At 44.1% G+C, this 133,407-nt stretch overlaps 1 protein-coding gene across 1 annotated transcript; it reads right to left on the minus strand.

The window, feature by feature from the left end:
* Positions 1-57,250: 57,250 nt before the first annotated feature.
* On the minus strand, positions 57,251-113,741 carry LOC310791853 (monocarboxylate transporter 2). Its single transcript, XM_083653524.1, has 8 exons — positions 113,641-113,741; positions 74,229-74,474; positions 67,427-67,570; positions 65,590-65,909; positions 64,932-65,195; positions 63,681-63,779; positions 63,393-63,513; positions 57,251-61,006 (listed from the first exon to the last, which is right to left on the minus strand). The coding sequence occupies exons 2-8, from the start codon at positions 74,443-74,445 to the stop codon at positions 60,726-60,728; spliced, it is 1,446 nt and encodes a 481-aa protein (XP_083509650.1). The 5' UTR covers positions 74,446-74,474; positions 113,641-113,741; the 3' UTR covers positions 57,251-60,725.
* Positions 113,742-133,407: the final 19,666 nt, after the last annotated feature.

Below are 133,407 nucleotides of genomic sequence, written 5' to 3' on the forward strand. Positions count from 1 at the left end.
CTACATAACTACTAACTCTACAAACTAACTCTTTTAGACAGAGAAAGCACACATTCTATTAGTTATTTTGAGATATTTTGTGTTCACAAAATCTTAGCAGAAAATAATCTTCGGCTGTTGAAAGATGAGCCAGAATCCTCAAAAAAAATACTTGGCAGAAGCTACCTACAGTAAAAAAAAACGGCTGGCAGTGAATGTGTTAATGGCCTGTATTTCGTTGTAAAAAAAATGTTTTGAATGATCTCTCCTGTGTCAATAAAGTCTGTTTTTTCCTGTGCACCTCCCTGCCTCAAGTCATTGGAAATGTTTAGAACATTGGAAAAATCATAGTCTACCAGCCAACATGGAATTTTAATGTCTGTGATTAAGTATTTAAATGTGGTCATGAATGGGCTGTTAATGGTCATTTACGGTATTTATTTCTATATGCATAGATAGTTCATTGGCAAAAACAGCCCAATAGACAACACATGCTGATACGCCATAGCCTATCAAAGTGAAAATGATTAGGTGAAAGTTGGAGACCTTAATTATGATCTACAATAAGAACAAATATTACAAATTAAATACGATACGAATATATAAATGAAATAAAATCATATAGGCCCAATAAAAGGCAAGATAAACATACCCATCATGTTTTCATTGTACCTTGCTTTATCTTCAAAACTGCATAATATGGAATGAAAAGAAAAAATAGGCTACAATAGGCTATCATAACATGTTGGTGCTATGGACACGATTGCGATGGGATGTGAGTGCCAAAATGCAACATTTACACTTCAAGTCAAGTTGTACTCTTTGATTGAATGGTGATAAGAACATAATTGACACATATAATTAGCAAGCAGATGACAGAGATTACAGAGAATGTTTAATGGCAGAAATCGGTTAGAATTAGAGAATACATGGTGAGGCTGCCTGTGTGTGTGCATTTGGCACAGCGGCAAGATGAGGGGACGAAAGGCACACAGCGTGCAGCGGTGTGCCTCGGCGCTGCTGACTGAAGTGAATAATACATGTTTCAGGTGCAATGTTATAATACACATAACATGCTCTGGCCAAATCCCACTTTTTTCCCCTCCCTTTCTGAATCGGACAGGTTTTATTTCCTTTTTTTCCTCTGTTGCGCTAGTCATGCATTTACTGTAGCCAGTAACATGTTGTATAGGCTACTTATCTCCAGTATACTTACCACTCTTTTTCTTTTGAATTGATAATCAGGCTCATTTATATGCGCTGTAACTTCATGTTGTGATTTGCATTGACCATTGGTTGGATTTGAGTATGCAGAGGACGGGATATGGGGCAGATCCCGTGCGTAATCACTGTGGCAGCTGCTGGTAACGGGGAATTGCGTTCAGGTGTGCGCGCCATCACCGATAGGTTAGTCATTCTTTTCAACACAGTCCTGGAATCCTTAGTAGGGATTCTACGCAAGGTTTGATAGAAAGGGCTGGAGCTGGGAAACAGAACACCAGAGTACCTGCGAGATGCCGGGACCAGAGGCAAACACAGCAGAGGAACAGGAAGTTCCCGCACCACAGAAACAGGAAGTCGGCGGGGTGCCGGAACCAGTGGCTCCCGCACCACAGAAACAGGAAGTCCGTGAGGTGCCGGTACCGGTGGCTCCCACACCACAGAAACAGGAAGCCTGCGGAGCGCAGGGACCGGTGGCTCCCGCACCACAGGAACTGGAAACCTGCGGGTGCCGCAACCGGTGGCTCCCGCAGCACAGGAACTGGAAACTTGCGGGGTGCCGGAACTGGTGGCTCCCGCAGCACAGGAACAGGCACTAGGGGCTCAGAAAGCACAGAGGCAGACAGTATGTGGGGAGTAGGTACTGGGGACTTGAGCAACCCAGGAACAGTCAGGCAGGGGAAAGGGGCTGAAACCCCCCAAAGCTTACTTCCCTTACCTAACGTCTGGGTCATAGCCGGGGTCGGGTGCTGTGTTGCTGCTGGGACCTGAGCTTTGCGTCCGTGCCACCTGTGCCGTGGTGACCTGGGCTTAGATGTCTGCTGCTGGGCCCTGAGCTCGGGTAGCATGAGGCTAAGGGGACCACCCCGAGCCAGGCGGGTACCCCTGTAAGGGTCCAGGGCAGGCTGCTGGTGAGACTGGGACCTGACAGGCGGTTTGGTGTCTTCACACAAAGCCGCCTGCCAGGCCAAGTACTGAAATAAAGTCATAGTCTCACCAGGAGCCGGAGGAGGGGATCGTTTGCTGGGTCCAAGTGTTCGAGTCATTCTGTCACGTATGTGAAAGTGTGTGGACCCAAATGCAGAGAAACAGGCAGCAGGCAAGGTTTTGAGGAGCAAAAGGTTTTACTGAAACTTAAATAACAAAAATAACAAAACCACTAGTAGGAGGCTAGGCTAAACTCAGAAACCATAGGCAATTCACAGAGGACAATTATACATACCAACAACAGGGTAGACAAGGACTACACACAGACTGAGACAATATATAGTTATATTGTTATAGTTATGTTATATAGCAAAACGGGAGAACTGATTGGTGGGGAGAACTCAGGTAATGGGGCAGACTAACGAGACACATAGGCAACAGGTGGGAGGAAGGGCAGACTAACAAGGGAACATGGGCAACAGGTGGGAGGAAAACAGAGAACACAAGGAACAAGGAATAAACATAACACAGGCCTTTCTTTATAATATAACTAATAGTCCACTGACAACATAGCAGGCCACACCATGGCCTGGGCGTTACAAGAACGCCTCCAATTTGCGCCTGCGCAGGTGCCGTGCCCAGTTCTGCACACCCGCCGAGAATTGCATCCCCACCATATTTCGGGGCTGTTTTAACTTTAAAAACAGAGAGGTCACATCTACCCAGACAATTATCTCATTTTTAAACAGTTACGTTTCTGTATAAATCATTACAATATGCTCCCGTGAGGTGGGGATGCGTTTGGCGGCGGCCGGGCGGGGGTGCAAAACTTGGCATAACACCTGGACACTTGCACGAGGACTGCTATCGTCCCTGCAGGGGCAATAGCATAAAACAGGCATTAAGGCACACAAACAGGTGTGCAAGCGCAAAAAGCGGATAGCACCTGACGTGGCAGAGATGAAAGGTTAATACTATTACTACTAGTAGGCTATTTAAACCTTTTATCTATCACGTCTCTGTTTGACTCTGAGGAAGACACTGTGTCGAAACCACACACTAAGTGGTCGGGACCATGGTCAGTGTACAGAGCACTGCAGTAAGACCAGACAACACATTCTCACTCCGACCACGTAGCATATTGACGCTTTGTCCCGTCCCTTATGCGCCACTTGTTACTAACATGGTACCCTTGAGCGACCCATGAAACGACTTGGGCTTTCCGACTAAACTCAATGCAAACCCATAGAAGTCAACTTTGACGCTTATGGCAACTGCTCCCCCATCAGCCTAACTGCTCGCCCATTAGTCAACTGCTCACCATTAGCGTCTGGGGGGAGGTTAGGTTTAGGCGTGGGAGGTGGGAGAGGTTAGGTTTAGGGTCTGGGGGAGGTTAGGTTTAGGCATGGGGTGGGAGAGGTTAGGGTTAGGGTTAGGGTCTGGGAGAGGTTAGGTTTAGGCATGGGGGGTGGGAGAGGTTAGGTTTAGGGTTAGGGTCTGGGAGAGGTTAGCTCCTCCAGACCCTAATGGGCGAGCAGTTGACTAATGGTGGAGCAGTTAGGCTAATAGGGGAGCAGTTGCCATAAGCGTCAAAGATGACTTCCATGGGTTTGCATTGAGTTTAGTCGGAAAGCCCAAGTCGTTTCATGTGTCGCTCAAGGGTACCATGTTAGTAACAAGCGACGCACAAGGGACAGGACAAAGCGTCAATATGCGACGCGCTCAGAGTGAGAACGGGTTGGACCAGAGGGAACACTGACCAACCACACTAACTAGTCCGGGACAACATGACAGTCTACACACTAACTACAGACCACTGCATTTGGACCACAGTGACCAGGTGCCAGACCACACCCTAAGTGGTCCCGACCATGGTCAGTGACCATGCATTAATGATCACTGACCATGGTCGGGTATTATAGTTGACCATAATCTCCCACATTCGGGCATGTGGGAGAGGTCACGCAGGTTGTTCTTCTGAACACTCGGCCGGGATTTGCTAACTGTTGGCAAAGCCTGCAGCTTGGCCTTGTACAGGGCGATCACCTTATCCATGTACTGGAGGGTGATCCTGGAGGCAACCGTGTTGTTTGCGAAGCTGTAGCATATCCTCTTTTTATTGACAGGGGCAATGCTTAGCGTGAGGTGGTACCCACCATCCATTGTAGCCACCCTATACCCATGGATGTGGGCCATTGTCTCCACTACAGCTGATGAATAGTCCGAGAGGACCAGCTGCTTCTTTAGGTACTACCACTGGTTGGTGACATGCCGAGGCTTGTCAGGAAGCACCAATTCGTGACTCATTTGGCCCACTTTGTTTTGTTTTTTTGTTGATCGAATGAGAGAAAATGTGCTAAAGGAGCACATTTCTGATGGTTGATCTTCAGTATGACCACAGGGCACTTGATCCAGTTGGTCACCACAGGCAACTTCATCAGCCTCCGCTTCTGGAATAAAGATGGTGGAAAAGTGAACACAATAACATTATTATTTGAGCATTATTATAATTGATTCGTCAAATACTTGAGTCAGGGTTCAGATATTTTTTTGATAATATACATTAGTCTTCGTTAGTGTTGTTTCCCCACGTGTCATATTTTTGCAGAAATAAAATTAAATATCTATCTGACATTGTGCATGATTTCTCTTTCAAACAGTGTATATCTTTTTTTTTTATAATATTTTTTTCCAGATTTTTTTATCCCATTTTTATCCCCCATTAGTGCTAATTTAATTTATTTATCCTGGCTGCTGCTCCACCCTCTGCCGATCTGGGGAGAGCCGAAACTGGCTCCACCACCAACCCGTCAATGTCCGGGGACACCAGTAGCTCCCCTCCGTCAACCCTGGTCCCATGGACACAGACCCGCAAGTCCTGGTCAGCCAGGAAGGCATCGGGGGATTGGGCAAGGCTAAATGGCTCTAGGAGGGCCAGGGAGTTCTCCTCTCCCACCTCGACAACTGCCATTGCAATAGCAAATGGAAGAACGTACAAAACATAACACTGAACACAAAACAAAGAACAAACAATGACAGACAACAAAACAATGCAAAACAAGCTACAAAACAAGTAAATACAATCAAAAGGAATTAAATAAACAAAAGAAACAGGCACAAGGTATGTGGGAATAGGGTAAATGGATCTAGGGGTGGAGCAATTCAAAAAGGGTCTTGATAGCAAGAAGGGCAGGAGCAGAATGAGAGAAAAAGCAAGTTCCCTATTTATACTATTTCAAATATAAATTAGATAAATTACAAATATAAATTAACTAATTATAAAATAGGTTAAAACTAATTATTTATGATGTACCTGTGCCTTACAAGCCTTACAGGTGCCGCTTGTAGGCCCCGCGGAACTGCCTTACATTGGGGTTGTTGTTGAAACCTCCACGTGATCTGACTGCAGAAAAGAACAGCTCCAAGTGGTCTTGACTGAGCTTGTAGGTGAGAAGGTATCTGCATGGGGCAGCTGGCTGCTCTACTAGGTCTTCGTAGATGCCCATCACACTTCTGCCACAAGCAATGAAACCATAGACAGGCGTCTTCCTCTGTGTGGAATGCAGATGTACCAGTTTGTTGTCCTTTCCTGTCACTTTCAGCCCACGGAGAAGTGACTCTGCTTCTTCCAAAATACCCTTGGCACGGTCCTTGGTAGATGGCTTGAGGGGTGCTTTGTATCCTTTGCCAAGTGGGTTGCGACTGTTGCCAAGTTTTGGGAGGGTGCATCACACGTCAAGGAGACAACCTTAACTCCGATTTCATGAAGCCTAACAAGGCTGTCTCGGACAATGTTTGCTCTCTCGGCTCCTGTCATGCTGTTGATAAGAAAGTATGCAATGGGGATCTTCCAAGACTCATTGATCGCAACAATCATCAGGACCAAGGCTTGTGTTGCCACAACATTCTCCATCTCACCAGCACCGATGTCAACATAGCCATGTATTTGGTCGCCTGCAAACTCAGTTTGCTTATGAATGTACATTTCATCCATCATCAATGAGCAAACTGTCTTTTCCTTCTTTTTTCTTTTCAGCAACATGACTTTTTAAAGCTGTGAATGAAGCAACAGTACATCCAGGATCCGCAGAGACACTACTGTACCACTTTCGAATTGTCTGAGGATGAGGAAGAGCCAGGTCAAAATTCTGACAGTCATAGGCCTTTGGAGAGTAGAAGTGCAGTGTAGTTGCAAATTGTTTCAAGCTCTCTAAAAACACTGGGTTTTTCTTCGTCTTCATTCTCTGAAGTATCTCTCGGGGAACATCAGCCACACCGTCAAGAAGAGAGGCACATTCAGTTTCTTCTGAAGCTGTTTGACTACACTTTTCAAGGAAGCTACTCTTGCCTTCAGTCTCCTGTTCTGCTGGCCTTTCAACTTAAGCTCTTTGCGAGCTGCCACAAGCTTTCCCTCTAAGTGTACATGGAGACTCCGAAACCATGTAGGTGTGATCGCTCAAGCAGCTAGGCACTGGAGGCAGCTTTTTGACGTACGAGTGATGGCATGCGGAGTCTGTCTGTTTTTCACAGCTATTTAGATGTTGAACGCTGCCTGCTACCCAAACCAACATCGCCACACACATTTGCTGTCAGAGTAACGTCTTCGAGCAAGACATCTGGAGCAACAAAGGCCTGGTCAGATGCGTCTTCCATGATGACATCGCTCTGATCGGCAGCAAGACTGTTGGCGCCATTTTGTACATCTACCTCATCATTGTTATTTGCTGAAGTACGGTACTTACCAGTACTTACCCTGCTTGTCCTTTTAGGGGGGTCCTTGTTGTCCTTGGTGAAAGAGAAAATGCTAGGTACAGCGGTGTCCTTCAGGCATTTCCTTCCCTATAATAAAAGTTACAAGAAACATAACAAATATGATAGTATTGCAGAATAAAGAGGGTTGTGTGTTTCAAGTTCTGTAGATACTCAACTTTGTATTACATTACATTACATTACATTACATTACATTACGTCATTTGGCAGACGCTTTTATCCAAAGCGACTTACAATAACACACTTTTTGTCAGCAATAGAGCAATCAACTAGTACCAGTGTCTTGAATTTGATGCGAGCTGAGATGGGAAGCCAGTGGAGGTCCCGGAAGAGGGGAGTGACATGAGAGAATTTGGGTTGGTTGAATACCAGGCGGGCTGCAGCGTTCTGAATGAGCTGAAGCAGTCGGATGTCGGTGGCAGGTAGGCCAGCCAGGTGCACGTTGCAGTAGTCCAGGCGAGAGATAAGTGACTGGACCAGGAGTTGAGTCGCTTCTCTTGTGAGGAAGGGACGGATTTTGCGGATGTTGTAGAGGGAGAACCTACAGGAGCGTGCTGTCGCAGCTATGTTGGCTGAGCAAGACAGCTGGTTGTCGAGGATCACCCCAAGGTTCTTAGCTGTTTGGGAGGGAAGTACAGTGGTGTTGTCGATGGAGATGGAGAGATCTGCGAGAGGACAGTCTTTCCCTGGGAGGAAGAGTAGCTCTGTCTTACCAAGGTTGAGCTTGAGGTGGTGGGCAGACATCCAGTCGCCAATGTCCTTGAGACATGCAGAGATGCGAGCCTCGATTTGAGTGTCGGAGGGGGGGAAGGAAAGGAAAAGTTGGGTGTCATCAGCATAGCAGTGATAAGAGAAGCCATGAGAAGAGATCACATAGGCAAGATATCTGATATAGGCCCAATCCCAATTCTTTTCTTAACCCTCAATCTTAACCCTCAAGCTCAACCCTCAATCTTAGTAGCCCTTAAAAACAAGTGTTAAGGGCTGTCTTGAGACTTTAAAATGGGACACCCCTTAAAGGCAGATCCGTCCTCAGTCTGTAGGGGGCAGCAATACGCCAAAGCTCCGTCCAGTCTGTCAATTCAAAAGAAGAAGAAGAAGGAGTCATCTGTAGTAGTCGAAGAAGAAGATTACAGACGAAACAGACACGAATCATGCCGTCTGCAGCTGTGGTTATGTCTTTTGCTTGGGCTTTAGGCATCTTTCTGAGATTGTCTACAGCCAAACGGAGAGAAGTACGAAAAAGAAGACTTTTCCGACAAGTGGGAATACTGGTGAATCAGATTGAGGTATGTAGGTTAGATTGCAAAAACGTAACGTTGTTGTTGTCAATTAGTTGCGTAGCAGATATGACATCACATGCAAACAAGTTATTATTAACGTTAGTATAATGGAAATGTGTATCAATCCATTAGCGGCAAGGCCTTGTGTGATGGTCTGTGTTCATGTCTAATAGAAAACTGTAGACGTGTATTGTATCTAACGTTAGTCTGTTTGTAGCCTACCTTTGTTTGTTGGTTTGGGGGATGGGAATTAGGAATGCCTATGTAGTTGTTTTGGGGGATGGGGGGAATGCTTTCACGTTTTCAGCAGTTCACCCAGTAAAATCTTTCATGTTAACTTTTCAGACTGGACATCCTATGCCGTACTGCAGGCTGAATCACGACGTGCCAATACTGCGTTTGTGGTTTAATGTAGAGGCCGAGCTGCAGCAGGACTTCCGCCTTACCAGAAGAGCCATGCAAGGTTTGCAGAGACTTCTTGAAAGGGAACAGGACCATGGCTGGGGCCATCAAATGGAGGTCCTGATATATGTGTACTGGCTGGCTCATGGACTTTCCTATCGTGTTGTTGCAAGGGTCTTCAGCGTGCCAAAATCCACAGTTCACCGGGTAATCCACAGAGTGGCACGACTGATCTGGGAGAATCTGAAGCTAGCCATCCGTTTCCCACAGCCAGGAGAGCTACATTCATTAGGACAAGGTTTTGGCAGGCTTTCAGGAACCCCTGTATTAAACTGTGTTGTGGGTGCAATAGATGGCTGCCATTTTAGAATCAAACCTCCCTCACTGCACAGAATTGACTACTTAAATTACAAAGTTTTTTTTCCATCAACATGCAAGCCATCTGTGATCATAAAGGAAAGTTTTTAGACATTTTTGTGGGCTACCCAGGGTCAGTTCATGACACACGGATCATGAAGAACAGCACATTCTACAAGAAACAACAGTACCCACCCACAGGTTCCATCATACTTGGAGATGGAGGCTATCCCTGTCTGGACAAACCTATTACCCTAATTACACCTTACAAAGAGCCGGTCAGGGGACCCACACAGTCCCGCTTCAATTATTACCATTCCCGGGGCCGCAGCATCATCGAAAGGGCTTTCGGTGTGATGAAGACAAGATGGAGGTCGACCCTTTTCAAGGCCTTGGAGGTCAAGCCCAATTTCTCACCTGTGGTCATCGCTACCTGTGCCTTTCTGCATAATGTTTGTTTGGACAATGGGGACATTCTTGACCCAGACAATGATGTTGCACAGGACATCTTTGACCCGCAACCACCCCGTGGGGCCCTAGTAGCAAATGAAACCTCGGGAAATGCGACTAGGGACAGACTGGCTGCTGCAATCACAGGCCAAGTGCAGGCCCCATAGTAACGGCTGTCTGTGATCCAGATAGGATGTATATTGTTTTTACTGTTTGATACATGTTAAGTTTTAAGTGCCTTTTTTTTTAAACATATTTTGTGTGATTTTTAACTTTTGTCTAATAAAACCTTTTCATAAAATGTATTACTGTTTTTTTTCCCTATATCATGCTTATGTTTCAACTACCTACATGGGAATATTGTTAAAGAAGATACTCGCACATCCAAGTGTCTCTGGTGCATGTGCGTTGGAGAGTATCACATGAAATTGAGAAAAAGAAAATCCCGCACACTGCTCTTGAAAAGCATCACCATTGTGGTGTCACCATAATGGTGATGCTTTGCAAGAGCAGTGTGCGGGATTTTCTTTTTCTCAATTTCAACTACCTACTTGGGGAAATATGATTACATTATAAATTACATGGATACTCACAATCTGAACTCTTTACTTTTTTATTAAATAATTTATCAAAAGTTATTGCAATAGCTCACAAATTAAATGTCAACAACAAAACAATGTAGAGGTAGTGCAGATCTGTCAAAAACAACGGAGAACAATAACAAAAATTAGAGGTAGTGCAAAACAACCTAGAACAAAAAATTTAGAGGTAGCGGCGGTCAGAACAGTGCAAAAGAACGTAGAACAATAAAAAATAAAATTGAGGTACAGCAGAGAACAGTGCTCTACAGTTTGTCCACCATCTTTTCGAAAAGGCAGAGGAAGCGCTCCGTCTTTGCCTCGCTCTCCTCGTGGCGCCTCTGCTCCCTCTCACCCTCCTTCTTCAGAAATTCCACTACAGGATTTTTCTTTATTTTTTTCTTGGGTGAAGGGGTGGGGGGGGGTGGTGGAGGTAGTGGTTGAGGTGGAGGGACCATCATTGCTGGTGGAGGGACGTTCATCGCCAGTGGGGTGACCTTCATCGCTGGTGGGGTGACCTTCATCGCCGGTGGACGGACCACCTGCAGCGGAAGTTGGTGAGGTGGAGGGACCACCAACACACATCCCCTGAAAAAAATAACCAGGTGACATGGTTCAAGATTCAAGATTTTTATTGTCACTCCATGGTACAAGTATCACGTGTGAAATTCTAGTGCTGTGGACTCCGTTTACAACATAGTACAAATATAACAGGGCATCTGAGTGCAAAAACAACAAGAGACACAACAAGCAATAAGGCAGTATAGTGATAAGACAAGTCAGAGACAGTGGCATATTCACTACACATGGATGCACATGTCATGTGCATACTTTAGACGTGCTTAAACATTTTAAATTTGGCGTATTTGACATACAGGTGCAAATAGCATATTCCTTATTAAACATTAGACATACGTATATATGGTCAGGAGTCACATCCAGTAGACATTACAAAAACACCTGAAATGTCTGGTATGTGATTGTTGCTAGTCTCAAAACTTACCTCTAGAATCGTCGTAGGGTCCCCTTCTGGGGTGAAGGACGCCACCAGCAGAGGAGGGTCAATTGATGGCCTCCCACCCAGAACCTCATGCATTTCTTCATAGTACTTCCAGCTGGATGCAGTGTCCTCACCTCCATCCGTACCCGACCCAATTTTGGGATTCTTCAGCTCCTGACACACACACACACACACACACACACACACACACACACACACACACACACACACACACACACACACACACACACACACACACAGTATTACTAATACTGTCAGGAACAAAAAATACATGATAACAATGGGTGTTTCACATTACCTTGTATCTTGTTTTGAGGTTCTCCCACTTTTTGGCTGCTTGTTGGGGTGTCACTACTCCCTCCAAGCCAGCCTCTTTGATGAATTGGCTGTGTAATAAAAATAAAAATGAAGGTTATGAATGAATGGTGAAAAATATGTATTAGGTCGTACATTGCCATCTAATAGACCCGTTTATGAAATGTTAATATTCAAAACAGAATGCTTGGTCACTAGGGCAACAGTTGCCGTTGTGATCGAGAATTATGTTATGAATAGATACGGTCCAAATTGACCAAATTACTCACTCCCATAGCTTCTTTGGAGCCTGTTTGCTCTTCAGGAATTTCGCTTCATTGCTGGCCCTGAAATGGATCAGGGCCCGTGTTTTATCTGGTGGCCCTGAAATGGAACAGGGATAAATAACAGTAATTAGTGTAATTTATTTTTGTGGGTTACCTGTCAGATATTGGTTTTATTTTCATGCAATGTATTATCACAATGAATACTGTCATCACAACATCCAGCAGAGCCAGTGTGACCGTGTTATCTGTTGACTTTCAACTACGTTAACGTTTCATTGTTTTGGGTTAGAAGTTGATATTTTACCAAATAACCTGGAACACAACTACCAAGTAACTTATTCAGCTGAACGTTAAACCGAAACACCAGCTTTAAACCTGCAGCTGCGGACACCGTCCGGTCATGTTACAAAAATGTTGGTGCAAACATTTCACCTAAAAGAATATAACGTAACAACAGTACTGAAACGTGGTTCGTAACGTTAACTGAACGCCAGCCAGCTTGTCTGCACCGCGAGCATAAAGTTACTGACTATCGATCGTTAGCGAAAAAATGTGTTCGTGTTTACGCTACAAAGGGGTCTGAAAATCCATACGCTTCATCACGGTGCTTATCATAATTTGTAAAGACATATTTACAAGGAAAATACTCACAGCTATAACTCTTCTTTTTTCCTCCTTCCGCCATCTTGCTTTGAATGAATCGTACGGACTCGGCAGCGCTCGGCTGGGCTCGGCCGGTGGCGCGCAAAGGATTGTGGGATAGCACTCACCGCCAAGTGTGGTCGTGGAAAATCTCAAAAGTGAGGGGCGTAGAACCCTCAAACTCGACCCTTAACTTAACAAAGTGAGAATCGGGACAGCACTAGCACTTCGCGGGAGTGCGCATTTTTGAGTCTGAGGGTTAAGATTGAGGGTTAAGATAGTAATTGGGATTGGCCCATAGAGAAGGAAAAGTAAGGGGCCCAGGACTGAGCCCTGGGGGACACCAGTGGTAAGAGGGCAGGATCTGGAGACGGACCCTCTCCATAAGACCTGGTATGAGTGGTTTGAGAGATAGGAAGCAAACCAGGAGAGTGCAGAACCTGAAATGCTGAGGTCAGACAGAGTGGAAAGAAAGATTTGGTGATTGACTGTATCGAAGGCAGCAGACAGGTCAAGGAGGACAAGGACAGAGGAGAGGGATGAGGCCTTAGCAGTGTGAAGGGCCTCCGTGACAGCAAGAAGAGCTGTCTCAGTGGAGTGAGAAGCCTTGAAACCGGACTGCAGAGGGTCCAAGAGGTCATTCTGGGAGAGATAGAGAGAAAGTTGTTCGGACGCTGCTCGTTCGAGGGTTTTGGAAAGGAATGAGAGAAGAGAGACAGGTCTGTAGTTCTGAATAGCAGTAGGGTCAAGGGAGGGTTTCTTAAGCAGAGGCTTGACTCTTGCAGTCTTTAGAGCAGGCGGAACAAGACCAGAGGACAGAGAGGAGTTTATGAAGGTAGTGAGGAAGGGAGATATGTCAGGTGAGATGGTTTGGAGGAGACAGGAAGGGATGGGATCGAGGGGGCAGTAAGTGGCTCGGTTCGAGCTGATTAGAATGTGGTTTTAAATTTAACAGAGTGTACTACAAAGGAGTACCCTGATATTATTGTATTAAAATATTTAACTGTTCTCAAAGCTTAAGGTCTTTGCACACACAGTCCATTTTTTCATATGCGTTTTTTAAACGGTCATCTGAAAACACTGACCGGTCAAACAGCTCACAAAAGGCTATTGATGCATGCAAAAAAAGAAGAAAGAAAATCAGAAAATCAAACCTTTTCAGGCCCTGATTTTAAAACGTGTTACACTTTTGGATGAAAAATACAGACTTGGTGTGCAAAAACCTTTACTGTCAGTGTGGAAACATGTTATGTACGGCTGTCTCTCTTGGAGAATATTTGTTCCGTAGGCGTTTCACAAACTTTACAATAGGAGGGGGAAATTTTACAATTCTCACTCTGTGATAAAGGGTCTTTGCATTAAATGCACTGAATTGTGAAAGTTCTCAAACAAGTGTTTCATGTTGCTTGTTAAAATCACTAACTCAAATTAATAACTCATTAACTCAAATCTACTCTCAATAACTGTCAAACTAGATGAATGGTGAATAGTTTGAGTTATTGAGAGTTGATTTGAGTTAATGAGTTATTTTGAGTTAGTGTGGACCAACACTCAATAACTGTCAAATTAAATGACAGACTTCAAAACAGTGTACCGTTTTCTGATATACTACTGATGTTCTAATGATACAAAGCTGGTTGAAAATGGGCGGAGTGTTCCTTTAAGGGAACACACAACTCAATTGAGTGTCAGTAATATCACAATACTTCCTCAATGTAAACCAATAAGTTGCTTTATTCTTTGCAAGGTATAGAAAAAGGCTCTCTCTGTACCCTTGAGTCAGTGCTGAAGAGATGACTCTCCAAGTGTTCACTGCACAGACGTGACTCCTTGTTAGGAGTCCAGAGCTGTCTTCGCATTTTGAGCACCCACTGGTCCAGCCTGTCTGGATCACCTAGAGGAAAACTTTACACAGACATAGATATGCAAGTCATTAAGTTAGCTCATTCACAGAGCAACCCCCACCTTTTTTTTACATTCAAACAAGGTCATATTTTAGCTAAACACACACTCTGTCTCTCACACACACAAACACACGCATCCTCAGTGTCCTCATATTCTATCAGTTGCATTGTTAATTACTTCTTGTTTAGTTATATTTTTTACTGTGCATTGTTCCCTTATAGCGTAACTTCACATTCTAACTCCATGGTGTACTTGTTTGTATGTATGTATGTATGTCATGGCACACATTCTGTGGCCTTCAAATTCATATTTTAGCACCACCTTGTGGCAGTTTGTTGTAAAACAGTGATAACTGTATAGTGTATTCTTAGTGGTCACTTCAGACCATGTGACTCATAGGTTAGAGGTCAACCAGGAAAAGACTGTAGTCTGCCAGAGTTTCTCCATGCCATGCGGTCAGACAGAAAGCTCCTCTCCACTTCCCCTTTACGTTTGTGCCTTGGAGAGCCTTTGCTTGTAAGTGTTGTTGCTGTGTTCTGTGAAAATGTCCATATAAATAATTTGGAATTGATGTTTGGATTAAAAATGAACTATTATGTGATAATTTAATTAGCTAATGTTAAAAATGCTAAGCTAGGCTAAATGTAGCTTCTTGTCATATCATGCTAACCTGAAGGTAGCTTATTGTCATAGCATGTTAGTTGGTATGTTAGCTTCTTGTTGTAGCATGCTAGGCTAACGTAGCTTATTGCTATACTGCAGCATGTGCATGAAGGCTGTTTTGTAAGCAATTAGGGTTGCCAAGTCCTTGAATTGGAAATAAGGGGCGGTGGTGGTCCGGGGGGGGGATATATCCTTAACAAGTAGAACAGAGGCCTGTACTACAAAGCAAGATTTAAGTTGATCCTGATAAGTTTGGGTTTAAACCTGGTTTAGCCGTACTACAAAGCAAGTTAACTTCTTACCGACATATATTTCCATAGCAACTTATGCTTCACACTTAACCTGGTCCGCAGCAGGTTAAGTTGCAAGGATAAGATTAGACCTTAAATACACTGCCCACGAACCAATCGAATCAGCAGTTTGGAAAAATGGCTAACCCCTTTCTGGACGAGTTTCCCATCTAGGAAGGAGCACGAATTGTAATGTTGAATTAATCAAGGACTAAAGCCTTGCACTTGTTGGCTATTTTAATTAACACATTGACTGCCAGCCGTTTTTTTCTTGCTGTAGGTAGCTTCTGCCAAGGCGTTTTTTGAGGATTATGGCTCATTTTACAACAGCCGAGGATTCTTTTCTGCTTGGACTTGGTGAACATACAATATCTCAAAAGTACTAATAGAATGTGTACTTTCTCTGTCTAAAAGAGTTAGTTTGTAGAGTTAGTAGTTATGTAGATATTAGCCGTTGAGTACAGCATGGTTTCAGGGTCTGAGGCAGGAAGCTGAGATAATCGCAGTTTTGTGAAATTCAATCAAACAGGCAGAAAAGTCACTTTAACCATTTATTTTTGCCATCAGTGAGACATCAGACATCTGAACAATAGTTGTTTTCAATAATGGAGGAATAATACCATAATAAAATAAATAAATGTCAAAATAAATACAAAACAACAGCAGACCACAGGTCACTCAGCTTTTTTTTTTTTTTTTACATGTTTTTTTTTTTTATTGGTTTTTTCGGTTCGTGATCAAACCGGTTTGGGCTCGTACACCGAATCCAGAACTGCTCCAAAATGTAATGGGTACTTCCTTGGCCCATGTTACACCCATCCACAAAGTTACATGAAAATCGGCAGGTGCTTTTTATGTATTCCTGCTAGCTAGCAAACAATCAAACAAAGAGCATCAAAAACAGGCAGTTTTTTTTTTTTTTTTAGGACCCATGCCTACTTGTGCCACCGAGCACGGTTCCTCTCTGAGTGGTACACCTCATGACTCGCTTCTAACACCTCTCTCTAGACAAACTCAACACCTCCTCGTTGGGCCAGCTTTTTTGCGTGTGGCTGGATACATGGCCATGTGATGGCCCGCTAGATCGACATCCAGCCTGCTTGGAGGGTCCAGGTATGGTGCCCGGCCCGGCCTGGTTGCAGGTTGGTCACTGCCCTCCCCCCCACCCCCCACCTCCTCCCCGCCACCCCACACCCCAGCCCCCACCTCCACCCCAGCCCCCACCTCCACCCCAGCCCCCACCTCCTCCTCCACCCCAGCCCCCACCTCCTCCTCCTCCACCCCAGCCCCCACCTCCTCCTCCACCACAGGTCTGGTCCATGCAGTGACAACACTCAGGATGAAAGCCATCAATGTTTTACACTTTCTCTGGCGTTTAGCTGGGTGTTTAGCTTTGTACAGCACAAAGGCGTTATAAAAAGACATTTGAAACATGTACATGACAAACTTGAATGGCCACCTGGATGTCTTCCTGGCAAAGGGATAGTAGGCAATGTTCTGGTCCAATCTGTCTACCCCATTCATGTACTTGTTGTAGTCGACAACGCACTTGGGTTTTGCATGTGGGACCCTCTCTCTGCTGCCTTTCTGCCTGACCTGCACCGTCTCCATCGTGTCATCGTGCAGCGTGGAAACCATTTTGACGATGCGCTTGTCTCGCCAGGCCAGAACCATGGTGCCACCATTGTGGCGCATGACAGTTTCCCCCAGCTTCACGGTGTGGTTGGTAACCTTTGTAGCAGGTGGCTCGCCCCTGTTCCTCCTCAGAGTGCCACAGACATGTGTCTGACACTCCAGCAGCTGTGCACACATTCCAACAGAGTTGTAATAGTTGTCCATGTATAAGTGGTACCCCTGCCCTGCCAAGTCCCCGAGGAGGAACTCCACTGTCTCGCCTAGGGTGGACCGCTCACCACAGTAGGGCTTCATGCTATAGCAGTAACCTGTCTGGGAGTCACAGAGGATATATGATTTTATCCCATACTTTATGGGTTTTTGGGGGTTGTACACCTTGAAGGCCAACCGCCCACGCCACAGGAGCATCCCCTCATCAATACTAATGTTTTGACTTGGTGTCAACATGGCTCTGAACTTTTCTAACAGGTCGTTCAATACTGGCCGGACCTTGTACAACCTGTCTGCACCATCAACATCAAAATTGTTAGAGAAATGGAGGAATCGTGTCAGGAGCTGAAAGCGGTTGCGAGACATGGTTCTGGGGAAGTGGGGGGTAGCAGTCACTTCATCTGTGCTCCAGTACATGGACAGTTCAGGCTTCTGCACGATCCCAGTGAGGAAGTACAGTCCCAAGAAGCTCTTGAGTTCTGCCACATCAGTGTCCTTCCACCTCCCAAGCCTCGAATGTGGCAGAGCCTCGCTCACCTGACTGATGCACTGATGAGCATACAAGTTAGTTTGTGCTACGATGGCCTGGAGCAGCTCATTGTCCAGGAAGAGCTGGAAGAACTCCACTGGTGAGGCAGCACCACCACTATGAGGCCCCGGTTCTGCTCTGAATGGGATGTGGGTTGGCTCCCAGTCAGCACCACTCCACTCAGCAGGACCTGCAGGCCGAGGACGTGTCCCACTTCCAGCTCCATCTGCAAATTATAGAAATACATAATTACCATAAAATAGTGTTTTTTATATGTGTGGTACTGAATTCTGGAGTTCTAGAATTTCTGGAATTCTGGCTGGAACCTGTGATGTGAAAATAAACCTGATTCTGGAGTGTGCTCTTACCCATTTTCCTGGCACGAGAGGCTGTGGCACCAGGTGCTGTAGCGCTACAGCTGGCTCCAGGCTCATCTTCAGAGTCTGAAATTCAGTAAAATGAATTGACTGACTGCTGGCTTTTGTACAGTCATAGTAATTACATTTACACAAGTTACACAAGTCATCTCAAACATCGTCTTACCACTGCTCTGTGGACCTTCGCTCCTGGATGGGGCCCACTCATCTTCAGAGTCCTCCACGTCTGGGGAAGACGTGATGTCACTAGACTCGGACTCAGTCAGTCCAGCAGCCGCAACCGCGACATCCAGAGGCTCACCCCGTTCATCATCCGAGACCTCGGAATCGGTCTCCGGCACAAGCTCGTTTCGGACGGAAAAGAAATCAAGCAGTGATCTCTGATCGGCCGATCGCTTGCGTGCAGCCGCCGAAGACCGCTTGCGTTTGGCCGGCATGGCACAAACACGCCACCCGCTCCCAACTAAACTGAAATAAAACTACTACTACGACTAGCTCAAACTGAACTGAAATAAAACTACTGCTACGACTAGCTCAAACTGAACTGAAATAAGGCTAATCTACCGGCTACCAACTCGATCAAACTGAACTAGAATAAACTGAACTAGAATAAAGGCTAAATACTAAAATGAACTGACGCTAACGCTAAATGTGCTAAGCTAACTACAATGAACACTAACTGTAACTACCGCTAACTATCTATCTAAACAAAGTCTTTATAAAGACTATACTAAACACTACTACTGTACTAACAACTAAATCAACTACGCTAACCAACTCGCTCTAAATCTGACTCTAAATTGCTAAATTGCTGAAATTCTCTATATATAAATCGCTATGTAATTCTGTCTCTGTCTTACTCGCTCAATCTTACCTACACAACCCGCTGATCAAAGAGCCCGCCTTCCCTATATAGAAATCTTTGTTAGAGTACTTCCGGGGCAGCGGGAGAGGTCGGATCCACATTCACCTATTGCCCAAGGGCCTCACCTAGTGGAAACCACTGGAAAAACAGTTTGACGAGTACAGTCGTCGCTGGCAGTTAACAGCTGGATTGTGTTTGACGAGTACACTCGTCGCTGGCAGTTAAGGTGTTAAGCCCTACTTACCATTTTGGAATATGTTTTTATATATTCATTTTTGTGCTCTCAAGTAGCCTAGATATATTGTTTGACCCCGCTGATCGATTGCAGCTGAATAGTGAGTGGAGAAATATCACTAAACCGGCATAAAAAGGTTACATAAACGTCTCCAAAGCGCACGGTGCCGTGTGCGCAAGGGAGCTGAGACTGACGTTGGGTTGGAATTGAAATGGTCATAGCCTACATGCTGGAATAGCCTACTACATCTAAGCAATTTAATATGGGATCACCTGCACACAGGCGATCCCATATTAAGATCATTCATATCTAGGCTACTGTGTTGCTTTTGGCCTGTATGATGTGATTGAACTTCATATTTCCAGCATCATTATATGAAATATATGCGACTCTGCTGACAATATATGTGACCACAAAATAGGCTATTTTTTATAAATGAAATCTATGCCCGCACGTACCGTGTTGATTCAGTTCAGAAGGCTTTTTTAATTTTATTATCATTCTTTTTTTTATTGATAGCCTATAGGAATTATTCAATCAGTGCGACTAAACACATCATGACATCATTATTATTAGTTGAGCCTAAATGGTCTATACATACGGATTTTGGACTGAGACATTACACATTACTTCCACTCTCAGTTTATTGAGAGGGTGAATTCAGCTGCTGTAGGATACGTGGAGGCAGAAACCGCTCTTCAAATAAATGACTGATGTGAATAAAAGTGGTAACTTTAGACAGTCATTCGGGAACAGACTAATAATATCCAATGTGGATTTTGATTCTGACATAGTAGTAGATGGCTTTGATGAATGAGGAAATAGGCGTGTCTGGCGCTGTAAAAGCTACGGTTCTGAGCTGGAGCGGTCCATATTGCATTGTGATTGGCTAGTTGTTAAAAACCACGCCTCTTTTGCGGGCACGAGCTCATGTGCACGCGCTCTCAACTTGATTAGAAAAACCTGGTTCGAGTTAACGACTGGCAAACGAGGTTCGTAGTACAAGTTAACTACAATCGAGCTGATCTGGTTTAGACAAACCAGATCAAGGGACAGATCCTGGATCTTCTTATAGAACATTCGTAGTACAGGCCCAGAGTCCTGCACCGGGTCGGGGTTCCGCGGGGCCCCGCCGGGTACCCGCCAAAAAACGCGGGGGGCGGGTAAAAAATACACTTCTGTAAATTGGTGGGTCGGGCGGCGGGTAAAAATTAATAAATGCGGACGGGCGGCGGGTGGAACAACGACAACGTATGAGCCTTGTATGTTTTTCTGTTGCACTCAGATGGAGGCAGGGGGTGTGTCTGGCAGGGGGGGGTGTGTCTGGCAGGGGGGGGTGTGTCTGGCAGGGGGGGTGTCTGGCAGCTGGTCTGACTCGAACAGGAGAAAAGTTTCTGACGCACGTTTTCGCAGTTTGTTTACATAACCGGCATCGTTTCAAGTATGCGCATACTGTGCAATGTGTGACGCTATATGGACTGCACAAAACATTCAAAACTCAGCTGCGGTCAAGGTGATTGATTGGAGACAATACGAGTCGGACAGATAATATAGTAGGCTAACGTTAGCTTCCACTACAGTCAAACATGTTTTCATAGCAACAGGCAACAACATGTCATGGATGGATAGCGTGAAAGTGGAGAGGTCTCATCCCAACGTGGATTTACGTTCCTCCAACAGCAATCATAAAGGCAGTATGGATTATACCGGACATATTGGAAATAGCTGGTAAGTCACTTTGCTTGCTGTAACTGTCTGTGTGTCTGATAGCAGAGCTATCCAGCTGGTTAGTGAGCTAGCAGCTGCTAAAAGCTAATTAACGTACATCAGCTGACGAGTCTCGGCCAGAAAGACTGCTGTTCGCCTCTCGTGTGAAACGGTGGCAGTTTCGTTTGGTTCACTACAAAATGTTTGCACTGCAGATTAACGGTTATTATATATATGCGGTTCCGGGTCGGGGGGCGGGTCTCATGTCTGCGGGGCGGGGTGGGTTGCGGTACTGATTGATCATATGTGCGGATTCGCGGAGCGGGGTCGGTACTGCACGTCGCGGGGCCGGGCGGAACCGGGTCTTGAAAATCAGACCCGCGCAGGACTCTGTACAGGCCCCAGGTCTTACACCTGCTCAGTAGTGGACTTAAAGATATAACAACCACATAACTGCAATGGCTTCAGCTTCAACCATTTTCCCCATTATTATTATTATTATTAACACAAGCAAGCTCACAATCCTTTGGTCAGTTTTTGAATATTTGTGCAATAGGAATAATAAGCGTGTAACACATTATCATTCAAGAATTTTATTTTGGCATTACAAAACAAAGTTTCTCATTCTTTAGAATAAAACAGTGGTATCTTAAGAAAAAACAAACAGTAGTGCAAATGGCAAGCCAGGGTTATAGTAAATACATTTGGTTAAGTTATGCAAGTGGAAGTAGAGAAAATCCCGCATGACACTGACCTTACTGGTAAACTCTTTATTAGAAGATAAATAGGGAAAACAACGTTTCGGTGCTAGACCATCATCAGGTTTTAAAAGACTGACTCATGTCAGTGAGGTATATATACAGGCTGAAAATTGCTCAGGTGAGCTTGATTAGGGAACAGTGGGTGTGGCTAGATGAAAACATTATAGCCTACATACAGCCAACAACAACAACAATAATTAACAGTAAATAAGATACAATTTTCAGAGTATACATGTAGAAAAAATTCCATCAATACATATCACATGGATAAAATTCCAAATTGGATATAACATTATAGCCTATAGCCAACAACAACAATAAAAGTAGATCTACTCAGCATTAGCCAGAAGAATACAAAGAAGTTTACCTGTATGACCACCTTTTCACCCAACTCCCATGCTATCAAATCCTCTTTCAGAAAACACTGGCACATTTTACAGTCAGACACAGAGTTATCAGAGTTAGTTGTGAATGGGTGAATGTACCTACTGACTGTAAAGCGCTTTGGATAAAAGCGTTATATAAATGCTGGCCACTTATCCACGATTTTCCGAGATCCACCTCTGATTGCCTTTAAACGTGACCGTAATTTGAGAGACCATCTAGTACACGCACAGCTGTGGCCACTGTGCCCAGTGCAACAGCACAGCTAAGAGCTCCCACTTCAGTCACCCTCACACAGGAAAATTCCCATTAAAAGTGTCATCACCTGTGCATCTACTTATGTTGTTTACATGTGGTCTCGCTTATGTAAGCAAGACGACGAGACAATTAAAGCTGAGAATTAGTGAACACAAGAGCACGATACGCCGTAATGACAGAAATTATCCTGTTTCGGTCCATTTTAATGATATGAGACATGACATATCTACACTTCGTTTCTATGGTCTAGAAAAACTAAGGGTGCCACCTAGAGGTGGTGACATGGATCTGCTTTTGAAAAGAAGAGAAGTTTATTGGATTTTCACTTTGCAGACTTTAGCTCCTAAGGGTCTTAAGCTTCTAACACCATCGTGAAGTTTGCAGACGACACAGCAGTCGTGGGGCTGATCTCGGGGAGCGACGAGACGGCCTACAGAGAGGAGGTGGGGGCCCTGGAACAATGGTGCCAGGACAACCACCTCTCTCTGAACGTCTCCAAGACCAAGGAGATCATTGTGGACTACAGGAGGGGGGGGGCGCACACCCCCAATCACCATCAACAACACAGTGGTGGAAACGGTGGACAGCTTCAAGTACCTGGGAGTCAACATCCACCAGGACCTGACCTGGGCCGGTCACACCGCCACTGTTGTCAAAAAGGCCCAACAGCGAATACACGGACTCAAGCGCCTGAAGAAATTTGGGCTAAGGAAAGAAATCCTCAGGGACTTCTACAGAGGCACCATTGAAAGCCTGCTGACTGGCTGCTTCACCACCTGGTACGGGAACTGTACCACCATGGACCGCAGGGCGCTACGGAGGGTGAGGCGCGCGGCCCAGCACGTAACAGGATGTGAGTTGCCAGAACTGCATGAACTGTATAACCAGCGGTGCCTCAGGAGGTCCCTGAAGATCATCAAAGACACAAACCATCCCCACAACAGCCTGTTCTCCCTGCTACCCTCAGGGAGGAGATACAGGGTTCCAAAAGCACGCACAAATCGCTTGAGGAACAGCTTCTTCCCGCAGGCCACGAGACTCCTTAACATGCACAAATAGCGTAGTAGCCATGCCGTACCGCACTGCAGCTGCTGCCATTACGGATGTCTAATGTTTAATTGTATGTCTAATAAGGTGCATACTATTTGCACCTGTATGATAAGGTACATGCTATTTGCACCTGTGTGACAAATACGTCGAATTTGAAATGTTTGGGCGCGTCTAATGTATTGCACATGACATGTACACCTAGGTGCAGTGAATAGGCCACTGTCTCGGACTTGTCTTATCACTATACTGCCCTATTGCTATTGTTACTTATTGCTATTGCTTATTGCCTATTGCCCTATTGCTTGTTGTTTTTGCACTCATATGCCTTGCTATATTTGTACTATGTCGTAAACGGAGTCCACAGCACAAGAATTTCACACGTGATACTTGTACCATGGAGTGACAATAAAAATCTTGAATCTTGAATGATGAGATGTTACTTAATGTGATGTTGTCATCTGTGGATTGACCTTGCAATTTTCCCTGAGTGATATGTACTCTTATTGTGATTTATTGTTGTTGTTGGCTATAGGCTATAATGTTATATCCAATTTGGAATTTTTCTACATGTATACTCTGAAAATGTTTTTATTTACTGTTAATTATTGTTGTTGTTGTTGGCTGTATGTAGGCTATAATGTTTTCATCTAGCCACACCACTGTTCCCTAATCAAGCTCACCTCAGCAATTTTCAGGGTGTGGCCAGCCTGTATATATAACTCACTGACATGAGTCAGTCTTTTAAAACCTGATGAAGGTCTAGCACCGAAACTTTGTTTTCCCTATCTTCTAATAAAGAGTTTACCAGTAAGGTCAGTGTCTTGCGGGACTTTCTCTACTTCTAGTTCATTTTTCCATCCTATGCACCTGATTTAAAGTTTTTAAGGTGTGCAACAGCTCTTTCACAGACTTTTAAGTTATGCAAGTAAAACAACTTGGTTCAGGTTAGGAAAGTAAAAACATCCTGTTTAAGGTTAGGCAAGTAAAACAACTTGGTAAAGGTTAGGCAAGTAACTCAATGTGCAAAACAGAACACACACATGCAAATAAAACAACTTGACATGACAAACAAATCTGGAAAGTCTATAGATTTCCTGTGAATCTACAGATTTACCCTTTACTCTACATTTACCATAACAGATAGCCTACACAATGTGCAAACTGCAAGACCATTTCAAATATATTAAAAATAAAATATTATAAACAACTGAATTTGGTCAATGCCTATTTTTTTTAGCCACTTGTACTTTTTTTTTAATCTCTTGCAGCAATCAGTTCACTCCTCATTAGTGGAACAGTTCCACACATCTGTCCATTTATTGTTCCTTGATGAGAAAATCCTCTCCACATACCCAGTAGAGGATGGGATGCTGAGGACAAAGGACATCACAGACAGGATGTTTGGAAGGTCAGCTGCCAGGAGAACTTCCTTTCACTTTTCAGCTGTTCCCCTGGACACCTACTCCTGATGCTCTGTGAGGTGCTCTAGATAGCTCATCCATGGAGATGTTAAGCCTGCCTACCAGGTGAAGCTGCTCAATGATCTTCTCCATGTCATCATAGGAGATCCTCCCAGATGTCAGCGAGAGGGGCTGCAGGTGAAAGAGCCAGTTGTCCTCTGAGAAGTTGAACCACTTCTGGACGTAACGGATGGCGGTGTTTAAGAAGGCTGTAAACTCCTGTCTGGCAATATCAGCATCACGTGGAGCGAGACCCTGAAGCTTCTGTTTTGTCAGGAAGCCATAGAACGCATCATCTCTTCTCTGAGTTAATCTTCTCAGAAAAGAGTGCATGATGGCATAGAGGTCAGCTGATGTGGTGTCATTCTTCTCCAGCTTCTTCACCACCTCTTCAAAGAGGGACAGGATGTTATTACAGAAGAGGAGGTACACCTCCACAAGATCAGGCTCCTTATCAACTCCAACAGCATCCACATTGAGCCTCAGCAATGCCTGCAGGTGCTTTGGACATTCATCACCAATGCTGATGGAATATGACTTCAGAGGAGTCCAGTTCTGCAGCAGGTGGGTGATGGCGGGGTTGAGTGACAGCCATCTGGTCACCATGTGGTGCAGGATTTCATGGAACTCAACATCACAAAAGGTACAGAATTCCTTCAGGGACTCTCTCCTTTTGGCTGAACTGGAAAAGAAACTGTAGACCTTAAGGACTATATTTTCCACATCAACAGTGTTATGGACGTGGGTCCCTATCGTTGCATCGGCGCTGTTTCTAGGCCGAGCGCCTGGCGCAGCGCAAATCAGTGGGCGTGGACCAGCGCACTTGATATCTTGGTCTTGGCGCTAGACGCAGCCTCAACCATTACAACCACGCCTTTTAAGCGTAAAATTATGCACCGTCAATTCATTGGATAAGTGCAATAAACGAATCGCATGCTTGCCTTTTAAGCTCCATTCCAGTGGTCCAGCAAAACCACACGAAACCCAAGCCTCTGATCCCCCCCCCCCCCCCCCCCACCTCCCTTCATCCCGTCTGTCTCCATATACCGGCTATTATTCCATATTATGATGCTTCTCAAACCACTATAACTGCAGTTTAAATACTGCAAGCATGTAAAAACGCTACACTATAGCAAGATCAAAGTGAAAATAATGTTCTAAACGCATCAGCTAGAAAAATATAGCCTATTAGATTGGTGAAAGTTTGTCCAGAAAGATATCATTTTCTCTCGCCTGCTGCAGGAAGGATGACATTACATTATGTAAAGTCATTGCATAAATGTGTTTTTATTGTAAAACTAAATGTGGAGTAGGGCCAAGTTATTGGAGCGGACATCACAGTATAGCAGATGACAGTAGAAGCTTCCGAAGCGCGTTCCGCTGTCACTTATCTAAATCACGTTAAATCGACAAGGGATATTTATAGCCCCAGGAGGACATATATGTTTCACATAGGGTGGTGTTTTCATTTCGATGTTTTATTTGGTCCAATATTGAAATGTTCTACAATTGGAGGTTGTCTTACCATTACACATTATTTAGATCCTCCCTTAATATAGGTTTTCGGCTCATTTGGTTGCTATTTAGCAGGCCCGCTCCAACCCATTACGCAGAGTACGCAGACTGCGTAGGGCATCACGTGACTGAGGGCACCAAAAAAAAAAATTTTTTTTTTTTTTTTTTTTTTTTTTGGTGCCCTCAGTCAGGCCACTCACTGAACAGCAGGCCAGGCGCCGCCTACTGGTTTACTAGTGGTTTTATTACTTTATTCAGGGTGCATCTCATGGACTCGGCCCAAATTGGGCTTCAAACGGCCCAAATTGGGCTTCAACCGGCCCAAATCTGGCTTCAACTGGCCCAAATCTGGCTTCAACTGGCCCAAATCGGGCTTCAGACGGTCCAAATCTGGCTTCAAACAGCCCAAATCTGGCTTCAAACGGCCCAAATTGGGCTTCAAACAGCCCAAATTTTTCGCCGCCGCCCTTCGGACGCCGGCACGCACGTCGGCCTGTATCGGCCTGGCCTGCTTGGTATCTAATGCCCGGCCTGAATTATGATCCCAGTCCGCCCCTGCTTGCATGTACAGTTTAACAATCACTTGTTTGCTGACATGTACAGTAATTCTAACAATTGTTTGTTTCCCACATGTAATGAAATGTGAGATACACTAGTATCGTTCATAATTAATGATTTTGCAGTCTTTCGTTTGACAGTTATTGAAAGTTTTACGGGGGGGGGGGGGGGGGGGGGGGGGCACCACAGAACAATTACGCTTAGGGCACCCAAATGGCCAGGAACGGCCCTGCTATTTAGTAGCGAAATGGAGAGGCACAATGCATGTTGGGACATTCACATTGCAGTGAAGTTACAGCTTATTTTTTCTATGGAACTCTGAGCGAGGGAGTCAGAGACAGTCGGTATTGTGCCTGTCAGACTGAGGAGAGAGGGAGAGAGGTGACACAGAGAAGGGTGAAAGAGGAGAGAGCCAGAGGGGAGGGAGAGAGCCAGAGGGGAGCGCTCCGCGCAACTGGCCCACTGAATAGGCCTGCTTTTCAAAGGCGCAAGACGCTAAATTAACGCCAGGTCGAAAGATAGCAGTACGCCGGTATTTAGCGCCGACACGACCACTTTGGCCCATTCTGGGACTGCGCCACGCCCATTCGGCCTAAAGCGCATTTGGCAGCCTAAAGCCATATTGATATCGTCCCAAAACAGGCGCAAGGCACGTTTTTTTGCGTTTAAGGCCCGTTTTAGCGCCGAAGGCTTGTGGGAGAATAGGGCCCAATATGTGCGTGGCAGTTGCCTCGGAGGAGATTACTGTTGGACTGGGTCTTCAACTTTGTGAAAACTGAATTGTGGATGCCATAATTGACATTTGTATTGTCTGTACTGAATGCAGACACATGGTCCAAACTCAGGCCCACCTTTTCAAGAGAGCTCAGGATGGTTTTGACTATTCCTGCCGCCGACTCATCTGGATTTTCAACAAAATCTATGACCTTGTTGATGACCCCGCTCTGTGGTGTGAAAAACTGTACAGCCAAGGGAAACATCTTGCGATTGCCATGGTTAGAGGCATCTGTTTGTATAGCAAATGGAAGATGATTCTCTGCACTTTTTAATTTGTTTATGACCTCCTCTACTGCCTTTGGAGCAAGGACATCTGTCACCAATGCCTCCGCTTTTGTCCTTCCACAGGAGATCTTCTTGGCAATGCTGGAGTCGTTCAGAGTTTGTTGACTGAGTTTGAGAGCACAGTCAGAACTATTATAACTTAAGTTGTGCTTCACAGTATGATACACATGCGCTAACTCAGCAGCAGTCACCTGTAAAGAAAGAAAAATGCAAAAATGCAATTTAATTCTGCAGTTTGTAAATATTATTTAGAATGTAATCAAACTTGTAGTTATAGGCTACATAGCTTGCTGCTATAGTTGTTCAATTACATTAATATTTGCATAGTGTTTCAAGTAAATTATCCTTTCAAAATAGCTAGAGCAGCAACCAGGATAAATAAATTAAAATGCACTAACAGGGGATAAAAATGGGATACAAAATCGGGGGGGGGGGGGGGGGGGGGGTATATATATTAACACATTGACTGCCAGCCGTTTTTTTTTTGCTGTAGGTAGCTTCTGCCAAGCCGTTTTTTGAGGATTCTGGCTCATTTTACAAGAGCCGAGGATTCTTTTCTGCTTGGAGTTTGTGAACATACAATATCTCAAAAGTACTAATAGAATGTGTACTTTCTCTGTCTAAAAGAGTTAGTTTGTAGAGTTAGTAGTTATGTAAGCATTAGCAATTGAATACAGCATGGTTTCAGCGTCAGAAAAAATATTCAGAGTTAAACGGCTTTTTGTGAAATTCGATAGAACAGTCACTTTAACCATTCATTTTTGGCATCAGTAAGACCTAAACAATAGTTTTGAACAGTAATTTCCTCCATAACAGCAGGAAACTCCCCTCTGCTCAACTCCTCCCTCCGTGGGCGTTCTTCTTGGCTGCAGCGCCGTGTCACAAGCACTTTCCTACCTGTGCAAATGCACTTTCTCATACTCTCGACCTCTCAAATAAATTTCTGAATAGAAATTAAATTACTCTAAATTAGAGCGAAAAAGAAACAAAAAAGAATGGGTTGAAAATCCCATTCTAAAAGCCTTTTATGGCTGTTTCCAATTTGGTGCTATTTTGCAAGGCAAAATGGCCTGCTGCACCACAAGCTTGTCACCAGTCTCACTGCCCCGCTGCCGCTGTGCGGCTGTGCCTGGCTGTGCCTGTCTGCGTGGCCGCTCCCCGAGGAAGCCCGGCTGGACTCGCCCGCCTCCCGGAGCCCTGGCCGAGAGCTCCGATGAAGCCCCTGCGACTCTGGTCATATTTACACGGCGTGCCTCAAAGTGTGCTCCATCCGCAATCCACCATGCAAGTTTGCAATCCCGCACCGCCAGCAATCAGCGCGAAAACGAAAGCGCCTCCGCCAATCCATTTTCATGAGAATGGAAATGGATCACACTGCTTTTTGCTTGCCTTCCTACTTCCTTGTCGCCACTTAGTGGGTCGGTGGAATGGGTTGTACACGTTGTACACGTCCAATACTTATATAAGAGATGTAAAAGGGTTAGATGCACAACCCACCGTCAAAAAAAAAAAATCGATGCCAACGACGTGTTAACACGTCGCTGGCAGTCAACAGCTGGATTCTGAAAACGTGTTAACACGTCGTTGGCAGTCAACGTGTTAATACGTCAAAAAAAATCAATTTTTTTTTTTTGACGGTGGGACGTTGATCTAACCCTTTTACATCTCTTATATAAGTATTGGACGTGTACAACGTGTACAACCCATTCCACCGACCCACTAAGTGGCGACAGTGCTTTCCTGACTAGAGGGAAGGCAAGCAAAAAGCAGTGTGACGAAGCCATTCTCATGAAAATGGATTGGCGAAAACGCTTTCGTTTTCGCGCTGATTGCTGGCGGTGCGGGATTGTACATTTGCATAATAGATTACGGGTGGAACACACTTTGAAACACGCAGCATAAATATGACCAGAATCGCAAAAGCTTCATCAAAGCTCTCAACCAAAACTCCAAGAAGCGAGCGAGTCCATCCAGACTTCCTCAAAGAGCGGCCGCGCAGACAGGCACAGGACAGCAGTAGCAAAGCAGTGAGACTGGTGACAAGCTTGTGACACGGCCGCTGCAGCCAAGAAGAACGCCCACGGAGGGAGGAGTTGGAAGCAGAGGGGGGTTTCCTGCTGTTATGGAGGAAATTACTGTTCAAAACTATTGTTTAGATGTCTGACGTCTTACTGATGCCAAAAATGAATGGTTAAAGTGACTGTTCTATCGAATTTCACAAAAAGCCGTTTATCTCAAAATAATTTTTCTGACGCTGAAACCATGCTGTATTCAACTGCTAATGCTTACATAACTACTAACTCTACAAACTAACTCTTTTAGACAGAGAAAGCACACATTCTATTAGTTCTTTTGAGATATTGTGTGTTCACAAAATCTTAGCAGAAAAGAATCCTCGGGTCTTGAAAGATGAGCCAGAATCCTCAAAAAAACCCTCTGGCAGAACCTACCTACAGTAAAAAAAAAAAAGGCTGGCAGTGAATGTGTTAAGGGACGGTTGGCAACCCTATAAGCAATGTACATTATTTTGTGCTGTATTTAAGAACAGTCTGTAAACAAAGCATTGTATCTTTTTATTTATTTCAGTTTTACAAAAAAGACAAGAAACAGAAGAGAAAAAAGAACTCAGTAAAACATCTCAACTTTACACCCGTGTTCGACTTTCTCTGCATCTTGTGTGTTATCTACTGTATCTGTCAGTTTGGGCGTATATGGAACACGCTCAAGGGACGGAATAGTGAAAAAGCAACGTCACAGCGGGCACTACAGTTCAAGCAAAGGTTCACCTCAGGCATTCCTCACTCATCATCACGCTTCATACGCCCAGACGGCAACAGCAATACATGATGGCAGGGAAAGAGCCTAAGGGTGGAGATTTAACGGAGCAAATCGAATAATTGGAGACGAGATCCTAGGATCAAGACACTCCACAGCTAGCGTAGCCGCAGCTAAGGCTCGTGCCAAGCTTGTGGCCCCCCCGAGCCAGAGCTGAATTTGTCAAGAAAGAATCTGAAGTTATGATTGAAAAGGCTCAATTGAAAGTTACAGAGGCCCGTATGGCAGCAAACTTAGCAGCGCTAAGGAATGAAAGTGAGGTAGCTGCAGCCATTGCAGAGACTAAAGTGCTGGAGGAAGCAGCTGTAAGTGAGCGTGGAGTGAAAAGCTCACTAGCCTCTGAACGAATTCGTGACTACATCCAGTGTCAGTCCAAGCTGGGGTCGCTAACTCCTGAGGGGGTCGAGCCATTTCAACCACCACCTATACTGCCCTACAAATCATAACCGCAGTAACTACGCCAACACTGAAACTGAGAAAAATGGCTTTAAAGTTTTTTGACTGTCCAGCCAAATGAGATATAGGTTGAAAAGCGGCAATGCGCTTATTAAAAATGTATAAATTAAAGTATTTTTTGGGGGCAAAACAATTATCAATTACTTGACCTATGACCCCAGAAATGTAGATACGGCACTCTGTCTGTGTATTACCTTAAACAGATGTGTAGGTAGTACAAGGGAAAAGCGCAGTAACTACAATCTAATGTGCTTCTCCCATCTTGTTTTTCATGAGACAAATGTAATCGGTTTTGATTTCAATACCACATCATATCTATATTTAATTGTTTTATTGTTTACATGTTTAAAACATTTAAATGGATGAGTAACAGATAAATTCAGGGAATCCTGAAGTCAGTTGATGTAATCTTCACCACTGGTGTTGCTTTTTGGTCATCATTCTGACACAATTAATGAGCACAGTTGTTTTATTATCTTAATTTAGAACAGGTTTTCTTTAGAAATCAGATCAGCTTTTCAGATTGATAATTCATACAAGAACATATACAGTATATTACATAGCATATTACAATTATTTTGAATAAAATGAATTACAGACTGAGTCTGAATGCTGATAATTTATGCAGCAATTAAAAATATTGTCCTGATGAGCTAGGTAGTGATACCAAACAATTATCACTATCTACAGCCAGATTAACACTTCCCAGTGGAGAACACAATTCCCTTCTTTATTGGATGATCTCTTATGGATTATTAGCTAGGAATACAGCATTTACGATTTTAAAGACACTGAAGACTCATTCATTAACAATTTGGACAGCTGTCAGTGCGCTCTCATATTGGGAATTGACTGGATTAACTAAACAGATTGTGCCATTATGAGTGATTGATATGTTGGTCTTTGTTATGGAAAGAGCGGGAAAATTGCAGTAACTACAAAATCCAACCAAAAACCAGTCTGAACCGCAGTAACTACACCTCAAAGTGTAGTTACTGCGTTTATCTCTGTTTAAGTCCAGCTGAAGCTCTGTGAAAGCAAATCAAACTGCAGTAAGTGTAGTTACTGCAGTTTTGTCTGGTTTTTGGTTGGATTTCGTAGTTACTGCAACTTTTATACTCTGTTTTCTCAAATATAGAGCAAGACTGAACTTAGAAAATTTGTCACATGATAAAACAGATATCTAAAAGTTCAATTTCAATAATAACTCAATTTTGACCAAAATTGTAGTTACTGCGGTTTTGATTTGGAGGGCAGTATAGAGGCCATCATCCACGAAACTCAGACCCGAAACATTGAGGCAGCATCGCTATACAACTCAAAGTGTTAGAGCTCCTTATGAAAAGCCTGATAATGAGGATACAATACAGCAGCCTCAGAGGTCACCGCCAGTGTTTCATCACGACCGCCCAACGCCGCCATTCACAAAGATACCAACATGAGTGATGTCGCTAGGTACTTAGAGCGCTGTGAGCTTGTTAACTCAGGACTCACCATGTTTGATGACCGTCCCGAGAGCTATAGAGGGAATGCACCGACGCCACGCCCCCTCCCGAACACGCCCCCTCAGCCGGACTGAGCAGCACTGAGTGACAAATTTCCAATACAAACGTGGCTTCCGCCAGGGGTAGTAGCGAAACCACGGCTAATATAAACGATTATCTGCTTAAATTAAAGGCAGTTGGACTCGAATGTGACCCTTACAGCTTGCCAAAGAACCAGTGGTCCATGGACGTAGACATGTGGCCAGGAATAGGGTTTCCTGACATTTATATGTACTTAATATCGACGGCGGGGAAATACACAAACCAAAGCATGAAAGCATACAAGAGCCTGGACGCGTGGTCGTAGGCTACTTCAAGGCTGGATTTGTTGGCGACATTAAAGTAACGAGGACAGCAATGGATATTCTGGTTGTATGTGGAGAGGTACATATTTATTTTATTACAACTTTTATTAAGAAAAATATAGCATACGCTGTCACTAACACACGCTAGCTTTGTTCATAGTGAACACTGTCACTCATGTAACGTTATATCTGTGCAGGTAAAACACAGCCAGAGAATGAATGAGCCCTCATTGAAACCCTGGGTAGCTGCAGAGAAGACCGGGACCGTTTCATTAGCTTTCGGCAGCCTGTAAAAAGATACCTCCGACGCCTTGTTGAATCTATTTTTACAGTCAATGGCACAACAGCACTTTCCCATTTTCGTTGTTTTCTCACGGAAGCTGAACGCTAAACACCGTGACCCAGCGGCGCCACCTGGCTTGTTTAGACGTTTTGACACTCACTGCAGCTGAGTGGGCGTACCCGCACTGACTGTCGCGTCCGTGACGTCACGTGCATTCCCTCTATTGGGCGTGGAAGTCGCCTTTCATAAACGCAATAGAGGGATTGGACGTATCAGCTAGTGAGCAGCTGGACCTTCTATCAAAATGGCTGGGAGAACATTCTGCACAACATGTGAGGAGGATTCGGGCCGTGCACGTAGGTAATCCTATAGACCCCTTATACGACTACGTCACACTGACATCACGCAGCGTCAGATGCGCATGGCGGAGGTAGAAAGACAGACTCCGCGCAGCCCTGGCAAGTAGCTGATCTGCGACTGGAAAACTAGACGAGCAAGACATGTCTTCGTGTTGTGCAGTGGGATGCCAGAATCTGAAAGCTATTGTAGCAGAGTATTCGGGTCCGCCTATTCACACTTGGTTAATAAAATAATAAACGATAGAGCCAGGCTGTAACGTTATAAAAACCTTCACCTTTATTCTCCCCACATGTTCTATGGCAACATACACAGCCTCGCATACACACGCAATAGAACACAACACAACACTGAACAGTCTGTTACACTATCAACAAAGGACTAAAGTTTTACCGAATCCCGTCAACTCATACTCCTTTTAACACATTGAGTGCCAGCGACGCCATATGGCGTCATTAGAAATTTACCGTACAGTGCCAGCGACGCCAAATGGCGTCAGTAACTCCAAATTGTTTTTTTGACGGGGGGGTGTCGATCTAAGCTTCTTACGTCGCCTCTAACAATATTGTAGCTATTGGAGGTCGATAACCTATTTTACAAACCCATTAGGTGGCGACAGCACTCTCCTGATCAGAGAAAAAGGAGCCAAACACACAGAAATAGTCACTGGGGAAAAGGAGGAAATCGCATCGCATCCGTCCGTATGCATCGACGTGCATGAAGCACAACGAGCACAACGCCAGCTGTGCCCCGAGCAGCAGCATCCGCTGTCACAACTGAGCACCTCCGTGTACGCTGCAACAGCACATTCGCATAATCAGCCTTATTATTCCGAACTGGAAGCATGCGAGCCCGTGACAAACACACACGGAACCAAAAGGCTGGATGTCGCGCACCATTCACTGTGTGTGCGCAGCAAACTCAGCAGAGACTGAGAGCCAACAGACACATAAGACACACCCAGGAGGCGTGTGCAGTTGAGGGGGGGGGGGGGGGGGAGCACGCAGAGCAGCATACACTTCACCCAGACAGACCCAGACATCAGAAAATTAGCTTCAGAGTCAGTGATGTGCTTGAAATGTTTAATTTCACAAAAGGCTCATTATCTCAGCTCGTAGAAAAAAAGGGGTGTTTTTGCTTCAATCAAGCTATCTTCTCCGGCTCATAACTAAAGAACGGAAAATGGGATCAATAAACTTTTTTTTGCAGGTGATAGAAGAGAGTCTCATCGTTATTTGTGCGTGTTCAGTGTTTACATAGTAATTATTAAAGAAATTATATGACTGTTTTAAAATGCATTGCGGCCTATGTGGCACAGCAAGCAACCTTTTGCCCAAGGGCCGTGGCACTCAAAGTGTTAATGCTAACTGTAGTAGGCGTCTTTGGTTGCAAGCCATTAGAAGAACTGATTGGAACGAGGACATCATTAAAAATGCCAGACTTTGCAGTGCTCATTTCATATCAGGTAAGCTCTAGCTGTAGGCTGCTAACAGCCACATCGATCGGTTAGTTAACAACCAAGTAACGTTAAATAATGTCATTATTGAGTTGTGTGCATTATCAACATAACACTATATCTTTGCAAGTTACAGAATAACTACGCTATGTAGGCTGCTAACAGCCACATCGCTCGGTTAGTTAACTCATTCATGGCCAGTTTAGGACTGCCAATATTTAGCTCAGGCCAAAGATTTTCATAATTGTTGGTCATCTTTCAAGACCCACAGTAAATTATCTATTAGCACCAAAGTGATTTGCAATACCTCAAAATGAAGATGTACGTCTCTGGGTTCACCAGAAAAAAAGTGAGCTTTTAGCATGTTCTGTACTCTACTTATAGCCATTTATATACACCCTGTTTTCACCAAAAAGGTCTCTCTGAGAAGAGAAATTGGAGAAAATGGCATTTTTGTAAAGGACACAATCTCAGGCAGAACTCGCTCTCAATTCTTTTATTTTGAACTGTATTGACATCAGACATGTAAATATTATTCGTTATGACACAAATGACAAAAAAAAAATATATATATATATATATATATATATATAGGCTATATACATGAAGTGCTTTTTTTACATTCAACAATACAGTTTACTCAGTGTGAGTGAGTGTGCATGTGTGTGTGTGTGGGGCCCATGTGTGTCTCTTTACATTACATTACATCATTTAGCAGACACTTTTATCCAAAGCAGCCTTGCAGCAGTAGAGTAACATCAACACACACACACACACACACACACACACACACACACACACACACACACACACACACACACACACACACACACACACAGAGAGAGAGTTCTGTCCACAGCTGCTGCTGGATCGCACCTCCTTCCCAGGGAACACTATTGATCTCCCCGCAAATTAGCATAGGAGGAGAACACCAAACTGGTCTGAGATCAGCGTCTAGCCTCCTCTGCCTCTGCATCGTTGGCAATGCATATATATCAACAACAAAATGTGTGGCGAGGCTGCCAAGCTTTACGAGCTTCCCGAACTACAATTTTGCGTGATCTGTGTTTGAAAGAGCCTATAGTCACTTTCAATGTAATCCCGGCGGGTCTTTGATGCACGGCGCAAATGCGCTGTGAAAAATGGCTCCTGTCTGTTGCTGTGGTTTCCTCGTTCTCCTCCTCCTCCTCTCGTTCCGCCTGGGACACAGGAACGGGGTCTGGCTTGGGTTTGGGACCAGGCGCTGGAACCGGATCGATCATGTTGGTCCGACTACCGCGAACAACTCATCCAGGTTCGCTGCCCTGCAGCAAGGCGACCAGCTCGTGCAGCGCGCCGAGGGGCGTTTCAATGGCGTTTCTCCTCTCTGCAACAGGCAGCGTTTCTCCGTTTTCTGTTTTTCCTCCTCCTCCATTTCAAAACAACAGCTGCGTAGTTGTTTGTTCACGTGTTGTCGGCATGTCTTTGAGGCCAGGGACCTGATACCATGTCACAGGCTGGGGAAGTCTTTGAACTACTGTAAGCACTAATAAACACAAAAACACGTCAAACACGTCTTTGGCTGGGAGGCCAGGAATGAGTTAACAATAGGGATGGGTACCGAGACCCGGTACCAAACGGGCCCCGGGGCTGGATTTCGAGATACCGGAGGATCAATAAGCTTTCACGTTAACGGTTCTCTTATCGGTCCTGGAGAAATTAAGAAAATAGATTTCCTATTTATTTGCTACATAAACGTTGTTTTTTCACACCAACTCCGTAAGACATGCCTGTGATGTGATTTTTGCGATTTCCGAACGAGAAATGAGATCCAGATCCTCTTTTCCACGTTGCTTTCTCTGTCTCTCATCAGACGAGAGACAGGCAGCTGCCAGCGAGGAGCCGACACACTGACTGAGGAGGGGCGGGGCTGGCAGCACACACACATGCACACACTGAAGGGAAGGCAGCTGAGCCGAGGAGAACAGAGACCGCAACACGTTAAGAAAGAACGGAGATGTTAGCAGAGTGGGTTAATGCAGCAGTTCTCGCGTGCACTCCCAGAGTAGCAGCAAGACGGAGGAAATAAATGTAAACGAGCAGTTTCTCTTTCTCTTTCTCTCTCTCTGTGCTTCTTTCTCACACGGAGCTGTCTATTCATTGACATTTGACAATGACACAGGGTCAGAGACACACACACACATACACACATTGCTTTTCCGTGCATGTCATTGGCTGTCATCACCTGTGTTGCATTCAGGTAACATCGTAAAGTACCAGGCTATACAAATGAGAGCATATTTCTCTTTGATATCAACAAGAGAGATCAAAAGGCTGGTTGTACTTCACTCAAGTTGATGCTGACAATTCACGCTGTCATAAGTGCGATAAATCATTCACTAGCAACGGTGGAAACACGAGCAATTTGTCTAAACACTAAAGTGCATCAAATAGGTACAAACAGAGAAATGCACAGTTTTCGACAAGCTAGCTCACACGACTTCATCATCTGTCAATAATGACCCGGTTGTGGTTACCCATGATAAACGGACCCACCTCGTCATCAGGTAGGACTATGTGAACATGGATGATTAAGACGAGAGCAGCTACTGTAGTAAACATTATCCAGCTGTTTGGGTGTGTTAATAATCAAAAACCCAGTCTGAAATAAATCAACAGAGCATCATTTCTCAGTTGTCCTAAAGAAATGTTATTTCCAGAGCAGGGGGGGATATTTATTTGATTTGGGGGCAAGTGCAGCAGACAGATACTGTCGTGCTTTATTGATGCTTTCCCTAGCTGAATGTTGGTATTGGCAGTGGTAGGAGATAATTCTTATATAATGCTGGATATTTAAATTAATAATAAAAACGCACCCATTAAGATTTTGCAAGTATTTTTTCTTTCTCCCCTTAAAAATAACGAAAAGAACCGACAACAACCAGCCCCATTTTTTTCTGTTTTTTTCTCTTAAAAATAACAAAAAGTACCGATAAGAGTACCGTTAAAGTACCGGATCGATAAGCAGTATCGATAAGAGTAGTAGTATCGTTACTTCCTTAACGATACCCATCCCTAGTTAACAACCAAGTAACGTTAAATAATGTCATTATTGCGTTGTGTGCATTATCAACATAACAATATATCTTTGCAAGTTACAGAATAACTATCTACGCTATGTAGGCTGCTAACAGCCACATCGCTCGGTTAGTTAACAACCAAGTAACGTTAAATAATGTCATTATTGAGTTGTGTGCATTATCAACATAACAATATATCTTTGCAAGTTACAGAATAACTATGCTATGTAGGCTGCTAACAGCCACATCGCTTGGTTAGTTAACAACCAAGTAACGTTAAATAATGTCATTATTGAGTTGTGTGCATTATCAACAAAACAATATATCTTTGCAAGTTACAGAATAACTATCTACGCTATGTATTGCTGGCCACTCTAGGCCTGGCCATTTCTTCTCGTCTTTTATCCATTGACACGGCGCCAATGCGTATGGGTCTGTAAGACGTATCCCATTAACCAACGTTAATTTCGATGCATAACATTGCTTATCACTAGGCGATAAGCTGTTGTAGTAAGCAGAGAACTGCATTTTAAAACTAAAATCTAACTGTGTGTCGCAGATGGGCGCAGAGCAGTCCTGACAGCGGAGGCTTTTACACAGCTCTGTGTCTGTCATTGCCGGGCTCGCGGATTTTTGACTCCTTGCTGCATGTGCAGCTCCAATGTTGACTGCCATATAAGGGGTCTATTGCAGGCCTAAGGAAAGCTTGGGAGCGCCTGGAAGACTGCTATGGCTCCTCGGAGGTCATTGTGTGGTCTCTCTTTGATAGGATCGACAACTTACGTAGCGATCAGTAGCAAAGATGCCATAAAACTTTGTGAGCTAGGAGATCTCCTGCAGGAAGTGGAGTCCGCTAAATATGAAGGTTACTTACCTGGACTTGCCTACCTCGACACCGCCCGTGGTGTACCACCCATAGTTGACAAGTTACCATATGGTCTTCAAGAGAAGTGGATGGCTCACGGGTCACAGTACAAAGCTGTACATCAGGTTGCCTTTCCTCCATTCTCAGTCTTCTGTGACTTCATCTGCAGAGAGGCACGGATACATAATGATCCAAGCTTTGCGCTATCATCAGGGAACCCAAGTTCATCTAAACTGGAGCAGCCAGCCAAGAGACAATGGAAAAGCTCAGTCTACACCCACAAGACAGAGGTCTTATCAGACACAGTTAGTCAGAGAGGCAGTTCAAGTACTGACTTGGATGATGTTGACAAGAGATGCCCACTTCATAAGAAGCCCCATCCTCTCAAGTGCTGCAGGGGGTTTAGGAGCAAGCCTCTAGAGGAGCGTAAGGCCTTCTTAAAAGAAAATGGCATATGATTTAGATGCTGTGCTGCAACCACTCATCTAGCTAGGAACTGCAAGGCAGCCATAAAATGTAAAGAATATAACAGTGATGCTCATATTGCAGCCCTTCACCCAGGACCACCCCCTTTAATTTCAACTGAGCATGGCAGGGAGGAAGAAGCTGAAGCACTTCAACCTGCTGTCACTTCAAAATGTACCGAAGTCTGTGGAGATGGTGGAAGTGCCAGGTCCTCCTCCAAGATCTGCTTGGCTAAGGTCTACCAAGAGGGCCGCAGAGAGGAGGCAATCAAGCTCTATGTAATCCTAGATGAACAGAGCAACCGATCGCTTGCTAGAACCGAGTTCTTTGACCTATTGAATGTCAAGGGAGCAAACATGGCATACACCCTACGCACCTGTGCGGGTGTGACAGAAACCACAGGGAGAAGGGCCACTTGTTTCATTGTGGAGTCCTTCGATGAAGTGACAAAGGTGAAACTGCCAACTCTTAACGAATGCAACAATATGCCAGACAACAGGACCAAAATTCCAAATCCTGAGGCAGCACAGTGGCATGCTCACCTAAGGCCCATAGCTCATCACATTCCTCCACTGGATCCGGAAGCCCAGATTCTTCTACTACTGGGTCGTGGCTTCCTACAGGTCCACAAAGTGCGAGAACAATGGAACGGACCCAACAACACCCCTTACGCACAAGAGACTTGACCTAGGTTGGGTCGTGGTAGGAGATGTCTGCCTAGGATCAGTGCACAAGCTTGCAGCTGTAAGTACCGCACCCATCTACTTGAAAATGGACGTCCTTCCCTTCATCCTCCATGTCCCAATCGGTTCTGCATCAAGGAGAAGTTCAGCGCCAAGCCTCCGCCTGAAGTTTCTCTAGCATGTGACACACTCATCCTCGATGACTGTGCCATAGGGAGCACCATCTTTGAAAGGTCAGAGAATGAGGACAAAGTTGGACCATCTATTAAAGACAGGCTCTTCCTGGAAATCATGGATAGAGAGATGTTCAAGAATGACAGCAACAGTGGGGTGGCAGCGCTCCCGTTTAGAACACCATGCCAACAATAGAGACCAGGCATTAACACACCTAAATTCCCTTCTACGTACACTTAAGAAGTAGCATGAGATGCAGACTCACTTCATCACCTTCAGGGAGAACATCTTCAATCGTGACCACACTGAGGTAGCCCCTCCCCTGAAAGAAGGTCAGGAGTGTTGGTACTTGCCTATCTTCGGGGTGTACCATCCACCGAAGCCCGGTCAGATCAGAGCTGTCTTTGGCTCCAGCGCGCAGAAACAAAGCATCTCTCTGAATGACGTTCTTCTTTCTGGTCCAGACTTAAACAACAGTCTACTTGGGGTTCCCATCTGCATGCAGATGGGAACTAGTGGCTGTGGCTGGAGACATCGAACAGATGTTCCACAGTTTCAAGTAAGAGAGGACCATAGAGATTTCCTTTGTTTTCTTTGGTACAAGGATAATGACACCAGCAAAGAGATCATCGAATATCGCATGAGGGTGCACGTGTTCGGAAACAGTCCGTCTCCTGCTGTGGCCATTTATGGTCTTCGACGCGCAGCTGCCTATGGTCAAGAGGAGTACGGCTCAGATGCCAAGCGCTTTGTTGAGAGAGAGTTTTACGTAGATGACGGACTTCTGTCAATGCCCACAGCTGCTGGAGCCATCGACCTGTTATCCCGAACATGAGATGCTCGCCCTCTCAAATCTGAGACTCCACAAGTTTGCCTCTAGCAGCAAGGAAGTAATGGAAGCGTTTCCCACCGAAGATCATGCGAAAGGACTAAAAGACCTCGACCTGGATGTGGATCCTACTCCTATCCAACGCGGCCTCGGGCTGAGCTGGGACCTGAAGAGCGACATATTTACCTTCCGTGTAGCTGACACGAAGAAGCCTTTTACACGTAGAGGGGTACTCGTACTGTCAACAGTCTCTCCGACCCACTCGGGTTCGTCGTACCCATCACCATCCCGGGAAAATGCTCCGGGAGTTATCAAGTGAGGCTCTTGACTGGGATTCCCCCCTTCCTGAAGAGAAGGAAGACGACTGGAGCACATGGAGGAAATCACTGCATGATCTCAAGCAGTTGGAGATTCCCAGACCATATGCTGCCGCCACCCTCTCTACAGCCCTGAGAAAGGAACTTACCTTTGTGTCCTCGACAGCGAAGAAGCATGCCACATTGGATTTGTCCTTGTTAAGGCAAAGCTAGCTCCACGAGTTGTTCATACGATTCCCAGACTGGAACTGGGAGCTGCTGTTCTAGCTGCAGAGATAGCAGAGATGGTCACAAGCAAACTAGACTTCATGCCAGATGCTGTGGAGTTCTACATGGATAGCAGAGTTGTTCTGGGATATATCTGTAACCAGACAAGACGTTTCTATGTGTACGTCAGCAACAGAGTGCAGCGTATCAGAAAGGTCTCAAGCCCAACACAATGGCATTACGTCTCTACAAAGCATAACCCTGCAGACCATGCCACTCGCTCTGTACCAGCAGCTCTGTTGAACACCACCACCTGGCTCACAGGACCCGCCTTCCTGTCACAAACCGGAAAAGAACCATCTCTAGAAGAGGAGAGGTTTGACCTCATTGATCCAGATACATATGCCGAAGTTCGTTCTCTCGCTACCACTCTACTGAGCGCTCCTGTCTGGGATCCTAGCGCTTCGAAAGATTCTCTTCATGGAGGTCACTAGTGAGAGCCACAGCTTCCCTCATACACATCGTCCAGTCTCGTAAGACCACAGATGGTCAGGACGGAACCTGCAGATCGTGGCACCACTGCGCACAGCCTCGCACAGTGGAGGAACTGCTGCAAGCAGAAGCAGTCATAATCAAGACTGTGCAGAGAGAAGCCTACAAAGAAGAGCTCGCATGCATCGCCAAGGGAAAAGACATTCCAAGGAAAGCTCTGAAAAAACAACCCTTATCTGGATGACGAAGACCTTCTAAGGATAGGAGGTCGGCTTAAGCATGCCGTTCTGGACTTCAAAGAGAAGTTCCCTGCGATCGTTCCAGGCTGCAGCCATGCCGCAAAACTACTTGTGGAACATTACCACGATCGAGTCAAGCATCAGGGTCGTGTGTTCACCGAAGCCGCTGTTCGCACCGCAGGATATTGGATTGTTGGTGTTAGGAAGCGTATCAACAGCATTCTTCACAAGTGCGTGATATGCAACAAGCTTTGTGGGAAGGCAACTGAGCAGAAGATGGCGGACCTACCCATCGATTGCCTGAGCACTGAACCACCATTCACGTATGTCGGGCTAGACGTGTTTGGCCCTTGGACAGTCGTTGCACGACGTACACGAGGAGGGCAGGCGCAAAGCAAGAGATGGGCCACTGATCGACTGCATGGATTCATCCACTTTCATAAATGCCTTGAGAAGGTTTTTCGCTCTGCGAGGACCTGTAAAGCAGATTCGCTCGGATTGTGGGACCAACTTCATAGGGGCCTGTAAAGAGCTGGAAATCCTGCTGACCGATCCCCATGAACCCAGAGTGAGGAAGTACCTTAGCAGAGAGGGCTGTTCGTGGGTCTTCAATCCGCCACATGCATCCCACATGGGAGGAGCCTGGGATGGGATGATAGGTGTCTCCAGACGCATCCTTGATTCCATGCTGCACCAGACTAGCCCCTCTCGCTTGACACATGATGTGCTGTCTACCCTGATGGCAGAGGTCACAGGAATCATCAATTCACGTCCTCTTACTCCCATTTCGACAGACCCAGACTCACCTTGACTCCAGCCATGCTCCTCACGCAAAAGGTCTGCACTCTCCTTCCACCTCCAGGTGACTTCAAGGAAGCTGACCTCCATAGACAACAATGGAGGCAGGTGCAGCATCTTGCCAACGCCTTCTGTAGCAGATGGAGGCTCGAATACCTGACAACAGTTCAGTGCCGATGCAAATGGCAAGAAAACCGGCAAAACCTGAAGGAAGGTGATGTGGTCCTTCTTACAGATGCTCAAGCCAAGCGCAACGAATGGCCCATGGCTCTTGTGACCAAGGCAATAGCTTCCAGTGATGGACGAGTCAGAAAGGTCGAGCTCAGGGTCGCAAGGCACGGGACAATCAAGACATTCCTCAGACCGATTTCAGAAACAGTTCTTCTTATGCCAACCGAAGACTGATATTTCTTTATTTCCTGTGGACATTCCTTGTAATCACAGTTTGTTAGTTAGTTAGTGGTATCTAAATAATACCAGGCGGGGAGTGTCATGGCACACATTCTGTGGCCTTCAAATTCATATTTTAGCACCACCTTGTGGCAGTTTGTTGTAAAACAGTGATAACTGTATAGTGTTTTCTTAGTGGTCAGTTCAGACCATGTGACTCATAGGTTAGAGGTCAACCAGGAAAAGACTGTAGTCTGCCAGAGTTTCTCCATGCCATGCGGTCAGACAGAAAGCTCCTCTCCACTTCCCCTTTACGTTTGTGCCTTGGAGAGACTTTGCTTGTAAGTTGTGTTACTTTATCTGTGTTCCGTGCAAATGTGCATATAAATAATTTGGAATTCATGTTTGGATTAAAAACAAACTATTATGTGATAATTTAATTAGCTAATGTTAAAAATGCTAAGCTAAGCTAAATGTAGCGTATTGTCATATCATGCTAAGGGACTGTTCGTTATTTATGAGAGGGGGGGGTATGGTGCAGGGGCGACTTTGTTTTCGTTTTGTTCCTTCACCCTCCCCAGATCTATAAATATTTTCCCATGTCCCTCCCTGAGTGACTGGAGATAAATGCATCACCCTCCCTCCACCATAAATAACCACACTTTATCATATTCACACCAAAGGTAGTAGCCTACTGAAGAACGCTACGTTTGATAGCGCCCGACATCGGGGGGGAGAGGGGGCGGGGGGCATATAACGTTAATAGTACCCAGCCCAATATGGCCTCATCTCCTAGTTATAAAGCCTACAGTAGCCTAGCCAACTGCATATGTGTCAACAATTCCAGCTCTGAAACAATATAGGCTAAAGCGATGATAAACGTTTCCAGTCAATGCACCAAGCAAACTGCAGGACCAAAACAACCTATTCTGCACACACACACACACACACACACACACACACACACACACACAAAACATACCGACACGTGCATATTAATGACCGTTCTCCCAAATGTACTGAATAGGCCTGTACACAGTGCATACTGTAGGAGCAGCGTCCACAATATTGGCACGGCGGCCATATAACACTTACCATTTGATGGTCGCATGACAACGAAATCCCTGGAGTTGGGGGGAAAGTATAGGTTTTCTGTAGCAAATCCTGGTGTACGTTTTTCATCTTGAAGGATAAATCCTCACTTTCAGTTTCTGTGTTGTTTTTTCCCGCTATCTTGTATTTGGTACCACCCACTGTACAACGCTATCTACCACTTTCTCATGTGCATAAAACACGGAATGTGCGCACGGCGGCGCAACCACAGTAATATAAGACTCACAATGTATTTAGCCTATAGCCTATATCATCAGCAGATTCACAACTTAACAAAGGCGAGTTGTTGTTACGAGCTGTTGGCAAATAAAGCTTGTTTACCTTTCAGAAGTGGACACCAGCGGGGGCTGCGTCAGCAAAGGTCTTTAAATAAATCCAATCATCCTCTATTAGGATTCTCTCTGCCAGTTCATTTTATATGGAGATTGTTGCCAGTCCATTAAGTCTGTCTTGTTTCATTGTAGGCTACTACTGCAGAGGTAGTTTCAACTTTGAGAAACTTCAGATATTGTATCTTGCAATTTTGGTCTCTCCAATGAATGGGCAGGCAAAGTGCGCACTGCGCGCTGCACAGGGAAACAGATTGTTTTGGAACCCAGAAACAACGTTAGAAATATCGCGCTTATTTACTGATTACACTAATACTGGTACACACATATGAGCACATGGCCTAGGCTACCTTAACCCAAAGTTAATGATGTAAATTAGTCTACTTGTAGGCTATGTCATTTCATTTACTCCGTGTCCCTTTTCCTCATTCAAGTGGGATGGAGAAGACATGATGACCCGCCCTCCTCTGCCTCTGATTGGCTAGTAGTAGTGCTTGTTTAGGCATGAGGAGTGATGATTGGTTGGGTTAGGGTAAGAATATCAGGGTAGGCCAATCAGAGGCATAGTAGGGCGGGCGGTTCGTGCCGCGGACAGCGGCGAGAGGATGGATCTAGCGGGGAAGAGCATGAGAGGCAGAGCGCTGGAGAATATTTGGAGAGCTGCAAGTGAAGGCGCACAAGTGCCGCCCTAGGCGGTCGCCCTAGGCGGTCGCCTATGTCGCCTATATGTTCGAACCGGCCCTGAGCCTAGCCAACTGCATATGTGTCAACAATTCCAGCTCTGAAACAATATAAAGCGATGATAAACGTTTCCAGTCAATGCACCAAGCAAACAGCAGGACCGAGTGAGGGCCTGTACACAGTGCATAGGAGCAGCGGTTTACGTGAAAGGAAGGAATGGGAGATACCAAGTCCAGTCACCATACAGGTAAACCATAGATATAAATAGGGGAGTAAACACGAATTTTGGAACGAAAAAACGCATTTAAAATATATACAAAATACAAAAAATGAATGTTGTATAGCCCTCCCTAAAGCCAAAATAAAAAACACAAGTCCCTCCCCAGTACTAAAAAAAATATTTGATATCCCTCCCCCTTTCTGCACCATACCCCCCCTCTCATAAATAACGAACAGTCCCTAACCTGAAGGTAGCTTATTGTCATAGCATGTTAGTTGGTATGTTGGCTTCTTGTTGTAGCATGCTATGCTAACGTAGCGTATTGCTATACTGCAGAATGTGCATGAAGGCTGTTTTATAAGCAATGTACATTATTTTGTGTTGTATTTAAGAACAGTCTGTAAACAAAGCATTGTATCTTTTTATTTATTTCAGTTTTACAAAAAAGACAAGAAACAGAAGAGAAAAAATACTTTCTCTGCATCTTGTGTGTTAGCTATCTGTCAGTTTGGGCGTATATGGAACACGCTCAAGCGACGGAATAATGTATGTATGTATGTATGTATGATGTTTTTCTGTTTTGTATACAAGTTGCTCTGAACCAATTTCCCCTTGTGGGATTAATACAATTGTTTGAAGTTGAAGTTATGTGAGTATTTCCTACACTTTTTTTTTTTTATCTTTCATGACCGTCAGATACCTAGTTCTTTTGAATGCATATTCACTTATGTAAAACACGGTTGACATAAATGCATTAAGTTATGTGTTAAGGACAATATTTGCAAATATTAAATTGCTTTCGAGGGATGTAAAGTTAACGTTATATGTGACATCACAATCAGTCGGTTTCTGGAGGGCGCTACGGAGAGTGAGACGCGCGGCCCAGCACGTAACAGGACGTGAGCTGCCAGAACTGCATGAACTGTATAAACAGCGGTGCTTCAGGAGGTCCCTGAAGATCATCAAAGACACAAACCATCCCCACAACAGCCTGTTCTCCCTGTTACCCTCAGGGAGAAGATACAGGGTTCCAAAAGCACGCACAAATCGCTTGAGGAACAGTTTCTTCCCGCAGGCCACGAGACTCCTTAACATACACAAATAGTGTAGTAGCCGTACTGTACCGTACTGTAGCTGCTACCATTACGTATGTCTAATGTTTAATTGTATGTTTAATAAGAATATGCTATTTGCACCTGTAGCCTATGTCAAATACGCCGAATTTAAAACGCAGAGTTTAATTGTATGTTTAATAAGGAATATGCTATTTGCACCTGTATGTCAAATACGCCGAATTTAAAATGTTTAAGCACGTCTAAAGTATGCACATGACATGTGCACCTATGTGCAGTGAATATGCCACTGTCTCTGACTTGTCACTATACTGCCTTATTGCTTGTTGTGTCTCTTGTTGTTTTTGCACTCATATGCCCTGTTATATTTGTACTATGTTGTAAACGGAGTCCACAGCACAAGAATTTCACACGTGATACTTGTACCATGGAGTGACAATAAAAATCTTGAATCTTGAATCTCTTGGAGTGCAATAATGTTCACATGGCCAGAGAGGTCGAGTGTGTCAATTTAATTTGATTATGAACAAAAATCATCATTGTAGACGTTATCGTATAAAACATAAAACACTGGCATACCACAAAATTTGGTTTCGTACTTTCGTTCCATAGCCTCGAGGTTGGTACTTTCCTATTATTTACAGTCAATGGTACCTTCAGTGCACCTAAGAGTAAAACCTGTAGCTAGCCGCAATGTTAACGTGTACGTTAACGTTACTTCTGGAACCATGCTGCAATTTGACAATAACGTTAATATTTCGAATAAGGCTCAACGTTCGAGTTTGAGACTTTTGAGAGTTTGAGACTTATTGCTACGTTAGCAATAAGCTAACATTAAGGTCTATGGTCAAATTGCATTGCCCATAATGTTAACGTTACCGTGGTAGCTAGCATTAGCCTACACCTTTAATTGCCCAACACATGCATTTTGTTCGAACGTATGATGTAATGAAATAAGAAAACTATTTTCCATTTTATCGTCGTGTATGTCGGTTTACCGTAAGCTCTGAAAAGGGAAAGGCTTAGCGTTACCATTGTTAGCACAGCTGGGTAGGCACTAGGCAATGATGTTAATTAAATTGAATTCATATTAAAATCATTAGAATACGCTTCTAGCATACACTTACCGAAAAAAGTTGAGACCAGAATCCTTGCATGGCCTGTTAGTACAATCAATTGCTGAGCAAGAAGGCATATTTGTCCGATATTAGCTTTAGATTATCAAAAAGACCGCAACACTAAACTAACACGACCGGGCTCGACTCGAATTAGGCTAAAGGGTTAGCTTAGCTGAGCGGAGCGGCTAGGTAGCTACCGGTAGCTACACCCAGCCGTCACCTATACAGTCCATGACCGGGACACGCCCTTAATTATGCATAACTTAACCCCTATCAAATGTAAACGGGCGAGTTATAAAATATATTTTTCCCCCACATATGTTATGAAAAGGTGAAATTAGCTATATAGACCAAAACCGTGTTCCGGGCTAGGCTGTAAATATGTTTCATTACAGTTAGAAAGTTCAGCATTTTAACAGCAACAACGGGACTCCTGAGTCCTGCCTCAAGTGGCCATTTGAGGAATTACAGCTTAAACAAACACTTCCACAACTTCAGAGGAAAGTGGGAGGGGTTGGGGCTTGGTCTGTACAAGTGACCATGCATTAAGACCAGAGGGAACAGTGACCGACCACACCAACTGGTCTGGATCATTCGGTTTAGCACCTCCTAGTGGTAGAGACCAGTGGTCCGTGGTAGTGGTACAGTGGTACAGACCACTGAAATGGCTGCAACTGCAGCTGGAGATAAGAGCAGTCTGCTATGATTCTATTAGCCTCCCTGATTATTCTTGTGGAATAAAGTGATGTCAGTGAGGGAAGACCGATGATTTTGGATGCTCTGTGTAGGCCTACTACTTTTTCCAGCTGAGTCTTGTCCTGAGCTGACAGACAAAACAGAGCTGACAAACAGAGCTGACAAACAGACCTGACAGACAGACAGACAGACAGACAGACATGCATACTGACAGACAGACAGACAGACAGACAGACAGACAGGCATACTGACAGACAGACAGACATGCATACTGACAGACAGACAGACAGACAGACAGACATGCATACTGACAGACAGACAGACAGACATGCATACTGACAGACAGACAGACAGGCATACTGACAGACAGACAGACAGACAGACAGACAGACATGCATACTGACAGACAGACAGACAGACAGACAGACAGACAGACAGACAGGCAGAGTGACAGACAGACATGATGTTCATCCATGGCCGTGGGCCTCTCCTGACTTCTAAAGGCTCCTGCTGTCAAACGCTGCTAAAGTCAAACCAAGGTTAAACAGAAGCACTTCAAAGTGGGAGGTGGCTCAAGGTTAATGTGTGTCTTGTTGAGACAGCGGAGAGGCGTGTAGGTTTGGGGCGTGAGGGCGAGCCCGGGTCACAACGCCTCGGGCTGCCCGCGCTTATTGGTTTTGTCGGCACGGTAACGGCGTCTGTTACTTTAATAAGGTTTAAAGTGACGCTTCCACAGCGTTTTTTTCTGAGAAATCCAGGTCAGGTTTTCCTCTGTTTGCCCTAAGCTTTATAAGGGAAGGATAACACACACTAGACTAAGGGCTGTGAGGTGTTCATCATGGGAAGTGGACTTGAGAGGGGGAGCAAAGTGTAATTTATTTTATTCAACGACGTTTCTGCCCTCATAAGTGGCATAGCTGAGCTAAAAATACAATAACAACTGTGCATTTTGCGATAAAAGCATATACTTTGGTACAGTTACAGCCAAAGGCATTCCAAAAAGAATTGGATATGGAGGCATGGTGAATTTAAAAAAAGAGGGGGGGGGGGGCTATTGTAGCTTCAATAAAGTTGTGTAGACTAGTCTAATCATACATTCTTATGATGTGGAATTCAAATTTGGAACTTTAGAATGGCTCACTATTCCAGAGGTTAGGTTTGGGCAATTGTGGCAACCATTTATTTTGAGTCTTGAATTGTGAGATAGAAGGAAGCTTCTGAGCAATTCTAAAGTTCCAAATTTGAAATGCTTATCATAAGAAATGTATGATTTGACACCAAGATCATCCATATCAGATTCGTCTACACAACTTTATTGCAGTTACAATTTCGATATGCTGCCAGTCTGTGGCCGCAAAATAATCCCCCCCCCCCCAGTGTACCAAATTAGATGCTTGATCGCAAAAATGCACCTTAGTTATCACTATCTTTCAACATCAACAATAGTCAGCCCGTCCTCACAAGGAAAACATGGGTTGATTTTCAAGGTGGTTAAAATAACCCATGTTTATGAATGTGAAATCTGCATTGAAACAGACATAGGGGTACTGATGTAAGAGCATTGAGTAGCATTACAGAAGGGGGTGACTGACAGCGCCCGCCCGTCCACCTACGCAATTTTATTATAGGATGGATTGTGTGGATTTAGTGGGCGATACTTCCACATGTTTACATCGACCATCCAACTGCTTTATCATCACAGAGGCAATACAAGGAGAGTCCTGTTTTACAACATATCGCTGTCGGGCGGAAAACTTATATCTCCAAAATCGGCCACTTCCCCCCTCCATAAATGGATTTAGTGGGTACCCAATAAATAACCTGTGAAAGTTTCAGGTACTTTAAATGAGCAGAATATGTTATATTACTGGTTATTACACTATGTTAAAATGGGAATGTTTTTTTTCTTCTTTGCAAAAAATAGCTTTTCTTTGAGATACAAGGTTTCCCCCCGACAGCGAAGAGCGAATAGACCTTGAAGAAAGCTGGTTTATTATTTCTGTTCCAATTTACCCGTGCAGGTGACCTTGTAGGCTACTGACGGTTTATGGACATGGACACATAAAGTTTGACATTATTATTCAAAGTGCTGAATTATTACCTTTGCCAAGGAGCTTCTGTTTACACCGCTTTAAGTTGGCGGACAGATCAGCCAATTCATTTAAGTTCCTCCACTGGACGGTTATCGTTGTGTACCCTTAATATGAAACTAACATGGAGACTTGACTCGAATGCAAAGGATATGTTAGCAGGGTCACCTGCCCTGCACACAGACAGGCTGGCTGGCAGGCAGACAGACAGACAGACAGGCCGGTAGGCAGACAGACAGACAGGCCAGTAGGCAGACAGACAGACAGGCCAGTAGGCAGACAGACAGACAGGCCGGTAGGCAGACAGACAGACAGGCCGGTAGGCAGACAGACAGACAGACAGGCTGGTAGGCAGACAGACAGACAGGCCAGTAGGCAGACAGACAGACAGACAGGCTGGTAGGCAGACAGACAGACAGGCCGGCAGGCAGACAGACAGACAGGCGGGTAGACAGACAGACAGGCTGGCAGGCAGACAGACAGACAGACAGGCCGGCAGGCAGACAGGTAGACAGACAGACAGGCCGGCACGCAGACAGACAGGCCGGCAGGCAGGTAGACAGACAGACAGGCCGGCAGGCAGACAGACAGGCAGGCAGGTAGACAGACAGACAGGCCGGCAGGCCGGCCGGCAGGTAGACAGACAGGCCGGCAGGTAGACAGACAGGCAGCTAGACAGACAGACAGGCAGGTAGACAGGCAGACAGGTAGACAGACAGACAGGCAGGTAGACAGACAGACAGGCCAGCAGGTAGACAGACAGACAGGCCGGCAGGTAGACAGACAGGCAGGTAGACAGACAGACAGACATGCATACAGGTAGACAGACAGGCCGGCAGGTAGACATACAGGCAGGTAGACAGGCAGACAGACAGGCAGACAGACAGACAGGCCGGCAGGTAGACAGACAGACAGACAGGTAGACAGATAGGCCGGCAGGTAGACAGACAGGCCGGCAGGTACAGACAGACAGACACGCTGGCAGGTAGACATGCAGACAGACAGGTAGACAGACAGACAGGCAGGTAGACAGACAGGCCGGCAGGCAGACAGATGGTTCGGCAGGTAGACAGACAGACAGACAGGCCGGCAGGTAGACAGACAGACAGGCCGGCAGGTAGACAGACAGAAAGACAGACATGTAGGCAGACAGGCAGACAGACAGGCCGGCAGGTAGACAGACAGACAGACAGACAGTGTAGATTGGTTTATCACAGCCAAACCAGAGCAATTTTCTGACAGCTGACAATCTGACAGCTTTGTGCAGCTTTACCCCGGTCTCACCGCATGGTGTACGAATAACACCACTTTGGAAAAAGGTGCAAGGTGTCAACTACTGAGAACAGAGACCGCTGTGCATACATGTAGGTGTCTTTTTTAATGTCCAATTTTGTCCCAATCACTTTTTAAAAGCATACTTAAAAAAAAAGGTTCAGCTAAATAGATTGCACCAATACATGTTAACAAATGAGAATGCTTTGAGAAAGTTTTGTTTGAACCAAAAGAAAACATACAATGCAATGTAAATACAGAAGAAACAAATATGCACTGTCAAAGCAAATGTTTGTTTGGATATACTTTATTGAGCTACTGTGATAGGTCATATCATTATGTTAGAATTACAAAAAACAATATTCTGTTTACCCGTCTGATGTTCCTTACTCTGAAAGCTGTTTTTATTTATACGGTTATGTTGCTGGTGAAAACACAGCATGGCCGCTACTGGAAGGACTTAAAGAGCATGGTGCAGGTAAAAAAAAAAATCTGAATTTACATTTTGGGCTCATGATTACAGTGAAAATACTCCAAAAAGACAAAGATGTCCCCCCCACAGGCCCCCAGGGTATACTGTAAATATGGAGGAAAGGTGGCATTATGTAAATGGGAGTGTGACATAACAACAGGAGTGACAACACAAGAGAACGTTCTGCTGGGGCTGACACAGGGATGCAAAGTCATGGAGAGTGAAAAAAGGTGACAGATACCAGGGCAAACATAAAACCACTCAGAAATCCTCATATTTTGGGCTGAAAAATGTGACTAGTTTGCATCCCTGTGAATCACAAGTGTTAGTTCCATGAAATGCACCAGTGCCCCCTGCTGGTTACACAAACTAGTCTAAATGCAGCTATGTGTGATTGGGGGGGGGAAATCCCCCAAATCCCATTGCTATATATACCCCTTCCACATACAGTATTAATGCAATGTGGTCTCCAACCTGCACCATGCTCTTTAACTGACTGAAATCAACACGAGGGGAGACGAGAGACAGAATACATAAACAAAGTCCAAACACAGTACAGACAGCCTCAAACTATTCAGAAACAGACATTTGCATCTTAATTATGCGCACAATGTCCAATTAGAATACGACTTGTATAAGACTTAACCATATATAATGTGTAAAGCAGTGTATATAGTCTCTGTTAGTTTGACATTACAGAAACTAAACAGCTTATTTCTTCATATAGTTATTCTACTGCAGGACGGCAGACTGGACTGAATTTCATATGAATGTCTTGATTATTTAGATGAAACACTGACGGACAAACTGAACCTGAACCCAAATGTTGTTTAGACTGAGCAACATGATGCCATCAATACCATATTGTTCAAAGCTTTTCTAAATGTTCAGTTTCGCACAATAAGGCACAGTTAGTTTAACAGATATATTGATAATCCTTCATGAGGGGCGTGAGTGAGGTTAGCCTTCCAGTCGCAAACCACCTTTTCACACAAGAAAAGATAGGCTACTGCAAGATTTCTATTCTTGTTTAACAAACTTTAACTCTACAAACGTTTCTCAGAGGTCGAAATAATCTAATATCAGTTGGCGGAGCCACAGTTTTCCAGAGGGTAATTTAGCTATAACTGGCAAACCTGAATATCAAAGACGGAATTATAGAAGGAAATAGAAATAGAAAAACATTTTTATTCATGACTATCACCTCCTTGATGTTAGGTCAGCAGCTAGCTCTTCTCGCAGTAGCTAGAAGATATCTACGTCTGGTGGACAACTCTTGAAAAGAGGTTAAGGACCACGTCCCTACGAGCAAAACAATAGAGCCAAAGTGAACGTCACTTCCCGCTTCAGCATGTGTACCAAGGGATTTCATCTGCCATTTTATTTTACATAGACTTTTTGTCAAATGCTTATAATTATTAAGCAACTAAAAAAGCAAATATAGAAAAAATATTTTCTTTAAATCCGCTTTAAATTTTATGTTTTGGTCTGAATGAAATGTTCTGTGGTCTCTCCTGTTTCTAAATATAGCTGAATCGTATGGTTTGAACACGTAAAACTATTTTTATACGCGTTTTCCGAAATGTCTGGGGAAATAAATGGTGGATGAAAATCTCTGGTACGCATGCTGAAGCAGGAAGTGACATTCACTTTGGCTCTCTATATGCGTGACAGACACATGAATTGATGAACCACGGATGACCTTATTTGTGTGAGGCAACTCGTGTGGTGGTACATTTTGAATGATGCACCAAAACACAGACTGACGTAAGACGTTGGGTCTGACCACGTGAGACTACCAGCTAGCTGACAAGCTTAGCTAAGTTAATTTAGTTCAGCTTAGCTAGTTAAGGTCAAGGTCAGCTAGGCTAACTAGCTAACCTAGATAGCTTAGCAAGAGTGCTAGGCTTCATAATATTAGCTTCATTCCCTCTCTAGCTTCAGTCTAAAGCTGTGTTGAGATCAATACCGAAGCGATTTCTTTGCCTGCCACGATTACGTATATAGAGTAAATGCAAAGACGCAAACAGACGCAATTTCGTGCTGGGCAATGACACGACGGGAATGACGTGGAATTCCGCTCAGCCATGTATTTACGTGCCTTTAAATTTTTTAACTTGAGAACTTGAAAATTACACAAGGTGAATAATTTGCTTTGTCTGGTGTGAATGCACAGTAACATTGTAACTGTGGTTCTTTGGCTCCACCCACTGAGGTTTAACTCAACCAATCAGATTATTGTTCCCCCAAGATTTTTTCCATCATCATTTTGTCATTTCTACCAGCTAGCAGCAGACGCTAACAGTGCTAGTTAAAACTTTAAAGCCTATCATTATCCATCCATTCAATACGCAGAAAAACAAATCAAGCCATACAGATCATAACACAATTTTCATGTGCCTCTTTTCCTTTAGACAAAACAGTTATGTGCGTTTAAAGAAACAATACAAGAGAAAATACAGTAGTACAGCATTTAATATCATTGAATTTTGACCTCTCTGGTCAATTTGGTCAGATAAAGCAAACCCGGAAATAGGCTATGGGCTACCTTATATGATAAACTGTGTGTCTAAATATAGCAAACACACATAAGAAAAATAAAATACAAGAGGTGGTAACAAATTTAGGTTAATTTGATAAGGCTAATGGTGTATACATGTCAAATCAATGCTCATATATCTGTATTTGGAATAGTTATCATAGACAATACTCATGGTGGTAATAATTATAATGAATTTCCTTTTGTTCTTTTATTATTATTTCTATAATTATGTTGGATGAAAATACACAGAAATGTCCCTGAAAGTTGACAACTTCATGGTTTTACAATACGATGCACGTGTAGCGTAATCTGACCCTGCCTGGGGGCGGTATTGTTTTCACAACAAGACGTTTGTGAAACAGTTTGTGAAACAAACCCATCCATCTGGCAGCGTCAGGTTACGTGTAGCATAGATTTAATACATGGTACACTTGGAATGAATAGATATTTCGATATTTTATCACATTTTCAACATGTAACAGGAAGTTCAAAAGTGTGTTCATAACTTGGCTTGAACACAAGAGAAAAACACTCAACAGTGAAATGCAATGGTATTCCCATCATATACAGTTGCATTTTCTAACATCTAAGTGAAGAAGAAAACATGATTAGTGAATTTGTTAGTCTTACATTATATCACGACAAAGCTATTAAATTTAGTGATTTCAAATGAATATCACATCACTGTATTTGATCATATTTGGAATGCAGAGACTAAAATGGGGACGCTGCTGAAATGAGGCAATCGTTTATTTGGATCCTTAAATAAGTCAAACTTGTTTGCATCACAATCAACAATTTTCAAGACAGATTCAGTCACACAGACACAGACTCCTTGAAGTTGAAAATAACGCACACATTTGACATGTTCCCTCACACCCCATCTGTGATTATTGTTCCCTCACACCCCATCTGTGATTATTGTTCCCTCACACCCCATCTGTGATTATTGAAACGCAACAGGAAAAAAAAATCATCAAAATACAAACCCTGAAAACGTGGCTGGCAGGAGCGTGGCTTTAACTTTTGTTGTGGTGGAGTGAAGCCAGCAGGGGGCAGTGTTTGTTATTTGGTAGAAAGTGATTGTACAGCATGGCTACATTCTCAGTGAGGCTCATCAGTGAACCCTGGTTTCAGTGAAATGAATCAAATACAACTACTGTAGTCTTTCCACAAATACATGTACAAGCAGGATAACAAGTCACCATTCAAAAACTATCACTCTTACAAATCAACCCAGAATTACAATAAACTACAAACTCATGATAATACAAAAATATGGTCTAATACCTAGTGAAATGCTGGTGGGCCACAGATTGCAGTCAAAACCCGAAGTGGTGGAAACAACGAAAATAAGATCAAGACCAACGGTGACTGAGACAGAGTCCAGGTCCAAATTCAAGATCAGAATAGGTCAAGTGCTTTCCAAAACTAACAAAACAGTTAACAATGACCTTATTTACACTGAACAGAGCAGCGGCTCTCAACAGTGAGTCTACAAGTTTTCATCCAACTAATCTCTCTACCGACAATAGTCATCATGGAGTTCTACCGACAATACAGACAGTCATGGAGTTCTGGACAAAATCATATCTAAGAAAACAAAAATACTGTCCGATTTGGGTCAAAGACCAAATATCTCTGTGGCTCTCATGGGGATTGAATCAGGGTCCTTGATATGAAAAATAATCAGTGAACCGAACACTAGTAGCCGGTTCACCTACAGCACAGGATCCAACAGTCACGCACCAAACGGACAAGTATGGATTGCGGCGTTTGGCGACTTATTTCTTTGATGTGTGAGAGCCGCGGCTCCCGAGTACAGCTGCACACATAACTGTAGGTCTAGTCTGTTTACTCAAAGCAACAATAAAACAATGACACTGTTTGTTGTTCCAGATCACTTTGAACAATTACATTTCACGTATCTGCATCTGACAGGAACTTTGAGTCAAAACACAGGAGCCGGTTTGGTCTGGAATGGACAGAAACCCACCCAGGATCAGCCTGGGTTTGAGACCAAAGCCAATGTACTAACACAGCAAATGAACACATGGAATGGACAAGAAGATAGTGCACAACAAATAATGTTAAAATTCACGACAACGGGCTGTTAAATCGTTAATAGCATATATATATATATATATATATATATATATATATATATATATATATATATATATATATATATATATACCGTATATATGATGTATATGTGTGTATAAAATACAATCGATATTCATATTCAGTAGTATTCCTTCACATCTTTGAACATACTGGCATGGATGTAGTGTTTTAGTGAGTTAATTGGTGGAGAAGTTAGTAGCATGAACATTTCTACAGCGCGGCACACAGTGCAGATTACAAAGCTTTCTGGTGAGCTTGAGTTTTATAGGTAGGTTAAAGGTCAAATGGAAGATCACAGCAGAAGCAGGTCGCCTTTCACACAAAGGCTTACTAGCTTCATGTTAACATGAACAAGTATTCACCTGCATTCACTACATTTAAGGCAATGTATCACTCCGCTATTCTCAGAAAATGACTGTTACACTGACCACGACTATATACGTCCCTGTATACCTGCATTAAAACCATAGAATATATTGCTTGTGAGCTCTATGTTTGGTAAAAACCAGTAGGCTATTATACGCGTTTGCAGATGGGTTTTGGTCATTAATACCTTATTAAGGCCGGCAGAGGAAAATTACATTCAACCATAACTTAAACTCATTGAATTGCATCAGTTTCATAAAGATGTTTGGGGTGATGAAATATGGCCTTTTCTTCTCAAGCGCAGCATACGTGAATTGCATGTGCAATATGCAACAGAGGAAGTGTTTTATAACTTCTAAAGATCTAAAGCGGTAAAGTGACACAACGTTACAGCACAGCACCCGGCAGCAGGTGGGAACACGCCTGTTCTGTCTGTTTAATGGGAGGTGGAGGGTTAGGTCAGCAGGTGGGAACACGCCTGTTCTGTCTGTTTAATGGGAGGTGGAGGGTTAGGTCAGCAGGTGGGAACACGCCTGTTCTGTCTGTTTAATGGGAGGTGGAGGGTTAGGTCAGCAGGTGGGAACACGCCTGTTCTGTCTGTTTAATGGGAGGTGGAGGGTTAGGTCAGCAGGTGGGAACACGCCTGTTCTGTCTGTTTAATGGGAGGTGGAGGGTTAGGTCAGCAGGTGGGAACACGCCTGTTCTGTCTGTTTAATGGGAGGTGGAGGGTTAGGTCAGCAGGTGGGAACACGCCTGTTCTGTCTGTTTAATGGGAGGTGGAGGGTTAGGCACCCGGCAGCAGGTGGGAACACGCCTGTTCTGTCTGTTTAATGGGAGGTGGAGGGTTAGGGTCTGTCTGTTTAATGGGAGGTGGAGGGTTAGGGTCTGTCTGTTTAATGGGAGGTGGAGGGTTAGGGTCTGTCTGTTTAATGGGAGGTGGAGGGTTAGGCCTGTTCTGTCTGTTTAATGGGAGGTGGAGGGTTAGGTGTTTAATGGGAGGTGGAGGGTTAGGTGTTTAATGGGAGGTGGAGGGTTAGGTGTTTAATGGGAGGTGGAGGGTTAGGCACCCGGCAGCAGGTGGGAACACGCCTGTTCTGTCTGTTTAATGGGAGGTGGAGGGTTAGGGTCTGTCTGTTTAATGGGAGGTGGAGGGTTAGGCCTGTTCTGTCTGTTTAATGGGAGGTGGAGGGTTAGGTGTTTAATGGGAGGTGGAGGGTTAGGTGTTTAATGGGAGGTGGAGGGTTAGGTGTTTAATGGGAGGTGGAGGGTTAGGTGTTTAATGGGAGGTGGAGGGTTAGGTGTTTAATGGGAGGTGGAGGGTTAGGTGTTTAATGGGAGGTGGAGGGTTAGGTGTTTAATGGGAGGTGGAGGGTTAGGTGTTTAATGGGAGGTGGAGGGTTAGGGCGCCCAGTCGACGTATTAAACACCCAGACATTAGGAGTTGGATTATCTTCATACATCATCTTGACACACACATGCACTCGCGCACACACACACACACACATACACGCACGCACGCACGCACCCACGCACGCACACACACACACGCACGCACGCACGCACGCACGCACGCACGCACGCACGCACACGCACGCACTAGCAGGTACAGTAGGTGTCTCAACCGTTTATGGCTCACTGGGACAGCGAACGCTGCGTTCACACTGCAAACACCAAGTCACAACAAATCTCTTAGTTTCCTACAGAAGCGAGCGACTCGGCTGCTGTCTAGACGCACAAGATTGTCGGCTGAGAAACTTGTTAAACTACAATTTTTTATTTGTATGTGTATTTTAAGACCTCAACACCACTTTTGTCACATCAGCGATAGGGGTGTAAATCACAAGTTTCATCATGATACGATGCGATACAAGACAACAATGCGATATTTGCTGATATCACAAAGTCTGCCACGATACGATATCGATTCAATTCAGGAGTCTGCGATCGATATGAGACAATAACATATGCACATTTAACACCATCAGCAGAATAGCTGCAACATTTAATACCTCTCAAATGGCAATTAAGACTTTGTAATACTTTTTAAGGGCCTTAATTTTCCCTTAATTGATTTATCAACTTTGAATACTTTTCAAGACCCCGTGGATACCCTGAGCAGGGTAGGGGTCAACATGGGTCAAGTAACCCTGGTCGTTGTTCTCTCAAACTTTTATTTTGAAGAAAATGGAGAACAGTTAACTCATCAAAATGATGCGACATTAGGAAAGGTAATGTCAAATCAACAGAAATCACCATATGTCTTTTCAAAACTTTGTAGCTGCAGACAGCTATGTAGATGCAGTCTGGCCCCGCCCACAATCGGGAATAACAGAGCAACCCATCAACGCCAGCCGAGTCGCTCGCAGTGTCAACGAACGCACGCTCTCTCTAACCGCCGAGCCGTCCCGCCAGCACCCCCTGTCCTACTTTGGGAATTTAAATAGAGTGGGTGTGTTTGAACGCACAGATCTCATTCAGAACAGGTGCGTTCAGGTTGCTGGTGCAGTAGGAACAGTGGCACGGGCCTACGCGTGTTTGGAACTCGAACGCCTGCGTCCAAGATGGAGATTGCAAGGTCAATTGTTGTCAAGTTACCTTAAAATCAGCCTTAAATTACCTGCGGCAGATATTGCTCAATTTTCCTAAGAAGAGGTGTTCGTTTTATTGTGAATTTAGCTGATAATTTGATTTTCATAATCTTGGACTGTCGACATCAATGGCTTCACTGCCAGGTTTTCCGTGTGTGTTGACACAATTTGGCAATTCCTGCTGCCAAAACATTCCCACATGTCCTAGTTTTTCCATAGTCAACAGCATATTTACAGTAAATCCGATATGACGTGAGCGTGGCATGAATAGGAGAGAAAATACAGGTAGTAGTGCTATAGTAGTGCTATACTGTTTTTCCACTGTTTTCTGACATCGAGCCTCTTAACTTGCATATTATGTTACACATTTCCCTCTCGCTGATATTTCTGTAGCTAGCAGTCACTACTTCAAAGACAGAAAACACCTCACAGTATCCTACAACACAGTTGTTACTTTGGCAGTTAGTTTTAGAAGTGCAGGTGACCCCAGATCGAGCCTGGTGGGACACCGAGAGGCACCTCTTGGCTTGGAGCCCCATTTGATCGTCGTCGAGGGCGTTGGGCGGTTGTGGTCGTGGTGACGGAGAGCCGTTGGGCGGGACAGAGGCTCTAGATGTTGGTCTCCCGCTGCATAGGCTCCTCCTCTTTCTCCGTTTTGGTGACCAGCTCGTGCGAGGCCTGGGCTTCCCCGTCGGCCTCCTTCTGGTCCCGGACTTGGTCGGGATCTTCCATCCCGGTCCGTTTGTACGTCTCTGCTTGTTTGCGCTCGCGCTCCAAAAGTGTGTAGTTAATGAAGTTTCCGATGAAGAGCCAAATACTGGCCACAATCACCACACCTCCACAGCAGTAATACATGGCCTTGTAACTTTTAGTGATGTCAACCAGTTTCCCTGCAAGAGAGCAAATGGTTCAAATTATCATCTTTTTTTCTTTTTTATGTTTTTCCGATTCATTTTCTCCCCAATTGTACTTGGTCAATTCCCCCCCCCTGCTGCCCTGGTCGCTGCTCCACACCGATCTGGGGAGAGACATAGACTAGCACCATGCTTCCTCCGTGACATGCGCAGTAGCCAGCCGCTTCTTTTCACCCGACAGCGGGAGCTTCACCGGTAGAATGTACAGTAGCACATGGGAGGATCACGCCATTCCCACCAGCTCCCTTCCACCCTGAACAGGCGCCTCGACCGACCAGAGGAGGCGCTAGTGCAGTGACCAGGACAAATATCATCAATCCGGCATCAATTCCCTCCCGCACACACCAGCCAATCGTGCCTGTATCGACGCCCGACCAAGCCGGAGGTAACACGAGGATGCGAACCTGCGCCCCTCGCGTTAGGCAGGGAATCTACCGCTTCACTACCCGGACGGGTTATCATTCACAATCATGCTACGATCATGAAATGCATTTACCTTCATTCATTTAGTTTGTAAATAGACTCAGTACTTTGACAATGGTATTTGGTCTGTTCATTTATTTCATTTATTGTTCATTCTTTGTACAGATGACATGTAGCGGCAGGTGTGGTTTGGGATGGCGTGAGAGATCTCCTATGTGTATGTCCTTGTAAATGTACTATATTGATTGTTTTGTGTTGTTGGATTGTTTAATTATTATCATAATTATTATATTATTATTATTATTATTAATTACTGTATTTTCACAAAACATAATTTAAATGTTGTTAACTTCTATGTTTTGTGCCTAAGGACCCCCTCGAAAATGAGATGGTACATCTCAAGGGGTTTATCCTGTAATTCAATTTTGAAATAAAATATTTCCAGAAAACATTGCTTAATGTCAACCGTCTGCTTTTAATGCCAAATATGCAGGTAATCATGAATTAATGATTACAGAATAGATCCTCCTGTTCTCTGAGTAATGCAAAAACCATCACAATGTCACAATCCAATTGTTTTCTCACTTCCTCTGTGCAACATTATTAATTCCCCTCCTTTAATAATGTTATGAATTCCTCCCCCTTCATTTTCCTCAATCAAAATGTCAGAAGTGCTTTAAATGAATTATTTGCCAGCAGTAACTACCGTAAGTAGAGATGTGTGGTGATGACTTACGGTACTTGAATGTGTGAAAATTAACAGCTGAGGTGTGAAGATTCATAGCTAAATCAGTAGTTTGTTTTTATGTTTTTTTTTTAACTAAGCTTGAACTTTCATTAAAGGGGCAAGAATAAGAATTGTGGTAATGTTTTGGAGTAATTGGTAATCAATACCAATGAGAAAGGAAGAAAGGCTAGCACTAACAATGTCCTTTTCCAGGTTTTTATGAGGCCATTTTACACCTGGCGTTAACATGCGTTTTCTGCCATCAGATTGCAATCAGATTGTATTTTATCACTTCAGCCTGATTCCATTTACACCTGGCGTTAACATGCATTTTCTGCAATCTGATTGCAATCAGATTGCAGAAATGGTTGTCCTCTCAATCCGCATAAAGTTGCTGTATCCAGATTGAGAGGACACATTGCATTTACACTTGTGTTCAATGTGTACACAATGCATCCCTGAACACCTCTGGAGGTGGTTTGGCCAATCAGATTGCAATCCTTCTTCAATGCGTTTTGGGGGTGTTTACACCTGTACTTTCAAGTGATAAAATACAATCTGATTGCAATCTGATCACAGAAAACACATGTTAACGCCAGGTGTAAATGGCCTCTATGAATCGGAATGACTGAAATTGAAAACCAAATGAAATTTTCATTTGGTTCTGCGAGACGGTCTGGCCCCAAGGCCTGGGAGGGTGTTAAGCAGAAGCTGCAAAGTGGATGAGCCAATCAGCGACTGCGCTCAGTGCCCTGTGATTGACAGCGCAAGTTGGCCAATCAACAGTAATGGCCGCCTCCCTGCCTGTCCGCCTCGAGGAGTAATGTCAATGTTTGTCTAGTTACGTCTAGTTTAAACAGCCATAAAGTGCAGTTATTGCAGAAATAGACTCAATAACAATTAAACAAGTACAGGAGTATCGCCGCAACCGCGGAGTTTCCTGGCGGAAAATATGTTTTTGCCATTCTCCCGAGTGGATTTGGGTTTGACTGGATCCAACGCTGATTGGCTGAAGGAGTTGTCTGTCAAGGCAAGTACACCCGCTCAACCTCCGCCCACTGCAAAACACTGGGAGAAAGCCTCATGTGAACGGCTGGTTTACCAGGCTAGGTGAAAGGGGTACTTGGCTGAAACTGAAAGGAGGCATATTCATAAAAATAGTTTGAGAACCACTGATATAGGTGAATGATCTATGTTCTCTTTGGACAGTACCTGCCAGCGGTGGACCAATCAGGACAGGGCAGCACTCCACTATGGTGGTTAGTCCCACGGCGCTGGAGAACCTCTGAGCCCCGACCAGGTCCATGAGCGTCTCGAACAGCACCGAGCTCACCTAAGGTCGTCAAAAGTATCGATAAGTATCAATACTAAAATTTTGAAAGAGATACAATACTTATTCGCAACAGTATTGATACCAGAAAATGGTATTAAGTATTGATGTTTTCCTGAGTATTGTTATCGAAGTTAGAAATTCTAGTATCGTGACAGCCCTAAGCTCACCATGCCAAAGGCGAAGCCGAAGAAGACGGCGTACACCACCAGGCCCGTGTAGCTCTCCACCAGGGGGCAGAGGATGTGGCACACTCCGTTGTACAGCACCTGTAACAGTCACAAATATGCCTACTACTGTGTTTTTGGAACATTATTTTGGAACAGATTGCAGGTATATTTTCTCTGTTGCCATCGGGGCGTCGTTATGTTTTGCCTACTTGCAAATCTAAACGTCATTCTAACGTGGTTATTCCCTCTGCAAACCGACTTTTAAATGCTTCACAGATTGTATAGATACAGTCGGTCTGTGTGGGAACGCCCACAAAATGTGACTATGGCTGGCGCGCTAGTGGGGTAAAACCCCCCATATATCTCAATGGGCTGCCTCACCAAAGGACGGTGCTGTGGCTCTACACTACAGGATTGGGGATTCTGGAGCAGGTACAACCTACCAACCCTCCCGTTCCCTCAGATCCACCTCTGCCGGCCTTCTCTCCACCCCCAAATCCAACCTCCGCAGTTTCGGCGACAGAGCTTTCTCCAGGGCAGCTCCCAAGCTCTGGAACTCTCTCCCCCCGGACATTAGAGAATCAGACTCCCTCACTGTCTTCCAATCCCATCTCAAAACCCATCTCTTCTCTTCTGCCTTCTCCTAGCTCCCCCTGCCTATCCCTGTGTGCCTGTGTCGTGTTTGTCCATTGTCTGTTGCACTTACGTCGTCCCCGCCCCTTTAGTGTTTCTTTGTGTAAAGCGTCTTTGAGTCCTTGAAAAGCGCTATAGAAAACCCATGTTTATTATTATTATTATTACATAGGAGTCTGTTCTGCTTTTGATGATTCTGTGTTTTTGTACAACTATAAAGCTGCTAGAATCTAATTCCCCCTAGTGGGATTAATAATGTTGTTTGAACTTGAACTTGACCTTGAGATTAATCCACCGGGTGGCGCTTCTTGTTTATATTATGGTTGATTTACGTTAGTGCCACTCCCAGTTTGTCTCCAGACAAGTAGCTTGTCTCTTTAGTAACAACTCGGTACGTGTGTTAAACTATATCCATCTACATTTATGTTGAGAGATTATAATGCTGTAGAGACCAGGCATTGTATGGTTGACACGTAGGTGAATAAAGTGCTACGGGTGCGTGAAATCTGATGTAGTCTGGTCTGAGTCTGTCATGCTATGAAACCGATGCTATCCAGGAGCCCCATGAAGCTAATCTAAGCTAAGCTAAACTGACACACTACCAAGCTTGTTACACACCGCAAAACTGAAGAAGTACTGGATCCTGGGCCGGACCCAGCGCGAGTTGGCCAGCAGGCCCATGGAGGGACGGGCGAACATGTCCACGAAGGCCAGGATGGAGAGCAGGAAGGCAGCAGAGTACTCGTCCACGCCCATGTCCTTAGCGTAAGCTGCCAGGAAGACGATGGGCGCGAAGAAGCCCAGGAACATGATGACATTACCCGACAGGTAGATGAGGAAGCCACGGTGCTTGAAGAGCGACAGGTCCAGGAACTTGTTCACCTGCCAGGAATAAAGTATTATATTGTGCTTTTCTTTCATTAAAGGGCCACTTTTCTGATGTTCAACCAGCTTTGTATCATTACAAAATCAGTAGTACATAATTATGCAAATTAACAATGTTTCACCCCCCCCCCCCCCCCCTTCACAGAACTTCCTGGTCCAAATGATGTCATCATGATGTCATTTGGAGCCGTTTTGAGTAGTTTTACATTATATCCACCACTTATAATACTTTATAAACATTGTTATTAAGTTACCAGGGATGATTATAAACATTTATAAAGAGTTGTATAAAGCCCTATAAATGCATTATAATGTCTTATGAATGTGCTCATAATGCATTATTGACATGAGCTTAATATAAAGTGTTAGAGGTATTTTTCCTTATACAGACCATTTGCCAGGCGGTGGTCCTCTCCTTCTTGGTGGTGGTCGTGGCGGCTAGCTCCTCGTCCTTCTTGACCTTCCCGGGTGGGGGTCCCAGCGGTCTCATGAGCGAGCCGGCCACGCAGCAGTTTAACAGCAGCCCCCCCAGGATGAGGAAGCTGCCCCTCCAGCCAAACGAGTTGAACAGCCACTGGTTCAGAGGAGCCAGGGTGCTGAGGAACACGGGGCTGCCCGCCATCGCTAGCCCGTTAGCAATGGGGCGCTTCTTAAAGAAATATTTACCGATCATCGTCAGCGCCGGCTGCAGGTTGAAGGCTAAGCCCAGGCCTAGGAGGAAGAATGACAGTGTTACGCCAAAGAAAGAATAAAGAAGCAGCCCAAAGCCATGCCAAACTGAAGCTTGAAGCAGACATCAAACTGATCCGACGCCAAAGCGGTCACACCAGAAACAGTCTCTTTTCCTCTGCGGCTGGCTCGGAGCTGCTGCTCCGGCCCCTCCCACCCCTCACAGGCCCCTCCCACCTCTCACAAATTACATTGACTGCCTGCCTGGCAGCTCGGGATCAGCATGCGGCACGCTTGGAAAGAAGCTGAAACTATCGGATCAGCATGGCGTGCGGCCGGTGTGAACGGACTTGCCTGTTAACAAGGACGCTGAATTGAAACTGCGTGGCTTTGGTGTGGCTTTGGCGTATGGTGTGAACGTGCACTAAGGCCATGTCTACATTAGCCCGTTTTTTTGTTTATGACTCGGCACTTCGTTTGCACCTATTGTCCACACTACCTCTATTGTTCTGAGCATCAAGCCGTTTAATGAGCTTTGGTCTCTGGCGATCTGGCCCGTCTTCGTCACCAAAATCCGCGGTCGAGTGGGAGTGTGGACATGGGGAAAACACAGACCTTTAGAATTCCCCATTGTAGGCTATATATAGGCTATATAGATATTTTCATATTCTGAAATAGAAGTGTTGTTGGGATCATATGTGCTGCACCCTGAAACGATGGAGATTCATCCTTTCAAATAGGAATTTTAAAGGTACATTCAGCGATGTTTTTGCATTAAAATAAGTGTTAAATGGCTCTATATTCTGACAGCAATCACTGAAATAGAGTGTTTGGTCAGTGACTTGAAACCCCCAGCCCCCCACTGTCCTCTATTTCTCTCCTGTAGTCCTGCAGGCAGGGCGGACGTATCTCCGCAACGGTAACTCATAGAGACTCACGGATGGCAGCATTGGATTTGGGGTGAAAAAATGCAGTTGCAATTGGACTAAATGCAATTTAGTCCAATAGAGGCATCAAGATCCGACCTTCCGTTTCGCAGAAAATGTCAACTTTTATGATTGGATAAAAATTGGCGCCGACCTCAAACTATCCAATCAGAGAAAGGTTGACACTTTCTCGGAAACAGAAGGTCAGATCGCGATGCCTAGAAAGCACTATGTATTTTTTCACCCCGAATCCAATGCCGCCATCCGTGAGTCTACGAGTTACGGTTGCAGAGATACGTCCGCCCTGCATTTTTAATCCATCCATAACACAATGACAGAATGTACAACTATTTTGGTCATGGGTTTTATACTGTCTCGGTAATAAAACATAAAAAAAAACTAAACTGGGACAAAATCTTATGAAATGGGAGTCTGTAATTTGTGTCACTTTAGGGGTCCTTGACATGAAAACGTTTGAGAACCACTGCTTTAAGAGCTGTAAAGGAAATGATCAAATTCCTCCGTGGACATGAATGGGTTAAGACTAAAAGAGAAAAACACCTCTCAGAAGCAGGTGTATTTTTAACCCATTAGGCTAATGGAGTTAGCTCAGAGGGGCTTAAGTGGACTTACCTCCGACCACGCCGATGCAGATGTAGAGCTGCATCACGGTGTTACAAAAGGAGGCGGAGATCATCCCCAAGGAACAAAGCACACCGCCCATCATCATGATGGGTCTGCAGCCGTACGTGTTGACCAAGATGCTGCTGATAGGCCCTGAGGAGAGGAGACAAATGCCACATTCAACCCTAACCCTAACTCTGACCTTTCAACTCAAGATTTCCGACAACTCGGAGTAAAAATAAAAAATAATTCATACACAGCTAGCTAATTTAATTGGTAAAATAGATGTTGAATTCAACATATAACCAGAGTGAAATATAAACACATATTGCATAATTGCACCTCAAATTAGTCAACAAACACTTTGATGATCAGATGTCAACTTGGACAAACCGGAGCTATTATCCCATTCAAGACAAGTCGGACACAAAATGTTTATTGACCTAATTATGCAATGTGTTTATATTGTTTATATTTCACTCTGATTATAGCAATATGGTGAATTCAACAGTTATTTTACCAACTAGGCATCTCGGGCGCTCGATTCCTAGGCTCGCCCGCTGCGTGGGCTCGCTAGCTCAGCCGCTGCATGGCCTTGCCCGTCCTGCAGCTCGCCGAGCTGGCCCTGCAGCTTGCATACGCAGCTCGCCCGCTGTGCGGCCTCGCCAGCCCTGCAGCTCGACCGCTGTGCGGACTCACTTGCTCCCTCGCCCGCCCTGCTCACTTGCTCTTATGACATCACTGATGACCACGGCGCGTCACAAAAAGCGGTTTGGAGGCCGGAAAATCCAAGTTGAAAGTTCCAAGTTGTCTTGAATGCATGACCCCCGAATTTCCCACCTGTAATTCCGATCTCGACAACCGTTCAATTCATTTTTTACAAGTCGGAGCTCATTTTTTGCTTTTGAGTTCCGAGCTGTCTTGAACGGCGTAACACAACAACACAACACACACACAGAACAGCACAACCCACACCATCACACACACATAATAACAACACAACACACACCATCACAGACACATAACAACACAACACACACTATCTCATACATATACACACACACACACACACACACACACACACACACACACCATCACACACACATAACACAACACACACCATCACACACGCCTATCACAACACACACCATCCACAACACACACCATCACACACACACACACACACACACACACAACACACACTATCTCAAATAAAAAAATTCACTTTTACTTGAGTAATTTTTTTATGGGAGTAATACTTTTACTTGAGTTATTTTTTTTGAGTAATTGTACTTTTACTCGAGTTATTTCCAGTAGTCTACCCGCCACTGGTCAGGCCAAAGAGGCAGCGTGGTTACAGTGGTCAGGAGCAACACAGGTAGGCCGAGTTAATGAGTTAATCTCGTTAGTGCTGCAGCCTCTAAGAATAGCAGGACTGTTTAAAGTGCTGCGCGCCCGTCAGCTTGTTTGTCATTTAGCAGCTGACCTCAGGCTGCACAGCAACTTATGCGTGCAAGAGAGAAGTGAGATGAGTTTAGAAAGGATTTGCATGTAAAAGTGTCATTCTTTTTTACACTTGACAATATAACAAAAAGGGGAATCCAAGATGCAGACTGTATGACAATGCAGGAACCAATGCATTAAATGACCAGGTCTGCATAGAGTACCGCAGGGATGACAGATTTTTGTAGGCCAACGCAGAAGGCATGGTCTTCCTGGTTCCTACGTGTCAAATTCAATGGAATTTTTGTATGGGGATTTGGGTTAAATGCCTGAAATAAGTTGCTCGGGTCCAGACCTTCGAATCCGCCCACTCCACAGAGTTGAATTGGTTGCTCTAGACTAGAAGATGGAAATGAGTGTACGAGTGGACAATTCAGTCTGAATATCAGGCTATGAAAATGTCTGAAAATCCATTTAACTCATTGAGTGCCAGCCACTTTTGGAGAACGGACGCTCCCAGTGCCAGAGTTTCAGAGCGTTTTTCAGTGATTTCTCGAGGCCCACAGAATATTGTGTGATATTACTATGTAAACACCGAACACGCACAAAGAACGATGAGACTCTCTTCTATCATCTGCAAAAAAAGGTTTATTGATACCATTTTCCGTTCTTTAGTTATGAGCCGGAGAAGATAGGCTGTTTTGAGCAAAAAGACACATTTCAAATTAGAAGCTGAGTTATTCCGCCTTTTGTGAAATGCAGCATTTCAAGCACATTCACTGAGTCTGAAGATAATATTTTCTGATGTAGTGACGTGGTGTAGTTGTGTGGTGCCCTGCGTGCCCCACCCCCCTCTCCCCCCCCTCAGCTGCAAACTCCTCCCCACACTAACACACAGCCTCACGCACCCAGTCTATTTTCGGAGCGCTCCGTTTTTGTGCGGCGGTTCCCAGCGCCACACGGAAATGCCAAACCGGACTGCAGGGAAAGGTTTGGCCCTTCGGCGTCGGGTGCTGCCTTTCTGGCGGCTAATCGTGTGGAGAAACTATACAGCAGAGACAGAGGGGCTGAGTTGTGGGCGCGGATTGACTAATGTTCGCAGCCAACGTCAGATTGCAGCCAGAGCAATCTATATGGCTCTGGCTGCAGCATGAGCGGTTTCTCTTTGATCACGGGGCTTTTTCCAGCTGTTTTCCGGACCTTCCTCTAATCTGGAGAGCACTGTCGCCACCTAATGGGTCTGTAAAATAGGTTATACACATCCAATAGCTACAATATTTGTACAGGAGATGCAGAAGGCTTTGATCCACGTCCCACCGTCAAAAAACGCATTTGACGTCGATCGACGTCCTTGGCACTCTACGTCACTATTTACTTTGACGTCGATCGACGTCCTTGGCACTCAATGAGTTAAGCTTCAAAAGTCATAAAAGTGGTCCTCATTTGTGAAGATTATCTTGCTGAACACAATGTTCACCGGTTCATAATCTTCTGTTAAAGAGCGTGGTGCATGGTGGTGATATGAAAATACCCCAAAAAAACAAAAACAAAATTAAAACATGCCCCCAGGACAGAAATATTGAGAAAAGAGAAATGCTAAAAAAAAAAAAAAGACATCTGGGCAGATAACACCTGTGATGTCACTCGGGCTACTGTACTTACTGTAATAATAATTTATAATAATAATAATATACAGTCAATAGGCTACAGCATGCGGAATCAGCGGTGGCAGAAGTACGATAATTATCGGATTTGTATGATAATTTACCACCAAAACCAATAGCATTTTGACCGGCGGAGAAAAGAAAACTCAGTTGTCTTTAGTGGGGAAATGGCGGAGCTGAGTTTTCTTGTACTTTCCGTTTAGTTTGGGCTCTCTATCTACATGTACGTATGGTTAATATGGCACTATATGAAGTTTTTAATCGTTTCAGTAACTAGTTTTAAACGTAACTAGTTGACCCCCAATATGCAATCGTTTTTTTCAAAATAACGCCTATTTGCAAATATAATTTTGGAGAGCCATCAGACCGCACAGCTGACCGACCATCTCAGCTGATAGACCATCTGTAACCCGGCTGCAGAATGGAAGGCGGTGGATAACTTCATCGTCGGAGACGGCCGCAAGTGGCACTCGCTGAGGGGAGGAGTTTTAGCTCCAGACTGAGGGGAGGAGTTTTAGCTCCAGACTGAGGAGAGGAGTTTTAGCTCCAGACTGAGAGCAGGAGTTTTAGCTGCAGACTGAGGGGAGGAGTTTTAGCTCCAGACTGAGGGGAGGAGTTTTAGCTCCAGACTGAGGGGAGGAGTTTTAGCTCCAGACTGAGGGGAGGAGTTTTAGCTCCAGACTGAGAGGAGGAGTTTTAGCTGCAGACTGAGAGGAGGAGTTTTAGCTGCAGACTGAGGGGAGGAGTTTTAGCTCCAGACTGAGGGGAGGAGTTTTAGCTCCAGACTGAGAGGAGGAGTTTTAGCTGCAGACTGAGGGGAGGAGTTTTAGCTGCAGAGTGGAGGACATGTAGGCTACTGTCGAAGGACGGACAGCCCGGGACAGACGCTGGGCATACGGAGGTAATGATGATCCGACTGTTTATTGTGTATTCAAATCGTCACAGGTGTTATTGCTAGATTTTCGGGTTTTTATGTGCGTGTGCCAAAAGCTTAACAAAAAACAGTCTAGATACAGCTATGCGTGGGGAAAAAATAAAAATAAAAATCCTAATTGCTACATAAAAGTCCCACATATTAATGCAAAGTGGTGTCTGACCTCTGACCTGCACTATGCTCGAGGGAACCAGGAAGTGCTAACACTTTAGGTCTTTAGGCAGGTAGCTACTCTGTTACAGTGCTTCAAGGTGTTTCAAAGGCTCATTTCACTATTTCTATTTTCCTGACTTTTTGTGTCCAAGTGACAATCAGGACATGAACTTTTGAAATTGGTCCAGTATTCAGTGAGATCCCTTCAGCTGGCAGCTGCCAAACGGGCTGCAAATCCAACAGAACCGTCGTTGAACATCCACTAAAAGTGTTTGTTTTGTTTCTTCCACTGACTGTTATTCTAAGTGTCTGACACCATGGAAACAAGATCAGTTGAACGCTTTTCTCTACCTTTCGCGTGACAGAATGGTAGTGTGTTTTCTTAGTTATTAATGAATGCAGCCTATTCACACATATCATCTAACATGTTGTTCTGGTGGGTGAGGCTGTTTTGAATTTGAGGTTGTTGAACTCGTATTGAACGTGTGCCTCAGACTCAAATGAATAATTGAAGTCTTGCAACCTACCGCTGATATTATGTATTACTTCCTGCTTTATTGGTTACATCATTACATTTAAGGTATATGGATTGGATATGCATTTTAATCGTTTTTTTTTTTAAATCTTGACAGAAACAAACCCCTCTAACGGAAGGATGTGCCAGGGAAGTGCAGTGTTTCGTCTCTTGTGGCTGAATGTTAACTCTGGAGGTGTAAATTGAACGGGGAAAGAAAGGAGTAATGAAGGATGTACTCTTTAATAATTCTCCCATAACCAAGCGGGAGATGTTTGGCTTTTCAGCTGGCGGCCGGTGCATTTTAAGAGGCGCAGCGGCCCGGCGAGGAGTCGTCCGCGTTAATCTGTGTTTCTTTTCCCTCGCGACCTTGAGGAGAGTTCCCGCTCATTAGCATGATCCGCGGCGCTGCTCGCTCGGCCTGGGGGAGGGGGGCTCTGCACCTCCCTGAAGAAGACTAAATATAAATTATAACCGCCTAGATTCCAGAAGGGAGTGACACATATAGAAATGTGTGACTTTTTTCCCCTTTCTTCTCCACGGCCCTTCAAAGGTCCCATTTCGTGTAAAACAGGATTTCCTCGCCTCTTTGATTATAAAAGGACTTGGATATCATGGAAGTCTCAAAATAGATAAAGCCACACCAGCCATGGAAGGAGAAAGTGCCTCCAAACGAGCCGTTTTGACTTCCGTAACTTTGTGACATCAAAATGTAATTTACCCACTTACAGCATCGCCCTGCCAACTGAATGTGGAAGAGCAAACCTTGTCTGTAGCAGAGCTGTGCAGAATGGAAAACATTTACAGAAAACAATCAACTGCACCAAAGATGGATCTATCCCAACAGATCACGTTATCTTATCTCATCTGATCTGATCTGATCTGATCTTAACAGCAGGCTAGTTCTTAGAACGCCGCAGCAAAGAAATGAATGGCCTTCTTGAGGTTTTCCTCTCTCTCTCTCCGTCTCTCTGTCTCTCTACGCAGCATAACATTTTAGACGATTTGTACGTTTCTGACACCTCCCTAATATTCACCTTATGTTCCAACACAGGGGTCAGCCAGTTACTTCCTATTGTGTTTACACTTCCTGTGACAGTACAGTACTAGTGACCAGGTAAAACAGACCGTGTTTTGAACAGGAAGTCATAACACAACTGGGTCAAGTGGGCGGGGCTACATAAGGTGAATACTTCATAACAAACTACAACGTACAATGAACGGTTGACAACCCTGCTATGGTACAACTCAGGTGAGAATGGAGGAAAAAATAATCTGTTTGTTACCTGTGGATCCTGTGTAACACAAAATACTGAACCTTTCCCAAGCGGTAGTTACACTGAAAATGGGTGTTTTATTGTATAAGCAAATAAAAACTCCCTCATTACCCTTGAGCAAGGCCCTTAACCCCAACTGCTCTGCACAGCGGCTAGCAGATCAGACTGCGGTTGACAGAGACCATTGCCCTAAGTGAGACTCACCCTGAATAAATAAAGGTAAAAAAAAAAACGAGACAAGCAAATATTACACGAATTATGCAAAAAAGTATTCTTCCCAAAATGTGATAGTGTAATTCATAAATGTGTTTTCCCTCCCAAATTAATTCATACTCCCAGTGAGAAAACACAATAGAGTGCCAAAGTCACACCCTCTTCCGGCTTCCGCATGGGACCTAATGGATTTCATTCCCCATTCATTTTTCCATAGACATTTAATAAAATCCTTGTAAAAATCATTTTACTTGGTCAAACCAAGCAATTCAGCTATATTTAGAATCAAGAGAGACTATAGAACATTTCACTTGGACAAAAAAAAGGGACAATATTTGTCTTCTCTTTTTCTCTCTCTCTCTCTCTTTTAAGTTGTGTCTGAGTTAAATGTTCTATTCTATTATATGGCCAATCCTGATTCTGAATATAGCTGAATCGCTTGGTTTGGCCAAGTAAAACTCTTATATAAGGATTTCTATGGGAAAATAAATGTGAATGAAATCTATTAGGTCCCATGCCGAACACGGCACTCTATTCCACCTGTGACTCCAGTCCAAGCCATGTGACTCAAGGCCCCGCCTCTCTTGAGCCTTGAACTCAAAGCATGCCTCACCTCCGGCGTACATGACAGCGAGCATGATGGAGGAGATCCAGGCCACCTCGCTGTAGGAGGCTCCAAAGATCTTCTGGATGTCCTTGAAGAAGACAGTGATGGCCTTGGGGAAGGCGTAGGAGAAACCGATGGAGATGAAGGCTCCCAGCACCACGGGCCAGCCCCACCCCCCATCCGGGGGGGTCACGGCAGGGGGCGCGGCGGCCGGCGGCGGCATCACGGGGCAGGGTCAACTCTCGGCGTTCACTGAGACAAGAAAAGAAGGAAGAGAAGAAGTCAGGACGGAAGATTTGATTTCTCTTTTAGCCTATTGGCTCATCTTCCAAGAGTCCACATTAAAACATTACAAGATACAATAATCATGAATACAACATACAATATTACATTACAGCATGCAATATTCATACAAAAACAACATAGCACGCCCGCGCGCACACACACACACACACACACACACACACACACACACACACAGACACACACACACACACACACACACACACAGGATGCGCCTGCATATATACAATTCACATACCCATATACATAAGATCACAATACTACCAGTACTCTATAAACCATTGACAACACAATATGGTAAGTAATTCATTAAAAATATTGGATATATTGGATTGCAAGTCTTGCAATCCAATATACTGTTCTTGAGGAGTTATTGTAATGAATTTAACAAATTTACCACGAGAGGGAGGGGGTTGTGGCCACATTTACCACTGGTACAGGGTTGTGGCACGAGGCGAAGCCGAGTGCTATAAACCCTGTACCAGTGGTAAATGTGGCCACAAACCCCGACCTCGAGTGGTAAATTTGTTTTCTACAACAGCTACCAAATAATATAAAAAATACACAATTGTAACATCCAATTCATTTATTTACAATCATTACTGGTTTCAGAATACATTTATCCTTCCGCTACAGAATATAGTTCCATACACAAGATCAATGATTGCACTAAACATTTAGTTGCCTTTGAGCCAAAAAACAACTAACCTATTCCTTAACGGGATTCACAGTTATTGATACATTGCCTGTAAAAGTACAGTTATTTAAACAGTTATCTAAAGCAGCCCGTTTTGGTGGTGGTGTGTTGATATCTGGTGACGGCAGAGGGCGTTTGTTTGTTTGACAGTCCCAGGTTCGGGGTCCGGGCGCTAGTCCGACCTCCCGCTAGTCCGACCTCCCGCTAGTCCGAACTCGTGACAACTCAAGCTCAGCCAGTTCTCTCTCCCCAATTTCACCATGTCGTTCTTTGTTCACTTCACCTTCATCTTCATCTAACCACTGCTCAAAACTCAATCCACCCAGTAAATCAAACGTTACTACGAAATCGGACATTTCCTTGTTAGAGATCGGCCATTTCCTTGTTAGAGATTTGCAGACTGACAGGCTAACAGTGGGCGGAGTCAGCACAGGGAGCGGAGTCAGCATCAGGGAGCGGAGTGATACTGCGCTTGGAGCCGAACTGTAGATTGTTGGCCTATTTACCACTGTTGCTAGCCAATCAGAATCCAGTATTCACTCATGCTGTTGTAGAATCCATAATTTAACAGTTCTAAAAGTAAAAGACCGTCTTCCCATTTCAGTTTCTATTTTTGGTAATACATAATGATTTTTATATCTTATTCTTATGTTAACTGAACTAATGTCAATTTGTCTTTGATACTGACTGGCTTATTAGAATTAGAATGAAATTAGTGCAACAGAATGTTGTCTCACATGTTCCAGTACTGTGGGCCATCCCATTGTACTGTGTAGTTCACTCGTACCTTTTTCAAACCCACATCTTAAGACCATTCTTGCTGCCTTGTTTATTGTGATCTGTAATCTCCTCATATCTCTCTGAGCTGCATTACCCCACACCACACAGCAATAATTAATGTGACTATAGATTAGGCTATGAGATATTACCTTAAGAATGTCTTTAGATTTAAAAAAAAATGTGCAATTCGCCCAACCATACCTGCCATTTTCATCACTCTTTAAGAAAGGTCTGTAGTCTGGGCTGTCCATGAGAGATTGTTTTGTGTTTTAACTCCCAATAATTTGACTTCTGAAACCTCTTTGATTTGAACACTGCCATATGTGGCTTCAATTTCTTCCTCTTTCTTGTGGTGCATATGACCATATTTTTCGTTTAATTTGCATTTAATACCAATGTATTGTCTTCCACCCATTTTACAACACGTTTAAGATCATTTGATAAGTATTCATGCAGCTGAGTTTGTGAATGTGCTACTGCTGTGATGGCTGTATCATCAGCAAACATATGTGCATCTGAGTTGGCTAACACTAAGGGAAGATCGTTTGTATATATATATATTTTTCTTTTGTTGTATAATGTACAACAAAGGTCCGAGGCAACTTCCTTGTGGAATGCTACAGGAAGTCATATGTGGAGAAGAAAATGAGCCATTGACAGACAGATTGCTTTCTGCATCTAAATAGGATTTCATCCAATCAATAGAATTCTGACTGAAGCCATAATGACTTAATTTTTTAAGCAGAATTGTGTATCTATCAAATCAAATGCTGCAGTGAAATCAAGAAGTAGTATAGACACAAGTTGGTCAAGGGTACTCAGCCAGGCATCAGTCATTTCTATCAACGCAGTTTCAGTAGAATGATTTTTACGATATGCATGTTGGGCATGGGTTAGAAGATTATTAGTTTCCATATATTTCCAAATGTGGTCATTAACTACTTTTTCCAAAATTTTACTTAAGGAGGAGAGTAGGCTAATTGGACGACTGTTTGCGGCAGTAAAAGCAAGTTTAGCATCCTTAGGAATAGGGCAGATTTTTGCATGTTTCCATTCTGTGGGAAACTTTACAGGTCTAGCAATATAAGAGGCAGCACATTTCAACAATTTGTTGTCAATTAAATCGCACCCTGCAGATTTACTATCGGGAAGCAAAATCAGAATTTTCTCAATGTCATATGATGATATATCTGGCAATACAATACTAAAAATTTTCCCCTCCATAATTTTTTCATCTGCCATTCATATTGGACCTGAGATTATTTACCTTTGATTCAAAATGGTTGGCAAAATAGTTGGCAATGTCCACTGGTTTTGTTCTCATCTTTCCATGAACATCCACACTGACAGGATTTGCTATTTGACCTACCCAGCAAACCATTCAACGTATTCCATATTTGTTTTGAGTTGCCTCTGCATCCCTCAAAAGCTGTTTTATAGTATAAGGTATTTTTCTGACGATTCGGTTTTACAACAAAGTTTCTGCATTTCCTATATAGCATGAGGTCTGAGTGTAAACTTGACCTGGATGCTATAGCTGTTTGCCTCATCCCTCTGAGACATTGCTTCTCTTAGTTGTTGGTCAATCCAGGGGGATGGTTTGGCTTTAATTGTACTTTTCCTAATAGGAGCGTGGTGCTCAACAACATCAGTAAACAATTTTGTGAAACAATCAACAGCACAATCCAAGTCATCCTCGAGATACACAAGGTCCCATGGAACAGTGGACAAATCTCTTTGGTAGTCTTCTAATTTAAACTTTTTAAAACTCTGTCTTATAGTCACTCTAGGGCGGTCTTTTTGGCACTTTGGTGTGTTTTGTAATCCACACAATATTATGATCTGTCAGGATAAGAGGGCAGATTTGGCATTTGAGCATTTTCTCGGAGCATTACAGAATATCAGATTAATAATGCTTTCAGATATGTGGCCAAATCTGTTTCTTGAGGACCTTGTGACATCTTGTACCATCTGAAATAAATTACAACTCTCGATGAACTCTGTAAACCTAGTCTTGTTACCATCACAGTGACTACTTTTCCAATTAATGTTATAGTCCCCAAGCATAAATAAATCAAGCCTTTCATGCAGAGCCAAATCAATATTTTCAAATATTCTGTCCAGATATCAAATGTTTGATTTCGGGGGCCTATAAACACACCCAATTAACATTGGTTGTTGGAAAGGGAGATGAATTTGAATCCACACGATCTCTAATCCATTCACGCATAGATCATCCCACACTTTGAGTTTGAGTTTGATTCTTGCTCACAGTATTCACTGAATAAAAAGCAGAATTTACACACAAAACTGTTAAGATCTAGCTAAAAACAAGGAAATATATATAAAAAAACATTTCATATCACAGATCTAGCTAAAAACAAGCAGATGCTCTTGTATATAGAAGGCAACACCTACACCTCTCCTATTTCTGTCCCTCCTTATAACATTATAAGTTGCTTGTCATTTAGATAGATAGATCGAACCATATGTGTCCTGTGCCACCACACAAAGGAACACTACGCTCGACCTGTGTTATGGTTCAGTGAGTGGTGCCGAAAAATCCTCACCAACGCCTTCTCTTGGGGCATCATATCACAACAGTGTCTATCTTATGCCCACATACAAAGCTGATTTCAGTGACCTTCATCAAGTGTTAATCGACAGAAACGTTTGTTCGTCCAGCAATAAAAAATATTTCTCCAGAGAAGGGAGACGGTGTGCGGGATTTTTCTGTTCTACTGTATATCTTCATCCGACGCACCTGTCACACACTTGGGTGTACAGAGTCTGTATCCACTGAGTGTACAGACTAGCAATATTTTCATGATGCATGTGATAATGATATTGATAAATTTATTTTGTTCACAGACCTCTGCAGGTCTTTCCAGGAGGGCAGTCTCCTTCTGAAGTACTCTGATGACACTGCCCTACTGTCTCTTCTTGAGGGCTCAGAGTCTGATCATGGAGATGCCCTTCTTGCCTTTGTCAAATGGTGCGATGACAACTTCCTTGATCTTAATGTGGTTAAAAGACCAAGGAGTTAATTATTGACTTTAGGAAAAACTGTGACAAACCAAAAGCTAGCATCATACATGGTGTGGATGTTGAAATCGTAGAGACATACAAATATCTAGGAACAGTGTTCGACTCTCAACTCAAGTTCGAGGCGAACACAGAGTCTATTGTCAAGCATGGTCAGCAAAGAATCCACTTAATGCCAAAGCTCAGTTCCTTTAATCTCTGTGACATCATTCTTTGTAATTTTTACCAAACTTTTATTGAAAGTCTTTTAACTTTTTGATTTATTTGCTGGTTCAATGTGTTGTCTGTGAAGGACAGGAATAGCCTAAATGCTATAGTCAAGGTCTGCTCCAGGATTATTGTAGTCGAGCAGAATAACCTGTGCTCCATCTGGGAGAAACGTGTGGTACAGAAGGTAAAAAAGATCATAAGACAATCTAGCCACATTTTGTCCAGTGAATTTGCTCTGATGCCCTCAGGCCGGCGCTACTATGCGCCCCCTAGGAGAACTAACCGCTACTCCAACTCTTTCTTCCCTTCAGCTATCAGGCTGTTAAACACAGACAGTAGTCATTTTAAATGAATGCCTTCACTTATATGAGCGCACAACAGGCTGTACGTATCCTGTCTGTGACGAACAGGTTAGGCTCGTTCATACATATATAGATATATATCTTTTATTTCTTATACATGTTCTCATGTCTTTACATATAGAAATATATGTATACTTTTTATTTCTTGTTCATGTTTATATGAGTCTGATCTGTTATCTCTGACATGATTTGTTTGTTTATGTTGTCATGCTGTTACGTTACGTCCTGTCATGTCTGAAGTTTGTAGCTCCCTGTGAGCTTTTGAAGGTGTTGAGTAGGCTGTGAAACTGAATTGCCCTTCTGGGATAAATAAAGTTGTCTTAATCTGAATCTGAATCTGAGTACTTTATTTACCCGGAGGGAAATTCTGGATTATTATAAACTATGGTTTATTATTTAATTTTGTAAACATCAACAGTTTATAAAAAAAATTACAACATTTTTAATTAACATATTATGTCCTTGTCCTTGCCCGCCATTTAATATGTTTGTGTGGGAACTCGGGATTTCAACTCTGTTATGCAAAAATTTTTAGGAATCAATCAGCCAAATCGATTCATTTTCGATTCCTTTGGAGTTTGATTCCTTTGGAATGGATTTGGAAGTGGTTCTCGATGATCACTATGCAAATATGAATGTAGTTGATGAATGAACAACCAGCAAGCTACTGCCAAATAGATAAACTACTCCCCAATACTGCTGAGCCAACATTAGTGACTCAAATGAGGGGTTGTGTTTTATATTGACAGTAGACAGACAGCTCTGTGGACACTACAACATGAACACTGCATCCCTCATGCCGTAAAGACACAAGTCAGGGAGAGGACATGCCAACAGAGCCGGATGCTGGAGCAGGCATGAGCAAACACACGCACGCGCACACACACACACGCGCACACACACACACACACACACACACACACACGCAAAACTCATGATCCTTGTTAGAGGGCACTCTCTCTCACACACACACACACACACACTCACTCGACCTGAGAGACCAGACTTGCCCTGCCCACTCTTCACCTTGGACCCCCCCCCCCCCCCCCCCCCCCCCCCCCACACACACACACACACACACACACACACACACACACGCACACACACAGGCACGCACCACTCGGGCAATAAGGTAATGGAAACAGGGCGGTGACAGACGTGTAGAGGCAGTCTTAAATCAGGCGCTGCTGTTTACAAAGCAAACACACCCTGATTGGCATGGAGAAACACACACACACACACACACACACACACACACACACACACACACACACACACACACACACACACACACACACGTAGTAAAGCAGAAGGACAGCTGCCATGTTTCAGCCAAATTTTCACCTTCCTAAATCAGACATGTTAATTTGCAGGATGTTTAATAATCTTACCGTTCAGATTCTAATGTTTACAGTGGGTTTGGGAGACAACAGCGTCACGCTCACATGTATTCTGCTACCTTGTTGAAAAAAGTGACCGTAGCACAAATTTGCAGCAGATTATATCGATTATCGCTACCCTATCAAAAAATGGCCCAAGCACACCTGACCCCCAGGGGCGGACTGGGATCATAATTCAGGCCGGGCATTAGATACCAAGCAGGCCAGGCCGATACGGGCCGATGCGCGGGAAAAATTTGGGCCGTTTGAAGCCCAATTTGGGTCGTTTGAAGCCCAATTTGGGTCGTTTGAAGCCAGATTTGGGCCGTTTGAAGCCTAATTTGGGCCGTTTGAAGCCCGATTTGGGCCGTTTGAAGCCCAATTTGGGCCGTTTGAAGCCCAATTTGGGCCGTTTGAAGCCAGATTTGGGCCGTTTGAAGCCCGATTTGGGCCGTTTGAAGCCCAATTTGGGCAGAGTCCAATTTTACAATGAGATGCACCCACTTTAACCCTGAAGTGTAATTATTACTTCAGACTAACTAATAAATTAATAAAACCACTAGTAAACCAGTAGGCGGCGCCTGGCCTGCTGTTCAGTGAGTGGCCTGACAGCGGGCACAAAAAAAAAAAAAAAAACGATAGTTTCGGCGTCTGGTCTATTTTTCACACGAGCAGCGAGCACTACGCGAGCAGCCAGGCATGAAGTCAATGCAAGTTGTGACCCAGCGCAGGGCAAAACAGAGCGAGGCGTGGAGCAAAACAGCTTCTTGTGTGACTGGTGTAGCATGGCACTCGAGCTGACAGAACGCTTCTGTGACGTGCTGCTTCTGAGTTGCTTCAAGTGTGAACCAAGGGTCAGGGTATCTGTAAACTCTGTAGAGTTGTGGGTACTCATAGACCCCATTCTCATTCAGATATCTTGAGGTGAGAGGTCAAGTGACCCCTTTGACAATGGTTTTTCCCTGACAGCATTATTTCGCCCCCTTCCCGACAAGCTAGCATGACATGGTTGGTACCAATAGATGCCTTAGGTCTTCTAGTTTCATATGTGGAAACTTCACTCTGGCTTTAAAACTGGGCCAGCTACAGCCTCTGTGCTACTTATTTAGTAGTTTACTAGGTAGTGGGGGGGGTGTACAGTGGCACAGCGGGGGCACGGTGGCGCAGTGGTATAGCGCCGTCACCTCACAGCAAGAAGGTCCTGGGTTTGATTCCCGCATGGGACGCTGGCTGTGGCGCTGTGTGCATGTATCCCCAAATTCCTCTGTGCCAGGTGCACAGGTGGGCTATCTTGTTTGTATGTTCTCCCCGTCCACTCCCCTGGCTGCCCCCCGGAGGAAAGGGCATGCCATGTGTGGCTTAAACAAGCAGACTGTATTTGGCTGCAGTGCGTTGTGGGTGTCTGGGTGACAAAAGAGGGTTGTTGTACATCTCAATAGGCAGCATAGATTGACAGAACAGTGACAGCTGCACATGTGTCATCACAGCAGCATGAGTCGGTGCATATTTGGGTGAAATGAGTCAAGGAAAACACATACAGGCTCCGAGCGGGCAGATTCTATCGTGATCTGATTAGTTGACAGAGAAGGTCATAAAGACAGACCACAGCATAAAATCCAACTTTAAACGTCCATGTTCTCCAGTGTTTTTGTGTCTTGAGGTCCATTCAAAGCATTTATCCATCTAGATCGTTTTGTAGGACCGAATCAAACTACACACTTCAGTGTTTCCCCTCGAAAAATGTTTTCAGGCCTGGAGGGATTTCGAAACGTACCCCGACCGCAACGGTGGGGGCCCCTCGCTGGCAACGCTAAACTTTTAGCTAACCTGTTTGCATCTATGTTTGCAATGGCATCCCAAGTATCACCATACTATTATGGGATACAATGTGAACAGTTGTATTATGGGATGTGCGTTTCCCAGGCAACGACACACATTGACACGTTTTGGAACAGCGCCGCACGCTGGCACAATGCTCCTAAAAGCAAAATGCTTATTGTTTTGAATGATTTGGCATCTTCTATTACTGTCAACACCAGTATTATTGTATTGTAATAATATGCCATAAAGGTTTATTGAAATTTTGGGGAGAGCAGGGGGGGGAAATCTTAAAAAAAAAAAAAAAAATCTGGCCTGACGGGCCCGCCAGGCCTGTAGAATGGTAGGGGAAACACTGCACTTCTAACTCATCTTGAGTAACCGGGTCATGATTTCTGGAGACATTGCTGTTGATTTTATCAAATGTATTTTTTGGCTCTTTGAGCACCACAAGCCGAGTGCCATCCAGTTCCATTGTACTGGAGAGAAGACAGGAAACTCTACGGCCGATATCTACAAAACTCAGGCAACTAACACGGAAACCATCTCGAGGGATAAATAGCACTACAGGTGAGAGGAAAAATATGTATTTGTTTTTGGGGTGAACTGTCCCTTTAAAGTAAGTTTCCTTGAGAGCCCGCAAAAAACCGGCAAAGGTGACCTCAGGTTACCTCACAGCTCGGGACAGGAAGTGTCAGTGAACGTCCACCATTTAGAGCAGCGAGAACAGGAAGGGAAACAAAAGGCTTTAAATAAGAAACCCATGGTAACCAGCTACCATCATCAATAAATGATGTTTCTCTGTCTCTCCTCGTCCTCCGTCTGTGTGGATTGGGTTGCGGCGTGGAGCCTCATACATATTCATGACTGTCACCAGATGAGTTAACGACATGGGTCACCACAGCAGCGGGAAGCAGATCCAGCGTGTTCTTTACAACATGGACATCAAAGGACAGAAAGGGGAGGAATGCCCGTTTTTTAACCTGAGGAACACTAAACCAAGTCACCCAACCAGGAAATATAATATATATAAATATTTCATTCCAAAATGGGATGTCAACCATTTGAAAACATCAACTTTGATAAAGCAATGAATGAATGTACAGATGACTATTGAATAGTATTAAAATGATGAAACAAAACCCTTAAAATATTATATATATATATATTATATTATATATTATATAATATTATATTATATTATAAGTATTAGATTAGCGATCCTTTTACCTTCCTGTGTGGACCTGTGTCTGTTTGGAGTACTGGATATGCACGCCCTCAGAAATGAACACTAAAGGTCCTTACACATCAAGAGCGATGCGAATATACGGCATGAAATTGCGATGCGAGTTTTGACCCACCTGTCAATCACAGCCACAGATGTGTACACGTTGGAAGCGAATTTCTGAAAAATCGACCGTGGTTCGAAAAAATAAACACCGCAATAACGCTCAGCGAAACTTCACCGTTGGTATGCACGGTTGCATTGATTGATATACGTTCGGAAAATATTATTGACGTGCGAATTAATCGCACGAAAAAAACGGTCCCGATGTGTAAGGACCTTAAGCCTGCACTGCAAACGGATGGAGAAATGAATGCTAAGCATACAGTCCAAACGGATGGAGGAATGAATGCTAGCATACAGTCCAAACAGATGGAGGAATGAATGCTAAGCGTACACTCAAAACAGATGGAGAAATTAACCCTAAGCGTACACTACAAACGGACGGAGAAATGAATGCTAAGCGTACACTACAAACGGATAGAGAAATTAACGCTAAGCGTACACTACAAACGGATGGAGAAATTAACGCTAAGCGTACACTCAAAACAGATGGAGAAATTAATGCTAAGCATACACTCAAAACAGATGGAGAAATTAACGCTAAGCATACACTCAAAACAGATGGAGAAATTAACGCTAAGCGTACACTACAAACAGATGGAGAAATTAATGCTAAGCATACACTCAAAACAGATGGAGAAATTAACGCTAAGCATACACTCAAAACAGATGGAGAAATTAACGCTAAGCGTACACTACAAACAGATGGAGAAATTAACGCTAATCGTACACTACAAACAGATGGAGAAATTAATGCTAAGCGTACACTACAAACAGATGGAGAAATGAATGCTAAGAGTACACTACAAACGGATGGAGAAATGAATGCTAAGCGTACACTACAAACAGATGGAGAAATTAATGCTAAGCGTACACTACAAACAGATGGAGAAATTAACGCTAAGCGTACACTACAAACAGATGGAGAAATTAATGCTAAGCGTACACTACAAACAGATGGAGAAATTAATGCTAAGCGTACACTACAAACAGATGGAGAAATTAATGCTAAGCGTACACTACAAACAGATGGAGAAATTAACGCTAAGCGTACACTACAAACAGATGAAGAAATTAATGCTAAGCGTACACTACAAACAGATGGAGAAATTAACGCTAAGCGTACACTACAAACAGATGGAGAAATTAATGCTAAGCGTACACTACAAACAGATGGAGAAATTAACGCTAAGCGTACACTACAAACAGATGGAGAAATTAACGCTAAGCATACACTCAAAACGGACGGAGATACGCCAGGCAGCCATCATGCACACACAAACGCCTATTAACTCATTCAGGGCCAAAGACGTCTTTGACGTGTTATCAGGAATAGCCCAGAGGGCCAATGACGTGTTTGACGTGTTTTTGTTTTTATTAGTGCAGCGCGTAGTTCAAACACTTCCCCAGCCTGTGACATAGTATCAGGTCCCTAGCATCTAAGACAACACGTGAACAAACACATACCGCAGCTGTTGTTTTGAAATTGAGCAGGAAGAAAAACAGAAAACGGATAAACGCTTCCTTGTGCAGACAGGAGAAACGCCATTGAAACGCCCCTCGGCGCGCTGCAGGAGCTGGTCGCCTTCCTGTGTGCCAGCCGGGAGAAAACAGGAGAAAGTAATCCAGAGAGATGTGTTTGATCATCGGAGGAATGAGGAAATGATCGATCAGTTTGACGGGTACTCCAGAGGGCGGTGAGGACGTGTTGAATAGCCGAGGGGAAAACGGGAACGATCAAATAGCAGGGAGGATAGGACAGGGAGACATGGACGAGGACGGGTGGACCAGAACAAAACAAAATAAACACACGAACAGCTAACAAGGCAGAAGCGGCAGTCACAGCAGCCCGCTGTCCGTTCTCAAGAGCTACTCAGTTGGTTCATGAAATCGCTGGGCTGCGTGCCCTCCAGTGTTGCTCCTGGCCAATCCCGGGGCCACAGGGCGTGGTTATTGCTTATCCTATGTGGGGTTAGAAATCACGCAACGAAGATAAAAGGGGGATTGTGTGTGTGTGTGTGTGTGTGTGTGTGTGTGTGTGTGTGTGTGTCTGTCTGTCTGTCTGTCTGTCTGTCGGTGTGTCTGTCTGTCTGTCTGTCTGTGTGTCTGTCTGCACACTCACTCACACTGAGTAAACTGTATTGTTGAATGTAAAAAAAAAGCACTTCATGTGTATATATATATATATATATATATATTTTGTTATTTGTGTCATAACGAATAATATTTACATGTCTGATGTCAATACAGTTCAAAATAAAAGAATTGAGAGCGAGTTCTGCCTGAGATTGTGTATTTTACACAAATGGCCTTTTCTCCTATTTGTCTTCTCAAGAGAGACCTTTTTGGTGAAAACAGGGTGTATATAAATGGCTATAAGTAGAGTACAGAACATGCTAAAAGCTCACTTTTTTTTCCCTGGTGAACCCAGAGACGTACATCTTCATTTTGAGGTATTGCAAATCACTTTGGTGCTAATAGATAATTTACTGTGGGTCTTGAAAGATGACCAACAATTATGAAAATCTTTGGCCTGTGCTAAATATTGGCAGTCCTAAACTGGCCATGAATGAGTTAAAAGAAGTTTAGGGCAACATTCATTCAGTTTGCAGAAGTAACTTTTTTACCGTTTTTATTCGTCAGGCACTAAAAAGATTTCACTCAAAATGAATTTCCGACATATTATATGGGTGCACTGGAAGAGTTATGATGAATCATTTTACTTCATAACCTACTCCTGTCAGGCGTTTTTGTGTGAAAGCCATGAACACGTCTAACTAATGCAAAACTTGGTCCAGTGTATGAAAACATAATCCTCTGTGCTGCATAGTCCATGTATTGCCCCTTTAATCAAAATTTCAGATGATGTCTTTTTCCCTCGACACAAATCCATACTGCAGCTGTAATCCGTGCTAATCAGATTAGCGGCTGTCCACAGCTCTTAATGCAGATATTGGATTTGATTGATTGAATGTGACGACAAAACACAGACGAGCCTCACACACTCATAAGCAGCTTAGAGGCTGAAGGAAAGGTCCCAACACCAAGCTGGAGAAAAAACACAACTTTCAGACTTGAAAGCAGAAGTTTTATCTGGGGACTTACGAGTATGTGCTTATGAAACTTCAGATGCTTTATGTATTGTATGATCGTACGACACAACTGCCTTACAAGAGTATCAAGTCAAAGACAAGGCAAACTTCATTCACATTAACACATTTCATACACAAGGCAAATCCAATGTGCTTTGCATAAAACACACAAAAAAGACTATTTCCTGTTTGGGTGACTTATACATTCATAGTAGTGCAGTGCCCGTTCACCCGGCTGCTGCACAGAGCGTTGTTCTCTTGTTTAGTCAAAGTTTCTTCCTAATGTGTCCAAAATGCACCAAATCCAACACTACTTCCTCAGATCTCCAGAAACACGCCTACCAAGTGTGAAGTCGATCGGACGAACGGCTCTCGAGATAGGCCAAGGTCACACACACACACACACACACACACACACACACACACACACACACACACACACACACACACACACACACACACACACACACAGTCAGAGACAGAGATCCCTGGAATTATAGTATCCTAAGATGACTATTATTAACTAAATCTAGTACAAACAGTCTGTGTGCAGCTACAACAACAGTAATTAACGCTGCTTTAGCCCGGATCCCAATCGTGTGTGTGTGTGTGTGTGTGTCCTTCATTTGACACTACAGTAGCAGAGCAGCGGACAGCAGAGGCTGTGTTCCCTGTCGACCAATCACACGGCAGCACCGCCGCTCGCTCGCCCTCAAGGTAGAGAGAGAGTAACAGAGGAGAGACAGAGTCAACTCTGCTCCAGTCCCAAGTCCATCTCAAGTCATCAAGTACAAGTCCGGTCTGTTGATTAGCCACACTGAGTCCTGACCTGGTCTCAGTGTGAACCCTGTGTGAACCCCCAGAACCCCCGACTCTCTACAACCTTCCTATCCCTAGCTATGGCCCGTTTTCCCTAGCCCAACCCGTTTACTGACCACGCCCCCTCCCACCATCCCGATACACCTAGCCACTCCCCATACCCACCCCTCGAACCCAGACTCTCTATGACCTTCCTATCTAGCTATGGCCCCTTTTGCCTAGCCCCGCCCCCTTTCCTGACCATGCCCCCTCCCACCTCCCAGATACACCTAGCCACTCCCCATAACCACCCCTCAAATGCAGACTCTCTACGACAGGGGTTCCCAAACTTTTCCGTCCAAGTACCACTACGTACCAAACCAAATTTCCCAGGGGCCACTTCCACTGCGTATACCAACCCCCCCCCCCCCCCCAATAAAATAAAATTTGCTGATTTAACCATGCAATAGCAGCAGAAAGGCTAAATGACAATATAAGGCTAGTAAAACTGGTTCAAAACGGACACACACACACAACACACACACACACACACACACACACACACACACACACACACACACACACACCTGCCAACATTAGGCTGTGAAAAAGAGGATCACTTTGAAAATGTTTTTTCCCTCACCAAAATGTAGCCTAACTTTGGAGTGTTATTTAGCTACCTTCCTGACAAACTAGCATGTCATGGTTGGTAGAAAACGATTCCTTAGGTTTTCTAGTTTCATACCAGAAACTTCACTCTGGCTTTAGAACTGAGCCTGCTGGAGCCTCTGAAAGTAAATTTTCTAAATATCGCGATATTTCTGAAAATCGGCCCAATCCAGCTTCTGCTAAGGGTTCATGTGTATGCAAAAACTGTTTTCTGTTAAAAAATAATAATAATAATAATAAAAAATAAAAAAATGCAATCCTCTGGCGGACCACCAGGCGGAGCCCCGCGGACCACAGTTTGGGAACCAATGCTCTACGCCCTTCCTATCCCTAGCCACAAGCCTTTTTTTCCCCAGACCCGCCCCCTCCCATTGACCTGATCTGCTCTGAAATGTAACGGGTTGTTCCTTGGCGCCTGCTACACCCTCCCTCCAAGTTTCTTGAAAATTTACCATTATTTACCCTCCTTCCCAACAAGCTAGCATGACATGGTTGGTACCAATGGATGCCTTAGGTCTTCTAGTTTCATATGATGCTGCTATTATCTTAACTAGGTTTAAAAATGAGCCTGCCAAAGCCTCTGAAAGACAGAGACCCCCCCCCCCAAACAACAAAAAGTGTGGGATGGGGACAACATCTGGATTTTGAAAAGAGGACTTGTTCAGGATAACAGTAAAGACTCAAATGATGATATAAGACAAATGGAATTAAGCAGCGACCAAAAAAGTGTTCAACAAATCAAATGTATCTCATATTTTAGATTATTTCGACTCAATTTAACGTGTTTTCTGAATTTGTATGGAATGATTGAATTGATTGAAGTTGAAACTGATTCTAGAAATCGGATGCTCTTACCAAGTTTGTATCCTATTAAAACCACATTGCATTGAAAAGTCCTAGATATTTCATTTTCTTTAAGATATTAAATTGATACTGGACACTTGATTCGTTCTGACTTGGCTTGCGGTTCTACATTTAGACTGGAGACTTGACATTATTTGAAGTCGGGTCTTACCCACAGAATAATGTTTGACTCTGTCCCCAACTACTTCAAAAATATTTTAAACTCGTCAGTCAGTGATACTCGTGGGTACTCGACTATGACGAATAGAGCTAGTGAAACAAATGTTGTCCCCTGTAGGTTCAGGACTGCATCAGGGAAAAACACCTTTCTCTACTCAGCAGCGACAGAATGGAATCTGTTGGGATAGCATGTAAAAGTGTAAACACTTATTTCCAACATGCTCCCTGATGTTTACAAAAACACAGGACAGACAATAACACAAAACATATACCGTAATTCTTCCAATAAGCCGCTGTACTTTAATTGCCGCCGGCTTTCCATTTCCTGCCGGGGGTCCAAGTTGATTTAGCATAATAAGCGCCTGACTCATTTTGCCGCCGGGGCGTTTATTAGAATAAATACGGTTTGTTTGTACTGTATGTTTTTGTGTTGACTAAATTCAGTCACTTACGGTAATGACGTTGTTTTGGAGGAAGTCAGGTGGAAGTTTCTCCCCCTGTCAGACAGTTTTGATTTTATGTATACAAGCTGTAACCGACATGTTTCAAGTATGCATACCGCATTGTTTAATGCTACGGATTCCTGTAGGCAACGTGCTGGACACGATGTCTAACCGGGAGCGGTGGGCAACTTACGCTAACGTAGCATAATGTTACAGTTGTGCCTTGTAAAAGTGCATTTCTCTCAGCGGAACAGCGATCATAAATGCAGTATGGATTATACCCATTATACTGGACATGTATTGGAAACTTGGCGTCTACCTACCAGTATTTGGCAAGTCTGCTTGTTTTGTCTAGTGCTGCAGTGCTGTTTGGTTAGCTTGGTACTGTAGCTACGTTAGCGTGCCTTCTATGTTGCTTTGCTGGGAGAGTCTGGCAAGCGAGACTAATAACGTTGCTATGACTTCTTTCCAATGAAACACAAACAACTGAATGTGTGAACGGTAGGCTAATGTTACTTGTTTAAGATATGATATGGCTGTTTGGCAGAGGGAGGAGAGGAGAGCAATGAACTGATACCGTAACGTAGTTGGATGATGATGATGAAGAAGATGAAGGCTATCAGTTGTTTTCGTTCATTCCAGTCCGTTGTACAATACTAGGCATGTTCAAAACTGCCTGTACCTACCCTCTTGTGTGTACTAAGTACTATCTCACTGGTTTAAACTGCCTGTACCTACCCTCTTGTGTGTACTAAGTACTATCTCACTGGTTTAAATAAGCAATTTGATACTTTCCTGCTGAGCAGGCATTTCCGTTATATAATAATCGCCTGGCTCAATTATGTGAAAATAAAAATAACCGCCTGACTCTAATTGCCGCCTGTCTTCCTTTTACCGCCCGGGTTGATTTAGCATAATAAGCGCCCGGGCTCTTATTGGCAGAATTACGGTATCATCTAAAAAACTGTAGCAAAAAAAACCATCACAAACATAATATAGATTAGATGATAAATAAATATGGTACTTCAAGAGAAAACTATCCTAAAATCATCCATTTTAGTCCCATTCAAAATGAGAAACTACAAAAAAACATTTACACAATAATATAAAACAGTCATCACAGTAAAACAAACGTTATACTCACAGGACCCGCCAAACTTAGGCCTACTAACCTACCCAGTCACCTTGCTCCAGAGATGAGCAAGGACCCAACCTCTAAAAACTCCTCTAGAGTCTGAGAGTTTGATGCGTAGTGGAAGGCTGTTCCACAGTAACGTCCCTGTGTAAAGAAAGGAGCTCCGAGCTCCACCGTTCACCCGTGGCACTATACATGAGTTCACCCGTGGCACTATACATGAGTTCACTCGTGGCACTATACATGAGTTCGTTCGTGGCACTATACATGAGTTCACTCGTGGCACTATACATGAGTTCACTCGTGGCACTATACATGAGTTCACTCGTGGCACTATACATGAGTTCGTTCGTGGCACTATACATGAGTTCACTCGTGGCACTATACATGAGTTCACTCGTGGCACTATACATGAGTTCACTCGTGGCACTATACATGAGTTCGTTCGTGGCACTATACATGAGTTCACTCGTGGCACTATACATGAGTTCACTCGTGGCATACATGAGTTCACCCGTGGCACTATACATGAGTTCACTCGTGGCACTATACATGAGTTCACTCGTGGCACTATACATGAGTTCACCCGTGGCACTATACATGAGTTCACTCGTGGCACTATACATGAGTTCACTCGTGGCACTATACATGAGTTCACTCGTGGCACTATACATGAGTTCACCCATGGCACTATACATGAGCACACACTGGCCCTGGTGTCGTGTCCATGCTGGGTATGAACCATGCCTATATGCGAACCCATGTAGTGTGGAGCAGTACCATTTACAATGTTAAACATATGAGTTGAGTTTCAACTGTTCTATCCTGTGGTGCACTGGCAGCAGGCCCACCTTCTTGAATTCGTTCCTCCCTACATGAGTTCTAGGAGGTGAATCTATTAAGTAACAAATGATGTTATTTTGCATCACCTGCAGTTTGGTGGTTGGAGGTTTGCCGTCAAACCACTTGACTATACCAAGCACCTGTCACTGCCAACCATTTTAAAACCCAATTCATTATGTAGTGTCTTCATTGTTTGAAAGTTACTGTATTGTTGATATTGCTTCTATGTCTAAGCCCCCTGTTCACACCATACGCTGAAGCAACGCTCAACCTACGCTCAACCTACGCTGAACCCACAAGTTTCATTTAGGCGCCCTGAAGCCATGCTCAAGCCTTGATCAAGCGGTCGTTCAGGATTCAGTCCTATTTTCCAGGCGTGACGCGTGAAGCTGCCAGGCATGAAGTCAATGGGAGTTGTGGGCGGGTTCAAGGTGCGCCGAGGAGGCGCTGAGAGGAAAAGAGAAGGCTTCTTGTGTGAACGGTCAGGCGTCAGTTCGGCTTGTGCCTGCTTCAAGCTTCAGTTCTACTTATGTTCGGCATCCTGTGTGAACAAGGGCTTAAATGGCTGATGATGTGCCGACCAGTGGTTTGGTCTACGTGATACGCAGCTATACGGCGTACGTACACACACTGCGAATTGACTCAGATTTGCGTATGCGCATGGGGAAATGCGCTATGATACGTATCGTTTTCACTTTCCATTCATAAAATTCACCCTGTGCGCTCTGTGGACTTTAAAAAAAGCGTGGACTTTTGGACCCTAGGGGCTTCCGTCGAGCGTGACGTAGCCGTGACGTTGCCTACCAACCAAACAAAACAGTTGCCCAGGCGAGGAGACGCCATATTCGATAGTACAGGCTACTAGCGTTACACATCGACAATGAAGCGAAAGCAAACTCAAACTACACTCTTTCAGAATCCTGAGGACTGTGATGAGGCAGCTGCTATCGCAACGTTACCTGATGATATCGTTATACCTGGTAAATTACTACCTCTGTGCCTTGATAAGCTTGTTCAAAATAAAGTGTTTAAATTCAACCTTTTTTCTCGTGGTCTTTATTAAAAATAGGTCATTATTATTCTGAAGCTGTTCTGCACACACACACACACACACACACACACACACAACATAATTAACATTGTGGTTTGGTTTGACTTTGTGTGTGTGGGGGAGTTGGGGGGAGTTCATGCATTTTGCTTCAAAAAATACTGCATGTGATGTGTTCATTGATTGACTGAATTGAATTACCGGTAATTAAAAAAAAATCTGTTTCTGCTCTGTAAATAGTTTACTCTTGTGATAAAAAACACTGATCCAAAGCTCAGTTCTGAAGCTATTCTGTAAATTTGGGGAGGAACAACAACAAATAAATTGGTGAGTGGGGGGGGGGGGGGGGGGGGTTCAGAGTCAGTATACCCTCTGAAAAAAGGTAGACTACACCACTGGTGCCGACCATAGATCTTTTAAATATATATTTTTATTTATTTTTTCACAATGGAAACAAGTCCTGAACTTTATTGTGTGTGAATTCCTCGACAATTGTAATACTGGTGTATGTTTTTTTTGTTCATGTATATTAAACATCTGTCAAATAAAATTCAATAAAATTAATTCATGACTTGACTTGAGACTCTGTCTGTTATTCTCTCTCTACAGCGAGGGCGAGTGAGCGGCATTGCTGCCGTGTGATTGGTCGACAGGGAACACAGCCTCTCTGCTGTCAGCTGCTCTGCTACTGTAGTGTCAGATGAAGGACACACACACACACACACACGTGCGCGGCGGCGCAGCCTCTCAGGTAACCTCAGTTACTCACTGCATTTCACACACACACACACACACACACACACACACACACACACACACACACACACACACACACACACAGAGCGAGAGCCTCTCAGGTAACCTCAGAGTTACTCACTGCATTTCAGGGTTCCCATGGGTCCTTGAAATCCTTGGCAGTTTGTGAATTTGAGGAAAAAAAATCAAGGCCTTGAAAGTTTTTGAAAATAGACATAAATAGACATATAGTAGTCATTAATTAACCCTTAAAAATTAAGTGTTTGAATTTAAATATGTTGTGCATGAATAGAAATTTAAGTTATTTTGATGTAAATGTTTTTTACTTAACGTTAGTAAACAGGTTTAACACAGCACAGTTTAGACACATTCAAGCCTCTCTCTCTTTACGACTGTGAGCTTCTCTAAAGCTTATCATTATAGCAATATAGCTATAAGCAATATAGCAGCAATAGCTGCGACCACATAAGATTCAAGATCATTTTAATAGCCATACTAGTGAGTAATCATATTACAAATGAGGAATTTCGATGGATCCTACGCAATCAGAACAATCACCGTTCCGCCCTGCAAAATAATGTATTTTACTGGACAAATCTGAAACCCAGGGCCGTGCAGAGACCCTTAGAGGGGCAGGGGCTCAAAAGTTAAAAAAGGGCACAACACTGTGGGGCGGTTTCAGTGCCAAGCAAATGCGATTGGATCAACAATGCTTGACGCTAGGCCAATCAGAGGCAGAGAAGGGCAGGTCATGCGAGTTTAACGAGCCAGTTACATGTCCTTTGCATTTTTATTTTATTTTATTTTGTATGTTACATACTTATTGACCAAGTATATTAACATTTATGGGCTAGAAAAGTCTGCCAGTCTGCTAGGCACTATATGCCAGTGGTTCTCAAACTTTTTGAGGCGCGACCCTCAAAAAACTTAAGGCTGGGGTTCGCAATAACCCCCCCCCCCCTCCCTCCACTACCCAACCCAACGACAGTGTGCACGCATTCACACACTGATTTCACTCACTCACTGAAGTGGTTTGTATAGTTTATATAGCTTTATAATACATTAAATCATTGGTATGGGAGATTTCATCATCAATGGAGGGGAAAAAAATATTTTTGACAATCGTCCCGCGCACCCCCCAAAATAATCTCATGACCCCCTGGGGGGTCCCGACCCCCAGGATGAGAACCACTGACCTAGGCAGTCATGTTGCCTGCTCATTATTTTCTCCGAACCATGAAGATTGATTGACAGCTGTCATGATCAGGGATTCTGTTAGCCGGTTACTGCCAGCTTCTGGCCGGTATCACGTGCAGTGAGCCGGCATATTAAAATGTCAACGGCCAAAGTGGCCAATTAGAAATATGCCAAATAAATAAATGCATTAACAACATATTAAAGAGCCTAATCTTGTGCGACCTAAATACAATCATTAATAGCATATTAAATTAGCTATCCTAATACTGTGTGACTTATAAGATATGTTGCCAGGCCCAGCGCAGAGTCAAGCTGAATAGGCTACCGCTTCACCACATGTAAATGAGAAGAGACGCAGATAATATTTAGAATTGCAACAGCGCTAATACAAGGGCCAAGTAATGCGCACAATAGCCCATTAGCAGCAACAAAGAAGCACAAATAGCTCTCCAGTAGGCTACCAAACGTGATTCTGGAACGAAATGCAGTCGGGCAACAAGCGCGAGCGATTGATTGTTTGATTGATTGATTCACTCCAGGTAGGCTAGTTTTCAATTTAGCGGAGGTAAAAGCGCTCGTATGATTTGAGGAGCTGAATCAAAATGCTTACCACAAATAAAGCCAAATAGGAGCAAAGAGCGAGTGCAGGAGAGCCTGGCTGATGCAGGTGCAGGTGTGGAGTGGGAGAGAGATTAAGATTCATTTTGCTGGAGCTTCAAGCTGCACACACCTCTCCACTGTCCTGACAGATATTACTATTAGCTGCGTTGTTTTATCATCAAGGCACTGTCTGAAATATTGGCTCATAATAAGTGTCCGCAAATGCAGATAGATGGAGCGTGCATGTTGTCTGTGGTTCAATAACGAAAGCGTCCTTACAGAGAATGACATGCATGCCTGTTGAATGCTGACCAAATAGATATTGTTGCTGCAAAGTCGGCCTCTTAATGACAACACTGGAATACAGATCGACTATAGAGAAATAAATGGATTCAAAATGTTTATTTAGTAAACAATTATTTTATAACATCGGAGCTTTGTTTTTTTAAGTGGCCAGTAGATAGTCTATATGGCCGGAATTATGGAATGTTACGGTCGCATTGGTTGTCAGAAAGTGGAAACCATGGTCATGATATGATTGGTTGAAATGGGGTAGAGATGGAATAGTACTACCTGATGTCAGCAAACTGTACGACTGTTATGAATGAACTCTTGATGAATGAACTTTTGATCTGGAAAAAATGTGAAAAACCCAAGAAATTGGATTTTTGTGTGTGCATACATACCTCCAGCCATCATCACTGATGACATCATCACTGAAATTATAGCCTCAGCCAGGAAGGATGACATCATCACTGATGACATCACTAATGATATCACATCATTAGGTAATTAGGGCAATTACCTAATTAAACTAGAACGACTGCACCGCAGTTATATGCCTCCGCCAACAAGTGAGCAGTTGACATCCATGTCTGTCCAAACATGAGCCAAATATGAAGAAATTCCACCAAGGTGTTATGAGATATGGCATTACCGAGCTTGAACATGGCGTTCATAAGGTCACAGTGACCTTGACCTTTGACCACCAAAATGTAATCAGTTCATCCTTGAGTCCGAGTGGATGTTTTGAGGCAAATTAGTTGAAATTCCATCAAGGCGTTCCTGAGATACTGTATGACGTTAACAAGCATGAAACGAGCGATCATGATGTCACAGTGACCTTGAACTTTGACTACCAAAATCTAATCCGTTCATCCTTGAGTCAAAGTGGATATTTGAGGCAATTTCGAAGAAATTCCGTCAAGGCGTTCCTGAGATATTGCGTCAACGAGCATGAAATATTTATCCCAATAGTTGCGACCACGTACCCACAAAAGTTCTCCCACCCTTTCACAAACACACTTGACTTCCATGCCACATTTCAGCCTCCTAGTTGGAAAACTATGGCCACTAAAGGGTGGTGAACTTTTCATGGACTGACCGACCGACCATAGTTAATTAAACTATTAAACTGTCTCAAACTATACCGTGATGAGTCCTTGAATTTGAAGAAATTGGGCATTGAAAGTCCTTGAAAAGTCCTTGGAATGTGATGTTTAAGAAGGTGTTGGTTTGAGAAAGAGTTAATCATTAGCCACTTTTACACAGAGATGCCTTTACACAGCAGGAGGAGGCATTCTGGCATGTTGTTCTATCGTTGCCATGGAGATGTGAACTAGCGCTGATCAGAGGGGATATCCTCCGACTTATCAGACGCACACAAAAAAGTCTACCTGCTGGAAATGTGGATTGTTTTGAGGAGAGACTGACAGAGAGGGAATCCTCAGCCCACGACTCACCACAGATACAGACGCAGGCTAAAATAAACACGTGATGTGGAGGAACAGAGCATTCCTCCTGGTGCTCCTGTTGCAGTCATGGATCGTATAGGCTACTTTTTAATTTCACTTATGCCTTTCCCCTTTTTATTGCTGTGGCGACCGTAACGTTAAATGTATTATAATATCCCTGTAGAGTTATGGATTTTTGGGATATAGGCTAGTAGGCTATAGGATATAAATGCACAGGAATACTATAGCTGTTTTTCGGAAGGGAACGTGCACAGACAAGACTGCAGTAAACAGCGCGATTCCCCCCTTCGGTCCTTTTTCCCGTGCGTTACCCTTTTAAACAGACGTTGATTCGGGGCTGATACTGCCTCCACTGGTGGAACGAAAGGCGTAACAAAATGACACGTCATTCCCTCCTTGTGACTTTTAAACAGGAGGCGAGGAGTAATGATGCCGCAACGAACGCGGCTTTCACAGGCTGTGTTTCTCTGTTATCTCTCTACCTCTCATACTGTCTCATATTATTATAGTTCACTCGTATAGAGAGTCGTTCAGCAGCTCTGTAGATGTTGACTGAGCTTCTCACAACAGACTGCTCTTATCAGACCACTGCTAATCTCAGCAGGCATGCAGTCAACACACAACCCGCCCTTGACTGGAGCTTCTACAGGAAAGCCTTCACTCAGCCAGGGTCCAGGAACCCTTACTTTTAAGTAGGGGGTGCTGTAAGGAAGGGACTCTTCGGGGCCGCGGGGAAGAAAATTTGACGTTTTTTGGACTTTTAGCCATATTTAGAGGAATATTAAATTTTAAATTAACATTAGGATTATACTGTTGTGATGTCATTATTCAGTGTCTTCTCTTCTCTGCAGCATTACTCAATTTACCCTCAGGAATCAGGGACAGTGATAGCCTACCTGCTATTCCGCCCATATATCAAGGGCTGGATTAATAGTACCATGCGCCCCGGGGCTATTCATTTTCTAAGCCCCCCCCCCCCCCCCCCCCCCCCCTGCTGCAAGGAAGGGACTGTAGGCGTCGTCCGCCGCAAAAAAAGATAGAAATCTTTTGGACGTTTGGATGTTTTTTAGCCATATTTAAAGGAATATCTCATTTTAAATTAACATTCAAAGCCATGTGTAAGATGTCACAATAAACACTTTTATTAAAACAAAATAAAGTGCAAAGACTGGGTAAAACAGGCAGCTGCATAATGCATGTTGGTGCATGACCCACAAATGTTGTCAAATTAGTTGAAAATAGCTCCCCAACAACAGACACAAAAACATGTGCATATATGTGTTTGATGTACAAGTGCCCTGATCGGATTTGTGAAACGCATAAACAAAAACTAGAACGACCGCAACGCGGACTTATGCCTCCGCCATTAGTTCATTCTGGAGTCCAAATCGCCATTTGAGGCAAATTGGAAGAGATTCCGTCAAGGCGCTCCGGTGATGTTGCGTTACAGAGCTTGGAAATTGGGTGTGTGAGAGGTCACAGTGACCTTGAACTTTGACCACCAAAATGTAATCAGTTCATCCTTGAGTCCAAGTCGATGTTTGAGACAAGTTTGATTAAATTCCGTCAAGGCATTCCTGAGATATCGCGTTAACAAGCTTGAAAATGGCGCTCGAGAGCTCACCTTGACCTTTGACCTTTGACCACCAAAATCTAATCAGATCATCCTTGAGTCTAAGGCGATGTTTGAGGCAAATTTGATGAAATTCCGTCAAAGGGCATTCGTGAGATATCGCGTTAACAAGCTGGAAAATGGCGTTTGAGAGGTCACAGTGACCTTGACCTTTGACTTTTGACCACCAAAATGTAATCAGTTCATCCTTGAGTCCAAGTCGATGTTTGAGACAAGTTTGATTAAATTCCGTCAAGGCATTCCTGAGATATCGCGTTAACAAGCTTGAAAATGGCGTTCAAGAGGTCACAGTGACCTTGACCTTTGACCTTTGACCACCAAAATCTAATCAGTTCATCCTCGAGTCCAAGTCGATGTTTGAGACAAGTTTGATTAAATTCCGTCAAGGCATTCCTGAGATATCGCGTTAACAAGCTTGAAAATGGCGTTCGAGAGGTCACAGTGACCTTGACCTTTGACATTTGACCACCAAAATCTAATCAGATCATCCTTGAGCCTAAGTGAATGTTTAAGGCGAATCTGATGAAATTCCGTCCAAGCGTTCCTCAGATATCGCGTTAACAAGCTTGAAAATGGCGTTCGAGAGGTCACAGTGACCTTGACCTTTGACCTTTGACCACCAAAATCTAATCAGTTCATCCTTGAGTCCAAGTCGATGTTTGAGACAAGTTTGATTAAATTCCGTCAAGGCATTCCTGAGATATCGCGTTAACAAGCTTGAAAATGGCGTTCGAGAGGTCACAGTGACCTTAACCTTTGACCTTTGACCACCAAAATCTAATCAGATCATCCTTGAGCCTAAGTGAATGTTTAAGGCGAATCTGATGAAATTCCGTCCAAGCGTTCCTCAGATATCACGTTAACAAGCTTGAAAATGGCGTTCGAGAGGTCACAGTGACCTTGACCTTTGACCTTTGACCACCAAAATCTAATCAGATCATCCTTGAGCCTAAGTGAATGTTTAAGGCGAATCTGATGAAATTCCGTCCAAGCGTTCCTCAGATATCGCGTTAACAAGCTTGAAAATGGCGTTCGAGAGGTCACAGTGACCTTGACCTTTGACCTTTGACCACCAAAATCTAATCAGATCATCCTTGAGCCTAAGTGAATGTTTAAGGCGAATCTGTTGAAATTCCGTCCAAGCGTTCCTCAGATATCGCGTTAACAAGCTTGAAAATGGCGTTCGAGAGGTCACAGTGACCTTGACCTTTGACCTTTGACCACCAAAATCTAATCAGATCATCATTGAGCCTAAGTGAATGTTTAAGGCGAATCTGATGAAATTCCGTCCAGGCGTTCCTCAGATATCGCGTTAACAAACATCGTACGGACGGACGGACAGCCGTACGTACGTACGGACGGACAACCCGGATCCATAATGCCTCCGGCCTGGCTATCGCCGGCGGAGGCATAAAAATGATTCCGCTGATAGCTCCTCAACTCGCCCCGACTGTGCAGCCCGATGGCGCGGTGGAGGCTGAGCACAGCCATTGTGCAGCCTGCATGGCCAAGTTCGGCCATTAAGCTGCGCATTTGGTAATTAATCTGACCTAATTACCTCATTAAAAAATCCGGCTCCGTTAGGTCACCCGCAGGGGTGCTCTTTACACTTCCTGAAAGATTCATCGCAATCGCACGTAAAATGGCATAGCTGTGCCCGGCACGGGAGAGCATTTTGTGGCAATGCCGGTCCAAATGGACTTTTATGCCCCCCCCCAAAAAAGGAAAACAAAACGGACTTAATATTGTAGCAGCAGATACGGACAGATTGCCTGCCTGTGCTTGGTGGAGACCAGAGTGTGTGTGTGGGAGGGATGCGTTTGTTGCCCGTTTGTTGCGAACAACCAACCACATACCTCAAATTTTTTGTAAAAGAGAGGTGGTTTGCACCACGGTGACGTTAGTTTGACGTTGGATATCAACCGACATTCACTGTGAATGGTTGTCGACTATCCAACATAAAACTAGCTTAGTTTTTTCTGCTCTCAAACTAATTTTGCTATTCTTCATTGCAGTGATGAATTACCCGTTGTACATTTAAATACACTAGTTCTGCTCAAGCAGTCTCTCTCCTGCTTTAGAAACTTTCTCAGAGGTTTACTTGCTTTTGAGACCTGCATCTATAGTTTGCTTCTCTCTCTCTTGCTCCAGACATACAGCCAGTCCGTGGTATGAAAATATAAACAGAAGAACTACTACTAATCCATCGTGTCTGCAGCTATCTGTGTGCACGTCCCATAGAATGAATGGAGAGCCAAAGTGGAAGGACACTTCCTGCTTCAGCACTGTACCAGAGATTTTCATGCGCCACTTATTTTCCCATAGACATTTTGTAAAATGCTTATAAAAATAGTTTTACTGGTTCAAACCAAACGGTTCAGATATATTTAGAAACAGGAGAGATCGCATAACATTTCACTCAGACCAAAACGTAAAGAAATGCGGGTTTAAAGAAAATAACAATTTTGATGTTTTTTTTTAGTTTTGGTCCGAGTTTTGGTCTCCCGATTCTAAATATAGATGAACCGTTTGGTTTGACCAAGTAAAACTATTTTTATAAGCATTTTACGAAATGTCTATGGGAAAATAAATGGCAGATGAATCTCTGGTACAGTGCTGAAGCAGGAAGTGACCTCCACTTTGCCTCTCTAGAGGCAAAGTGGAGGGGAGGGGTATTACGTTGAAATCAGCCCACGAATGTGTCTCAGACACCGGCTCTGGTGCCCGGACACAATTCTGCGCACTCACACACACACACACACACACACACACACACACACACACACACACACACACACACACACACACACACACACACTTCACATTCTTATTATAGGATTGATGTGATCATCACTGTATGCATACTTGCACTAACTCAAATTCCTCATTTGTAACCCCATTTGTAACCAATACTCTCACTCAATCCGGGCGTAGGGCATTTCATTTCAAAGCACCATCCGATTGGAACAACCTGCCAAATTCCCTGCGATCTACTACCTCACTATTCATGTTTAAAAATGCATTACTTACTCATTTAAAAACAACCTGTTCTTGTTTCTAACTACTTTAACTACTGTAAATTGCCCTTGGGTGTGGGCATGTGTGTGTGTGTACGTGTGTGTGTGTGTGTGTGTGTGGGTGTGTATGCGTGTCTGTGTGTGTTATGATTGTGCGAGGTTTGTACCTCTACATGTTCATGTAAACCTGCAACTCTCTTTTGTTGTATTGTTGATGCTTTCTGTTCTTATGTAGGTCCCCCTCTAAAACGAGATGATTCATCTCAAGGGGTTTTCCTTCAATAAAGTTCAAACATCTTACTGTGGCTATGGACCTTATTCACAGCGCGGCCATCTTGGGATGACGTCACCCGCTGGTTGGGAACGCAAGCCCAGCCGATGGTCTAAATTGTAAACTGCAATACACCCTCGCACCACTGAGCACCAAACCGATACATCTGCCGCTGTGGAGCAGTTGAACCCGAAATTACACAGAATTACAAGGGGTTAGGGTTAAAAACAGAACACGTCAGTTAAGATTACGGGTTAGAGTTAAAAACAGAACATGTCAGTTAAGATTTGGGGTTAGGGTTAACAACAGAACACGTCAGTTAAGATTAGGGGTTAGGGTTAAAAAGAGAACACGTCGGTTAAGATTAGGGGTCAGGGTTAAAAACAGAAGACGTCAGTTAAGATTAGGGGTTAGGGTTAAAAGCAGAACACGTCAGTTAAGATTAGGGGTTAGAGTTAAAAACATAACACGTCAGTTAAGATTAGGGGTTAGAGTTAAAAACATAACACGTCAATTAAGATTAGGGGTCAGGGTTAAAAACAGAACGTCAGTTAAGATTAGGGGTTAGGGTTAAAAACAGAACGTCAGTTAAGATTAGGGGTTAGAGTTAAAAACAGAAGACGTCAGTTAACACGTTCACTGCCATTGACGAGATATCTCGGCTTACAAAATCCAACGGTTGACTGCCAATGACGAGATATCTCGGCTTAAAAAAAAAAAAAAAAAATTGACGGTGGGACGTGGATCAACGCCCCCCACGTCTCCTATAAAAATATTGGAGCCACCGAACGTGTACAACCCATTCCACCGACCCACTAAGTGGCAACAGTGCTCTCCATTCTAGAAAAAGCCGAGCCAAAACTGCAGGGGAACGCGCGATGAAACCATTCTCATACAGTAAAATGGATTGGCGAAAACGCTTTCGCTTTCGCGCTGATTGCTGTAGGTGGGGGATTGCAAATTTGCATAATAGATTATGGGTGCAACACACTTTGAAACACGCAGCATAAATAAGACCAGAATCGCAAAAGAAACCCCGTTTCTTGGGGTTTCTCAACCGAAACCCCAAGAAACGAGCGAGCCCATCCAGACTTGCCCAGCGGCCGCCAGCAGACAGGAGCAGCAGCAGCAGCAACTCGCTTGTGACACGCCCGCTGCAGCCAAGAAGAACACACACGGAGGGAGGAGTTTGAAGTAGAGGGGTGTTTCCTGCTGTTATGGAGGAAATTACTGTTCAAAACTATTGTTTAGATGTCTGACGTCTTACTGATGCCAAAAATGAATGGTTAAAGTGACTGTTCTATCGAATTTCACAAAAAGCTATTTATCTCAGCTTAAATTTTCAGACGCTGAAACCATGCTGTATTCAAGTGCTAATGCCTACATAACTACTAACTCTACAAACTAACTCTTTTAGACAGAGAAAGCACACATTCTATTAGTTCTTTTGAGATATTTTGTGTTCACAAAATCTTAGCAGAAAAGAATCCTCGGGTCTTGAAAGATGAGCCAGAATCCTCAAAAAAACCCTCTGGCAGAAGCTACCTACAGTAAAAAAAAATGGCTGGCAGTGAATGTGTTAAGATTAGGGGTCAGGGTTAAAAACAGAACGTCAGTTAAGATTAGGGGTCAGGGTTAAAAACAGAACACGTCAGTTAAGATTAGGGGTTAGAGTTAAAAACAGAACACATCAGTTAAGATTAGGGGTGGGTTAGAGTTAAAAACAGAAGACGTCAGTTAAGATTTGGGGTTAGGGTTAAAAACAGAACACGTCAGTTAAGATTAGGGGTTAGAGTTAAAAACAGAACACGTCAGTTAAGATTAGGGGTTAGAGTTAAAAACAGAACACGTCAGTTAAGATTAGGGGTTAGAGTTAAAAACAGAACACGTCAATTAAGATTAGGGGTTAGAGTTAAAAACAGAAGACGTCAGTTAAGATTAGGGGTTAGAGTTAAAAACAGAACACGTCAGTTAAGATTAGGGGTTAGAGTTAAAAACAGAACACGTCGGTTAAGATTAGGGGTTAGAGTTAAAAACAGAACACGCCAGTTAAGATTAGGGGTTAGAGTTAAAAACAGAACACGTCAGTTAAGATTAGGGGTTTATAGTTAAAAACAGAACACGTCAATTAAGATTAGGGGTTAGGGTTAAAAACAGAACACGTCGGTTAAGATTAGGGGTTAGAGTTAAAAACATAACACGTCAGTTAAGATTAGGGGTTAGGGTTCAAAACAGAACATGTCACTTAAGATAAGGGGTTAGAGTTAAAAACAGAACACGTCAGTTAAGATTAGGGGTTAGAGTTAAAAACAGAACACGCAGTTAAGATTAGGGGTTAGAGTTAAAAACAGAACACGTCAGTTAAGATTAGGGGTTAGAGTTAAAAACAGAACACGTCAGTTAAGATTAGGGGTTAGAGTTAAAAACAGAACACGTCAGTTAAGATTAGGGGTTAGAGTTAAAAACAGAACACGTCAGTTAAGATTAGGGGTTAGAGTTAAAAACAGAACACGTCAGTTAAGATTAGGGGTTAGAGTTAAAAACAGAACACGTCAGTTAAGATTAGGGGTTAGAGTTAAAAACAGAACACGTCAGTTAAGATTAGAGGTTAGAGTTAAAAACAGAACACGTCAGTTAAGATTAGGGGTTAGAGTTAAAAACAGAACACGTCAGTTAAGATTTGGGGTTAGAGTTAAAAACAGAACACCTCAGTTAAGATTAGGGGTTAGAGTTAAAAACAGAACACGTCGGTTAAGATTAGGGGTTAGAGGTAAAAACAGAACACGTCAGTTAAGATTTGGGGTCAGGGTAGGGCTGCTCGATAAATCGATTTTGAATCCAAAAAGCACAGTGTGAGCACTGAGCAGCGTGTTGCACTGCGGCTGTGCAAGATAACGATGACCACAACACACACACACGCGCACATGAACAAAGACGTTCGGACGCTGAAATGTTGCCTTTATAGTTCACATAACAACAACACAACACGTGAGGGCACCAAGTAACCAGGACTCACCTCCAAAAGAGCACAGAGCGCTCGATCAAATCCACCAGTGTCAAGTGACTGCAGGTTAGCAAGCAACAGCCAGGAAGTTAGGCATAGCAAGTTAGGCTAAAACAGGAATTTGGGTTGTTCTGCCTTCAGAGTAAAAGTGTAATTTGTCACTTATGAAAAAAAGAAAGAAAAAGGAGCTCTGAAGGGCAACACATGTTTAGAGAAGTATAATGGTATGAAAAAAAATCGAAATCGAAAATCGAGTTTTGAGAGAAAAAAATCGTCAATTTAATTTTTAGGCAAAATCGAACAGGGTTAAAAACAGAACACGTCGGGAGTCTAACCAGCTCTCTCGTGATGAGGAAGTTGCAAGACGAGGATGTTACCGCGCCCTCATAGGCTACTACATGTATACGTGGTTTTTGCTCGCCTTGTCCCAAGAATGTCATTGTTCAGAATGACCTTGCGTTACACTCTGCATTTGATCAATGGAACACTTTGACTTTTGACTTTGACTAGTAGAAGAAAGAGCACAGAGAAACAATGGCTCCCTTTGAAAGCTTCTTTCTGATCACACAGGCTAAAGGCAGGGGGCTTTTCCCATCAAATAAACCAACAGCTTGATATCCTCTGCTCGATTGTCAGCCTGAGGCTTTGAAGCCCTGAGGCAGAGTCTCTGGGAGAACGCTAAACCTTCATAGAGGAGAGGTTTGATGAATCTCTGCATGATGAAAACACAACGAGGACTAGAGAGGCTCTCTCTCTGGAGCGTGAACCTCTGTTATGTTTGTTTATCATTTGACTTGTAGGTTTGATTTGACGACAGAATAGAACTGAGAATGCATCGCTGTGACTGTCTAGGAACCCAGTTGGAAGTTGCGGATGTCGGACTTCCCCACCAGCACCTGAATGCAGCTTCTGGCAAAAACAAGCATGAATTCGCAATAGTTGCGACCACGTAGGCGAAAATGTCCCCACGCTTTCACACGCATACTTGAGCTCTATACCAAATTCCAGCCTTCTAGGGTGAACACAAACACTGCGTCAAAATGTTGTGGACCGACCGGCCGACAGAGCGATCTGAGCTGCTGGTCACAGCTAAACAAGGCTAGGTTGAAACTCTAGCATAATGGCCGGCGTGGGAAAGCGTTGATGAGCCTGTTGTCAGCCAACCTGGCTGGTCGGTTTGAAATTGTACCAGCCAGCCAGGCACATTTACCAGCCAGGCACATTTACCAGCCAGGCACATTTACCAGCCAGGCACATTTACCAGCCAGGCATATTTTGTTAGCCCACTTGTGTGTGTCTGTCTAACAACTAATTAATGGACAATGGGGGGAGGGTGTTTACTATGATGACAAATGTGAAAAGACTGGTAAAGACTGTGAAACTCAATTGCTCTAAAAATGGCCTACTTCTTCCACCAATAAAATGTGATTACAAGAAATTATCCAGCAGAGCAGTTTTCTTCAGATTTTTGTGGAAATCAAACCCACGTCATCACAGAAGATTCCTACTGTAGGTGACTTAGCAGTTAATTTATCAGTCAACATCAAACACACAAACTTCAGTAGTAACTCCAAATAGGTTGAAGAGCATCATCAGCTGAGCACAGAATCCCTCTCCCTTATAAGGCAATTATCCAGCAAACACCATCCACACAACAGCATCAATACAACACAGTTCAGAAACAAGTGCCACCCACGTAGTCCAAAGAAAACACCATAAATTGTCAAATTCAGACACTTTTCAGTGAAAGGCGAACGGGCACTGCAAAACAACACCCTAAAATCCAAAATACATATTTTTCCTCTCACCTGCAGTGCTATTTATCCATCTATATAGTTTTGGGATAGTTGCCTGAGTTTTAGAGATATCGGCCACAGAGCACAAGAAGCACAAAAAATATATACGGTATTTGGAAAAACTCAACAGCAATGTCTCTTTCCATAAATCATGACCCGGTTACTCAAGATAATGCACAGACTTTGTTGTGAGCAGTTTCATGTAGGAACTATTTTCTTTTGACCAAACTACTCCCACTAGCTGCTGCTGCCCTAGCTGCTCCTATGGAGTCTCATTAGGAACTAGCTAGCAGCTAGCGGGTGTAGTTTGGTCAAAAGAAAATAGTTCCTACATGAAACTGCTCATAACAAGGTCTGTGGATTATCTTGAGCAACGGGGTCATGATTTCTGTAAAGAGACAATGCTGTTGAGTTTTTCAAATATATTTCTTTGGCACTTTGAGCAGCACAAGCTGAGTGTCATCCAGTTCCATTGTACTGGAGAGAAGGCAGAAACTCTGCGGCCGATATCTCCAAAACTCAGGCAACTAACACAAAACGATATAGATGGATAAATAGCACTGCAGGTGAGGGGGAAAATATGCATTTTGGATTTTAGCGTGAGTTGTCCCTTTAATGTGGTTAATGTTTATGCTAACGTTACACATAACATTACTGTATATTTGTGGGAGTGGGAGAAGTCTCCCGCAAGTGTTGATGTCCAGTGTGATGGCAGAGAGTAACGTTAGTTTTACACCAACATTTAGCGACAATCTGAACTACAGCCGACTGATTTACAACAAATAATGGTGTATAGAGTCAGTGTGTTAATTTACATGCACACAATAAACAGATAACTGAGAATAATCAGGTAACTGGCAATAATCTGACTTCCGTGTTTACATGCACTTAGTAAATAGCAGGAACTCCCCTCAAAGTCTGTGAGTGGACAATTGACTGCAATGAATAAACCTGATGATTCAACAGAAACCTGTGTGTGTTTATCGCTTTTCTCATAAACTGATAACGGCCTTTATCTGATAAAGGATGCTGTTTCCATGACCACTTGTTAATCAGGTAAAGAGAAATCCAATAATAGATGGTTTATTATTGTGCATTTTGTTTTGTAACTCCAAAGAAGGTCCCCACTGACTTCAGTTGTTTTGCAGAAGGCTGTTATAGGAGTTGTGTCGGCAACCTCCCTGTGTGTTATATGGACTAACACATTTCACCTGTGTTTCATTTGGCATGAGGTGGAGGAGAAGATGACAGAATGTTCATTTTTGGGTGAACTATTCCTTAAGTTGACTGTGAGAAACATGAAACCAGATGAACAAGAAGACCAATAGCTTGGTCAGCTGAAAACGCTCTGAAGCCAGTCTGAAGGCCTGGGCTGATGGCCCTGCCCACATGAGCAGGGAGCTAGGGCTGCACCATATTGGGGGAAAAACCGACATATACTGTATTTTGTTTGTGAGATATATATTGTGAGATGATAAAAAAAAAATACAAGAATTTTCATCAAATGACTTGAATAGCTCAATCAAGCCTTGGCTTTTGCCTCTTGCCTTTTGGTAACCTGCGCGGGTGAATTATGTAGGTGTGTTTTTATAGCCGCAGCGAGCGGCTCTGGTGAGCCAGAGTGAGTTGCAGGATGCTAAGTGAACAAAGTTACCATAATTAGCGGGAAATAGCTTAGACCATCACCGATAGCCGTGCTTTACATTATGTTCGCTGCTGTACTGAAATAAATAGACTCTTAGGCTGCTTTCTCACTGGGAACGATTGCTTTCGTTCTGTTCCATTCCGCACCTGGGAACAATTGCCCCCCCTCCCCTCTCTCCCCCCGCTGGTCAGCTTTCACATTACAACATTTCTTCGGCGCTCGGAAACGGAACAGAGTGCACTTGTGTCATCAACTATGCCTGGAGTTTATCGTCGCCCGTTTGTGGTTTGGAACGGTTGGCTTTCACACTCGCAAGTGTTCAGTGCCCGGGCACGCCAAAGCGCTCCCCAGACCACCTTTTCAAGTGGATCCTGTCACAGTTCCCCGTTGCGCGCCCCGGGCGCAGAATGGAACGGAACACAACGTTCACAGTCAAATGGTCCGAAACTGGGGTCGATTTGGGGACAAGTGTGCTCGGGAACGGTACCGGGGCGCCAGTGAGAAAGCACCCTTAGTAAAAAAACAAAAAACTTGTTAGCATCTACAAAAAATAGGCTTCCGAAGTACGGTTTCAGAGCCGCGAAAGCTGTAAAGGTAACATACGCTACTCTTAAAGGTCCCATTCCGTGCAAAAGCTGTTTTTACTTGTAAATGCATATACACTGCTGTCATCCCTCCCTGTAATGAGTGGTCACAGCCTCAGAACTGCCAGAGTTGGATTTGTCCCTATCCAGCTTCCCCCTGCAGTCTCCTTCAAGCCACGCCCCCTAACGCTCTGTTCCCCCAGACGAGTTAATGTTACGTCACGCGGGTCCTTAAGCATACTGCGCGCGGTCTCTCTCACACAAGCTACCTGCACCATTTTGTCTATAGCCACAAAATTAACACTTCTAGCTGGAGCGACGCCAACTGTACGTGATCCAGCAACTGCGGAGGTGCATTCGATAAGTCTAGGCATTTTGAGATGTCCTCTTTAGCGTAGCAACCGTTAAGTTAGCGATAGCTCGTTGCTAACGTTAGTTGTGGACACAACCTAGCGTGCTGGTCCACGGACGCTAATCTGATTGGCCGCTGGGAGCCTGGGGCGGGCTCTCCCTCAGCGGCCAATGGGAACTGTTAGTTCTGAATATATTATAGAAACAGACCATTCTTGGGAAGCGACGAGATGAGGAAGTGACAACTCCGTCAGAACAAACGGGGTTGCTATATTTTCGACAAATTAATCCAGAATCATGTTTTATGGACCGGAGACACACGTTTTTAAGAGGTTACAGCTGCACGAATTGGGACCTTTAACAAAACCTTTAAATCTGAGTAAATTATGTTATATCAGACAGAGTTCTAGGAAGAAAAATAACTTCTAAGTCATGGAAAATGAGAATGATGTGAGTTTTCCATGTGTATCATACAGCAAAAGAAGTTGTAGCAAGACGTGTTTGAAGGAATTTGCCTCACTTGGCATCGCACGTGACGTCCTGCGATGTAACTATTGTGCATTCACATATTACGATGACGATGCTGAAACAATATATTGTGCAGCCCTACAGGGAGCCCACCACTTATCCAACAACAAGGCATGTGGACAATGACAAGCTGACAGTTTGCAGAGATCCTACAGAGTCTAAACTAAACTACAGGCAACACGTGCTACCAGGTGCATCACCACTAACCAAATGTTTTCAGGCGGGTTGTCGTCCTCTCACCTTTATATGGACTAAAGCACACATGGGCAAAATACGGCCCGTGCCATCTGTGTGGCCCGCGATGGAATTGAAAAAAAAAAATATATATATATATATATATATATATATATATATATATATATATATATATATATATATTTTTTTTTTTTTTTTTACAGTGCACCTGAACGCAACATGCAAGATACCCGCTGAATAAGTGTAAAAATGTTCATGTCATTCTGGCCAATACTCCACTTCTGTTATAGCATTTCAGTCTGGAATATGGAATATCTTTCAATAATCTTTATGACTAAAAGGATACATTGAAGTAGAAATTTAAATAATTAACTCATTGGTTTTGGATTTATTTAGCTTCAAGACTGCATTTTTGTTTGTGACCCTCAACACAGGCTTTGAGAATCCCGGGCCACTTACTGATACTTATGTTTAAATTAACCCACTCATATTCTGGTTTATTTCAAGAAAAACATTTCGGCTAGTGGAAATTCTAATTGGCTGGTAACTTTAAAATCTAGCAGCCATATTGGCAGGTGGTCAAAAAAGTTAATTTCAAGCCCTGAGAGCAGGTGACATAGGAGTGAGTGAGAAAAGGATGAAATATTGGTGGTTAAGACTGAATAATGACATCCCAACTGTTAATTTAAAATGAGTTATTCCTCTAAACCTGGCTTCAAATGCCCTAATTTTTTCGCGCTGGCGCCGTTCGGCCCTCAGCAAAACCTGGTAGCGAGGACATTTTTTGTGGCCCTCTCTATCATCAAAGTTGCCCATCCATGGGTTATGGCATGACAATATTTGTTCGGCCCCCGGCAACAATCTGGGTTTCTCATGTGGCCCCCCCATGAAAAATAGTTGCCCACCCCTGGACTAAAGTCTTCTTGTCTGGGATCATCAGAGCGAGCAACAAGCGCCCCCATGTGGTCACACATTTAGGTGGTCAGTGTAACACCTCTGCACAGGGGAGAGCAGCAGAATGGGACCCGAGGAGTGAGAGACCGCCTCAGCTCGTGTCGGACCTGCTCAGCGAAAACTCTTCACTGGTTTCTGAACCCAAATTTGAACCGGCCGGCACGTTCAGACTGAAAAGATAATTGGTTCGGAACCTGAAAAGTTGGTTCTCAGCGGAACCAAAAAAAAAAAAAGTTTTTTCCTTGTGAACCGTGACATCATCAGTGGCCGTGTCTAAGTCTAGGCTGTGAAGACGAATTTCAAGAAAAGCTAGAAAGCAGTACAAGAAAGAGCAAGTTGTATGCCGAACTTGCGGGAGAGATGGCCAAGGCTGGGTTCACTCGAACGCCAGACCAAATAATTAATAAACTAAAAAAAGGACTACAGAATAATGTCCTCCCACTTTGGTTCCGCTTAAACTGGTGTGTACGCGGGCTGGTTCGCCAGAAAGCACCAAGGTTCCGAGACTCCAGAACGGAGCCAGAACCAGAACCAGAACCGTGTCTGTCTGAAAGCGGTATCTGAGGAAAACCGGGTACGGGTCCGCAAATTCCAGAATAATCTTTATAGAAAGTTTTTTCTTCTCAGTATACAATTATGTACTAATTTTATAGGAAAATAGGGAGTAGTTGGTATTTCTTTGGCTGTTTCCAAGACAGAGCCATTAACTTACGTAGCCTCGTAGTTCTATTAGAAAATCAGCAATTGTTTATAGTTTTGCAGTTCTTGCTAAACGTTGAATATCTTATTGATTCACCTAACTGCTGACATTGTCGGGCTTTTCAAAGTCTGAGACATGTGGGCGTCCCCTCAGACAAAGTTTGTGGACAAAGCAAAGCAAAGATCAAGTTCACTACCGTAGTTTTGCTAAATTCCTGGATGCCTATGTGATCGTGATTATGTTCTTTGATCCCATAGACACTCAACAACAATTGAGACAAAATATTGCTGTTTGACACATACTTCAGAATGAAAAATGTCTGTCTGAAGGCATTTAGTAGTTTCTGAGTCTGCTAAAGTGGGAAAAACGGTAAAATTCCCCAAAAACTACATAATATCTCTGAGCTATCTCTTTAACCAAATCACACACATTTAGGCTCTTCTATGTGATCTCCTTTTGATAACTAAATGTCATATTTCTTTCACTTGCATTCACTGAGCCTCCCCTGAAACTGTTTTGAGGCCCGCCTCCCACCTTGGAAACCTCCGGTCTATATAGTAACTAGCCGACTTCATAAATAATGTGATGGTTCTTTCAGCAAACTTCCCAAGACATAAACAGTTCCCCTATAGGACATGATGAGTAAACAGTGGAGCTGGAAAATAAAGCATCATAACCCACACAGACACACATACAACAACACAGTCTGCTGATGATGTCACAGCAGCCAGCTAGTAGCCAGTCAGCTGATGATGCTGCCCCGCGTGCAGACAGACTGATTACATGCAGGATGAGCAGACCGCAGCAAACCAAATGTGGGACAGAGTATTGTGTGGGACAATGTGGGACATACAGTACCAATGCTGAGTACAGAGCTGCAACAAATGATTATTCATTACTGATTAATCTGTCAATGATTTTAGACTAATCGATTAATCGTTTGGTCTCTAAAACGGTAAACATAGTCTGTCATAGAAGGCTAAAGACATCAGAAAGCTGAAACAAGAGAAAACTTTTTTGTTTAAATTACTCTGTCTCTGTCTCTCCCTCTCCCCCCCCCCCCTCTCTCTCTCTCTCTCTCTCTCTCTCTCTCTCTCTCTCTCTCTCTCTCTCTCTCTCTCTCTCTCTCTCTCTCTCTCTCTCTCTCTCTCTCTCTCTCTCTCCCACATGAAGCATCATGAACGCTTGGGGCATCATGGCAGTCAGCAGCTCACCTCACACAGCCACCCTGCAGGATCTCCTCTCCTCTCCTCTCATCCATAAATAAACCTTTTATCATGTCTATCGCAGCGTGCACGCGCCTCGCTTTCCGAAAAAAGCCGAAGCTCTCTTGAACTAATCCTGCAGATCAGTGGCGGTGGCGGGGCGCGCGCCTCGTCTCTGGACGCTGTCAGCCAGTTAAAGTCCCGTTCAAACCATCGGAATGAAGTGTGGTCTTACCGTGCCTGACTGCCCAGTGCCTGGATCTCCGCTGTGTGTGTGTGTGTGTGTGTCTGTGTGTGTGCGCGAAGCGGTGACCTTGAAGCGTACGTCTCTCTCCGTCTGAATGAAGCTCGAGCCTCTGACAGAGCTTCTGTGTGTGTTTGAATTGAATGTCCTGTGCGCGAGCGTGCTGCTTGTTTGACGTGGAGACGGGAGGGGCGGCGCTGCATCCACACGCACGCACGCGCGCGCACACGAGCACGCACGCGCACAGGCTAGTGTTTCACACCGGGCCACTGCCAGTAAGTGTAGGCGTTACCAGGGCCGCACATACTGTGTAGGGAAAGCTTTCTGGAGGCCAGCAATATATGTATATATATATATATATATATATATATATATATAGAATAGGCTATCTTTCAATTATCTTTATGACTAAAAGGCTAAAGATAAGGGATTTTATAGCCTTATATAAAATATAGGGATATATATATATATATATGACAGAATAGGCTATCTTTCAATTATCTTTATGACTAAAAGGCTAAAAAATAATCTCATGTGTAAAGGTCCTTACACATCGGGAGCGTTTTTTCCGTGCGATTAATTCGCACGTCAATAATATTTTCCGAACCTATATCAGTCAATGCAACCGTGCATACCAACGGTGAAGTTTCGCTGAGCGTTATTGCGGTGTTTATTTTTTTGAACCACGGTCGATTTTTCAGAAATTCGCTTCCAACGTGTACACATCTGTGGCTGTGATTGACAGGTGGGTCAAAACTCGCATCGCAATTGTGTGCCGTATATTCGCATCGCTCTTGATGTGTAAGGACCTTAAAAAATGACTGTTCTACAGTCATTTCTTGCGGCCCTGGGGCCTGGGGGTGCCTGGGGCAAAATGCGGCCCCAGGGCCGGACTCAAAGACAAACAAAACAACCCCCAAAAACTCAATAAAAGGCAGAATTATGTTAATAAATCTCATCTGCTACGGCCATTGTATTTATATCACTATTATATCAGGAGATTAACAAGAAATTACCAATCACAACGGAAGAGAGGGTTCAAAATAGGGAGACTCCCGCGTGTTGGCAGGTATAATCTCCAATGTGTGGCCCTTCGCTTACTTGATGTAAGTCAGTATGGCCCTCAGGAAAAAAAAATGGCCCACCCCTGCTCTGGGGGAACCTTTCCAGTACGACAAGCACTCCCTGGACAGGGCCCCGCCCAGGGCCCTGGACCCAAAGCACCCGTGCGTCTTGTCTAGATAGATAGATTAATACTATTTTTATGACTGTATACTGTAAGTACAAAATGTGCAACGTGGACAAAGTGTATGAGTGTGTAATGTGCATGAGCAATGTGGGTTTAATAGTGTCCTTATAGGAGGGGAGGGGAGGAGAGAGGGAGGGGCAGTGAGAGGATGAGTGTCCTCTCTCTCTGCATGTATGGGATTTATTGTATATTTATTGCTGTGGGCACGAAATACCTCCTGTAATGGTCTTTAGGGGGAGCTGATGGAGCCTCTAACTGAAAACACTCTGTTGTCCAGACAATAGCTTGTGTAGGGGGGGTGTTGTGCCATCCGTTATTTTGAGCAGCTTGTGCAACATCCTTCTCTCCGCACCCACTTCCAGCTGCTCTAGAGTAGTCCCCAGCACAGAGCAGTCCCCAGCACAGAGCCAGCTGCTCTAGAGTGGTCCCCAGCACAGAGCCATCCCAGCTGCTCTAGAGTAGTCCCCAGCACAGAGCCCCAGCTCTAGAGTAGTCCCCAGCACAGAGCCAGCTCTCTTTATCAGTTTGTTCAGTTTCTTAGAGGCACTGGCTCTGATGCTGCTGCCCCAACAGGTGGCTGCAAAGAGGATTGCACTTGCCACAACAGACTGGTAAAAGATATGCAACATCTTGCTGCATACATTGAAGGATCTGAGCTTCCTCAAAAAGTAGAGTCTGCTCTGCCCCTTCTTGTAGTGTGTAACTCAGTGTTACGTTTCCAGTCCAGGTGAACGAGAGAGAGAGAGCAGTATTTCAAATCAGTCGTGCCCACGGCTCAAAGGGAGGACCATAATAATCCCATTTTGGGAAAACGCTCCACGTCTGCGGGCATAACCTGTGAGCACCCTTCATGAGCCAAGAGGTTAATAAGAGGCTCCCTACCAGCTTTCCCTCAATCTCCATGTGACAGATCGTGGCCACATATACATGTACTTTCAAGGATTGAGGAGACGCTTGCCACTTATACATATATTGAGAGCAGGTAGAGAGAGCCCTAGCGCTCTGTATAATATGCACTACATTTAAGGGCAAACCCTGGGCTAGCAAGCGTTCCCATTGAGGGGCCAAGCCGCCAGCTTCCACCTGTGGGGGAAGGGGTGGAATATCTCCCCCTCCTGCCTGTGTTACCCATGGCGGCCTCCCTGCACCAGAGAGATCAGGTCCACAAAACAAATCTGTGTCGGCCACAGCGGGGCCAGCAGGGTGAGTCGCAGCCTCTGTTAACCTCACCCTGTCCAGCACTCGGAAAAACTCCGAACAGGGAGTGAGGGTGGGCAGGCCCAGTCAATGCCCAGCTTGGCCACAGCTCTGGCCAGCACCTCCATGAAATCCTTGTGGAAGGGTTCCCCCTGGGGGCGGGTGGAGGCCCATCCACACACCCCTCATTCTCCTCCTTCATGTCGCTTGCTTCCCCATGCATTCTCTCTGGGTGGAGGGAAATTACATCCTCCATGCAGTCAGCGCTAGGCCCGAAATCTTGTTCCAAGGAGGCATCCCCTTGGCTGTCGTGCCACTGTCAGGCATGAAACTCTACCAATTCCTGGATGAGAGGCCAGCTCGCTGGTCCCAGATGCGGGAGGAGCGGACTGGTGCGGCCCGTGGGGATACGGCGCCATTGCTGCCGCTCAGTGTGGAAGATTGGGGAGCGATAGCGTCGATTAGCTGGGGGAAAGGCGGTGCAGCGGGGGTAGAAGTGTGCATCCGCTAATGCTAACTCCCCATGTTTGGTGCCCAAGCAGTATATGCAGTGACATGACAGTCGTAGGGAGCTATACTAGCGCCGCACCTAGTGCACAACCGCAACTCCTCACCCCTTCTTGGTCAAGCATGTTTTGACTCTGTGAGGCCGCGTCCGAAGAGGGAAGTTACCGAGCGAGCAACCCATAACAACAGAGCAGTCAAGTGAGTGGGGCTAAGAGGCTAGAAGGGGCTAGCGGCCCCTAAAATAATTAGCTGAAAAGCTACATGTGCCCTCCACTCGGACAGGTAAACTAAGCTACTTAGCGGCCCGATATAACGAGTCGTGAGGGTAGCAGGGCTAACGTAGATCCACGTTATATGAGAGAAGCTAGCTAGCGGCCCTCAGACAGGGGTAATTAGCCGGAGGCTAACACGCGCCCTGGCCTGGATAATATAAAATGTCACTTAGCTTTTGATGGAGCCGGTCTCCGCCGCTCAAGCGAAGGTGGATTCGGTAGCTGGAGCAGGATGAAGTAGAACTCGAGGCTCAAGCGGTCCACCGTCCGCTGTTCTTCTTAAGAGGAGCAGTTTAGACTGACTTCGGCTCGAGGATTAGCTCAAAGCTAAAGGCTAGCATATAGCCACAGAATTAGCTAGCCAGCTAGGTCAGAGAAAATTCAAAGCAAACCAGCTCCGCGGGCTGAATGCAGGAGAATGGCATTTCCTTGGCAATTGGTGCGAGACATGTACAGCGACACATCACAGGGGGAGGTGGGTGGCCATGCCAATCACCTGCCAAGGTAGGTCAAGATGCCTTCAGGTGCAATCGGTGCCCGCAAATGCACTTGGATGGTTGAAAGGTCTTTTTTGGAGAGAAAAAAGAGAGCATTCAGTTTAACGCTACTCAGGCAGGCTTAAGCATGAGAATCCGAGTTCGAAATAAAGTAAAACCAACGGCTGTTGCACCCGGAAGCTGTTGAAGCCGTTTGTTTACCAACATCCTGATCCCTCATATTTATCCATCTAGAATATATATATTTTTGGTGTGAGTTGCTGAGTTTTGGAGATATCGGCCATAGAGATGTCTGCCTTCTCTCCAATACAATGGAACTGGGTGGCACTCGGCTTGTGGTGCTCAAAGCACAGAAAAATATATTTGAAAAACTCAACAGCAATGTCTCTTTGTTTCCAGAAATCATGACCCGGTTACCCCATATAACCCACAGACCTTGTTGTGAGCAGTTTCAAGATTCAAGATGCATTTTAATAGCCATAGTAATTGTTTTACAAATGAAGAATTTGACAGTGCACAGCATGCAGTGCAGCAATCACATCAATAGCAGAATAAGTTTGATGTGGGAACTATTTTCTATTGAACTATTTAATGCAGCTAGCGCAGCAGCCAGCAAGTTGAGTTTGTTGGAAAGTTGTGAGATGTGGAGATGCTGACAGCTGAGCACTTTAACTATGAGTTTATTCCTGGAAGTCAACTAGTAATCCAGTAGGCTACCCGTTAGTGAGGAAAGTGAGCATCACGTTGCCATCCACCCAACACTGTTCTGGACCAGAGGAGTCCCAGTAAGAGGATAGATAGATAGATAGATAGATAGATAGATAGATAGATAGATAGATAGATAGATAGATAGATAGATAGATAGATAGATAGATAGATAGATAGATAGATAAATAAATAAATAAATAAATAAATAAATAAATAAATATCTTATTCAATGTGAAGTTATGGCCCCAGACGGTCAGACAGACTGGGTTTAGGTTTATACTGCATGTTGCCCCCAGGCTTTGCGTGCCACCACAACAAACCCAATCTGGGTCAGTTGGCCTCAATCCATGGGATTAATGGAAGCATCACGTGACGCCAGCCTGTACATCTGACGGGCAGACTCCCTAATTAAAGAATGGATTCAGGGATAAAAACAGTTCAACATGGAGTTAACAGGCAACAGGAGAACTTAATGTTATAACAAACTATCATGCATTTTGGCAGGAAAAGCCTAATAAACTATCATGGATTTTGGCAGGAAAAGCCTAATAAACTATCATGCATTTTGGCAGGAAAAGCCTAATAAACTATCATGCATTTTGGCAGGAAAAGCCTAATAAACTATCATGCATTTTGGCAGGAAAAGCCTAATAAACTATCATGCATTTTGGCAGGAAAAGCCTAATAAACTATCATGCATTTTGGCAGGAAAAGCCTATATAGATCAGTGAACATTCTGAAACAACAGCTAAAAATCAATTTGTCCCTTTTACCATCTACGCCTGCGGTACTGATCAATTTATTATTGCTACTCCTATCCATTTGCCCTTATTTAAATTTGTTTGTTTTCAATTTGTATTTTTTTAGCAAGCATTTTTTTTCTGTAAACCACTGAACGGCATCATTTAAATGAAAGTGCTCTCTAAATAAAGTTGATAATTATATAAATATCACAGAAAAACTATATTGCTATAGCTATTGTGCAAATATTATAGAAGATAAAATATACCATTAAGTACAGTAAACTCACTATACATTTACACTGGATGCTGAGCTGCGGACAGCCAATCATGTCTTCATTGTTTGTAAGTTACTGGACTACTGAGTATTCAAGTTACTGGTATGTATTGTTGATGTTGTTGTTTTCTGTTTTAAATGGCTCGTGCTGTGCCCAGGGCCGTAACCAGGGTTCCGAAATAGGGGAGGCCCAGCAAGGGGAGGCGCATTCGGTCGCGCCCGCAAGGGCGCCGCGGAAAAAAATTTGAGGGTTTTTTTTCCCCTTTTTTAGCCATATTTAGAGTAATATATCATTTTAAATCAACATTAGGATTATACTGTTGTGATGTCATTATTCAGTATATTCTCTTTCATGTCACCACCTGCTCAGCTCTCCTGTCAACATAATTGTAACTAACAAACACAAACTGTTTTAGCCAAATTCATATCAAAATGACACCTACAAACACAGGTACACAACCCAAGCCGTACACAACACACAAAGTCATCATCGATAATAAAAAAAACATACAGAGGAACATTTATTTATTCCTGATAGGAACGATTGAAAAATAAAATAAAATATATTATGTTGTTTTTAACTTTACACCACCTCTTTTTGTTATTATTGGGTCATGAAACTGAAACCATGCATATAGCCACCTGCATACCTGACTTCGGGAGCTTGGCAATTGGCATCATGCATGATTAGCCAGTAGCATCCCAACGTGTCACACAGGTAACATTACTTAAGAGACAGACTAGACACTTACTTTCTTGGTTGTTGCTAAAAAATCTGTCAGTGTCACTCACTGTCTGTCGTTCACTCGCTCACTGTCTCGCAGCTCGCTCACCTTCAATTATCTCGCCAGGCAGACAGACAGTCATCACTCACCACCATGCTGCTGCTCTCTCGGAATCAAGTTACCGCGGACGCGGCGTCAGATGACTTCCTGCCTGACCTGCCTTTCGTTTCAAAATAAAAGCGATCCCGTGTTTTTCATGCTTTTCCATGCAGATTGTTTTATTAAAAAAAAAAAAAAATCCTCTGAAATATTAGGGGAGGTCCGGACCTCCCCGTCCTCATAGCTAGTTACGGCCATGGCTGTGCTGACCATGGATTGTTTTTACAAACGAGGACCACACAGGACCATCACGGTGGCTCAGTGGTTAGCCCCCCCTGTTGCCTCACAGCAAGAAGGTCCCGGGTTCCAACCCCGGTCCGTCCCAGGTCCTTTCTGTGTGGAGTTTGCATGTTCTCCCCGTGTTCTTGTGGGTTCTGGGAAACCCGTGGGTGCTCCGGTTTCCACACACCATCAAAAGACATGTATGTTAGGATAAATACTCCTATCAAAGACATGTATAGGGTTAATACTCCTGTCAGTGCCCCTGACCATGGTACTGGCAAAAAGAACTGGAGTTGGTCCCCAGGCGCTGCAGAGGAAATGCAGAGGATACATTTCCCCCCGGGATAAATAAAGGATATTAAGTCTCCTGTACCCTATACTACGAAGCTATCTTAACAGATCCGCGATCTGTCACTTTGATCTGGTTTGACTGAACAGGATCAAAGCTATCTAGTTTAACGATACTACGACGCTGGTTTTCTACTCGATAACTGAAGCTGGATTTATCTGGGATCTGCCTGTGCACGCGCACGTTTTTAGCTCGTGCACAGGCGCGCGTCCACGCGAAAGAGGTGCGCTAGCCAATCACATTATGAACAGCTGAGTTGACACGGTAGGCACACCCATTTCCACATCCATTTCCTCGTTCAATGAAAGCGCAGTGTGATCAGAGTTTTAGCGGATATTTAATGTAGCCTATGTCAGAATGAAAATCTGCGTTGGATATAGTTTGCTGAAGGACTGCCTAAAGCTGCCGCTTGTATTCACATCAGTCATTTGGTTTACTTTGATCAGCGATTTCTGTCTCCTACAGCAGCTTTTTGCGAGTGTAATGTAAATGTGTAATCTCAGTCTATAAATTTCCACAATCTGTAAGCCTATTTAGACCATAGATTTAGAAACGCATGCTCAATGAATAATGATCTCTATCACTCATTATGTGTGTGGTTGCACTGATCGAATAATTCATATATAAAATAATGATATCCTAATATAAAAGAGAAAACTGCTGAACTGAATTGAGACGATGCGGTCATAGTTTTCATTGATAAAAACTAGCCTATTTTGTGGTCACATATATAGGCTATTGTCAGCAGAGTCGCATATCTCCATATTTCATAATGATGCTGGAAATATGAAGTTCAATCACATCATACAGGCCAAAAGCAACACAGTTGCAGCTGCAAAATGCAGGAGTAGCCTAGATATGAATCATCTTAATATGGGATCGCCTGTGTGCAGGTGATCCCATATTAAATTGCTTAGATGTAGTAGGCTATTCTAGCATGTAGGCTATGACCATTTCAGTTTATGTAACCTTTTTATGCCGGTTTAGTGATATTTCTCCACTCACTATTCAGCTGCAATCGATCAGCGGGGTCAAACAACGTATCTAGGCTACTTGAGAGCACAACAATGAATATATAAAAACATATTCCAAAGTGATAAGTAGGGCTTAATTAAAATGTAGCCTGCAACAAGTGCAAGGCTTTAGTCCTTGATTAATTCAACATTACAATTCGTGCTCCTTCCTCGATGGGAAACTCGTCCAGAAAGGGGTTGGCCATTTTTCCAAACTGCTGATTCGATTGGTTCGTGGGCGGTGTATTTAAGGTCTAATCTTATCCTTGCAACTTAACCTGCTGCGGACCTGTAGCTCGGATATAAAATCAAATAGCTGATGAATAAACTTAGTCCTGAACTGCTGAGCGGGCTATCTCAAGCCAGCAGTATCAGTATAAACTTAGACTTGACCTAATTTAATAATATGGCATCAGCCGACCCAGTAGCTCAGATATAAAATCAAATAGCTGGTGAATAAACTTAGTCCTGAACTGCTGAGCGGGCTATCTCAAGCCAGCAGTATCAGTATAAACTTAGACCTAGACTACCTAGACCTGAATTAGCAGTATAATATTAGTCATCCTAAATAATCCTAATAAATTTTGATTTGACCTAATTTTATTGTTGTCTATAGAGTTAGTTCCACCTCTGCGCAGATTCCCCCGCTCTCTTCTCTCTCTCCCCCTCAGGTGTCCTTCATTGGCCTGACGTACACCCCACCGCTGCAGCCCTAGGTCCGGCCGTCATCGCCCTAGCCACCTGTCGTCACTCTAGGCCATCTACCCACTACTCCTTCTACTGTCTGACACCCCGGGCTCATCACCATCACCGACCCCTATCCTCATCATCCTGGTCACCTGCTTGCCTAAGGGAAGGGGGGGGTGCCCCCCCAGCCCCCCCCCCCCCCCCGCCGCCTCATCATCACCTCCAACTCCTATCCTCCCCTCCTCTTAATCATCACCTCCGACTCCTATCCTCCCCTCCCCTCCTCTTAATCCATGTCACCAACGCGGACTCATGGATTCCTCAGATCATCCTCATGGAACTCCCAATCTTGTTACCCCTTTTTTCACCTAGCTAATTAACTAGTATTCTCTAAACCTACGAACACTTAAAGACTGCATTTTCTATTTCTTTTTGGACTCTACTTTTTAGATTTTCAACTCCCTTCCCTGATCTTAGGTTAATTTAAAAATTACATTTTTATATCCCTTCTGTTGGACTCTTTTTTTACATTTTCAATTTTCTGTTCTCTTGTACATTTTATTTCCATAATAAACCATTCACAGAGTTTCATTATCGGAAACTCTGTGCATGGTTTAGCCCGGCATCTCTCGGCCTGTCTCGGAGGGGAGTCCCCAGATGGGGGTCCGCTGCTGTGGCCTGGGTGGGCCCGTCCCCCGCGTGGCCTGCTCTCACGCTCTCAGTCACTATGCTGGTGGCTGGGGGCTGGGGGGGCGGGTCGCGTGGGGGCTGGGTCCGCCCGGGCCGCAGCAATTGGCCCCTAGCACAACGACCTCACAAGGTTCCTCCTCAGCCAAGTCACTGGGGCAATCCATGTGGCGATCCATGTGTGGATTGCCACCATATGGTGGACAGGTTTTCTTGCGTTCACTGGGGGTGAGGGGGTGCCGCTGTGTCCCGGCCTGGCCTTCCCTCCCACGCCTTATGTGGGCGGGGGCCGGGTCGGGGGGCATCGGTGCTCTTCATCACTGGTCGAGGGCTGCCGGTTGGTTTAGAACAGCTTAGGTAGGCGATAGATTAGCTACAGCCTAAGGCTGACCTGTTAGTGTTCAGGCTAAAATCAGACTAGAGCAGGGTAGGATAGGCCAGATTAGGCTGTAGATTAGCTAGATACTATGTCCCAGTTAGCTCTGGTTAATGCTTAGAGTAGTCAGTTGTCTGATCTTCTCCCCCCCCCCTCTCTTTCCCCCTTCCCCCGCTTCTTCCCTTCTTCCCCCTTCTTGTTCTCCTCTCTTTCCATGCTCTTTCCTCCCCCACATCCCACCGCCCCCCCCTCCCTTCTCCTGCTCTCTCCTCATTCTCCCCCCCTCTGCTCCTTCTCCTCTTCTCCCCTATTTTCCTGAATCCCTGCCACTTCCTGCTCTCCCTTCTCTCACATTCCCCCTGCTCTCCTTCCCCTGCACCCTCCCACCTCTCCTTCTCTGCCTCTCTGTCCTCCCCCCTCTCTCACATTCCCCCTGCTCTCCTTCCCCTGCACCCTCCCACCTCTCCTTCTCTGTTCTCTCCTCCTCCACATTTCCCATTTTCTCCCCACCCTCGCCCTAATCCGGGCCCGTATCCTACTCCCTCCCTCCACCCTAGACCCTACCTCTACTCTACCTCCCCTGTACCCTTCCACCTCTCCTTCTCTGTTCTCTCCTCCTCTCTGTCCTCTCCCCTCTCTCACATTCCCGCTGCTCTCCTTCCCCTGCGCCCTCCCACCTCTCCTTCTCTGTTCTCTCCTCCTCTCTGCCCTCTCCTCCCTCTCACATTCCCCCTGCTCTCCCTCCCCTGCACCCTCTCCTTCTCTGTTCTCTCCTCCTCCACATTTCCCATTTCTCCCCACCCTCGCCCTAATCCGGGCCCGTATCCTACTCCCTCCCCTCCCCCAACTCTAGACCCTACCCCTACCCTGGCTCTCCCTCCCCTGCACCCTCATCTCTCCTCCTCTGTTCTCTCCTCCTCCACATTTCCTATTTTCTCCCCACCTCCCCCCTCTCCTCCCTCCTCCCTCTCCCTCCCTCCTCCACTCTCCTGCTTTCTTCAAATGTTCAAATGTTATCTTTATTCTGTATATTCTTGTTACTGTGTGTTAGCTAGAATCAGCTAGACATACTTTCTGTGAAGCCCTCTGAGACATGCTTGTGAATTAGGGCTATATAAATAAACTTGACTTGACTTGACTTGACTTGCGGACCAGGTTAAGTGTGAAGCATAAGTTGCTATGGAAATATATGTCGGTTAGGGCTGCACGATTTATCGTATTTTCATCGTCATCGCGATATGAAAATGCGCGATGAACACATCGCAAAAGTCGCGTGTTATCGCAAAAAAAAAACAGTGCACATGAACGCAACATGCAAGATACCGGCTGAATAAGTGTCCAAATGTTCATGTCATTCTGGCCAATACTCCACTTCTGTTATAACATTTCAGTCTGGAATATGGAATATCTTTCAATAATCGTTATGACTAAAAGGCTAAAAGTAATCTCATGTGTAAGAAATGACTGTTCTACATTGAAGTAAAAATGTAAATAATTAAGAGTGCATTTTTGTTCGTATGACCCTCAACACAGGCTTTGAGAATCCCGTGCCACTTACTGATACGTATGCTTAATAGTCTAGCAGCAAGTCCTCAAAAAAGGCTTTAGTTTTTGAGATACCCCTACCCGAGGTAGAACAAATGACAACAATGATTTTTCTTATCTTTAGGGTCTCCCATTAACACATTCAGTGCCAAGGACGTCTGTGGACGTCCTAAAAAAAAGTAACGAGGAGTGCCAAGGACGTCTGTGGACGTCCTAAAATCATAATTCATATTATTCCATAATTCTGCTGTTTAAGGTCGTACCTAGCCAGTGAGCATGAATCCCTTCAAGGGATCACACGGCGCCACCTTAAACATCGTCACAGGAGCTGCTCCACCCACCTCAGATCCTTTACTTTGTACAGGAGACAGCGGAGAAAGTGGAAACCGATGCATGCTTTCTGCCAGCGCCGTATATATTGCTCTGCCTACAGCGGAGAGTGGGCTCGGCTGCATCCGCGCTCACAACTGAGCTCTTATGCTTCTATCTATCTCCACACGATTTCCTAGAAAGGCAGCATCCGAAGCCGAACGGCCATGCCTTTTCGTTCAGTCGCGTTTGCCCATCAAGGAAATGATGCGCGCTGGGATCTGTCCGGGGCAAAAACGAGAAAACAAACTCTGCGTGTGGGAGGAGCCCGCAGCTCAGAGGTGGAGAGAGGAGGGGGGGGGGGGGGGGGGGGGGGGGGGGGAGAGGTGTGTGTGTCACACAGGCTTCACAGAAACCACACCACACGCCACCACATCAGAAAACACCAGCAGAGTCAGTGAATGTGGTCGAAATTAGAGTGCAAAAGGTATTCATAAAAGGGCCTATAACTTGGAAAGTAAAAAAAAACGACAGAAAAACCATTGAAAGTGCACTTTTTTGAGAGGCTGTAATTTCATAATGGAACTGTCTAGAAACAAAATTTCTTCTTTGGAAGAAGCAGAGTGTTCAATCTTTCATTAAAGTCCAGCCCCGTTAATATAGCCATAATAGAAAAAATTCTAATAGCTGTTTTCAACTGAATGGAAGTGAATCTGGCACAGGCTCCAGACAATTTTACTGAAGCGCTGTGGCACTGAATGTGTTAATGAAATTGATTGTTGTCAAAAAAAAAATTGGGGGAAAAGATGTTTTTTTGGCTGTTCTTAAGAACTACCCCAATCCCTGAAAAAGAGCCAAATTAGGCCAGTCCGAATAGGGGAAAAGGTGACAAAAAAGCCAATAACTTGAGAATGCTCACTCTTTTCCTCATCAGATTTGCTGAGGTATGAACCAGGTGGCTGCCCTACATCACCAAATAGTCAAAAAATGATTTACCTAAAAAGATAATGAATTATAGTCCTGTAAATATAGCTTTACGTTTAGGCGGAAATTGTAATTTGTGGTGATAGGAACATAGGACTCCATCACTTCTCTCATTTATCAGAAAAACTGAAATCCCTGAAAAATATACCATTACGGAGTTGTCTAGGGTGCTATTGAACACTGACCAGTAGCTGTATGGAGATATCTGGTACAGTTGTATTGCAAATGAGATTTCTTTAGACATAGGCCTACTACCTCTTCTCTGAAACAGTCAAATTAGGTCACTGGCATAATAGTCTATAAGTTAAGAATGCTCACTCTGATGGTCATCATATTTGGAGATGGAAATACCAGGTGGCTGAACTACATCACCAAATAGTCAGAATGTGAGTAACCCAATAAAATAAAGATGATCTAAATTACAAGCCACCTGGAGCGGCTGTAGCTCAGGAGGTAGAGCGGGTCGTCCACTAATCGTTTTGGATCAAAGAGGTCGGTGGTTCAATTCCCACCTCCTCCAGTCTGCATGTCCTTGGTCAAGATACTGAACCCCAAATTGCTCCTGATGGTGTGCCAGCACCCTAACCTGCCGCCATCGGTGGTAAATGACAAATGGCCTGCATTTATATAGCGCTTTTATCCAAAGCGCTTTACAATCAGTAGATAGTCTACATTCACCCATTCATACACCGATGGCAGCAGGCTGCCACGCAGGCCGGGAGCAAGGAGGGTTAAAGGTGTCTTGCCCAAGGACACAGCGACAGCAGCTGGGAGGGAGCGGGGATCGAGCCGCCAACCCTTGCGTCATTGGCTGACCCGCTCTACCTCCTGAGCTAAAGCCGCCCCGGTGCATGAATAGGTGAATGTACCTACTGATTGTAAAGCCGCTTTAAATAAAAGCGCTATATAAAATGCAAGCCATTTACCATTACCATAAAACAGAAATAACAAGCTGTAAATATTGGAAGTTTGATTGAAACTGGAACATTAATCAAGTATAATAGTAATCATAATACATAATACACAATCACAAAAACGGACTAGCAAACAAAATAACCAAGGCAAAAATAAAACAGAACAGAGAAATAAAAAGTGGCTGCTTATTTGTCCAGGTATATGGACACTTTTTTCACAGCCAAAGTCCACAATATTCCAAATATGAAATACAGTATCAGGCCTTTGTTGAACGTATTATGACCCTACCACATTATTGTGCCAGTGTTTGGGAGTCTGGGGCACATTCACAACCTTACTACTCCATTTACTGCAATTGTAAGGATTGCAAAATACTGATGCAAACAAAACTGTCTAAATATTGTTCAGTCTGGAGGCAGCCTGTCTATCTGGAGACGATCATGTTTAATATACTGCATCCTTAGTATCATTGTCCATTTGTCAGATTAAGCTATCACAATGTTACATTCTTTCCTCTTCTGTGTATCATATTGTAAGCTTTTTCCGAAGTATTTGGATATTTCATTGTTGCTGCGCATAAGATGTTGGAAGGCCAACAGAGAAGCACTGGCACTTTCCACTCTCTCCACAGTTTGGATCTTTGCAATACAAGTGAGTAATGTCTCTCACTTCTGTAGGTGCTGGGGGGTTTCCTAAATAGAGCTGGTTGGCTCCATCTCTGGCAATCCATCCCTTGATGATAGGACTCCATAACAGGGGTTTGGGCATGTGACTGTGAAACCATATCAGTGTCTGATACATTGCTCTTGCTGTCTACCAGCATGTCATGCACTCACTGGCTGTGACACAACAAGTAGTTTGTACAGAATAGGAAAGACAACAGCATTCACCAAACTCAAGACCCATCTCAGTGAGCTCAAAGATCTGGCCCATTTTGGACTCTGCCAGCTTGGAAGAGTCTTTGCCAGTCGCAAGAGAATTTGCACTTCTGCTTTACGGAAAAAATAAAAAGGAAAATGGACTGATGTGCACAAACTTGGATGAACTGAGGTTCATAATTGCATCAACAACATATGCAGCCTCTGCAAATTTGCCACCAACAGAGGATGCATTTGCACAACATGTGCAAAGAGCAATGTATCAGACAGCGATATGGTGTCACAGTCACATGCCCAAACCCCTGTTATGGAGTCCTATCGGCAAGGGATGGATTGTCAGAGATGGAGCCATTAAACCAGTCCTATTCAGGAAACCCCCAGCACCTACAGAAGTGAGAGACATTACTCACTTGTATTGCAAAGATCCAAACTGTTAAAAGAGTGGAAAGTGCCAGTGCCTCTCTGTTGGCCTCCCCTGTACGGAGTTCGGCACCTGCTGTGCAGAATGTCAAAATGTGTCCCCAAACATCTGAGGAACCTGACATTTGACATTCTAGTATCTATATACTTGACCTCTCACTGAAACACATCTTATGTACGCGCAGCAACAATGAAACATCCAAATACTTCGGAAAAAGGTTACAATATGATACACAGAAGAGGATTTTTTTTTACATTGTGATAGCTTAATCTGACAAATGGACAATGATACTAAGGATATATTAAACATGATTGTCTCCAGATAGACAGGCTGCCTACAGACTGAGCAATATTTAGACAGTTTGTTTGCATCAGTCTTTTGCAAGCCTTACAATTGCAGTCCATGGAGTATAAGGTTGTGAATGTGCCCCAGACGGGGACTGCCCCCTAGTCCGATACCTCACGAGTCCGATACCTCACGAGTCCGACACCTCATGGTTTTGGGTTAGGGTCTGGGGGAGGTTAGGTTTAGGCGTGGGGGTGGGAGAGGTTAGGTTTTGGGTTAGGGTCTGGGGGAGGTTAGGTTTAGGCGTGGGGGTGGGAGAGGTTAGGTTTTGGGTTAGGGTCTGGGGGAAGTTAGCCTCTTTTTTCGGACTCGTGAGGTGTCGGACTCGTGAGGTATCGGACTCGTGCCATGGCACCCCCCAGACTCCCAAACACTGGCACAATAATCTGGTACGGTCATAATACGTTCAACAAAGGGCTGATACTGTATTTCATATTTGGATATTTGGACTTTGGCTGTGAAACAAGTGTCAAATGAGCAGTTTTTTTTTCTAGTCTGTTCTCCTGTTTTTGTTCATGAAATGAAATGAAGCACTGAGATTTGGGGCTACCATAAAACAAATGTATTATGATTACTATTATACTTGTATTATTCCATCATGTCAAGACAGGAGATACTACTGATTTATAGTTTGGATGAATGTTCCAGTTTCAATAAAACTTCCAATATTTACACCTTGTATTTCTATGTTTTAGAGGCTTGTAATTTAGATCAACTTTATTTTATTGGGTTCCCCACATTCTGACTATTTGGTGATGTAGTTCAGCCACCTGGTATTTCCCTCTCCAAATATGATGATCATCAGAGTGAGCATTCTTAACTTATAGGCCACAGTACCCATCTGACCTCAAACACTATACCGTCCCAACTCCAACATCCCCTTCATCTCCAAAACTCTTGAGAGGGTGGTTGCCGGCCAACTCCAGTCCCACCTCGACTCAAACAACCTCCACAAACCATTTCAATATGATTTCCGCCCTAATCACAGCACTGAAACAGCCCTGTTAAAAATGAATAATGACTTCCTCTGACTCTGGAATCCTCACCATCCTCATCCTCCTTGACCTCTCCACTGCTTTCGATACCATCTCCCACCCACTACTTGTGGAGCACCTGGCGAACACTGGAATCACTGGTGTTGCACTTTCCTGGTTTGCATCCTACCTCCCGACAGACAACAGTTTGTCCAACTAGGGAACCACTCGTCCGGGTGTTCTGCCATTTGACCCAGGGGTCAGTATTGGGTCCACTCCTATTCATCACCTACCTCCTCCCCCTGGGTAAAATCCTCCGACACTATGGTGTTCAGTTTCACTGCTACGTCGATGATACCCAGGTCTATATCTCCACCAAACCCACCACCACTCTTCCTCCCACCTCCCTCACCGCCTGCCTCCAGGACATCAGGAGCTGGAGGAGCAGGAACTTCCTGAAGTTAAATGCCAGTAAAACCGAGGCCTTGCTCATCGGCTCCAAAAACATCCTCTCCAAAGCTCAAAACACCACTGCCCCAAACATCATCATTGACAGCTTCCCTGTTCCCTTCTCCACCCAAGTCAAGAGCCTCCGCGTCATTCTGGACAGCACCCTTTCCTTTGCACCCCACATAAAAAACATCACCCGGTCTGCTTTCTTCCACATCCGCAACATCTCCAGACTCCGCCCATCCCTGTCCCAACACAGCACCAAAGTCCTCATCCTGATCCACGTTACATCCCAGATTAATTACTGCAGCTCTCTTCTCTCTGGCCTACCCACCAAATTGCTCAACAGACTCCAAATGCCTGGATCATCACCCGCACTAAATCATCTGACCACCTCACCCCTGTCCTCATTCAACTCCACTGGCTTCCCATTCACTACCGGATTGACTTCAAAAACCTTCTGCTCACTTACAAAGCCCTACACAACCTAGCACCCACCCATCTCTCTGACCTCCTCCAGGAATACACCCCTTCCCGCTCCCTACGCTCTTCCTCAGCTGGCCTCCTGACTGTCCCGCCTCCCTCGCCTCAGTACCATGGGTGCTAGGGCCTTCAGCTGCTCTGCACCCAGACTCTGGAACTCGTTGCCATCACACATCCAACAATCTGACTCCATCACCACATTCAAATCCCACCTCAAAACCCACCTGTTCAAATTGGCCTACTACCTTAAATCATATACAGTACTCAATCTGTTATTCGCCTGCCGTGTGTATCTCCTGTCTTTTCTTATATCTACGCTTGTCATATTTTAATGATGCTGGTGTTTGCAATGCTTGTTTTTATGTGTGATATTTTAGAATGTCATGTCTCTTTATGCACAGTACAATGACCTTGGGTGTTTTGAAGGTGTCACCAAATAAAATGTATTATTATTATGTTTACAGGACTATAATTCATTATCTTTTTAGGTAAATCATTTTTTGACTATTTGGTGATGTAGGGCAGCCACCTGGTTCATACCTCAGCAAATCTGACGATGGAAAAGAAGTGAGCATCCCAAGTTATAGGCTTTTATGCCACTTATTCCCCATTCAGAATAACATACAATAATTTGACTGTTTCAGTGAAGAGGTAGTAGGCCTATGTCTAAGAAATCTCATTTGCAATAGAACTGTACCAGATATCTCCATACAACTACTGGTCAGTGTTCAATAGCACCCTAGACAATTCAGTAATGGTATATTTTTCAGGGATTTCAGTTTTTCTGATAAATGAGAGAAAAGTGATGGAGTCCTATGTTCCTATCACCACAAAGTACAATTTCCGCCTAAACTAAAGCTATATTTACAGGACTATAAGTCATTATCTTTTTAGGTAAATCATTTTTTGACTATTTGGTGATGTAGGGCAGCCACCTGGTTCATACCTCAGCAAATCTGATGAGGAAAAGAGTGAGCATTCTCAAGTTATGGCTTTTTTGTCACCTTTCCCCTATTCGGACTGGCCTAATTTGGCTCTTTTTCAGGGATTGGGGTAGTTCTAAAGAACAGCCAAAAAAACATCTTTTCCCCCAATTTTTTTTTTTGACAACAATCAATTTCATTAATGGGAGACCCTAAAGATTGAGAAAAATCATTGTTGTCATTTGTTCTACCTCGGGTAGGGGTATCTCAAAATCTGAGGGCCCATTCTGCTAGACTATAAAGGCTGGCTCACACTACAAGGCACTACAGGGCATGAAAATGAAGGAAAAGAGAGAGAGGTGAGGTGGGGGCGGAGCGCTTTGGTCACTGCTGGAACCCCAAAACGAAACAGGTTCGGAGTATGGCCGGGCATCAATGTGATTATCCTGCCGATAATCTTAATAATATCCTGTAGTGCAGTGATTCCCAACCTGTGGTCCGCGTCCCCCTGGTGGGCCGCGAAGGTATTGCAAGTGGGGGCCGCCAAATCATTTCAAAAAAGTATGATTTTTGGAAAAAAAAAAAAAAAAAAAAAGAAAAAAAAAAATTTTTTTTGAAAGATTTTGAAAATCATACTTGAAAAAGTATGATTTTTGTTTCTTTGATGTTATTGCTTTTGCTTGAATTGAAGTTTCATCTTTACATCATCTTTATATTGGGTTTGTGTTTATTTGTAACCCTATCGATTTAATGGGCTTTCTTCTGATATTTGGATTTTGTTTGGATCTGATATTGGATGTCAAATTGTTATGAGAATGCATTTTTCCATTGTTGAAGGATACCGTTATTTATTAATCATTTGTTAATTAGCCTGTTACAGACAGCCCCTTGCTTGTCATTTCTGACATCTGTGTGGTGCTGATGGACAGCTCCTTGAATGATTGGTGTGTGTGTGTGTGTGTGTGTGTGTGTGTGTGTGTGTGTGTGTGTGTGTGTGTGTGTGTGTGCGTGTGTGTGTGTGTATGTGTGTGTGGACAGCTCCTTGAAAACTGTAATACTGAAGGTGTTGCAACATGTTACAGGTGCTGTGTTAGTGACTGTGGAGCTTCCAACATGTTTCTCCTGTATTCAGTTCAGTCCTTTATGTTCAATTTTCAATAAAAAAGTGCTCTGAGAACGCATTATATGGCTTTTGTATTTATGGGGTCGGAGGTGGGCCGCGAACATTTTTGAGACATAAAAGTGGGCCCTGAGTTGGAAAAGGTTGGGAACCACTGCTGTAGTGCGTGGTGCGCCACATTTACAAATCTTGTAGTGTGTGCATGTTTGAGATTCTAGGGAAGATAATCTGGGAAGATTCTCCTGTAGTGCGTGTCACAGCCAGATTTCAAAATCGGCTAGGATTGTCAGAATCCTGTAGTCTGAGCCCAGCTTAAATTAACACACTCGTATTGCAAAATGAATTTAGGCCCTCACTGTAATACTTCAGAAGTTGAATTTGAAGTTCAGCATTAATACATTTGTCATTTTTTGTCTTAGATTTACCTTTGTGTGTTATTGCATTACAAAACTACATAATTGAGAATCGATTCTAGATTCTGGAATCGAGAATCGTTGGAATCGAGAATCGATTCTGGAATCGGATCGTGACCCCAGGAATCGGAATCGGATCGGATCGTGGCTCGGATCGGAGCACCCCTACCCATTAATATTTTTGTTTATAGCATTTTTTTATTTATCGCAGGTCATATCGTCATCGCAATATTGAACAGTGTTATCGCACATCGCAGCTTTTCCTCATATCGTGCAGCCCTAATGTCGGTAAGAAGTTAACTTGCTTTGTAGTACGGCTAAACCAGGTTTAAA

This window comes from Poromitra crassiceps (genome assembly GCF_964638095.1).
Source record: "Poromitra crassiceps genome assembly, chromosome: 2".
NCBI lineage: Eukaryota > Metazoa > Chordata > Actinopteri > Beryciformes > Melamphaidae > Poromitra > Poromitra crassiceps.

What these genes read in the sequence shown, in the direction of transcription:
- LOC310791853 (XM_083653524.1), bottom strand. Translation starts at nt 74,445, where the DNA reads ATGCCGCCGCCGGCCGCCGCGCCCCCTGCCGTGACCCCCCCGGATGGG. An exon ending in CGCTGTCATGTACGCCGGAG is followed by an intron (nt 67,571 to 74,228) that starts GTGAGGCATGCT and finishes TCCTCTCCTCAG; the next exon opens with GGCCTATCAGCAGCATCTTG. An exon ending in GATTGGTCCACCGCTGGCAG is followed by an intron (nt 61,007 to 63,392) that starts GTACTGTCCAAA and finishes GCTCTCTTGCAG; the next exon opens with GGAAACTGGTTGACATCACT.